General features: G+C 34.5%; 4 protein-coding genes across 5 annotated transcripts in view; 3 read left to right on the top strand and 1 right to left on the bottom strand.

Moving 5' to 3' along the window:
• The window catches only part of LOC136024882 (serine/threonine-protein kinase PAK 3-like), a gene marked incomplete in the record, with an annotated part of 50,882 nt that extends 49,601 nt beyond the window's left edge, over positions 1-1,281 (top strand). Inside the window, 1 exon segment of the mRNA XM_065700413.1 lies at positions 907-1,281. Coding sequence (XP_065556485.1) covers positions 907-990 — 84 coding nt within the window.
• Positions 1,282-17,723: 16,442 nt separating this feature from the next.
• LOC136024881 (nuclear pore complex protein Nup107-like) lies at positions 17,724-102,141 on the top strand. Its single transcript, XM_065700412.1, has 13 exons — positions 17,724-17,876; positions 37,586-38,310; positions 43,260-43,432; positions 46,082-46,399; positions 50,394-50,574; positions 58,758-59,133; positions 64,533-64,809; positions 80,537-80,739; positions 86,446-86,650; positions 92,280-92,417; positions 93,358-93,549; positions 98,477-98,620; positions 101,883-102,141. Exons 2-13 carry the CDS (start codon positions 37,596-37,598, stop codon positions 102,045-102,047), a joined length of 3,087 nt encoding a protein of 1,028 aa, XP_065556484.1. The 5' UTR covers positions 17,724-17,876; positions 37,586-37,595; the 3' UTR covers positions 102,048-102,141.
• LOC136025456 (craniofacial development protein 2-like) lies at positions 28,683-31,504 on the bottom strand. Its single transcript, XM_065701488.1, has 2 exons — positions 31,372-31,504; positions 28,683-29,020 (listed from the first exon to the last, which is right to left on the bottom strand). The coding sequence occupies exons 1-2, from the start codon at positions 31,502-31,504 to the stop codon at positions 28,683-28,685; spliced, it is 471 nt and encodes a 156-aa protein (XP_065557560.1).
• A 9,308-nt stretch (positions 102,142-111,449) lies between the features above and the next one.
• LOC136024880 (PDZ domain-containing protein GIPC3-like) overlaps positions 111,450-127,796 on the top strand; it is a 101,719-nt gene continuing 85,372 nt past the window's right edge. For both annotated transcript variants that reach the window (XM_065700411.1, XM_065700409.1), the window contains exons 1-3: positions 111,450-111,668; positions 116,555-116,651; positions 125,348-125,481. In XM_065700411.1, the coding sequence (XP_065556483.1) occupies positions 111,552-111,668; positions 116,555-116,651; positions 125,348-125,481 (348 nt within the window). In that variant the 5' untranslated portion in view covers positions 111,450-111,551. The remainder of the gene's footprint in view (positions 111,669-116,554; positions 116,652-125,347; positions 125,482-127,796) is intronic.

Genomic DNA, 127,796 nt, shown 5'->3' with positions numbered 1-127,796 from the left:
CTCTCCTTTTTTCTTCTTCTCTCCCTTTTTCTTCTTCTTTCTTTAATTTTCGCTTTTTTTATGCACTTATCAGTTTTTAATTTTTAACTAGTTTTTTCTTGTTGGTTGACGTCTTTTTTTTTATATATAAATAAAACTAATTCATTCATTCTGTGCATAGGATAGATACAGATATATATATATATATATATATATATATATATATATATATATATATATATATATATATATATATATATATATTTATATATATATATATATATTTATATATATATATATATATATATATATATATATATATATATATATATATATATATATATTTATTTATTTATTAATTTATTTATTTTTGTGTCAAGTAAGCTATGACTTGATTATTACTTTTCATTTCTCTTTGTATTAGCTTTTATTCATTCAAATCGTCTTTAAGTCTTCACACCCCTTCCCCCGTCAAATCTGGCAATTTTCCATTTGATTTCTTATTCTTCTCGTACAATTCGCCTATGTTCTTTGGTTTGTCAAATGTTCAGCCTCCAACCCAGAAAACAACTCTCTGCTGGTTTTGTTTATGGACGAGAAAAATTTTGTTGGGATTGTCTCTTATTTTTATCCTTTTCCAGGGGCATTCGTCGATTATGTATCATGTTAGAATATCATGCTCTCTTTTTTTTCTGGGTCTATATTTATTCAAAAGGAAAAATGTTTGTTAGGGACGTATAAGTGTTTGCTTATTTTAATATATTTTTTCACTTTCCACGATTTTGAAAGGATCATCGTATAGTTTTTAAAAGATCTCCCCTATCTTTTCGTTTTGTAAGATGTATTGTATTTGTATTTTTTATTAGATTTTATTTGCTTCTTTGCATTGCCTCATCTTTTGTATTGATATGTTGTTGTTTTTTTTAGCATCCATTTTTAAAGATGTCTCGCCCATTGACTAGTCTTTATCCTCTCATTGTTGCTGCCAAGGAAGCTGCTAAAGGTCACTGAACATCTTGAAAACGTGGCTTTGTTCACCTAGAAAATGTTCTTCATTGGTCGACAACTTTTCGTCTAATCGTCTCTTATTAATGCTGCTTATCTGAGAGCTAGTGAACTAAAAACTGCGGTTAAAGTACTCCATCAGAGCTTGTGAACAGAGAGACCTGAAAGAGTACTTTGGTCCCTACCAATTCAGTGATTCAAATCAGTTCGACAGAAATTCCCTATGTGGTAGATCCTACTAGTTGCCTTTGTATAGTAATAGCCTTTTTTTCAATAACAGGGCAAGATTAATTAGTATTACTTCTTATGTACTATATGCTGAATTTTAGTAAGGTTTTACTTGCTGATTTTACATATATAATGCGAGAAATGTTTTATTTCCTATGCTGACTTAAATAGTACTTTTTTGAAATTTAAATATTTCTAACGTATCTTCAAACTGTTCTTATTATTTTTATCTTCATCGACTGACGGCCTTTAAAACATTTTTTAAATTGAAAATTTCGAAGGAAGGATAGTTAGCCTAATTTCTACCATATTCTAACATACATGTCTAACGTATCTTCAAGCTGTTCTTATTATTGTTATAATCATCGATTGACGGCCTTTACAACATGTTCAAATTTGAAATTTTGAAGGAAGGATAGTTGGCCTAATTTCTAACGTATTCTGACATACATTTATGACGTATCTTCAAAATGTTCCTATAATTGTTATCTTCATCGACTAACGGCCTTTCAAACATATTCAAATTTGACATTTTGAAGGAAGGATAGTTGAGCTTATTTCTAACGTATTCTAACATACATTTCTAACGTATCTTCAAAACGTTCCTGTAATTGGTATCTTCATCGAAAGACGGCCTTTAAAACATGTTCAAATTTGACATTTTGAAGGAAGGATAGTTGAGCTTATTTCTAACGTATTCTAAAATACATTTCTGACATTTCTGACGTATCTTCAAAATGTTCCTATCCATGTTATCTTCATCGACTAACTGCTTTTAAAACATGTTCAAATTTGACATTTTGAAGGAAGGATAGTTGAGCTTATTTCTAACGTATTCTAACATACATTTTTAACGTATCTTCAAAACGTTCCTATAATTGGTATCTTCATCGAAAGACGGCCTTTAAAACATTTTCAAATTTGACATTTTGATGGAAGGATAGTTAGCCTAAGTTCTAACGTATTCTAACATACATTTCTAATGTACCCTCAAACTATCATCATTATTCTTATCTTCATCGACTGAAGGTCTTTAAAACATGCTCAAATTTGACTTTTCGAAGGATGGAACGTTGGTCATGGTTGTGGTTTTATACCACTCGCCTGAAGTATCAAAGTCAATGGGTTTTCCTTTATTTCATACCATTGGCCTGTTTTTAAAATATAATTTGAAATTCATTTCCCCCTTTCAAAACACCCCCCTTCCCTTCTCTCCCGGATAAATTACTAGATGCATGCCTAACACCAGTGTTGTTGTTTAGATAAATTTGGAATAAGTAATTGAAAAACGCATTGAATATGAAAAGGATACATTTGAAATTGTTCAGCATTTCATTGAATAAAGAAATTAACCATTAATCAAGTAATGAACACTGTATTTACTCCTCTATTTAAGTTCAGTAATTGTTTTATAAATATCAAGCTGGTCCTTATGACTTGAAATTGCTTATAAATTACGACTGTAGAGTTCTTCTTTATTTGGATTTGATTTTTTATTTGGACAGCTGCAAGTTGATATACATTGATGACATTTCTGCTGTAGAGTTTTGCAAGAAAACGTGAAAAAAGCTTTCTGTTTGACGCTCTTCATGACATGTGTCGTTTAGCTTTGTCTATGCATATGAAAGTTAAGATAAATCCTAAGTTATTCTTTCAACTTTCTGAATTCCACTTTAACTTTCTATTCTTCATTTTTTCCAACCCCTATACCCTCCACTTTGATCACTTTTAACTCTTTACTTTATGGTAGTATTGATATTCGTTGCCATCCAATCTGAAATTGGGCATCCATATTGAAAACATTAAAATTGAACGTCGCTGAAAATCCAAATTGAAAAAACGTTGAAAAGATCACTCGTTCTACTTAAGCTTCTTTCAAAATTCACATCATTTCCTCTTCATTTTTGCATTGATGTTTTATATCAACGGAAAAGGCTAAAAAGTTCTTGTTCGCATTCTAATACATTGCAAGACAAGCAAGTATAAGCATCAGCGCTTATGCATATTGTAATGATAACGTTCCTTCTAATATTAATGTTTGATTTAGTTGTTTTTAGTTTTAATAAGTTTGTTCGTTTGCTCTTTCGTTTATTCTATTTCAATTCCATTTTATGTCTATTTGCTCTTTTCTATTCTATCCCAGTTTACACTATGCCTTTTTTTAATTATGATTTTTTTCCTTTTGTTGTTTTTTTCATCTCCTGACAATTGTTTATAGATTATGGTGTTGATTTATTTAGTGTTTTGCAGTTTGAGGAGGTACACAAGTTTAGCATTTTTTGCTCGTGATGGCTGATTTTTAATAAAAATGTATGTTGTTGTATTATATACTAAAATATGTGTTGACCCCCATAACTTCCTCCAAAAGAAACTACTCTGTCACACAGACTTACGCAAGATAAATGGCCTCCTGCCTAATTCTAGTACTCCGCACATTTCTGTATAATTATGCATATCTCTGTTTTGTGATTTTAGTCCGTGTTCAGCTTAAAACAAAAGCTTTTAAAGGGAACAGAAAAATCCGTAAAAATCTGTTATGCAATCCTAATCGCGTTTATTTCCAAGAATAGAAATAGATTTCACATGAAGGTTCATTAGAATACATTATGTTTTAAGGAGAAGTGTTCGCTCTGCTTTTTTAAGGAGAAGGGGCACCAGGCACAACTTTTAGGGATTCCCTTTCTGTTGCTTTCAAACCCATAAATATACATGTTTTTTCAAGCATTATTTGTAAAAGATATATACATATATATATATATATATATATATATATATATATATATATATATATATATATATATATATATATATATATATATATATATATATATATATATATATATATATATATATGTATATTGAATATTGGTACCTTCCAATATTCTAATCTTGGTTTAGAGGCTTATTTTCCTATTCTTTCAAACTTTTTTTTAACTGTGAATAAACACCCTGACCCTTGGTTATTCTACTTTTAACATCTTCACTGCTCCCACCGTCTTTAATAATAATTCTGCCGAGGTAAGTGAAGCTGCCCACCTGATCAATCTTTTCGTTACCCAACGTCATATTTTCATCTTCACTTATTCCAAGCCTTAGTGACTTAGTTTTCCTAACATTAATTTTCAATCCTATCCTAGCACCCTAAACTCGCAAAATGTCTAAAAGCTCATTCATTTTGCTCACACTTTCATCCAGGAGCCTTAAATCATGAGCATAATTTAAGTGCAGGAAAGTTTTTCCTCCCCATTTGATTCCGTGGTCTCTCGTTGCCTTTCTTGTGCTTCTTGATACCAAGTCCATTAAAATGATCCATATAAAGGGCAATAGAACACAACCCTGATTAACTCTGATTTAATGCTAAACTACCTACTAACCTCTTTTCTGACTTTAACCGTAGCAGTATTGTTCTCGCACTTTTTTTTTCAAAATCGAAATTTCGAAATTTTGTTTCAAAATCGGAGGGGGATGATAATTTGCCATTTTTAGAAAACTAGAGGGGGAGGAAAACCTAGGCCTGATGCCACTAAAGCGTGCTAAACTTCGTTTTGTAAAGTAAGGACACATTTATTTACTTTATCACATATATTAAAAAAATTATTCCCTTGATTCATTCATAAAAGTGGAAAAGTATAATTATTCTTTAAAAGTCATTCTCTTAAAAAAATGTTTTAATTTCTAATGAGAAAGGTACAAAGGAGTACATTAATTTTAAGTTTAATTCCTTAAAGCCGTTTGTTGCCATGAGCTTCCTTTATAAAGGTAGTAAAGTTATGCAGGCAAATACTGAAAAATCTGAAATTGATCACTTTTGTTTAGGCCTGCTTTGAAGTTTTAAAAGACGACAAAATAATACGTTTGAAATGAGTTTTTCCAAATGAAATGTAAATTGTTTGTTTGCAACCAACTTTTATTTACTAAAAGACTGATTCCAACTTCACTAATCATTTTAATGTATTTGTCTGGTATACCATATAAGGATAAAACCTGCTAAAACTTGTCTGTCAACGGAATCGAACGCTTGCTCATAATGTATAAAACTGAGGACCAACGGTGTTTGACAACTAAGGCACTTCTCAATTATTAACCTAACAGTGAAAATTTGGTCGTCACATACTCTACCTTTTTTAAAACCGCACTTTTCTTAAAACTTTGTCCGCAGCATATCTCAGTCTAAATAGTATCATATTACTAAGTAGTTTTCTACCTACAGAGACCAGACTATTGACTCGATAATTACGACTCTTACTCTTGTCACCGTTCTTATACAGTGGTTTAATTAAAGTTTTCATAAAATCGTTAAGCACTTCCTTTTTCAAAAATTATATTCATAATCTTCAGTAACTTATTTCTAACCTCAGAGCCACCATATTTATGAAACTCATTTACCACATTATCAGCATCTGGAGCCTTATTATTTGTTACTCCTTTTAGAACTGTCGCTAATTCATCCTCACAAGACAAATCTTCCTTTACATCCAAGCTATCACAAACTTCATTATTTTCATCTATATCTTTTCCTGCAACTTAATCTCGGTTTAGCACATTCTCAAAATGTTCCTCCTATCTCTCTTTAACTCATTCTTTATCACTAATTGTGGCCCCATTCCTGTCTTTAACTGGGACAAGTCACGATTAACTACTCCTTCTTAATTTGTTAACACGCCAGTATAATATTTTACTATTATGCCGTCTAGCTGTATCTTTAAGATTCTCGGCAATTTTATCCATGGACTCCACTTCACAACTCCTTAGTTCATATTTTAATGCTTTCTCTGCTTTCTTTACATTCCTTTTGTATTCGTATAATCTATCACTCAGATAATTCTTGTACAAACCCCTTCTCCTCTCTATCAAACATTAAGCTTTCTCACTAATAATCCTAGCTACAGTCTTAACTTTCTTCTCTAAGACACCATCAGCAACTTCACAAATTATTTTTCTAAAATTATTCCATCCTTCTTCGACATTATATCCTAGTATCTTTTATTGATCCTGCCAGTCTTGGGTATGCTATTACATAATCAATAAGGTTTGCTGTCTTACCATCAAACGAATACCATGTCAACTTCTGGGCCATTTTATGACCAAACGCCATATTGGTTATAACTAGATTTTTATATCTGCGAAATTACGAAAGTGTAGCCATTACTGTTTTCTTTTCCTACACCAAATTTACCTAAGCTAGGATAACATCTACAAAAGTGATCCATTCTATTTAGGGTGCCCCGACAAGCGGACAACTGAGCTGGTTGAGATTCTACCTTGTGACGATAAGATGGTCTCACAGATGGGGTTAGTTTGTTTGTATATTCCTTAAGATCTTAAGAAGAATGGTAATTTGAACAAAGGAATGTCAAATTGCTCAAAACCAGTTTGAGATTGTCTGGGATTAATTTTTCTTGGCCACCTGATCAGTTTCAAAACTGACTATGATTGGGCGCCTAACATTTCAGACTATGGCTTTTTTTAAGTGTTAACAATGGTAAATTGTTCATAGCGACATTTGCTAGAGTTAAAGAAGTCATTTATAAGGAATCATTTAAAACGACTTATTTACAGAATCATGTTTAATAGTCTTATTTACATAGGGAAATGATCAAAAACTGATTGGTTTTAACCGAGTTCCGGTCGGTTTTTGGGGTCAGTTTTTTTCTAGTTCCCCTGTAGTACCCACGGGTTTTCGTCTGCCGTTGAGCAAAACTGAGCAATTATTTTTGAAAGTGGAAAGCATGTCAATTGTTAAGAACCCTATAATTGGATATTTTTATGATTGTCGGTCAGAACCACCAGCTTTGTACAATACGACTCATGCCCTGTAGAAAGTAAACAAGGGAAAGGAGGGTTGCATGGCAAGAAACCATGGTTTCTATGCTTTTCCACAGAATCTTACCCCTATCGTATAAACACTTCAACTGAACCGACCGGTTTTTCTCATTGGTTTCCCTATGCGTCTGAACCAATCATAGTCCAATCTGAAAACAAATAAATCTAGTCTTCTAAAAGTTTGGGGCCGGTCTCTCGAAAGAAAAGATAATTTGGAGAAAGTGTTACCAAGTTGTGCTGAGACCGCTCATTGCCACTGGTCTATCTTGGCCTCTTTCTATTTCTTCCTTTCATTTTGCTCTTCATAGAAAGCTTTTTTTTGGTGTTGATTGAAAAAAGTGATACCCTTTTAAGTCATCAGTTGCACTGTAGGTAAGTAAACAGGGACTAATCAAGTAACATGGGTTTTAAGGAATCAAATAGCTTGTGTATATATCGAAAAGGTATAAATTTCGCCGTGTTCACAACACTGAATGGTCACCAGCCGATGAGTGGAAATAATAATAATTAAAAGAACTATTTAGGTCTAGGGTAAGTCTGGACGTGATACAAATGGACTAAATTTTCCTCAGGTTATGTTGCAGATTACTTTGATAGATATATCATCCATTGAGTGAGCGTGAATTGCATTTCGGAAGATGTTTGAATGACTAAAAATGGTACGAAACTACGTAAAAGATCTTTGCATGTATTTGTATAATAAAAACAGTCCTGCACCCTATTTCATATTTTGGAGAGAAGCTAGAGGACCTATGTTGTTCAACAATACAACAGGCAACACATCAATGTTGAAACATCAAATGAAAATGCTACTACTACTAACAACTCACTACAGCACCAAACTGCACTAAGGATAATAGTCCGTTCAGACGCATGAAAAACAATCAAAATCGATGGTTTTCGGGACTAGGATTTTTTTTCTAGTTTCCCTGTGGTACTGATTGGTTTTGTGTGTCGTCGACAAAAATGAGCAAGTATTTTTGAAAGTGAAAAGCATGTCAATTATTAACTACGGTAGAATTCAAGATTTGGCGGCTCGCGTTCAATACCACCAGTATTTTAACGATATTAGTTTGTTCTATATAAAGCGAACAAGAAAAAGGAGGATACCTAGCAAAAAAATACATTTTATCCATGCTTTTTGGAAAATTCTTGCACCTATCGTTCGAAAACGTTTTCTTTCGTACCGGTTGCAGACGTCCAACTGAAAGAATTTTATGGTAATTAATAATCAATTTAGTGCTTATCTTGTCTACCTTCACGCTTCAAGCACGTTTGAACGTCAGCAAACATAACCTAAAGACACCCTGGCACCTGATCTTTTTTCAAAGCTAATTTTAGAAAAGACCTTTTAATTCTGCTGAAAAAGCTTCTGCATTTTTTGTTATTGATTTATCAAACTTCATCCACAAAATAAGTTCCAAGAAAAATAAGAGCTCTATTAAACCAAAAATAAGCAGAAATCAAATCAAATAATCTTCCATGAATAAAACTACAAATCACCGTAAATACATAAATGAAGTCGAAATATATCCGGCCTTATAAATAATCGTATCCAGGCTTTCAAATGGCCGTATTAGCAGCATATCAAGAATAGCTTAGAGTATTATGTTGAAACTTTCAAAGCATGCCGAGGGGTATGTTGAGCTATTAAAAAGAAATTAAATAAAAAAAACAAGTTATTTAACTGCAAGTAAGGAGCGACATTAAAACGGACAGAAATTATTCCGTATATGAAAGGGTTGTCCCCTCCTCAACGCCTCGCTGTTTGCGTTAAAATTTTGACTTTTTCTCACCACTTCTTTTTAAAACAATAAACAACTTTAGCGTAAAGAGCGAGGCGTTGAGGAGGGGACAACTCCTTTCATATACAGAATAATTTCTGTTCGTTTTAAGTTTTAATGTCGCTCCTTACTTGCAGTTGCAAGACTTGTTTTTCTTATTTAATTTCTGGACATTTTTAATTAATACATGTTTTGTTTTTGGCTCACCACAAATGAATAATTAAAACAAAATTTGCATACTAGTTTTTTTTGGCTAAATAGCGTAGTTTTGATCGGACGATTTTGATGAAAAAACGTGTGGGGGAGGAGGCCTAGTTGCACTCCAAGTTTTGGTTACTTAAACATGCAATTAGAACTTTTTTTACGAACGTTTTTATTAATAATAAATATACGTAACTTATGAATTAACTTACATAACGAAATTCTATGTTTGTATATTTTTATTACGTATATGAGGGGCTTCTCCTCCTTATCGATACCTCACTCTTTACACTAAAGCTTCAATTTGGCCAAAAGGCCATAGAATAATAAATTGAAATTACTAAAAATACTTTAGCGTATAGAGTGAGGCATTGTGGAAGAGACAAACCCCCTTATATGCATAATAAGTTCTGTTCGTTTTAGATTCTAATGCTGCTCCTTACTTCCACCAGAAAAAACTTTTTTTGTTTATTTTTTCATTGTTTTCTTTAAATAATACTAGAAAATCCTGTGGAACCTTCATGGAAATTTTCTTTCCTCATGATAAATTCCCCCATGGGAAGATCCTCCCACGTAATTTCCTCCCCTCGACCCTCCTTTAACGTGAAAAAGTCCCCCTGAAGACGTCTGTGTACGTCCCAATAACCATTACTATATGTAAACAATGGTCAAAGTTTGTAACTTGGAGCCCCTCCCCCGGGAACTCCGGGGGATTAAGTCGTCCCGAAAGACATAATTGTTAGGGTTTTCGACTATGTTGAACAAAATGGCAATCTCAAAATTTTGATCCAGTAACTGTGGTAAAAACTTGAGTGTGGGAGGGGACATAGGTTCCCTCCAATTTTTTTGGTCACTTAAAAAGGGCACTAGAACTTTTAATTTCCGCTAAAATGATCCCTATTGTGACATTCTAGGACCACTGGGTCGATACGATCACCCCTGGGGAAAAGAAAAAACAAATACACACGCATCCGTGATGATCTGTCTTCTGGGAAACAAAATTCCACATTTTTGTAGATAGGAGCTTGAAACTTCACAGTAGGGTTCTCTGGTACGCTGAATCTGATGGTGTGATTTTCGTTAAGATTCTTTGACTTTTAGGGGTTGTTTTCCCCTATTTTCTAAAATATGGCAGATTTTCTCAGGCTCTTAACTTTTGATGGGTAAAACTAATCTTATATATTTAGAATCAGCGTGAAAATGCAATTCTTTTGATGTAGCTATTGGTATCAAAATTCCATTTTTTAGAGTTTCGGTTAAAATTGAGCCGGGTTGCTCCTTACTACAGTTCGTACCACGAACTATTTGAAAATACTGTTCATACTTTTTTGTCCTAAGGCTATTAATTTAAAAGTTTTCAAAGACTTGTAGGGTGTTGGGCTATGTCAAAACATACTGTAAGTGCATCTAGGATGTCAAAATAGGATCGATGCAAAATTATGGGAATTGTATTAAGTTTCATTTTTCAGGAAGACTTGATGATGTGTAAAACTAAATTAAACAATACAATGTATGTCTAGATTTTCAAACGGACAAATGTTATTAAAAACTTGTGAAGAATTTTTCTCCAACATGTAAATAGTAAGCAAAACTATGGATTTAGATAGAATTTAATACTTTACTAAATATGAGCTTTAGTTCATTCTTCAATACTATCAAACAGGTCGTGGGAGCGACCCTGTTCAATAGTAAGTTAAACTGTAAAAAATTAAATTTTGATACTAATAGATACATCAAAGAATCGGATTTTTATGCTGATTTCAAATATATAAGTGTCATTAAATTTAGTCTTGCTTATCAAAAGCTACGAGCCTGAGAAAATTTGCCTTATGTTTTGAAAATAGGAGGAAACACCCCCTAAAAGTCATAGGATCTTAACAAAATCACACCGTGGCATTCAGTGTATCAGAGAATCCTACTGTAGAAGTTTCAAGCTCCTATCTACAAAAATGTGGAATTTAGTATTTTTTCCAGAAGACTGATCACGAGTTGTTTTTTTTTTCCAGGGGTGATAGTATTGACCAACTGGTCCTAGAATGTCGAGAGAGGGCTCATTCTAATGGAAATTAAAAGTTCTAGTGCCCTTTTTAAGCGACCAAAATAAATTGGAGGGCACCCACGCTCATTTTTCCCCAAAGTCAACGGATCAAAATTTTGAGATAGCCATTTTGTTCAGAATAGTCGAAAAACATAACAACTATCTCTTTGGGGCTGAATTACGTCCCCACAGTCCCCGGGGGAGGGGCTGCAAGTTACAAACTTTGACCGGTGTTTCCATACAGTAATGGTTATTTGGAAGTTCTTCCAAATAACTTGGATTCGAATTATTTGGATTCTTCGGTCATATAACAGAGATTATTATGCATATGGGGGTTCATCTTTTCCTAAATACCTCGCTCTTTACGCTAAAGTGCTTTTAGTAATTTCAACTATTTATTCTACAGCCTTTGTGATTCAGGGGTCAATCTTAAAGAATTGGGACAAAATTAAAGCTTTAGTGTAAAGAGCAAGGTATTAACGAGGGGTAAAGCCCCCTCATATACATAATAGAAATATATGAATATAGAAGTTTGTTACGTAAGCTAATTTGTAAGTTACGTATTTATGTTACTAATAAAAACGTTCGTTAAAAATTAAAAATTCTAGTTGCCTTTTCAAGTAACCGAAAAATTGGAGGGCAACTGGGCCTCATCCCCCACCCTTTTTCTCAAAATCGTCCGATCAAAACTAAAAGAAAGCCATTTAGCCAAAAAAAAATAAAAATAAGCAAATTTCGTTTTAATTATTCATTTGCGGAGAGCCAAAATCAAACATGCATTAATTCAAAAATGTTCAGAAATTAAATAAAAAAAAACATCTTTTTAACTGAAAGTAAGGAGTGACATTAAAACTAACAACGAACAGAAATTACTCCGTATATGTAAGGGGCTTTTCCTCCTCAACACCCCGCTCTTTACGCTAAAGTTTGACTCTTTCTGTTAACTTTACTTTTTAAAACAGTAGAAAACTTTTGCGTAAGGAAAGAGGCGTTGAGGAGGGGACAGTCCCTTTCATATTGGGAATGATTTCTTGTCATTTTAAGTTTTCTTTTTGTAATACCAAGAAGAAACACAGCTTTGCATAGGCAGCAACTCTTCGTTTTAGCTTAAATTTTTTGAATATTGGTTTTTCATATGACTTAAATGTGTTTGAAGTTCTTTATCTTATGTGATTTTCAGATGAAAAATAATCTACATATATTAGTAACAGTCATTGGTAATTAATTACTATTTTGCATATATAACATTTAGATAAAAAACACATTTATAAATATAAAAGAAGTTTTACACTACAGCCAATATAGCCTAGGTGTTTATATTGTAATTTTATCATCTTTAAAATATACAACTGTAAAACAATTTTTGAAATGATGTATGGGTTCTCATATGCACATTCACGTTCCGTCTCCGTAAAAATTTCTTTTTGCATACTTAGCACACTGCTACTTGCTTCTTGTTGTATTTTTCATGCATCAAGGTACAAGTTTTACTATCTGCTTCGGGTGTCACGGCATTTATCTGGGTTTGTTGTTTGATGCCTATATGATCATTGAAGTTGTCTGTGTGTCTGTCGAGTGACGTCACTGTCCACATATGACGTCTGAATTATTTCATCATATACCAATTCAAAAACGAATGTATTCAAGCTGAAGTAGCTCAGTTGGTAAAGCGTTATGTTCCAGGTTCTAGGTCCGAGAGGTTCCAGGTTCAAACCTTGGCTTTAGCAAAATAAAAAGAAAAACAAACTAAAAACTAATAAAAAAACTAAACAAACTAAAAAAACTAAAAACTGAAAAAAAACTAAAAAAAAGAACAAACTGAAAAATAAAGGAGAAAAAGGAAAAAAAAAAAAAAAAAACTAAAAAAGGTAAATGTATTCAAGCCGAAGTAGCTGAGTTGGTAAAGCGTTATGTTCCAAGTTCTAGGTCAGAGAGGTTCCATGTTCGAGCCTTGGCTTTAGCATTAATACAAAAGAAGAGAAAAAACTAAAAAAGGTAAAAACTACATAAAAAAAAATAAAACAACTAAAGAAAAGGTAAAAAGATAAAAACGTCAACTCCAAGTCAAATTCGTAATTTGTTTGGAATCACACTAACAACTTGCTCTCCTTCAGCTCCTACAGAGTTATGGTAAAAATATAAATCGAAAATGGCCGAGGATATACTCCATCGAAAACGGTTAGAGACGTCAGATATGACTTTTGATTTTACATCAGAAATTTATAACTACACTTTAGTTATTATTGAAGATTTGTGCTTATGTGTGGCAAACAAACCTCTTCAGAATTTGGGAATGCCTTTACCTAATCGTAACGCTGCTGTTTCGACATGTGTATAATTGGATCGTGAATAAAGTTACAACACGAGGGATCTATTGTCGTATGTACAAAATAATATTTCTAAGTTAACGTCTGAGCAAAAAGAATGAACATTTCTGAACATTTATGATAAGATAATGCATTATGTAGATAACAACGTTGGAGAAATCTTCTTTTTGGATGCACCAGGAGGTACTGGTAAAACGTTTGTGATAAAATTGATTCTGGCATCAATTCGATCAGAAAATGACATAGCGTTGGAAATTTCGTCGTCCGGAATAGCCGAAACGTTTTTGCCTGATGGAAGAACTGCTCATTCCGCTTTGAAATTGCCTCTGAATTTGCATTCTACATAAACTCCCACGTGCAATATTTCAGAATCATCTGGGATGGGTAAAGTATTGCAGCAATGCAAACTTATTGCACACAAAAAATCGCTCGAGGCTGTGGAGCAATCATTGCGAGATTTGCAAGGAAATTCAAAACCCTTTGGCAGCACCTTAATCTTGCGGGAGATTTCAGGCAAACATTACCTATAATGCCTAGATCAACCCCTGCAGAAGAAATGAATGCTTGCCTGAAAAATTCTAATTTATGGGCACACTAAAAGACATTAAAATTAACTACAAATATGCGTGTCCGATTGCAAAACGATACTCTGGTCAAAAATTTTCAGATCAATTGCTGGCAATTGGAAACGGAAAGCTCCCAGTAGACTCAATTTCAGGATGTATACAACTGCCTGCTGACTTCTGTAATTTAGTGGCGTCCAAAAATGAATTAGTTGAAAAGGTATTTCCGAATATTCTAACCAATTATAAAAATCATAAATGGCTAAGTGAACGAGCGATTCTGGCAGCCAAGAATAAAGACGTCCACGAAATCAACAATATTATTTTGACCAAGATTCGAGACCAGGCAGTCATTTACAAGTCAGTCGACACAGTTGTGGAACCAAATGAAGCGGTTAATTATCCATCTGAATTTTTAAATTCCCTGGATCTCCCAGGGTTTCCACCACACGTGCTACATCTAAAAATAGGCGTACCAATAATATTGTTACGAAACATTAACCCACCAAAGCTTTGCAATGGCACGCGACTTGCCGTAAAAAAAAACAATGAAAAACTTAATAGAGGCAACAATCTTGACAGGGCCTTTTGAGGGTGAGGCTGTTCTTATTCCTTGCATTCCCATGATTCCAACGGATCTGCCTTTTCAATTTAAAAGATTGCAATTCCCAATTCGATTAGCATTTGCAATCACCATCAACAAAGCTCAAGGGCAATCATTAGAAAAATGCGGTATAGGTCTTAATACAGATTGTTTTTCCCATGGACAATTGTATGTTGCATGTTCGAGGGTCGGTAAACCTGACAATCTATTTTTATACACAGACAATGAGACAGCGATGAATGTTGTATATTCGCAAGTTTTACGTAGTTAATTTATATTGTATATGTATATCTATCTATCTATCTATCTATCTGTATAAAAATAAGTTGTATGTATGCATGTTTGTTTGTTTGTAAAAAGAGCGTTTTTCATATGACGTCATTATAAGTATATAAGGCTTTGTATATGCACAGACAGTGGGACAGCGAAGAATGTTATACATTCGCAAGTTTTACGTAGTTAAAAACATATATATATATATCTATCTATATTCACAGGTGGAACACAGGGACAAAACTACAATGGCGCGTAACTAATACGGCACGTAACAACTTGCGTGCTTGGGGGGCTTGGGGTGTGGGGCGCAAAGGGCCATACCAACAGCTAGTATTTGTATATATTTTAATAAGGCATTTCAACAATTCAAAAATCTTAAGTAACAAAACCAAAAGTTTGAAGCTTAGTGGATATAGTTATTATAAACCAGACTTATTATAATAATCAAATATCTTTGAATAGATTTAGTACGAAAAGAAATCTAATTGCGTAAAGAGCAAAAAAACTTATAATTGCAAAAATATTTGTATATATTTTAACCAGGGATTACAATAATTCAAAAACCTTAAAAAAGAAAACCAAAAGTTTGAAGCTTAGTGGATATTGTTTTTGGAAGTCGGGCCTGCTTTAATGCTTAAATATTTTTGAAAAGATTCAGCATGAAAAAACAGCAAATCGTCTGCGGTTAAAAAAAGAGCTACAATGAGAACCCATATAAAGAAGCTTGCAGCGTGCCAAGTTAGGGAGCCCAGCGGCACGTAGTTGCAAAAATATTTGTATATACTTTAATAAAGAATTACAACAATTCAAAAACCTTTGAAAAAGACCAAAAGTTTGAAGCTTAGTAGATATCGTTTATAGAAACCGGACTTGCTTTTATAATCAAATATATTTGAAAATAATTAGTATCAAAAGACGACAATGAGAATCCACATATACAAACTTACAACGTGGTGAGTGCCGGGGACTGGTGGCCAAGCCGCCAAATTCCCTGTACTCCATATATTATGTATATGCCGGTAACGCCTTATTTTGGATTAAATAAAAAAAAACAAGTTTTTTCAACTGAAAGTAAGGAGCGACATTAAAACTTAAAACGAACATAAATTACTTCGTATATAAAAGGGGCTGCTTCCTCATCAACGCCCCGCTCTTTACGCTAAAGTTTGACTCTTTCTCTCACCTCTTCTTTTTAAAACAGTAAAAAACCTTAGCGCAAGGTTTAAGAGCGGGGCGTTGATGAGGAAGCAGCCCCTTTCACATACGAAGTAATTTCTGTTCGTTTTAAGTTTAAATGTCGCTCCTTACTTGCAGTTGAAAAGACTTGTTTTTTTCATTTAATTTCTGAACGTTTTTGAATCAATGCATGTTTTGATTTTGGCTCTCCGCAGAGGAATAATTAAAACGAAATTTGCATATTTTTTTTTTCGGCTAATTGGCTTTCTCATAATTTTGATCGAATGATTTTGAGAAAAAAAAGAGCGGGGGAGGAATCCTAGTTGCCCTCCGATTTTTTGGTTGCTTGAAAAAGCAACTAGAACTTTCAATTTTTTACGATTGTTTTTGTTAGTAAAAGATATACGTAACTTATTACATATATGTTTTATTACATATATTCTCATAATTTTGATAGAATGATTTTGAGAAAAAAAGAGCGGGGGAGGAAGCCTAGTTGCCCTCCGATTTTTTGTTTGCTTGAAAAAGCAACTAGAACTTTCAATTTTTTTACGTTTGTTTTTGTTAGTAAAAGATATACGTAACTTATAAATTAGCTTACGTAATGAGCTTTTGTATTCTCATGTTTTTATTACATATATGAGGGGTTTCACCCCCTCGTCAGTACCTCTTTCTTTACGCTAAAGCTTAAATTTTGTCCCAATTTATTAAGAATGACCCCTGAATCACAACAGCCATAGAATAAATAATTAAAATTACTAAAAATACTTTAGCGTAAAGAGCGAAGTATTAGGAGGAGGTGAGCCCCTAATATGCGTAAAAATTTCGGTTCGTTTTAAGTTTTAATGCTGTTCCCTACGTCCAGTTGAAAAAAACTTTTTCATATTTATTTTTTCATTGTTTTTTTTTAATAGTGCTAAAAAATCCTGTGCTCCCTTCATGGAAATTTTCTTCCCCCATGAAAAATTCCTCGATGGAAAGTTCTCCCAATATATCATCCTCTTCTCAGACCTTCCATCCAACCAAACAATCCCCCTGAAAACGTCTGTACACTTCCCAATAACCATTACTATATGTAAGCACTGGTCAAAGTTTGTAACTTGTAGCCCCTCCCACGGGGACTGTGGAAGAGTAATGCGTCTCCAAAGATACAGTTATATGGTTTTTCGACTATTTTGAATAAAATGGCTATCTCAGAATTTTGATCCGTTGACTTTGGGAAAATAATTAGCGTGGGAGGGGGTCTAGGTGCCCTCCAATATTTTTGGTCACTTAAAAAGGGCACTAGAACTTTTCATTTCCGTTAGAATGACCCTCTCGCAACATTCTAGGACAACTGGGTCGAAACGATCACCCCTGGGGAAAAAAAACAAAAACAAATAAACACGTGATCTGCCTTCTGGCAAAAAAATACAAAATTCCACATTCTTGTAGATAGGAGCTTGAAACTTGTACAGTCGGGTTTTCTGATACGCTGAATCTGATGGTGTAACTTTCGTTAAGATTCTATGACTTTTAGGGGGTGTTTCCCCCTGTTTTCTAAAATAACGCAAATGTTCTCAGGCTCGTAACTTTTGATGCATAACACTAAACTGGATGAAACTTATATATTTAAAATCAGCATTTAAATGCGATTCTTTTGATGTAGCTATTGGTATTAAAGTTCCATTTTTTAGAGTTTTGGTTTCTATTGAGCCGGGTCACTCCTTACTACAGTTCGTTACCACGAACTGTTTGATTTCAGTTATCTTTTAGAAAGTTAAAAGTTTAAAAACTTGACATGAGGTGTCGGCTGTAAACTGAAAACTCAAATATCAAAGGTTGAAGGGAGATATTTCATTTAGACACCACAAACAGAATAGCATATTTGAAGTAAGTAAATATACTTTAAAGCTACAGAACAGTAGATCTTGACCAGATATCAGGCTACAATAGCATCCTAGGCTGACCTAACCTAATTGATAGCATAAAGTAGGCTAGGCCTTTGTCACTTATGTTAAGGAAGACAATTGAAGGTTTTCCATCTTAGAAATATACCTGACAATTTTTTTTGTTTGTTCTGTTGTGGTCCTGTAGGTTTGCCTTTAGCTACATAATTACCTATGGGACCCAGAGAGGAAACCTTATTTTGGTGCCAATACAGGGACATTATTGGTCAATTAGTCATTGTGTACATGCCTAGGCTGATATTGAGGCAGATTAAAAGTATGCTCAGAATATGCTAGCCTCAATGTAAGAAGCCTATGTTTGAAATTCTTCAAAATTGATTTGGTGTAGGCCTATGCTAAGTTTGCCTATTAAGTAAATTTGGAGTTTGCAACATAATTTAGTAAAGCTTTACTTTCATCACTAGATTTTTAAAATGTGTTTTACTACATATGGCAAGATTCTCATGATTGCACATTGTTTCTGTGTAATTATTACTGAAGTGTGTTCATTTTTTAGCTTTTAAAATCTCCCTTCAACAAAACTAAAAATGTGTAAAGTGGGTATGGTTTTGAAGCCAAGGAAAATGTTAGGGTTGGGCAATATGAATAAACAATGACATAAAGATAATATGTAATAATCATAATATAGTTTGGCTATATGCAGTAGGGCTAATTCAAAAAAAAAAAAAAAAAACTCACAAAAAGCTAAAATATCCTACCTTTGAACTTTTAAAATCACAGAAGCTTGCCCTTGACTAACTGCAATTTCTGGCAAAAATAGGGCTGCAATGATAGAATATCATTACCATAACAAACAAGACTTAATCAACCAGCAAAAGTATATCATAAACATCAACTAACAATTCAACCAATCAGAATACAGACCTTGCCCTGCTGCCTGCAGGGCTCATGGAATAATACACTTTGCTGTGTAGGTAATGTTACCTGTAAGCAAAATCAGACATTTGTTTTGTTCAGAAACAACTGGCTAGTTTTAACTCAAAAGTGAAAGTGACCCATCTTGAATATTAACAACAATGGATGTGTGAGTTTTTTTTTTAATTATTGTTAGACTTTCTACTATACAGAAATTAACAGTGATTACTGAAATTAGTATTTAAAATATAATTTCATTCATATTGGTACAATCCCAACTTTTCCCTCTGTTTCAAAACCCTGCCCACTTTATATATTTTTAGTTTGCCCCTTGAAGGAGGAGGGTCAACCAGAAATGCTTCTGCTTCTACAATTAGCATGTCTAAATGTTAGAGTATAGAAACTATGCAGCTTTGCAACATAGTTTCCAGTGTAGACAGCTTGTGATGAAACTAAAAATTACCCATAATTTAGCTAGGATAAAAGTTAATATGTCACTTAATGCATTTGTTGTGCTCTTTCATACCTAATTCAATAATCCTTTCTGAGATAAATTACATTGTGAGTCCTCAAAGGATTCAACAGCACATTATAACCCCAATTTTCAAAAAAAATTTCTAAAAACCAAATACTGTCTAATGAAAAATTCCTATTTGCAGCTGATTCAGGAATGACAATTATTATTTCCATTAGTCTTAAAAGTGAATGTTTGGTTACACTAGGTTATTTAGAGACCAAATTTAAAGCAATTTTCAAAAAGTGCCTGAAACCTCTTTAAAATGATATCAGTGTTGCTGTGAAATCATTTTCAAGAGGTTTCAGGCTCTTTTTAAAAATTCCTACAGGTTTGTTTTCAAAATAACATTTTACTATTAAGACCCAGGAAAACAATTATTACAATCTCTTAACTAGCTACAAATGTCCATATTTTTTCTTATTAAGAAGGTTTTGCTAAACTTATTTTTAGAATTTTGTTTAGGATAGTGTCTTACTTTTTGGGTCCCCATTAGGGCTTGTAGTGGAATTTCCTCCAGAAAGAAATATTGAGTATTTAAAGAGCATAAGAAAAGGCATCAACTTCACTTTCAATATGGCCAAATTACATTTAAAGCTGCAAATTTACCAGCTTCCCCCTCCCTCCCAATTGTTAGCTAAAAGGTGAGCAGAAACAAAACTGGGTAAAATTAAAAAAAAAGAAAAGATAGCTAAAAGAGCTTTCATCTATCTTGGAAAGTGGTTAAGTTAGATCAAGAAATTTTCAGGAATAAATTAAGCACCTCAATGATCCCTGAGCTGGTATTTTGAAACAGATGCATCCACCCTTTCCCCTCCTAAAGGGTATTGACATTTGCCAATCTTTTGTTAGAAAATTCAGACCCTAAGAAATAAATCTACTACCCAAATAAGGTATGTCTACACTTTAGACCTTAGTTCCTTCAGTGCCTCCAGAGGCACACAGGTCATTGGTGAGTAGCCTTCAATCTTCCCTCTTATGAGCTTCTGCATATATGTTTTCCCATTCCAGAATGAGACTTGTCTGGAGAGCTCTTCTGTCATGTTCATATGTCCTATGGACCATGTTCTTTGGTCTTCAAGGTATGCCTACAAGCAAAGGGTTTCCAGCCTCCTGACTTACAAATTGTTACATAATTATAAATCTTTTTTTTTATTTTGGGGAAAAAATGTCTTGATATGGCTTAAAGTTTGCTTCAATAGGAATTTCATTCTCAAAAACTACAGCTTTTGAAAACAAAATTGGAAACCTAAAGTGAAGGTAAAAGTTTGTTTTTGCCTTTTTTTTGAAGTTTAGCTGTGTATTAACTTCCCATGAATCATCTTGGGGTATATTTTAGGCTCCAGGTTTATTCTTGAAAGTTTCATTCTCATAATTCAGTTGCTTTCCATGATATTAAGAAGTCCTTCCAATAGGAACTTTACCCAGAATTGGTTGTTAACAAAAACTGTTTGTTGAAAATTCCAAGAATTAGTGTAATAATTGTCCATGAAATAAGAAAAAGGCTTGACAAAATTGGCCAAGACTCAGTGTGTTTGACCTTAGCTAGGTAATACAGGACCCAGAAATCAAACTTTGTAGTAGTAACACTCTGCAGGGCCAACCCAAGGACCTTATTAGTCAATAAAGTCAATTTCGGTGAGATAATTCCACAAACTCACTATTCTGTAAGTGAAGAATTTATTGCATAGTCTAGTGGCAGCTCTCTTCTGATACAATTTCTGACTATGCCCCCTAGTTCTGGCAGACTGGTCAAGTTGAAATGGCTTATTTAATGGAGAGTTATAATTCAGGAGCTTATATGTCATGATAATATCACCCCTTTTATGTCTGTAGACAAGAGTGGGGAGTTTCAGCCTCTTCAGATGGGATATGTGGTTTAGACAGGATGAATAAGCATCATTAATTCAATTACTCACTTACATTAGGACATATAAATCTATTTCTGGAAAGCACTAGAAAACTATTGATCTTCTGAAGAAAACATAATAGCCTAATGACAAAAACACAGCACTATTTGATTCCTTTCCAAATATAATAAATGCTGCTATGAGAAAAATATTGCTTCCTTCATTAATTAAAAAAATAATTTTCTTTTAACTGAAAATAAGAAGCAATATTAAAACGTCAAAATGAACATCTTGTTTTAATTCATTAAGAATAACCTCTGAATTGCAAAGACCATTTAATTAGAATAAATAGCTCTTTTGAAGCTACTATAAATACTTTAGCGTAAAAAGCATGGTATTGACAAGGGGACAAACCCCCTCATATACATAATAATTTCTGTTTGTTTTAAGTTTTGATGTTACTCCTTACCTCCAGTTGAAAAAACTCATTTTTAATTTATTTTCTGATTGTTTTTTTAAACAATCCAGTGATATCCTGCACCCGCTTCATAGAAATTATATTCCCCAAGAAAAATTCCTCCATGGAAAGATCCTCCTATGTAGCCCGATTCCCCCCCCCCCACCAGAAAAAATCATCCCCCTAAAAACGTCTGTATACTTACCAATAACAAATACTATATGTAAACAATGGGCAAAGTTTGTAGCTTGCAGCCCCTTCCCAGGGGATTGTGGGGGATTAAGTTGGCCTCAAAGACATAATTACTAGATTTTTTGACTATGCTGAACAAAATGGCTTCTCAAAATTTTGATCTGGTGACTTTGGGAAAAATGAGCATGGGAGGAGACCTAGTTGCCTTCCATTTTTTGCTCACTTAAAAAATGCACTACAAACTTTTAATTTCCATTCAAATAAGCCCTTATGCAAAAATCTAGGACCACTGGGTTGATACAATCACCCCAAGGAAAAAACTACAAATAAACAAAAATAAAAAATTCCACATTTGTACTATGGGAGCTTGAAACCTCTACAGGCAGGTTTTCTGAAATGCTGGATCTGATGGTGTGATTTTTATTAAGATTCTATGACTTTCAGGGGGTGTTTCCCCCATTTTTTCAAAATAAGCCTAACTTTTTCAGGCTTGTAACTTTTGATGGTTAAGACTAAACTTGATGAAACTTGTATATTTAAAATCAGCATTAAAATCCAATTCTTTTGGTGTATCTATTGACATAAAAATTTGTCTCTCCTTACTAAAGTTTTTTACCATGAACTGTTTGACGATTCAAGGTACAACCTTATGTTATATACTGAACTACTATACAAGAAAAAACTATCTATCTTAAATTGCACTTGTTAGTGATTGGACAAGGATGAATGTATTCAGATGATCTCAGGCTATGAATATAAAATCTATTAACGTTTTCCAACATTAATGCTTAGCTTATTTAGATATAGTTTTTCTTATTTACAACATTTATCTTAAAATAAATCCATGAATGATAGAATCTCTCTGTAGCTTATATGCTTTTGTATAATTTGAAGATCTTGTGTTCAAGATTGGACAGTATTTTCCATGATGTCTTCTAGATGAATTCATTGTCCAAAAGATATGAATTGTCTTTTGGATTGAATGTTGGATTTTAGTTAACAAGGTTTCAATTCATTTTCTCACAGTAGAATTTGCAAAAGTAGTAACTAATAAATTTGGAAGCAGCATTAAGGGACATACCTGGTTATACCATGGAGATGGTCTCATGGCATGGTAGCAACCATTATTTTTAAAAAGAATATTAATTGGGGAATTGAATGGTATCCTACTGATGTTTTGTTCTTATTGTGCATCCTTGTTAAGAGCTTAATTCTCCAGTGGTTCTTGTTTATGGTAAATCCTAAATAAAAACTACTTATGGAATGGAAAAAAGTAAAATAACAAGAGAGTAGGACTATTAGGTTCCCAGTTCAACATGCCTTTCACATATAATAGGGTAAGACCCTTGATACTTGTACAGCAATTGATCCTGAAAAAATATTTTGACTGCAATATATTACAATCAAAATATTTTTGACTAATAACCATGTACATTCTTAATCTTGGAGATTGTATGAGTAGGTGGATTGGCTGACTACAGTCTTATAAAGTTTTTTTTTTAATATTAAAGCCTAGCTTATTTAAATACAATTATTCTACTCACAAAATTTATCTTTGATTAAATCTATCCATGATTGTTTTTGGCTTTTTTATATACTTTTCTTTTAACTTTAAGATCTTGTGTTTGAGATTAGAGTTTTGGGCAGCCTTTTTTTTTTATTTATTTATTTTTTTTTATTTAATCATGATTAGGATCGAGCTGGAAATATTACTCTGTGATTAGGTTAACCATTGAGTTTTGGTTCATGTAAAATTGTTAATGTTTTATATAGATAAAATTTTCAAGCTAATCTCATACTTCTTAAGAAAATTTAAGTAAATACATTTTTATAGGTAATATAATGAAGATTTAGAAATAATTGAAATTATAAACTAGAGATTAGCCATGCAGCTACTGGCTATCTTACCCTGGTTGCCCCCATGAAAACCAATTATAGGGTAAAGGTACTGATGATTCAACAGTCTCCATAAAAAAACACTTTTCTACTCCAGTGGGCATAATTTAAAGAATTTTGGTTTGAAAAGAGTTTAACTATTTAGGAAAAATATCTACAGATCTAACTTTTTGATTAGAAGTTTGAAAATTTATCGAAAAGGGTACAAAATTGTGATTTTCTTAAATTGGAGTCAACCCTATATATTAAGACAATACTAACTCATAATCCCATGATGATTTTTATTATTTCTTCAATAACTAAATTTTAAATTTTTTCATTTTTTTTTATTTTAGTGTTTTTCAGCCAGTTTTGGCTCTTGAAAGCATCTTGTAGTTTGACTAATTTTTTGTCAGTGTTGTGAAACTAAAGGAATTGCTAATTTGTCTTGTTTGTAGGGAAATCCCCCCCCCCCCCCTCGAATAAGAACTGTCCAAGGGGTAGGGGCAACCAGGGTAAGTTACCCCTAGGTGCCTTGGCTGGGGGCTGCTCACTTTGTTGAAAATTTTCAGTTTAATTTGAGTATTTTTGGCTTATATTTGAGTTGGGAGGGAGCTGTTATAATTAAATTTTCAGCTCTGGTTGATAGCATTGAAAAATATTAATAAATTGTTAATCTCATTGGATTTCAAATCAAAGCATACGGAATAGATGAGTGTGGAAAATGAAGATAATATTTTTCTTTTGAATTTGATGTAGGATTTTAGTTAACAAGATCCCACTTTTTTTCTTATAATAGAGTTCCCAAAGGTAATGACTAATAAATTTGGAAACAGCATTAAAAGGTATACAAAGTGGCGGATGCGTTATTTAGCTAGCAAATTAGTTGAGATACCCAAAAATCACCAGTAACTGTATTCCTCTTCTACCATTGTTGTATTTCCTTCTCATAACAAGTCTTCATGCAGGACAACTATATTTACCACCTCCGCCCTTTCCCGGTTCTGATGCTATAGATATTAAGGACAGGCGGGCCCATAACTGAGGCAATAAAATTTTTTTCAGGTTAACACTAAAATAAAATAAAAAATGTTTCATTTGACCTTTGTGGTAATATGTTCTAGGACTTTATACCTAAATTCATCCTTGGTTATGTGCAATAACGTGTTGATTTTTTTAAAGTTGGTATTAAAACTATTGACAACAAATAATAACCAAAAATAACAAAACCAGCAAAAGAATATTGATCTTTTCTGTATCAATCAAACTATTGCAACAAAGTTAGACATTAAAATTGTTTTTTTTTTACAGAATAGTGGATTAAGATGTATGTATACTCAAGGGTAAATAAGGGATGAGGTTAAAATTGCTTCTGCCCTATAGATAGTGTTGTCAAATCAGCGTCAAATAAAAACTCAGTAAGGAAAATTCGTAGAATAAGGTAAAATAGGTAAAGCAGGGTAAAAAATGGTTCTCCCTAAGAAATATAAGAAAATTGGTGTTTTGGAGATGTCCTGTAGCTATAAGACAAGTTGAGAATTTCTTTTTAAGCAACACTTCTAGCTTTTAATGAAATATTTTGGTGATTTTGATTTTCTTGGGCTTCAAAAAGGCAATGCCCCCTCATCTAGAGCTTCATCAGTTTAATTAAATGTCTGATTTTTTTACATCTATTAAAAAAATATACCATTATTTGGGAGTAAAAACAAACTGGCAATTTTATTTGTATATTTTAACCTAAGAAATGCTACCCTTACAGCCTTTCATATTAAATAGTCACATTTCTCGTGTCACATACTTGTTATTTTTCATTTATTTTTAAAGGCATCAAAAACAAGCAAAAAAGTGGTTTGTAACACTTTGCTGACTTTGATTAACTAACCACATGATCATAATAGCAGAGTATTCAGCCAATAAAATCGTTTTCGACAGGATATACTGGTAAATCTAGCTACTTTTCTTCAGACTCAGATTCTGATCGCCATGCCTGTTCCAAAGCCCACTGCCGCCAAAAAACCTCCCTCCCCCCCCCCCCCCGAAAAAATCCTGGATACGACCCTGAGAATTATATATCAATTTCTACATTCAATATCCCCATGTCTCTCCCTTATAACTAACTTTGTATTTATCTGAAGATTCTTTCAAAACAACCGCTGAAGCACAAGGGCCATTTAAGTAGAATAAGAATTTCTTTAAAGTCACTGTAGTTAGTAACAACACATTCGGTAGCAATTGGTTGAAAAGCAGGCTAAATTATAGTAGAATTTTAGTAGATGTCGTTGGAACTTCCGATTACCAATTGACTGAGCCTCTCCATAATTTATTTGATCACCCCATCCTCATCAAGTTCTTCTGGAAAAAAAATAAATGAACAAATATCTGGGATGTGAAACTTAAAATAAAAATGAGGATATTAGTTCTGCTTTTGCCCTCAGCAGTGATGAAAATCCAGATCATTTAGATCTTGTTGATGAGGTAAATTTCATATCTGAATCAAATGGCTTCCCATATTCTTTTAGAAAGGCAGTTGAAATAAAAAAAAATCCATAAATAGAGACTTGCTTTAAATAGATACTTGAGATATTTCTATTAGCCCAATTTATAATAACGTAAAATTAAAGGATTCACATAATTTTTTTTTCTTCAGTCTGAATTAAGATCATCTGACCACACTTTTAATGAAAATTTATTCAGTAGACAAGCTAAGTAAATCACTAAGCAGAGAATTTTTGCTGAATCTAATTGTTGAATAGTCTTTCTTTATTCTGACTTGATTTGTTTGACCCAGTCTTTGTTCGGCTCTGTTAAGAGTTACTTCGAAAGGTTAGTTTTCCTTCTCTTTTTTTGAGCACTGAAAATTGCTGGACAGAAATCCCTGACAAAATATCTGCGTCTGTCATTTCTGCTTTCTTTTCTATCCACTGCTTGACATCACCCTCATTTTTCTTGGCTATTCGATACATTTTTTTTTCAGTACCTGTATGATATACCCCTACCGCTCAAGTAGTGAAGATAATCTAATCCTAATGAAATATTACTTACTTGTACTTGGGGCAGGAGTCAGGTGTTTCTGCCTCGCCTAGCGTCCAGGATCCTTGTGACCTCTTTGGACCGCGTTTCGCAATCTGCTGCCAATTGCTTTGCAAATAGGAGTCACTGGGCCGACCATCTATGTCCAAACTTGATGCCTCTTCCAAGTGACTCAGGGCTCAACTAGAAGGATTCGACGGGGCAGGTATTCCGGTAGTCTCAGCAGGACCTGACCCAGTCACTGTAAACGGCGCTTTTTAATGATGGTAGCGACATCTCTTCCAATCTTGCAGAGTTGGCGAATATCGAAGTTAGATATACCGTCTTGCCGGCAAGTTCCAAGTATTTGGCGTAAGCATTCATGTTTGAAGGCAGCTTGTGCTCTCTCGTGTTGAAGCTTCAAGGACCAATTTCTGTATCCGTATAGTAGGATGGTTCGGACCAGGGCCGTAAAGATTCCACTTTTAGTTGGAATAGACATTTCTCGGTGGTTCAAAAGGGATTTTCTAAGGGATGCGAAGCAAATTGCGCCTTATGTATTCTTTGCTGGATTTCTTCAGTCTGAAGAGCCATCATTGCGAAGTATAGAGCCTAGTTAGGTAAAGAACTCAACCCTTACTAGCTGAGTTTTGTTTACGCTCAAAGATATTTGGGTTGGATGATTCATGGTCATGAATTTAGTTTTCTCTCTGCTTACTTTAAGTCGAATCAGATTTGACCATTCAACAATATCATCTAGCATCTTTTGATCATGCTCAGGGTCAGAGAGGATTTCAACATCATCAGCGTAATCGATGTCGATCAACGACTGATTTTTTCAAAGTTGGACAGCATTTCGTTGCATTAGGGTATTTTCTAGCACCCAGCCTATACAGTAGTTACACAGCATTGGAGAGAGAACACAGCCTTTCTTTACTGTACTTTCGACTAGGAATTCTTCAGGTTCCTTGCCATAGATTCTTATCCGGCTTGTTGACTCTGAGTAATAGGCCTGAATAAGTTCAATAAACTTTACAGGCGTTTCGTTGATCTCTAGGGTTTTCCAGAGCTTGTGATGGGTAACGGAGTCCAAGGCCGCGGTGTCTTCGAGGAATATTAAAGCTAGAGGTAAATTATACCTTTGGAAGTGTTGGATAATAAGTCGGGCGCCGAAAATATTATCAATGCAGCCTCTACCTAGTCTGAAGCCAGCTTGATTTTTGCGGGTATTTTTCTCCTGGGCACTTGTGAAACGATTCAAGAGAATTATCCTAAAAATTTTTACCGCGATATGTATAAGACTTATTCCCCAGCAATTTCTACATTCAGTCTTGTCACCTTTCTTATAAAAGGTCAGTATAATTGAAGTTCTCCAGCCCTTTGGGAAGGAATTAGTTTTCCATGCGTCTTGGCTTGGATGGGGTCCTTTTTTCAGTGAGGTGGCGGCTTCCTCAGACATCTTTGGCGATCAATTCGTGACGCACGTTTTATTCGCTTATGAAGGTCTTTGATTGCTTTTACGGGCCGGTCACATTATTCCTTTGCTCAACTAAGGAAAGAATATTGACAGGGATCCAATGTTGTCGCTTTACTTTTGTGTTTCCTAGAAACTTCCCAGCTGTCGCCGAAGTAATTGTCTTGAATTGTCCCCATTTATCCTCAACACTTAAAGAATCACAATCTAGTGCATTAAAGCGGTTAGTCAGTCCTAAGCTGAGGGCATGTTTGACAGTTTCATCCTTGAGTTTACTGCTATCAATGCGAGGTTTTTTTTTATTCTTTCTACATGCTGCTAGACAAAGGAGAATTTTTGTGATGATCAGTTTATGATCTGATCCAGATTTCAATCCAGTATCCGCTCCCTTATAAGAAAGTGAATCTTGAAATGAGCTTCTCCACCGCTGTCAGATGAGTACTTAGTCAATTTCGGCTTTGGTAACGCCATCGCTGGAATATCAAGTTAATAGGTGGCTTGGCTTATGCTGGAAAAGAGTATTGGAAACAGTCAGCTGATTCATTAGGGCATAATTGACTAGCCTTTTCACCATTTTCGCAATGTTGACCTAATCCAAAGTTACCAATCACTTTGCTAGTGATTTGGTCCTTAGGTCTCATTCTTGCATTGAAGTCTCCAGCTACAATTAGGAAGTCTCGCGTGGCTATAGCTGAAGTCACGGTCTGTAGTTCCGTATAAAAATCGTTTTTCGTTTCGTCTAGTGCATCACGTGTAGGAGCATAGGCTGACAGTAAAGATATGCTAGCTGGGCTGCCCTTGAATCTAATCTTGGCTAGACGAGGGGAAATTTGTTCCCATTCTAGAAGAGCATTTCTGGCTCTTTAGCTTAGTAGAAATCTTACACCGTGGAGTACGGAGTTGCTCTCTACTCCTGAATAGAAGAGATAGAATTGTTGGAATGAATCAGCGGCAGTAATGACTTTTGTGCTAGAGCCACACATTCTTGTTTCGGATAGGCAGAGTGTATCGATTTTGTATCTTTCCATTTCGTGTGCGAGAAAGACTTGTGTAGTTTCATCTTTGCCAGATCGCACATTCCAGCAGCTGATGTTCAGTTCTAATTTAGTTCGCCTAATAGTGGTACGCGAAATTTGTTCCCATTCTAGAAGAGCATTTCTGGCTCTTTAGCTTAGTAGAAATCTTACACCGTGGAGTACGGAGTTGCTCTCTACTCCTGAATAGAAGAGATAGAATTGTTGGAATGAATCAGCGGCAGTAATGACTTTTGTGCTAGAGCCACACATTCTTGTTTCGGATAGGCAGAGTGTATCGATTTTGTATCTTTCCATTTCGTGTGCGAGAAAGACTTGTGTAGTTTCATCTTTGCCAGATCGCACATTCCAGCAGCTGATGTTCAGTTCTAATTTAGTTCGCCTAATAGTGGTACAGGATTTATCTATAGTTATTGCTATCATATTTTTCAACTTCAACACCAAACTCGAAGTCGTGTCGCCTCCTGGGAACACCGTAGCATGATTGGCTAGCTTACTTTACGACGCCCGTGCCAATACGGGGGCTGTGTCGCATACCGGGGACGCCGTAGCCATTTTTAAATTTTACGAGGTCTGAGATCCAAAGACGATTTATGGAGACCTATTTTACCGCAAGGAGCCCAATCTTTCAGGTCACCCGGAGCGCAGTTGCCACCATTTCGCTCGGTGTGGAGCTAAATGGTGTTTGCACCCCTTCGCCACTAAGAGGTGCGCTGACGGGTTTTCACTGCTGTCTAGGGACGGAGGGTCGAACCTCATTAGCTACAATTCCACCACAGCCGTGAGAAATGTAGCATTAGCTATGAACTTTTAATCTCAACCTAGAAACAGTAGAGACTTCAGGAAGGGAAACAGAAGAGGCTTCTAATAAAATTTGCCTAAGTATGATAAAATGTAATACTTTAGAAACATCTTTGGGCTATGTATTTGCACATTCGGAGGCCGGGGTAAAGTATGGAGGGTCTGCCAGCAAAATGTAATAGCTACAATTTTTCTGATGTTATGAAGCAAGAATTGTTTTCCGACTTCTTGCCCCCACTCCCCCTAATATCCAAAATTATAGCCCAAATTACATGTTTCCCATCTATTTTGCCACCTGTCTTTGTCTTTTCTCATGCTAAATTGAAAGAGACCAGCGAAGGAAACCGGTTTATAGTACGTCAATGCATGAACAACGTGAGTGGTCTAGGGGATATATCATGCAGCTACCATTTTTCTTGTTTGTCATATATCAATCCTGCTTGTAACTCTTTCTGTCTTTAACAGCTCACAGAACTAACAACATTTTATTTTAGCTAATTTCACTATTTTCAATCAATCAATCAATCAATCAATTTATTAATACTAAAGAAAACTATTACAAAAGTAAATCGATTAATAGGCCCAAGAAGCTATGCTTGTAATGGGCCACAGAGAACAAAAAAAAAAAAAAAAAAAAAAAAAAAAAACACTTATAAAATATATACAAAAAAAAAAAAAAACAAAAAAAAAAAAAACACTGGAACAAGACAAGATTTTAAAAGAAGAGAAGTGACATACAAATTGGGATAGAATTAAAAGAGGGACAAAAATTATTTAACTGGAAAGACCCGACGAAACAATGCATTTGCAGAAAGAAAAAGAGGGACATCCAAAGGGATGGAGTTCCATAATAGAATTGACTGATATACAGGAGACCTCTGAGCTGCTGTAGAGGATCGTTCTGGTAAAATAAATCGTCGAGAAGAATTACGCAAAGAAGAAAAGTACCTACCTGAGCCTGTCCTTGAGAAAAACTGCTGCAGGGTCGGTGGAAGAGTACCTAGAAAAGCAGAATGCGCTAAATAAAGAATATTTTTACCTATAATATGATCCAGCGGAGCTATTCCAGTATCATTATAAAGATCAGAGGAAGGGTAAAGCCGAGGGAGAAGAAAAGTAGCCTTCACTGCCCTATTTTGGGCTCTTTGAAGTGAGCAGAGAAGAGATTTATTAGTATTGCCCCAGACAGAGCAGCAATAAGAAAGGTAAGGATGAATAAAAGCATGATAAAGAGAAACCATAATATCAGGAGGAAGAAATGAATTAATCCGGTGCAACAATGAAGACTGGCGGAGTATTAAGGAACGGGTGTGAGTTATATGCGGTTTAAAAGAAAGAAAACAGTCAAGATACACACCAAGAAGTTTCACCATAGTAGCTTGTGGTATAATATCATTCCCAAAAGTCAGGGTGATTGGCTCCCGTACGTCTCTCATGCGGTAAGGGGTCCTAAAGTTGACAATGGCACTCTTTCGGCTGTTAAGAGCCATACCATTTGACCAGCACCAATCCTTTACTTTATCAAGAAGACCTTGAGCTATAGAAGTGGCAGATGGCAGGTCCACCGCAGCAATGAAAAAATTACTGTCATCAGCAAAAAGAACAGGGTGAATAAGGGGATGAATACCATCAACAAGATCATTAATGTAGATTAGAAACAAAAGTGGTCCAAGCACAGAGCCTTGTGGGACACCTTTCAATACAGGCAAAGTAGTGGAAGAAGTACGGTTAACCAAAACATACTGAGATCTATCTGAGAGGTAGGACCTAAACCAATCTAGTGGGACTCCATGCACACCAAATAAGGATAGCTTAGACAGAAGAACATTGTGGTCAACCATATCAAAGGCCTTTGAAAAGTCAAGAAATAGACCCAAAACACTCAAGCCCTTGTCCAGTTTAACACGCACAAACTCTGTAGCATCAGTAAGTGCATGTAAGGTAGAGAATGAGGGACGAAAACCATACTGATGGTTAGTGATGAGAGAATTTCCATCAGTCGAATTAGTACTAAATACAAATGAAGAGAGTCGACGATACACTACTTTTTCAACAACCTTTGAGATGACGGGAAGAAGAGAAATAGGTCTGTAGTTTGAAATTAGAGACGAATCACCTTTTTTATGCAAAGGTAGAACAGTAGCAACTTTAAATGAAAGAGGGAAAATACCAGAAGAAAGAGAGAGGTTAGTTATGTGTGAAATCGGATGAGAAACAAACTGACTAATTTTTTTAAGGACCTTATTAATCAAACCAAAACTGTCAACTGAACGACTGCTAGGAAGCTGGAAAATAATACTAGAAATCTCAGTAGTACTACATGGGGAAAGGAAAAAAGACTTCTTTGCCAAGGGAAAACAACTTACTCTACTTGGGGGTGGAATTAGAACTGAAGGAAGTGTGGTGAAATACGAATTGAAGGCACTCGCTGAGGATTTTTTGTCTACAACAGAACCATCAGCATTTCTATAAAAACATGGAGAGGAATGTTTGTGTTTCTTGCGAGAAAGAGCTTCATTAATTACAGTCCAAACCTTGCGCAAATTCCCCTTGCATTCATTAATTCGACGCGAAAAATACAGCTTTTTTGCTACACGAACTGAAGAAGTGAGCACATTTTTGTAATGTTTATACTTCAAAAGATCATCCTGTGTCTTACTTTTACATGCAGCCTTGAACAAAGACGCTTTCATATGGGTTGCATTGATCAGACCTCTAGACATCCATGGGCATTTGGGTGTAAAATTCCTTGGCTTATTTCTAAGAGGAAAATGCTTATCCAACAGAGTCCCCATACGACACAAAAATAATCTAGTTGCACAATCAGCATCATTAGCTTCAAGAACACTAGACCAATCATTACTCTGAAGACCATATATTAAATTAGAAATTTCCTTATCTGTAAAAGTTCTGAAAGAAGATTTACCTTTCTCATCCACAGTAATCTCAGTTTTAGGCACAGATAGTGATAGATAAATAGGAAAGTGATCAGAAAGATCAGTGAAAACAAGACCAGAAGAGAACTTCAAATTAGGAGAATGAGAAGTGAAAATATTATCTATTAAAGTGGCAGAATTTCTTGAAGGGTCAACACGAGAAGGAAAAAAAATTGAAGGAAGTAGCCCTGAAGAAGAAAATACATCAAAAAGATGGTCACATTCATCATTTGATCCAACATTTAACATATTGCAATTAAAGTCTCCCAAAACACAAATTCGTTTTTTAGAGAAAGTCCCCACACCAGAAAGCTGATCAAGCGAATCACAGAACAGATGGGTTGGAAAAGGAGGGGGCTTATAAAACAAACAAACAGTATCACATGCGAACTGGCTTTTCAGGTCAATGACAAGAGAATAAACTGTCCTATTATTAGACACAACTGATGTAAACAAGAATTCAAGGTCAAATCTTCTACAAAATTCAATATTAGATTTTATAAACAAAGAAATTCCCCAAGAACACTTTGTTACCATTCTAGGGACATGAATAGCAATATAACCATCCACATCATAAGCTGTAAAATTATCACTATCAGATAACCATGTTTCTGTCAAGCCTATGACATCAAAAGGGCAAGAATTATTAGACCACAAATACGATTTAAGACTGTCCCACTTATCTCTTATTCCACACACATTCAAACAAAATACATTAAAGCAACTATTTGAAGAGAGTGAGGGCAAAATGTTATCACAATAATCAATGGTGGTGTGATAATTGCAGCTAGAACTAACCATAGATTCAAGGAGAGGGTCAAAAGTGTGTGCCTCTTGTCTACCAGCACTACTTGGTTGATCAAATATAACTGAATTAAGAATAGATGAATTCAAAAGAAAGGAGAAATCACCCATATATACTACACATGACAAATGTATACAACAACTTTACAAATGAACACAATATCCATACAAGCAGGCTGAAGTAAGAGAGGGTGGATTGAAAGGTAAGAACATATAGGCAACAATAGAGAAAACAACTGCAAGAACAAAGACAATAATAAACTACTAGGTTCAAAGGGAATAAAAATAATAAACAACATTATGCAAACATAAGAAAAACTATTAAATCATAAATAAATTTACAAAACAGATTGTTATCATTCTGATAACAATGGGCAGAAGTAAGACAGACGAACCTTTTAACCGTGTAATGCAGCTATACACAAAACAAAATCGTATCAAACCTATTGGTGCCAGCCTCTTTGGACTTTTATGCTGGAAAAATTGCAAGCTCTTGTAAAATATGTCAGTAAAAGATTCAAGATAGGCAAATATACGTAAAAATAAAAATTTTACGGAGGTCTGTAAATTTATGATAAAATGCGTAAAATACTTCATTTTACCATGACCAATTTTACCAGTTACCTACAGACGACAAAAAATGTGGAGATTCTCAATCCAAATGAATAAAAGTTCCTCTCTCCATCCAACTCAATTTCTATAATAAAAATATTACTAAAAGTTTATTGCATCAAAGCACAGCTGTAAAACTATTTGACTGAATAAAAATCTTGATTCTAATTATAATTCAATAATTTCTTTGTTAAGTAGACGAATTAAAAATCTTGGCAAAGATTACTTGAATTAAACAATACTAAAATTATTTCAACTAAAAAACAATCATAAACTAGCTTTAAAAAGAAAGTTTTCCAAGAAAGAAGTTTTTCAAAGAAAAGTAAAGAGCCATAATAAAACCTAGAATGAGCTAAAATTAAGTCTCATTACAATTAAAACTTTATAAGAACAAAAATTACAGTGATTGATAAACTGAAACCGAAATGAACAAAAATCAATATGATTAATCACATTAAACATAAAGATGGAAGATACTGATATGAGTAGTTATATGACTTATCAAAAGTACATAAATTTGAAATGAAGTATCAAGTTGACCGTAAACGAGCATAAAATATCACAAATAAGAGTAGCGCTTTGATCGCCCCCTGATCAGCAGATCATAATTTTGTCTTTACTAGAAACTAAATATAGTTTTAACAGTTTGGCTTTTGTCATTGTAACATTGAAGAAATACTGATAACATATTAGAAATTAATTGTTAAATAATTGATTGATTCTTCAATAATGTTCTGCTCCGGCAAACTAAATAGATTGCTTTAAAATGACCAATTTTTCACTTGTAAGGTTTTTAATAGAATCAAAAGAAAAAATTTGATATAAAGAATATTCTTTGCAAAAATCAAAGCTAAATTGAAAGTTAGAAAGGTAATTATTCTAAGTAATACTTTTTTTCCCTGTAATCTTGATTACAATCATGATTTTCTTTGTTGTTCTTATTGTTTTGATAAATTAAAGCTATGCTGTTTAGCCTATATTTTTCAGTACCATAAAGGGTAAACGGCATATTGCAGGACTATCAGAGAGCCTGATAAGGGAGTAGCTTCACTTTTGTCTGTGGTAACTCTTGTTTATAACCTTGATTAGTTTTCTGATAGTTATCATTATAATTTATTGAAACCCTTTTCCATACAAGTAAACAAATAACTGGGCACTGCAAAAAAAGAAGAAAAATAAGGAAAAAGAGCACTATACAACTATGCCAATGTAACTCGTGTAGAAGGAGTTGGTTCCAAGCATGTTTTAAAATCTTTTAGTTCTGTTTTTCAATAAGTTTAGCCACAGTTATACTAAGATCTGTTATACGAAGATGGTTGATGAGCTTAGAACTGCGTGTTGAAATGAGATATCTCAGTATGTATTTGGAAAACAGAAGGAAGTGGAGCGGATTTTCAATTTATAAGTCCATATAAGAATCTTCATGAAGGGTGATTTGTAGAGAATGTGAGGGAGAGCAACAGTGTTGACAGCATTGACAGATAACAGCGTTTTAAGTGAAGCTTAGCAGAGGAAGCATATGAAGCTGATAGCTGGCGTTTGATTGTTTTGCTAGGAGAGTCCATGAGAAATTGTATTCCTAATGGGAATGCTAACATAAATCATTCGGTCGGATGATGGATTTTTGAATTTTCCGGTACGATTTCATCAGGAAGTGATTTGCACTGCGTCGGGCTTTTCAGTGTTGGATTCAAGACCACATTTGAAGTATTCTGTTGGCAGTTTTTGGAAAGTTCAAGAAATTTTGTCAAAAGTCTGGCTGAGGTTTTAAATGTCATCAGCATTAGTGACTAGGGAGATATTGAGGCCAGAAAGAATGCACGATACCTGACACTAGCCTTGAGCTTCGAGGACATGTTTATTGAAATTACATGCTGAGGCAATAGCACCTTGCCTGGGTACTTTCTCAACTGATACAGTTCAATCCAGAGGCATTGTCATTTCATTTGTCTTAAGAGGGATTTTAAGTCGGAATCGCAGCTTAGCATACATATCCTTTTGAGATCTGATGATAGCCGGGTTTTCTCCTCCTTTAGCAGCCCTTTAAAGCATGAGGAGGATGATCAGGGAGTCTAAGACATAGCGAAAATCATGACTTGCCAAGGCAAGTGAACTACCTGTACAAGATGCATCCGGCAGAGCATTAGCAACAATTACAAGAGCGTCTGTACGTTCAATACTATGTGGAAAGCCAATTGATATAGAGACGGAACATTCTTCTTTAAACTCGTTTATGAACAGTAGTTCGTAAAGTTTGCATAAGCTAGTTACTAGAGTAATGGGTCTGAAAGATGTAAGCTGACTGGAGGTTTTTCATTTTTTTTTTCGAAATAGAAGAAAGATCTTTAGCCCAGACCGTTGACAGAACCACGCCTTGTGTAAAAATCATTTGTGGAAGTAATGTGAGATGTTCTAAAAGTGCAGGATCTCCATTTTCGATATATAGAGCGTGAAACCCATCTATGTCTTTTAACAGCTTTTTCTTAAGGTGCATAATAGCATCAGCCTCGGACGTTACAGATACTGTATAATCAGAGTCAGGAAGGAATGCATGCAAATTGGTCAAGCTCTTCAAAAATATTTTTATTCAAGCTGGGGGTCTGGTGGAGTGAATGTTGTTCTGCTAATGAAGTTATAACAAAAACACACTGCTGAAAACACAAATCGTTTTCAGTAAGCCACACATCATGCTCTGGTCTTTCTAGGGCTTAGAGAGGCTGTATCTCTACTAATATCTGTGGTAATTTCTGTAATATGTTTTTTTTTTAGTTAATATTAGCAATTTTTGAAAACTATCTTCAAGAGTGTTTTAGTACAGTGAGAATAAATTTGGCCAGACAACTATGAGTTATTTATTAAAATGAAATCAATGCTGGCCACTGAGTATTAGTACCCCAATAAAAGGGTATAAAAAAATCTTGCAAAAAGTTGGTTCTATAAAGAGAAACTACTTTATTGATTTCCATAAGGATTCAGTGTTGCCTCTCACAGGGCTCTTGGGCTTGGTAAAACAGTAAGGAAGAAAAAACCAATGCAGCTTCACATGTACATGCTTGAGATTAAAAAAAGATTGCAAAAAGTTGTTTGGAAGCAATAAAACGAATGCACCTCAAACATCCATGGGAAGTTTTTTGCTGAAGATACAATTATTATCTTTTGATTAACTTTATTTATTAACTATGGTATTATAAAACAACATAATTGATTTCACTTTTATAGATTATAAGTCATGGATGACACTTTGGCTCCAACACCCACCAAAGTGGGGATGACAACAAGATTGTCACTGTTTCGACTTCCTCAAACAAATAATGACACCTTTGTTGAATCACCAACGACGTTTGAGAACCTTTGCCAGAATCTTGAAGATTCAATTGGTCCTCTCTCTCGTCCGAAGCCAAGCACCAGAAGATCAAGCGCGAGAATGAGCATTGGGCCTGGACCAAGAACGTCTGAACCAATTGAGACTCCAAGGGAAGATCGAAGGTTGTCCTTATTTAATGCGGATATGAGCAACATTCCTCATTATTCTACCAATCGTCGCTCCTTATTTGAGGAAAAAGAAGCAGATGAGATGGTTGAAACACTTCTAGAAGATCAAGACAGTGTTGTACAGCTGTTACCTCTTGAAAACAGAAGAACTACTTTCGGACCAGAACCAATTAAATTGTCTCGATTTAGCCTTGGGGGAAAAAAGGGTAGAAGAGAAACTATTGGTAGCACTGGAGAAATTGAATATGCAAAAAATACTGAAAGTCCACAGTTCAACCTAGGAGAGACATTTATTGATACAGAGGTTACATCTGTTGGCAGAAGAGTTTCAAGAAAGTCAGTATTATATGGTCAGAAAGGGAATATGTCACAGTTAGAGGAACAATCCAGCTTCATGAACAATACTGCTTTAGATGCAATTATGCAGTTAGAAGAAAATCCTTTAATAAAAGGTAGGCCACTTAAACTTTTTTTTTGCACCAACTTTGCAAATTCTTAAAAATCTGCATCAATGCTGTCCATAAATTAAGAGAATTATTTATCAACAAAAAATGAATTACTAAATTTTTATATTTGAGGTAAAAATGATTCTCATTGCTTGTAATAATGAATTACATTTAGAGAAAAATACAGCAGTTATTTCTCACTACCTATTTCTGTTGTATCACCCTACAAACAGGGGGTTTCAAATATTTTTATACCTGTCTTGTGTACATACAATAGGTTAATGAAAAGAGATATTTTGTACATTTATGGTGATTTTGATGACGGGTATGCCTGTGAGAGGGAGATATGGGAAAGACCTTGCTTCCAAACAACTTTTATTGTTTGGAAGCAAGGGGGCATTTGGGGAGGGGGCATGGGGAATCTAGACGGCTCTGTTGATTCCTTTGGGGGGATGGGTACAGGCCATTGATTGCCAGAGGGTCACGGCCAATCTACATGGCTGTTTTTTTTTTTTGGGGGGGGGGGGGGTAATTCATTTTCTGTCATCTCCTTCCGTCATGCTTAAAAGAGTTAGTTCCACAGATAAGTTTCATAAAGTTCTTGTAATTGTAATAAAACAAATTGGGAATTAAATGGTTATGTTGCATCATCTTGCAAACAATAAAAGCACATGTACAAAAACTAATTCTCTGTAAAGGTCATAAATTAAGTTATAACAAGGAATCTAAATTTCTTAACCCCCTTTAGCAATCTCAGAAAGTTTCATCAACATGATCAATGTATATCCGCCAACAAATGATATTCAATCGACAAGTAACAGATCTATCAATAACCCCTCCAATTTTCTTAAAAACTGGTCTTGGTGTCTATACCTAGTAAAAGCTGCAAGAAATGCCTCAGGTAGGTCATACTCTTAGCTATGGAGACTTTGAGGGGCCTGTAAGATTAATTTGATGAAAAGTATACCCCTTTGATTCGGGTCTGAAGCCTTATGGCTATACTACTTAGATAGCGATACTAAAGCCTAAACGATAAAATGTATTCCTTCAAAAAAGGAGAAGCTGCCAACTACCTAGTTTACGTGCCTATCAGATGCATACACTTTTTTTTGGAAAAGGGAAGGGATAACAATGTTTTTTCTTGATAATTTTAATACGAAATACTTTGAAATTTTATGCTTTGAAGGGCGATGAGTCGAGATACCCCCCCCCCCCCCTTCCTCCAGTGAACATTCATACATTTAACTATCTGCTTTGCGCTAAACCAGACCTTTTTCATCCAATTGCATCAAGCTGATTGTATTTCAGTTCATAAAAAAAAAAAAAAAAAATTGTCAGTTCAAATGCTTCGAAGGACGATAAGTAAATAAAAGACTTGCAATTAAAATGTGACTTTTAACTTTTTTAGTTTTGGCAATTAAGTAAGTTTTAGCTAAGTAAATAAATTTAACAAATTAAATAGATTAATAAATTTTGGCAATTAAAATTTGGCTTTGACTTTTGCAGATTCTTTTGTTTCTATTGAAATCACTAGTCACACTTTAGCATAAACAGTAGGGCACGAGGGGATGATAGCTCCCCTCTTGATATTCATTTAATATATTTATGTTTTTTAAGCTCGTTTTAATGAATAAATACAGCTTTTTCTTATTTATTTAATTGAATTCAAAAATCAAAACAATTTTTAATTATTCATGGAAAACTTGAGACGATATCTAGTTTCCATTGTGTAATTATCCTTTTTTCTGTAATTCAAAGAAAGCAATGGTGAAAATAAAGCTTTTTGTAATAGAAACATACCATAAAAAAAGAAGAAATGAATGATACCGCCTTATAAGAGAAAAAAGAAGCAAAAGCAGTGATACTTTTGAACTGACACTGTTAATAGTGACTCGAAACCCCCTTGCGAGGGCAATTGGACGTGACTAGACGCGTCCAGTCAAATCAGAAAATCACTTTACTTGCTAGTTTTTTTGTTTTTTTTTTAAGACGCGTTTTTAATTTTTTTTTAATTATATACCATGGCTCGTTTCTTAATAGGTTGCAACTATTGCTACAACCATGATTACCCTTCATTTAACCTCTAATGAACCATCATCTACCCCCCGATTGCCCTTCCTGACCAAGTGGTCAGCGCGTTGGTTTGATAATTATTGGTCCTTAGGCACGGGTTTGATCCCCGTCGTAGCCAGTTCTTTAATTTGGGATGGGGGTCAGTGGCGTAACTGTAAGCTCAGCCAGAGTCGACCCATCTTTAAATGGGTACCTGGAGAAATCTCGGGAAGGTAAGCACGAAGGGTCTGTGAAAGCACAGGGTGGCTGGCGCCCAATTCCAAATTGCACTTCCTGGCTGAAGGGCTACGAAACGAAGATCAGCACTGCTGGTTTGGACTTTGAGGGTCTGGTACCGTCATACTTACTTACTTTACTCTGATAGCACTTCAAATCCTCTTGCGATACCCTGAAGTTTCAGCTTAATATCCTCACCCGTTCCATAGTTATTGTCCATTCGCTTTTTTAATAACAAACATGCCCGTAGTGTGTATGGGTTTTGTTCCGCTTTCATCTAAACATTTCCTCAAGTTTTACCTTAGCTATCTTAGGCTTTTTGAAAACCCAGGATCAAACATCCCCGATAGGAGACCCTTATATGTAGGTTTCAGCAGCATCATGTAAAGTAAAGCAGCATAAACCCTTTGTTTTTCTATTAGCTCGATTTTTGAAAAGATACCTATTCATTCCTATTTTGTTTTAGATCTAGATAACAGTGGTTTTTCAGAACTTAAGATCTGTAATGGTATGTTTTCTTGGTTTTTGGATTTTAAATGATAAGGTATTGCACTGTAATGAAAAGTATATACACAAGCAAGTCAAACGGCAATTAAAATACGTTTCGAATAATTTAATTAAAACTTTACATAATTTAAAAATAGCAGCAACAATGCCGGTTAATGCTGTGACGTAATAAAACGGAAGTTTGTTGGCAGTATCGTGTCGTACGAAGTCCTATAAACGGACACCGACGACCGGGACACCGGGAAAAATGACGACCGGGAAATAGGGACACAACTACAACGGGGATGCCGGGGGCACAGGGGGATATATAAATGACGACGGGGACACAGGGAATGTTCGATTAGCAATCACCATCAACAAAGCTCAAGGGCAATCATTAGAATAATGAGGTATAGATCTGAATACGGATTGTTTTTCCAATGGACAATTTTATGTTGCATGTTCAAGAGTCGGTAAACCTGACAATCTATTTATATGTACAGACAATGGGACATCGAAGAATGTTGTATATTCGCAAGTTTTACATAGTTAAAAACATATATATATATATATATATATATATATATATATATATATATATATAAATATATATATATATGTATATATATATATATATATATATATATATAATATATATATATATATGTATATATATATATATATATATATATATATATATATATATATATATATATATATATATATATATATATATATATATATATATATATATATATATATATATATATATATATATTATATATATATATATATAATATATATAAATATATATATATATATATATATATATATATATATATATATATATATATATATATATATATATATATATATATATATATATATATATATATATATATATATATATATATATATATATATATATATATATATATATATATATATATATATATATATATATATATATATATATATATATATATATATATATATATATATATATATATATATATATATATATATTCACAAGTGGGACACAGGGACACAACTACAATGGCGCGTAACTAATATGGCGTGTAACGACTTACGCGCACGGGAGGCTGGTGGGGGGGGGGCGCGAAGCGCCCCCACCAACTAGGTGTTGGGGTGGCGCGGTCCCCACAGCGAAATAGGTAACGCTTTTTTGATGCCGATGATGGTATTTATTTTAATATTTCGGTTGCTGTAGGTTGGAGTTCGTTGTTTACTGTAAACTAGGTTGCAGCTACTATCAGCTTACTATTGTACTAAAAAAAAGAGTATAATGCACTTTCCATAAATTTCAGTTTAGGATTCATTTGAGGTACTTGTTAATTAAACGGAGGACACTCAAGAATTGCGCTCTGTAAGATCTGAGAAAACTGGTTTCATAGCCACAAGACAAGTTAAAGGAGACAGAATGCATTGTACTTATATAATTTGGGCTATATATTCGCACGTTACATATATATTCGCACGGGGGGGGGGGGGTAAAGTATAATGAATCTGCATGCAAAATGTGTTAGTTACACTTATTCTGCATCTTATGAAGTAAGTATTGTTTTCTAACTTCATGCTGTCAAAATACTTTACCCTCCCCCATAATGTAGTCACCTGTCTTTCGTCACTTGCCTTTGTGACTATGAAGTCGGTTTTCATAGATCTTATCGAGCGTGATTCTTATGTGTGTTCCGCTGAATAACAAGTACTCATATTGATATTTACTTCCAAGAAAAAGCATAAAGTTAAGATTTTCTCTAAAATGAAATACGGGAAATGAGGGTAAAAGGATATTAATGTTATCGAAATTTCTGAAAGTTGGGTAATTAGAAATTGAAATGTTAAAGTAAATGTTACTTCAAAATGTAAAATCGAATATAAAAAGAAATGTTCTTCTAAGTTTTTCCTAATTTTACAGGAATATTTGGTTTTCTATAATAATCTTTTGGTTTCAAAATTGAGTTATATTAACTGGGTTTTTATATCTCAATAATTGTGAATGTGTAGATAGCAGATATGGATATACAGTCCCGTGATGGGTAATTCCCTCTGTCATTTATGCTATCTCACCTTAGAGTCACCAACATATCCGTGCCGTTGCATTCGCCTGATTTAAATTTCCTTTTAGTATGGACTAACTAAGACTTGTCTCTTCTTAGATACTGGCCGCCTTCGTAAGGTGTTCCATGAGATTGCTGCTGACTTTCAAAGTAGCATAATATTTAATCAGCTTCAACACTTTGAAAGAGCTCTTGAACCCCACGTTCAGCAACTGCGAAGTGTTTTGAAAGACATACCGAAACAACATCATAAGTATGCAGAACTTAAGGAAGTAAGTAAAACTAGAAGTGAGTAGGCGTAGGTAGAGCTTAAGAAGAAATTACTTAAAACTTACTTAAGAAGTAAGCAAGAACTACCTAAAAAGTTTGGGCTAAATAGTATTTCGAATCTGTCCAAGACAATAGTTGTCTTGATTTGCAGTAAACCGTAATCTATTTCTGATTACACTTCTGTTTTGTACTGCAAAGGAAACAAAATTGTCCCATTACATTCATTTCAGCTAATCAGGTTTAGAAAAGGGGGTAAAGTTTTTGAAATGACTTCTCATATATATTGTAAAATTTAATTTAATCGGAAAATTTGGACTAAAGAGTACGATAGATATGCCCAAAACTTTAGTTGTCTTATTTTACACACTGTTTATTGCTCATCTAATTCTATTCTGTACTGCATATGAGTCAACAGTGTTCCTGAGTTTCTTGTCAACCAATTCGGCTGGAGAAGGAGGGGGAGGGTCTAGTTTTTGAAAAAAATCCTTTTCAATCGTATCGACATCAACCACTACAATGCTATGCTCTGAAATGGACAAAAAAGTTTTCTGCTATTTCCATTTAAACGCAAGCTCTAGTTTTAATTGTTTCTATATCATTTATTTCTACATCCTTGTATGTTATATTCCTTGTAACATTTTATATGGATGTTTTCTGGTGCTTATAAGCTCTTCTGACAAACGTAAGCTTCTGAAATCTTGGGGGTGTTGTATCTGTGCTTTATCTCTTTAATTTTAGCAATAAAAATAGGAAGAAGTAAAGTTGTATTTTTTGGAGATCTCGAAAATGTATTGTTAATAAGCTATTGCTATGTAGAATTAAGTAATATGCTAAGGGTTGTCCAACCTAATTAGCTGTCATTCAGTTTTGTCTTAGCGTTGACCTGATGCCGAAGTCCACCTTCGACACATTTAGGACAGTTGAGACAGAAATACAGAAAAATTCTGGATTGAGTAATAGGCTAGGGGTTGTTCAACCTAATTTGTTGTCGTTCAGTTTGGGTCATTGATTTTTGTCTTGATTTTGACTGACTAAAATGACTTCATCTACATTGATTTTCCTTTGCTTATGAATATGAGCCAGCACAATTTTGTTCAGTTAGTCATTCAATTGTCATACGTTGCCCTGATGTCAAAGCCCATCTTCGACATAATTAGCGCTGTTGAGACAGAAACATAGACAAATTCTGAAAACAATTAAAAATATTCCTAAAATACTTACATCATTCCTAAGAGCGCTTCATTTTAACTATTTACCCCCCCCTTCCCCTACATCTCATTGCGCACAGGTGCAGCTCAAGGTATTTAATTTTCATGAATATTTCTGTAAGTGACTCTTGTTTCAACTTAATACCATTCAAATATAATCAGCGTTGATGATATTAGGAAACGAAAAAAATACATCGAAAACAAACGATTTGGTTTATACATTTGCACATATAGAAGAGGGGGTTTTGGGTAAAGTAAACTGAATCGCTCTTAGGAGAATTGTATCAGTAAGTAGTTATAATAATTACTCACTAATTACTTACTTACAAACATAAATAATTTATTATAATTGTAGGCTGTTTCCTTCTCATTAGCCCCAATTGTGCACAAATATGTGGAGACGTATATTACCCCCCCCTCCAAAAAATAACTTGAAAACTATTAAAATCAGTATATAATGATTTTAGCTTGAAAACACTCATAAATTTCAGTTTCAATTTTGGCAGTAACTTGAAATTTTTGCATTTTATACGCGTCGCTTCTATCACGCCTAGTATGTACTTTGGCAAACTGTTCTGGATAATAATAACTTCATTATAGACTCTATAATCTTGTATTACTTTGATTTTTTCATGCCCTGTGATTTAGACAGTTAAGCACTTTTCTCGTAAGTAAAATGTAATGATTATGATAAAAAAAAAGAATTTTCCGTTTTTCTTAGCCAAAATGTGTCCATTTGACGATTTAACACTTCCCAAAGAAGGATCCGAGACAGTTTTCCTATTCGTTCTAAAAGGTAAGATCAGCAGATGAGTAAACGTTCAATCGTACTATTACTTTCCTGATGTTTACTACCGTGCTAGGTATAAGCCTAGAATTTTTTCCCTTGACAAGGAAACTTATCAAGAAAACAACTCTTACTTTAGAATATACAGAACAATTGTAGTTAACACATCTTGCATGCTGCTAAACCTTTTCTCCAAATAATTCAGTGTTTTTCTACTGTTTCTGAAAAAAATTCTAGTCTTCCTTTAGCTTTGAAAGTCAAGTAATTACTACTAAAACAAAGTGCCATCTACAATTTTTGTTTATTGAAGACGATAAAGTAATTGCAGAAATGTCAACACAAAATTCCTGAAAAGAGTCTCTTGACTGAAGACAATTATATGAAAAAATATAGATTGTGTGTGGTTTCAGAAAACGGGCAAAATCTTAAATTGGCTTTTGGAAATGCTTTTCAGTAATCATCCCAGAAGTTTTAAAATGTCAGATACGACCTTTAGACGTGACAGTGACGTCACCTTAAAGTTGCGTCTTTAAATAGAGGTAAAGTTTTCTGTCGAAATCACTATGGGGAAAAATAATACATTCGGTGTTCGGCATTATGACACTGCTAAACTAAGTTAGTATAGGACTAAATCTAAATAAGAAATTTTCTTTCAGACTGAAGTTGAACTGAGTGATGAGCTGTTTACATGGAGATTGGTTTGTAGTTTATACAGTGATAGATTCCTTGTTGCAACGCAAACGGAATCACCTGAATATACTGTTGAGCAGCTTTTACTTCGGAAGGAATATGTCTCCGAAAAGGAAATCATTGATCATTTGGTACAGTCTGATACTCAGATCCGTCAAGCTCAATTGGTTATTGACTGGTTGGAATTGACGGCTTTAGAAGGGTCGAATCTTCTTGCGGAGAAAAACTCGGAGCTAATGATTTGTGGAAGCAAAGGATGGGAAATGACCCTGGTTGAGCTGGAGGTAGGTTTCTGGTGAGGGAACACAAGAACTTTTTTAAAGAGTGGGAGTGAGAAAAATGGAAATAAATAAACGAATTGTATGAAAAATATGGCAAATCACGGAAAAATCGTTAAAATCATGAGGCTTTGCGAGAAGAGGATTAAGTTTCTCCCCCTTTACTTAGGCCCTTACTTTATTCACCATTTTTTCCCTGCGCAGCATAATTTCTATATATTTATTTTCCAGAATATTGATTTAAAAAAAACACCCCCCCCCAGATAAAAAAAATCCTAAAAAAACTATATTAAAACCTAAAATAAGTAGAAATCCTTATAATTAAACAAATGAAACTTAAAAAGACTAGAAATTACCAAAAATAAGAGTGAGGCTGGCCATCCTGCAATCACTGTGATGGGTATCCTGGATTTAATGCTTTTGGGCTCTGAAAATCCCATATCTTGAATATTCACGTGGATTTCCGTCAAAGTTTCCTGTTCTTCAAAAAATACCATGCCTGTAGACATATTTTGGAGAAAAGGCTTCGACAACCTTGGTTGACATAAAAGTATATTTTTTTGTCAATATGTTTAAACAAAACTGCATCTAGCGTGACTATTCCCTGTAGAATACTCCTAGCCTGCCTTTCCCTACCATGATTATACTGCTGATACCCATACCGTGACTACTTCTGTCTCTGGCACTCATAACACTCAGTACTTATTTAGTATAGTCGTAATTTAGCTGGAACTTAAATCTTAATTGAACTGAAGTTAGATTTACGTTACTAGGGCAATGCAAAATCTTACAGACACCTTAGTTGCTGCAACATTGCAGGAATCGTTGCTACAGCAACACATTGATTTTGCTTTTCTGCCACCGATTAATTATCATGGTTGTCTTCTTTAATAAAATCTAATTTTCAGTGTTCTCTTTGACATTGGCTATATAACTTAAACGCAGCTCACATACTGTGGGCTGTTGTTCAAGAAAAACCAATCCATTATTTATAGTCATTTTTTTCTTTTAAAATGCACAAAGAGAAAAAGAGGGACTACTTTACTTTCAATCTCTGATAATAAATGCCCTTAAATATCTTCAGTTTATGTCAGTGACGTGTTTTGTAAGTTAATCGCATTGCTCCTTAATTGTATGCCAGAAAGGGGAGCCAAGTAGCTTTCAAAACCTAATTGATTTTCTCGTGTTCAATTGTCAACAGTAATCCATCAAGTACCATCATTTTTGACCCCAGGCAAGAATTATACTCAGCTTTTGGAAACGTAGTTTAATATATTCATCAATCTGGCCAGAGGTGCACATTCCAGTACAAGATCAAAGAGGTTTACCTCCTTACCAGTTTCTTCAGCGAACTGGCAGGATAGGAAAGAAACAGGGCAATTCCAAATTGTTGCTTGTGCAAGTACAATTTTCACACAGAAGTGGCATGGCTGTCCTCGGCCACAGCCTAGTCTTAACACTTGGACTGAGTGAGCGTATATCAAACAGTTCGTGGTAACGAACTGTGAGTAAGGAGTGACCAGGCTCACTAACTGAAACTGTAAAAACTGGGAGTTGATACCAATAGACATATCAAAAGAATCGGCTAATTATGCTTCAATTTTGTATCTTGTGCCAGAAGAAACATCACATTTTTTTAGGGGGGGGGGGTGATTGAATTAACCCAGTTGCTCTAGAATATCGTGAGAGGGTTCATTCGAACGGAAAGTAAAAGCTCTAGATGCGTTTTTTTTTTGTTTTTCTTAGGGGTGATCGAATTATCCCAGTGGTTCTTGAATATCGTGAGAAAGTTCATTCGAACGGAAAGTAAAAGCTCTGGTAAGCTTTTTAAGTGATCACAGAGATTGGAGTGCAACTAGGTCCCCTACCCCGCTTTTTTTTTCCAAAATCGTCCGGTCAAAATTTTGAGATAGCCATTTTGTTCATCATAATTGAACGGGTCAATAATCATACCTTTGAATGTAACTTAGCCCCCCCCCACTAGTTCCAGAGGAAAGGTCTAAGTTATAAAATTTGCCCACTGTTTACGCATATGAAATTATACATTGAGGGAATTTGCCAGGATTCCTAACAAAACTATTTTTATATGTCTTGGTTTCTCTTTTCTGTTTCAATTTTACGAGTAGAGTTGTTAAGGGTAATTTTCAGGGGTAATTTTCACCGAGATTAAATTTTCTAGAGAATATTTCCGTGCAGAGGGGAATTTCTCTTTGGAAATGGGGCCAGATGTCTGGGGCATTATTTTAAAAAAGATCGGAAATTAAATAAAAAAAACCTTGCGTGATTTTTTTTCAGAAGAAAAAATAGTTTTGAACTTAAAATAAGGAGCAGCATTAAAACTTAAAACGAAGAGAAATTATTATGTATATGAAGGGGATTGCCCCCTCCTCAACACTTTGCTTTTTATGCTTTTTAAACATTGAATTTTGTCCCAATTCTTTAAGAATGACTTCTGACACACAAGGGTCATTTAATGAGAACAATAAGTACTAAAAAAGCTTTTTTAAAAGTACTAAAAAACTTTAGCGTGAATAGCAAGGTGTTGAAGAGGGGGCATTCCCCTTCGTTTTCAGTTTTAATGTTGCTCCTTGCTTTTAGTTGAAAAGGCTTTTTTTTTTATTGTTTACTGGAAGGACCATTCAAAAATAAAGAATATCACTATTTTTTTATTTATTATTTATTTATTTTCTTTATTTCCCTCAAAAAATGAGGAGTACGCTACAATATAATATAAAGAAAAAACAACTGATAGCACTTACAATCAAAACCTATCAAATATTGATCCAACACTAAAAAAAAAAAAAAAAAAAAAAAAAAAAAAAAAAAAAAAAAAAAAAAAAAAAAAAAAAAAAAAAAAAAAAACACTTGCTAAATAGATTAGCCTATAAATCATGAAGAGCCAGAACTGTTACTAAAAAACGGAAATAAACTGTGGCCTAAAAGGCTAATTTTCGCCCTATCTTCAAATGTTTTATATTTTTTCTTTATACAGACTACATGATCCTTCACATTAAGCTTTAAAACAATCTCAGTGTTACTAAAAGAAAGGGGGAAACCAAGTAAAAATTTACAAAATTTAAAATAAGCAACTTTAATGGGCGAAAGATCAGAAGGTCTGAAATTTCGGAAGAGGAGGGACGGGAACAATACGTGAGGCAGAGCAACAGCGCTATACATACGACCAAGGACGTCCCGACGGTAAAGACCCCGAAAACGAATTAAAAGACCAAATGCCTTGCGTAGTTTCATCTGAACATGCTGAACCAGGACTGGTTTGAAATCTCTTTTCGAAGCAGCATAAGGTAATCCCAAATAAGTGACTATTGGCGACGACTGAAAAATAACACCATTGCCGCAATCGAGAGTCGCCCTGACATTATCCTCTAAACAATTTACAACAAAAAATTGACATTTTTCAAAACTGATATAAAGGCCCAAACCTTTTAAACAGTTAATTAAAATATTAAAATTAGAAACAAGACTAGACTTGGACCGGCTTAGAAGAATAATGTCATCAGCATATGCAATGTAAGACAGATTTCGAGATAATGAAACAAACGAGCAGGAAAGAGAATTAAGGGCAGTAGCTAAACAAGAATTGAATATATAAGGAGAAATAATTCCTCCTTGTCTAATTCCTCTACCCACTTGAATTAATTTGGACTGAGATGAAGATTGACATTTTTCCGTACATTTTCGAATATTTGACGAATATTTTCCATACAGCAGACAGCAGATGGCTAAGAATTAGATGATTAACTATTGTTAAAATAATTCATATGCATTTTAATAGTTATTTTTGTCATTAAACTGCTTTTGAAATTACTCTTAGAAAGGTGGCAGCTATTTTACATTTAGTAGAAGTAGGAGAAAAAAAAATCAACGATACCTTAAACATTGCAATTCTTATTTAAATGTTCTTTTTTAACGTTACTTAGATATTATTTTCATTTAATCATAGAAATGACCCTTAATAAGTCTTTTCTTTCTTTTATTCTAGAGATCAAGAGGAAAATCTACATTGGACGTAGTTTCTGAGCTAGATATGGATGCACCGTTGCGACAAGGGAGATATTTACATTCCGAAGATGTTGAAATTTTTGATTCTCTTAACATGGCTGTTTTTAGGAAAATTCGAACTGGAAGACTTACTCAGGCAAAGGAATTGTTGATTGCAGCTGGCAAGTTCCAATTTCTTTTGCCTTTTATCATAACTGTTTTAATTTCTATCGTTGTAGCACATCGATAGATGTGCTATCGTTGTAGTATAACGATATCGTTGTATCGTTGTATTAACCTGTTGTAGCACAGTGGATTGATGTTCTTCCTTGGGAATATGGGGCCCAGGATTCGATCCCTGCCGCAGCAAGGTTGGCCGACAAGCTTGCTACTTGTCCCTTTAAACAACACACAGCAACTGAAACGTCGATTCGACGCCCTATGTGCCAGCAATGGCTCTGGAGGATCTTTATCCTTTTTTATTTTTTTATCGTTACTTGTCTTATTTTTACTCTTTCTCAATTTTTTTTTTAACTTTTATTATATTACACGTGTTAATGGCTAATGCTTAAGGCTCTTAGGGCAGCTTGAAAACTTTCGTAAATAATTCCTTAACCACGCTGCTTTTCCATTTACAAATATTTAAGGAGAAAAGCTCTAGTCTGTTTCCCAACTTATTGCCACCCTATGATTTAATTTTCACGTGATCATCTGTTATTTCTGTCTGACTAAAGCTTTGTAATCACTGAACGCAATCAACATAACTGTCACTATTCTTTCATTATCAGGGGCGTAGTTACAGTATTTTTATAGGGAAGCAGGAGGGGGCGCTATTGCAATAGATGCTATTCAAGTGGTAGTGAAGAAAAGTAACTAGTTAACAAAAACACTTCTTGGTGAATTCAATAACATTGCGCAATACATTATAAACAATAAACACGAATTAAACTGGTGCTTGGCTTTCACTGAAATTGTCAGGAATGAGCTGATGCAGACGTCCCGGTGAATCTCTTGTTCAACAGTCGGTAAACCTGACAATCTATTTATATGTACAGACAATGGGACAGCGAAGAATGTTGTATATTCGAAAGTTTTACGTAGTTAAAAACATATACATATATACTAGCTGATGGGGTGGCGCTTCGCGCCACCCCAACAGCAAACATGAAAACAGCAAAACATGATGACATGACGTCACTCGACAGACCCACAGACAATTTATTTTTATATATATATAGATAGATACCAGCTGTTGGGGTAGCGCTTCGCGCCACCCCCAAGCCCCCCCGCGCGCGTAAGTCGTTACGCGCCATTGTAGTTGTGTCCCTGTGTCCCACCTATGTATATAGATAAAAGAGAAAAGGTTTCTCTTTTTGTTATATATATATATATATATATATATATATATATATATATATATATATATATATATATATATATATATATATATATGTTTTTAACTACGTAAAACTTGCGAATATACAACATTCTTCGATGTCCCATTGTCTGTGCATATAAATAGATTGTCAGGTTTACCGACTCTTGAACATGCAACATAAAATTGTCCATGGGAAAAACAATCCGTATTCAGATCTATACCTCATTATTCTAATGATTGCCCTTGAGCTTTGTTGATGGTGATTGCTAATCGAACATTCCCTGTGTCCCGGTCGTCATTTATATTCCCAGTATCCCGGTCGTCATTTGTGTCCCAGTGTCCCAGTCTGTAATTTCTCTTTGAGCGTCCCGTTCGTCATTTGTATTCCCTGTGTCCCGGCCGTCATTTGTGTCCCGGTGTCCCGGTCTGTAATTTATCTTTGAGTGTCCCGGTCGTCATTTATATCTCCCGGTCGTTATTTGTGTCCCAGTGTCCCAGTCTGTAATTTCTCTTTGAGTGTCCCGGTCGTCATTTATATTCCCTGTGTCCCGGCTTTTAGTTTTCTTTTTCTCCTTTATTTTTCAGTTTTTTTCCTTTTTTTAGTTTTTTTTTCTTTTTCAGTTTTTAGTTTTTTTTTTAGTTTTTTTATTAGTTTTTAGTTTTTTTTCTTTTTAGTTTTTTTTTGTAGTTTTTACCTTTTTTTTAGTTTTTTTTCTTTTTTAGTTTTTAGTTTTTTACCCTTTTTTGTTTTTTTTTAGTTTTTTAGCTTTTTTAGTTTTTTAGTATTTTCTTTTTAGTTTTTTTTTGTAGTTTTTACCTTTTTTAGTTTTTTTCTTCTTTCGTATTAATGCTAAAGCCAAGGTTCAAACCTGAAGGCTCTCGGACCTAGAACATGAAACATAACGCTTTACGAACTCAGCTACTTCGGCTTGAATACATTCGTTTTGAGCAGCTTCCTCGGGTATTGCCATTGTAGGTTCTTCAGTCATTTTACAATTAGAAATTTCTCTTTCAACGATCTTCTTACTATTAAAAATTTGTCTTTGAACGATATTCTTAAATACCTGTGTCCTGGTCGTCATTTATATTCCCTGTATCCCGGTCCTCATTTGTGTCCCGGTTTCCTAGTCTGTAATTTCTCTTTGAGTGTCCCGGTCGTCATTTATATTCCCTCTGTCCCGGTCGTCATTTGTGTCCCGGTCTGTAATTTCTCTTTGAGTGTTTTTTCTTTTAAGTTTTTTTAGTTTTTTTTTTAACTTTTTTTTTTCAGTTTTCTTTTTCTTCTTTATTTTTCAGCGTCACTATGAAATACATATCGCCGAACCTTTGTTTTTTTAACTAAAATCTGGTAGGCATTGATGACCTTATCCAAGTCAAAATCCCAAACCCAATCATCATCGCTATCATTTTCAGTTTTGATATGTTTTGACTCTCGCTGACCAGGTGGATTTTCATCTAACCGCGCGGTTTTGCTATCTTTAGCCGCTTGCCTGTTTTCTTGCTGTTCTTGTGATTCCTCGGCACGCTTTCTTTTCTTACTTTCTCTATCAGCCGCAAGTTTTTTGGCATAGACTCTTTGAGCAGCTTCCTCGGCTGTTGCCATTGTAGGTTCTTCGGTCATTTTACAATTAAACATTTTTCCGTCCACGATCTTCTTACAATTAAAAATTTGTCTTTGAACGATTTTCTTAAATACTTTTAATGATGTCATCGTCATTACAAACATAACGACAACTAACTTCATGACGACATGATGACATGACGTCACTCGACAGACCCACAGACAAACAACTTATTTTTATATATCTATATATATAAAAATAAGTTGTCTGTGGGTTATGTCTGTTACACTTTGTCTGTTACGCCAGATTATATCTTCTATATATATAAAAATAAGTTGTATGAATTTTTGTGTTGAGGGTATAAATGTAAAAACTGGGAATTGCATAAATATTTCGAAATATTTTGACAATAGATTAATGTAATTTGAAAACCTTAAAAAATATACAGCACAGGAAAAAAATATAAAATATAAAATATAAAAATATAAAAGCACAGGAAATAGCACCTTTGTGTCTATTTATAACTGACAAAACGCGTTGTTTGACTCCTTCTTCTGCGTCAATACTCTGCGTCAGTACTTCTTCTACGTCAATAACAGAGTCACAATCAATGACAAAATGTTTCGTTGCCTCTTGATAGCTTGGAGGACTGTACAACTCATATTTAGGAAGATCACTTGCAGAACTCATTTCTTGATATAAGTCAATGTTAATAGACTTGAACAAATTATGAAGAAGTTTTGAAGTTAAACCTTATTTAGAATCATCATAAAAATTCATTTACAATTCAATTTATAGTAACCATTTTTCATATCAACTATCTGTGTCACAAAAATTCTTTCTGGCTTTAAATTGAGCAATTTTACATGTAATATATCTTTTGAGATTTTTTTGAATGCATAATTAGCATAATTTTTGCGTCACATCACTGAGTGATTTCAAATATTGCAAATTTAGATCCCTTAGATCACAACCATGATCACTAGGATCCTTCTTTAGGAAAGTGGAGGGCTCCATAATGAATACATAAAACGTTGAAGGGTCCCAATGAATTTAACTAACGCTTGTGTATAAAAGCGGTAGCTAGTAACCTAGTTAGACACAATCACGCCCAATACTAAGAAATGTAATAGCCCATAACTTCCAAAAATAGTGACAGATCAAAACAAGAAGTACACTATTAGAACCGCGCCTTGTCCATAATCCCTGGCTTGAATAACGAGGAAAGTGTATTGGCTGGAGAAACAAGATAAGTTGCCTTGAACTACGATATTCTGGCATCGACAGCATCTTTTTTTTTTCTTCCTCAGATAGTAGGGTACTGGAATATCGTAGAGAACTGTTTAATGAGAAAGGAAATTAGTGTGATGAAAACCTTTTGTAATAAAAAAAAAAAATTCAAAATAAAGACAATTTTTTACGAAAAACTGCATTTTTCTATAACACTGTTAGTAGCATATGTTATTAACATCAGGGATTTGTAACATATTCGTACTTTTGTAATTAACAAAAAATATTAAAAATAACATCAATATTTTTTTTTTTTTTACAAAGAACTGCATCTTCATGTACTAGATAGTGAATGTATTCATAGTTTTATTAGAACCATATATGATGTAAATAGAAAAAAATGCTATATTACTCTAATGACATCGGTATGTTGTGACGTCATCATTACTATATAAGTGGGTGTTAGAGTACGTAGCTTAGTCAGTACCATGGTATCTTCTCAGCCTAGCTAAATATAAAGAAAATAGAGAAAAAAAATATCAAAACTGAGCAATCCAAATATCTACTTTAAAAAAACAGTACTACACAAAAAATGGAGATGTCATTCTGAAACGAGAAAAGCAAAGATATTTGACAGACTAGGCGTATCGGGGAGTAAAAATTGAGAGAGCCAAACAAAAGAGCAAGGAGCGTTAATCACAATGATCAAAATTATAGAAAAGCATCACCCGGGTTGCAGCGGTAGCGTGCAACCAAGTAATTATAATAAAGAGTGAACGCCAGCTCATAGTTACTGTAATATTTATAGTACTAGCTTTAGCTTAGGGGCATTATTATCATCGGTAAAGTTTCTAAGGTATGGTGCCATATTTGACTTCCTTAGGTGCTTGATTCTCTGAGGTTCGTCTCTTTCTATTCAAACTAAGAAAAAGTCGTAGGTTTTTTCCTGTTTGTTATTTTTCGGGTTGCAGCGGAGATAGCAACCTAGTTAGAGTAATAGCAACAGCAATCACGTCCAATACTAAGGAATGTAATACCCCGTAACTCCTAGAAATAATGTCAGATCCAAACAAGAAGTGCACTATTAGAACCACCTTGTCCGAAACTTCTATGTAGGAAACTTACCGTCCCTTGGCTTGAATGCCGAGGAAAATCTATTGGCTTGAAAACAAGATAAGTTGCTTGAACTACGATATCTGTATAAACGGCATCTTTTTTTCCGTCTGTTCTCCTCAAATAGCAGGGCATTGGAGCATCATAGAAAGCTGTTTAATGGCTCATTTTAAAGAAAGTTGCTACATCTATTGCCTTTTATAACAATAATAAAAAAATTTAGATAGAATGTTTTTACAAAAAAAAACACTGCATTTTCGTTTACAAGCTTGATAAACGACGTCAATAGTAACCATATAAGACTTATTAAGTGAATGCAGTATATATACACCCTTATCTTTCGACAAGATAATATAATCTGGATTGGAGCGGTAGCTAGCAACCTAATAAGAGACCATCACGCCCAATACTAAAAAATACAATAGCCCATAACTCCTAAAAAAGGGTCAGGTCAAAACAAGAAGTACAGTACATCGCGGAAGTAAATCTTTTTGAATTAAAACAAGCCCGAAGATGGCGTGGTACAAGCCCCGGAGAAATTATCATTTTTTGCTTTCATTTCTGGGTGATTTCGTATACCCAAATGATTTTAATGTTTTTGGCACTTCAAATTTTTGCTTCGACCAAAAATACCCTAAACCCGCAAATTGTTTTTTCTGCCCGAGCATGTAGAAAACATTAGCATGGTTAGTAGTTTTTTGAGAGGCATCGGTTGTAATGATTAAACAATAACATTAGATAACAAAGAAAGAGACCTAATAATAACAAAGATTTTAGCTCCGAAAACAGATAACAAAGTGGTGTCAAACAAGCTCCGGGTGCTGATATAAAATCGTGTATTAACAGTATTATCTCGGACAAGATGGGTGTACAGGTTATGAAAGTAAAACAGTTCAAAATAGGGATGAAAATAGGGATAGAGATCAAGATTCTTGGTTCCGTGTCCTTGAAGCCTAACTAAAGAAACTAATAGTAAAAAAAACCCTTAGGATGTTTTTTGTTTAACATTTTTTGCTCTCTTGTTAAATTCATATTTTTGAAGCCTAATATCTTTCATATCCCAATTTCTGATTTGACAAATCACTTTCTCTATAGCATAGCCATTGGACCTATTGACTCCTAAGAAAGAGTATTGGTTGTTTGACGGCAACAAGTGTTTGAATGTAGTATTTGATTTGGCGTTCAAATACACCAAATCAAATAAGTTTTTGTATATAAAAAAATTATATTTCGTGACTGTACAAGATAACAGTCAATGTTAAAGTAAAAAAAAGCAAAAAACAATGAGTTTTCTAAATTAAACTTCCCAAAATTTTCATAGTAACCAATACTACTTAACTCCGCCAAGCTGCTTACTTGGCGGAGCTTATGTTTTCTAATAACATTAGAAAACATTAGCTACTAAAAACGTTAGTAGTTTTTCGACAGGCATCGGCTGTAATGACTAAACAATAATTAAGTAATTAGAATGTGCTACAATCAGTGTTTCAACTTTTTAGGTCTAAGTCTCTTTGTGAGGTTTTTTTTTTCATTCTTGAGGACAATATTTTATTATTAGTTCTTCTTATTTTTAATGCTTTTGTAACTCAAAAATCAGCTAAGGTTGGTGAGAGGGAATCCTGATAGTTTGATAAGGCTACATTAGACATTAAAAAGGATTCAAAACTATCTAGGTGGTTACAATTTGAAATTTAATTAAAGATCCAAGTTGATTTAGATCCAAACTAACACTCTCTTAAAGTAGACTGGTTCTTTAGTTTTATAAACTGTTCCTCGTTAAATTATCCGGTCCAATAAATTTTTCGTGCCCTTATGTCTATAAAGGTCAATCCTAAGAAAACAAAAGTTAATTAGATAAACTTATTAGGCTTATAATATTTATACAACAAATATATAGTTTAAAATAGTTTCAAGTTTTATAAAGTATTTATATTAATAGTCTGTAAAGTTTATATTGTTTATATAATGAAGTTCAATAAATTTCAAAACAAAGGCAAAACCTTGCAACATCTAAAACAAAGAAAGAAAAATAATAAGAAAGTAGTTTCCATTAACATTCTTATTTGAATTTGTGAAATAAACTAAATTGTTTTCTTAGATAATGAGAGATGGTGTTAGCTGCCTATTTCTCACAAGGACAATCAGAAACCGGATATTCCTGTTATTAGGTTTCTACAATCTTTACAATGACCATTTAAGAAACAATTGATTTCTTGCAGTTTTCGCAGGTATCCCCCAATTCTATGTATGATTAGTTGGATTATATATATTTCGTAACCTTACTTGTGATCCCAAGGGATACTGGGAATACACAATAGCAAAAGATTGAAGTGTTACTCAGTGGAATTAGAAGTATTTAAAACAGTCTTAATTTGATTTATTGAATTCTAATGAAACTTCTAAGTTTGTTTATATCCTTGAGATTTTTCTTTTTAAGCAGACAAATTCTTTTGTTTAAAGCTGAGTTTCAATAAATTATAATAATTGATTGATTATAAATGGTCAGTAGGAATGGATCAGATAGACAAACTATAATACATAAATTTACTACTTGTACCCTTTTGACCAAAATGACTTTATATCATCTTCGGTCCAATGTAAAACGAAAGTTAAAGAGGAAATGGATTAAGGTTTATGTTTCCTGTGAAATACGTCATTATTTGACAAGCCTACAGCTGCGACCAAGGCTGAAAAGATAACATCCTTTATCATTAGACACATTAGTTTCTAGTCTTTCCATTTACTTAGACCTATTTCTTGTAAAGTTATCTAAACTTGCTTTAAAAATATTAACGTTTCCTATTTGGCCTGTTTTTCATGCTTTCAATATATTTTTCAATTTTGAATTCCCCCAAAAATGCTTAGCAAATTTCATAAATGAGCTTTGATAGAAGGATAAAGGTGAATATCTGTCGTCATACGTTGAAACCGTAAAATTGCAGGAATTTACCACGCATGAACTTGTGTCTTTTGATTTTATTTGGTTATTCTAGATAGCGTTTTTGTTTTCAGAGACGAACCTCCATATGTTGGTTCCCATAGTTTTAACAGCAAAATTTAAATCAATAACAATTCTTTTTAGGCTTTCCTCAGTTAGCAGTACGCTTAGTTGGATGGTATCCATTTCATGATCCTAATTTTGATTCTGAGGGACATTTTGAGTACTCTGTAGAACGTAAACCTGTCGAGGGGAATCCAAGGCGTAGCCTTTGGAAGAAGATAGCCTGGTCGTTTTGTGAACAAACAAAGATATCGCCATATGAGCGAGGGTCTCTTGCCCCGTTTTGTGGACATTTAAAATCAATGTTGGATGTTGCAAGTGACTGGATGGATATACTTTGGAGTCACTTGAAAGTTTTTGTTGATCAAGGAATTGAAAAATTTGTTAGAAAATATGAAACAACCACGCGGTTTTTCGCTAAAGTAGAAGATTTGCCTGAAGGTTATCTGAAAACTGAGTAAGTACCTGACAAATTTAAAAGAAGAAATTGCTGATCCATAAAAGCATTTATCTTTTTCAATCTTTAAATATCCTTTTTCAGTTTCTGGTTCAGATTTATATAAACTTATTTATATTTAGGTGAGTTATGTTACTATGTTATTGTTTCTTTTTTCTAGCTATATTTTAAATGTAGATTGGGGCTGGTGTTGCAATACGAAGGTAAATCTCATCGCGTATTGTTTTTATGTAAAAAGTATTTGCAGTCGAAATTTTTTTTTCCGATTCTTTCTTTTTTGAATTTAATATAGCTCTTTTTAGTTGGTTTTCTTATGTGTCTGATACAACTTTTTACGCTTATTTCAAGTATCTAAGCAGTATGTTTATTAAAGTTATGTTTCTTCCTGTAGAACTCAAATATGCTATAGAATTGAAAATATTTAAAACTTATTTTTTTGCTGAATATTTGGTGATTTTATTCTGTCTTGTCCGGATTTCAAAAGGCTGCTTTTTGCCTGGTGCTGCAACCACTCTGCCAGCCTGACATAAAATTTTGTCAGGTGTGGGGTTTGAACGCCTGACTATAACGTGCTCATATACCTTTTTGTACCCACCAGTCTAGCCGTAATGGTTTTGAACATATCCATGTTATTACTGGAAGAGGATTAGTTATATAATTTCCTTGTTGCGAAAGACTGTCAAATGGGAAGGTCAAAATTGTCTGTAATCCATATGAAAGTAAAACAGTTCAAAATAGGGATGATACCTTTTTATTGACAGTGAATAGGTATAAAATTATTCAACAGGATATTTCGAACACATATACAGTGTTCATCATCAGCAGTAAAACTAAAAGACGTGAATAATTGAGAAGTAAAACCAAAAGACATGAATAATAAAGACATGTTTACTTTTATTCATGTCTTTTAGTTTTACTGCTGATGATGAACACTGTATATGTGTTCGAAATATCCAGTTAAATAATTTTATATCTATTCACTGTCAATAAAAAGGTATCATCCCTATTTTGAACTGTTTTACTTTCGTCATGGAAAGGCAGTGTGGTCTTCGAATATATCTACGAAATCCATTTGAGACTAGTCTAGCAATATACGTATATATCAGAAGTGTTTTGACATCAGTATCGCATCATAAACAGTTTTTACGTTAAAGAAAAATGTGATTCAATTTTTGTCAAAATTTTTGGCCGATATTTTGGCTATTTTTGAAGATTGAATATAGTTCTTTTTAATTTAGCTTTTATTTTGGCCTATTACATCTTTTCATTCCAGTTTAAAATATTCAAATAGTACATCTATTTAGGCGACTCTTTTTCTGAAATGTTTTGTAGAATTTTTGGGTAATACCGGGTGATTTAACGATTGTTTCTTTCAAATTTACACATTTTGTGTTATTTTATTGAACCCTCATCATATTTTTCAGTACAATTTGTATTTTCAGTTCGAAAATCAAGCTAATATTTTAACATGACTCATAGCTGCCACTTCATGCATCTTCCTTTTGACAAGCTGAATTAGTAAAACTTACTCAATTTAAGCCACGTTACCAGCCCAAAATGTCAGCTACTCTGAAAAATTCTCAAAATTCTTACCAATTCATTCATAAGATCTGTTTAGCAACGTCACAAGTCGGTTCGGCAGAGTAGGACAAACTGAGCTTTTTCAGTGGCAAATATTAAATGAAATATTTAAAGGCAATGGAACTCCCTGGGAGGGTGTAAAGAGGGATACGTTGAATTGATTGGGATATAGGAGGACCAAGCGTAGCTGTGTTGGCCTCAGTTGCTTGATGCTGCAGTGAGTTGTTAGTAGTAGTTAGTAGTATTCCCAATACCAATCTACTTCCCAATTCTACCTTAGTAAGCTTTTTACCTCCTTTTCAAGGGCTCGCTAACATCTCAAATGGCATATTTGAATAAAACGATACTATACTAGCATATATTAGAAAATAATTGTCAAGGTAAACAAAATAAGAGAGAGGAAAAGTGTGGAAAAAGAAGAGAAAATGAAGGAACAATATAGATCTAAAATAGACTCGAAAGGAATTTTTGTTCAAATCTAAAGGTATTCTTTAAGTTCTACGTGAAAGTTAGAAGTTCTCGGTGACATCAGAATTGGGGAACCCCAACTATAATCCATCCCTCTAATTCTACCTCAGCTAGCTTTCTATCTCCCTTTCACAGGCCGGCTTAGTTCTCAAGTGGTATATTTACACAAAACGATACTACATTAACATATAATAAAAAGTAATTTTCGAGGTGACAAAAAAAGTGTAAGAGTAAAAAAAGGAAAAAAGAGGAAAGAATCTAACTTTAGAACAGACCAAACACAATTTTCTGTTTATGTTTGAGGTCTTCACTGTTTTTGGTACGTCTACAAAGGTTTGCTTCAATCGAAAATGCCCCTACCACCAAATTGTTTTATCTGTCCGAACATGAAGAAGATGTACCAAATGACGGCAGCGAGTGGAAATCTGATCGGTTGAATCGGTGAAATAGGAATTGTACGTTAGTACAGTTAAAGACAGTTAGTACAGTAAGAGGGATGGGGTGTATTGTCAGAAAAGCGACCATCGAATTTAGAATTAGCATCAATAAGGAATATAATCGTAAAACTGATGCATTAATTGCTATCAAATCCTAGTTTTTTTTTAGTATTTTTTTTTATACACATCGGCTCTAATTATAAAAGTATAATTGAGTAATTAAAATGTGCTACAATCAGTATTCTACTTTTGATTTCTCTTTGTGCTGTTTTTTGGTCACTTTTGATTTCTCTTTGTGCTGTTTTTGGCTCACTTTTGATTTCTCTTTGTGCGTTTTTATGGGTCACTTTTGAAGACATTCTTTTCAGCTGCTACCAAAGACAAATTCTATGCATGCTGCCATGTTGAGGCGTAGATAGCTATTTCAAATATACAGGGGGTGCCAATTTTATCTATTCACATTAAAACTATGTTTAATAAATGATAGACTAGGTTTTTCCGAGATTTGAAATGGTCTTGGATTGAGGAGGCGGGTCTCAAAATACTAAAGAAAAATTGCACATTCAGGTCCTAATTTTCGCTACAGGAAAAGTTAAAGTCTCCCTTAGTTTGTTTCTTTCCATATAATTTTCATGTTTTATTCCATTTACATAGTCTTAATTAGAGAGATGCACGTCTTTTATTGTTCTATCGCAGATACTTTTGTGGTAATTTCTCCTTTTATTGTTTCGTTTTATTGCAGATACTTTTATTGTTATTTCTCCCCTTTCTCCTTTTATTGTTTCTTTTTATCGCAGATACTTTTATTATTATTTCTCCATTTTCTCCTTTATTGTTTCTTTATATCACAAAAACTTTTATTGTTATTTCTCTTTTTTTCTCCAAAAGAAGCTGACAACTTATGTTTTTGTTCTCCGCTGAGCGAATGAACATTTCAGGTTTTTCATTTCAGCTCTTCTCCGTAAAGTAATAATTTGTTACGTTGCTGTTAATGCCAAGTCCCCTCCCCCCCCACTTTGTTTTGTTCTCAATCTCATATTTCCATGCCTGCCGTGTATGGATCCATCCATGGCTAGGGGATACAAGCAGTAGATATGACCTGATTAATTATGCTTGTTCACATCCGCTACGCAAGAGGATAGCACATACACACATTTTTGTGTGTGGGGTGGGATGCTAAAAAAATGGGGATGGCAGTAATAATAACGTTTTAACTATAATTTGAACAAGAAGGGTTGAGAAATTTAAGAAAACTTTGAACTTTACCATACGGAGGGCCCCTAGGCCCCCCTGGGTACGCCTCGGCCTGAGGTCTTTATTGACAGAGTGATACGTAACTGTGTGAACATAGAGCCAGATGTGGCAAAATTAATATATGAGAGCTTTTTGAAATGTCCTTTGCATTAAGTATACATTATTGGTATAACCCTTAAATACCAGTAGTATTTAATACTGGTCTTTTAAGACCTGGCCTGGCCATTTTAACCTTTCTTTAACAATGGGTATAGAATTGATATCGAACCACATTATTTCGTACAGCTAGTACTTGGTAAAAATGACGTTTCTAAGACTGAAATCTGGCTCCTTTTTCGCTCACGTGAATTCTGAAAAAAAATTCGGAGAGTAAATGATAGGAATAGAAATTTCCGTTTAACGTTAGATTAGAAAACGATATTAATGTTGTTGTGTCAGTGTTAAGATTTCTAAGTTTAATATTGAAAAACAATCGTCAGAGAAATAAAATAAAACGTCAGGTTGAGACGTCATTTCAAATATAAACGCTAATATTGTAATAAACGTATTATATTGTAATACGTATTATCTATATATTGTAATATATAAACATAATAAACGTATAATATTGTAAGAACGTAATAATTATAAAAGGTTAGTATTGAAAAACAGTCGACAGAAAAATAGAATAAAACGTCTGGTTCAGATATCATTTCCAGAATAAAACGTCATTTCAGAGACCTCTACTGATGAGCTATTGTGCTTATTCACAGGCTAGTAATAGCTTACTTGATTTTCCAGCCTTAATTTTGACTCTACGTGAAAATCCTGAAGAAAATTCTGACAGAAGTTAGAGTTTTTTTTGTGATATTAATTTAAAAGATAATGTTTTAATGCTATTTTAAGACTTTGAACGTTAAACGAGTCAAAAATACAAATGGTATGTTTATTCCTGCTTGTTCTTCAGATCAATCACTTAAGGTTACTTTTAAAAAGCTACTGTAAGAGAAATAAGGTATTGCGCTATCTTGGAGATCTCTTTGTTAAGCCCCTAGCTCAATTTACCCTTATTTACTATTTACCAATTTACCCAATTTACCCTAGCTTTATTTACCCTTAATTTTAACACAAATAGTAACTTCATTTTCTTAAAATACATGGAAAATGGAAGCCATTTTCGACTCCTTGGAAGCTTTCTCCAGTTCTAAAGGAATGAAGAACCGAGAAATGTCAGAAAAATATCTTTTCAGATAAGAAATAAAATAAAACGTAATTTCAGAAACCTACTTATTGATGCCTGACGTCTCTGTTGATCCTGGGTGTTTTTATCCATTACTCAAACAAAAATATTAAACTAACTTATTTTCCTATTTTATTTTTGGCTCTGCATAAGAAAATCTGACTAAAAATGTTTTATAGAAAGAGAACTAACATCTTTTTTATGATATTAATTTCAAAATTATTTTGTAAACGTTCAATTAAAGTTCTTAAACGATTAATGAGTCCAAGGTCCCAATGGCTTATTTTTTGTTTGTTTGGTTCATCGCTCAGGGTTACTTTTAAAAATAACTGTCAGAGAAAGAAGGTAAAACGCTATTTTTTCTTTTTTCTTTTTATTGAACCTCTTATGTGTTTATCTTTCATTCAAGCACAAATAATAGTCTCTCTTTCTTAAAATAGATGGGACCTGGAAGCGATTTTTGATTCTGTGGAAGCTTTCTCCAGCTCAAAAGGAATGACAGATAAAATGCGACCGATTAATGTTATCCAAAAATGTATAATACTTGATGATTGTGATGGTCTTATTGAACAGGCAGAACTTTGGCTTGATAATGATAGGAGAGAGATTGATCGAAATACTTTGAGGTTCCTTTGTCACCTCACTATTTTCTTGAAGCGTGTTCATAAGCTGTCGAGTGAAACTTCTGGTGCCGCAATTATTGAAGCCTATATTAAGGTAAGTTGCTCTGATTTCTCTTTTCATTGAAAATATAGCGCTTATAGTGATGAAGTTACCAAAATTTCACCGGACAAAACGGAATTCTTATTAAGGATCCTTATTTTCAAGAATTGAGGAAACTTACATTAACTTAAGCGTTTTTACTATCATATATCTAACCAGTACGGTGTTTGGTCATAAAATGGCCCATAAGTTGAGATGGTATTCACGTGATGGTAGAGCAAACCTTATAGATTATGTTGTAGTAAAATGAAGACTGGCAGGATCAATATAAGGTATTAGGGTATAAAGGAGTGCTGCTATTGATGTTAAAAGTAAAGATCACCATCTCCTAGTGTCAAGGTTTAATTTAAAGTAGAAATTTCTGAAGGGTACCCACCTCCCGGGATGTTATGATGTTTGTAGACTCCATGATGAGAACTTGGGAGAACTTTTCCAGGAACAGTTGAATACTAAGATTGAGAGTTTAAAATTTGACAATGTGGAAGATGGCTGAAATAGTTATAGAAAAATAATTTGTGAAGTTACTGATGGTGTCTTAGGGAAGAAAGTTAAGACTGCAGCCAGGAATATTAGTGAAAAAGCCTTATGTTTAATGGAGAGGAGAAGCGGTTTGTACAAGAATTATCTAAGTGATTGATCCTATAAAAGAAAGAATGCAAAGAAAGTTAAGAAAGCATTAAAATATGTAACTAAGGAGGTGTGAAGCGGAGGCCATGGATAAAGTTGCCGAGGTTCTGGAAGATGCAGCTAGACAGCATAATAGTAAAATATTGTACTGGCTTGTTAATAAATTGAGAGGTAGCAGTCAATCTGGACTTCTCCCAGTTAAAGATAGGAATGGGGCCACAATTAGTGATAAGGAAAGAGTTAAAGATCGAACGGACGGAACATTTTGAGAATGTGCCAGAACGAGACACAGTTGTAGGAAAAGATATAGAGGAAAGCGAAAAAGTTTGTGATACCTTAGATGTGAAGTAAGATTTGTTACTAAAAGGATTAAAAAAGATAAGGCTCCAGGTGCTGATAGTGTGGTAAATGGGTTTCTTAAATATTGTGGTTTTGAGGTTAGAAATAAGTTACTGAAATTATGAATATGATTTTTGAAAAAAAGGGGAAGTACCTAATGATTTTAGGAAACCCTTAATTAAGCTGCTGTATAAGGAAGGTGATAAGATTGTGTGTCGTAATTATCGAAGCATTAGTCCGGTCTCTGTAGGTAGCAAATTACTTAGTAACATTATGCTTTTTAGACTGAAAGATGTTCTAAGACAAAGTTCTAAGAGAAGAACAGTGCGGTTTTAGAAAAAGTAGAGGATGTGTCGACCAAATTTTCACTCTTAGGTTAACAATTGAGAAGTCCCAGCGTTGTCAAACACCTTTGGTCCTCAGTTTTATAGATTATAAGCAAACGTTCGATTCTGTTGATTGAAGAGGTTTAGCAAAGGTTTTATCCTTGTATGGTATACTGGACAAATACATCAAAGTGATTAGTGTTATGTGCTAAAATAACACTGCTGCAGTTAAGTTAGGAAAGGAGGTTAGCAGCTGGTTTTGTATTAAATCGTGAGTTAATCAGGGTTGTTTTCTATCCCCCTTTATGTGGACCATTTTGATGGACTTTGTCATAAGGAGCACAGGAAAGACAGTTGCAGACCACTGATTCAAAGAGGAAAACAAACTCTCTTGGACTTATAATATGCTGGTGATTTAAACATCCTAGATGAAAGTGTGAGCAAAATGAAAGAACTTTTAGAGGTTTACGAGTTCAGGTTGCTAGAATAGGTTTGAAATTTAAAGTTAAGAAGACTAAGTCACTAAGGCTAGGAATAAGCGAAGATGAAAAGTGACGTTTGGTAACGAAAAAATTGATCAGGTGAGCAGCTTTATTTACCTTGGTAGTATTATTAGTAAAGACGGTGGGAGCTGTGAAGATGCTAAAGGAGAATAGCCAAGGCTCAAGGTGTTTTTTCACAATTAAAAAAAGTTTGGATCAATAGGAAGATAAGTATGCAAACCAAGATTAGAATATTGGAAGGTATAGTGATGCCAGTGGTCAAGTATGGCTCTGAAGCGTGTGTGCTTCGAAAAGGAGATAAAGATTTGTTAGATATTTTCTAGAGAAAATGCCTACGAATTGTTCTGAGTACCTTGTTGACTGACCGTATTTACAACAATAGGCTATATGAAAAGTATTCTGAATATATGAAATTCCGAAAAGCGGATTGTTCTGGGTACCCGGCTGACCAGCCGTATTTCAAACAGTTGGTGTACAATAAATTTGGTTCAATTCCGCTTTCTAGGGCTATAATGAAAGAAAGGTTAAGATGGCTAAGGCACGTTATGCGGATGAAGGATGTCAGATTGCAAAAGATTGTTCTTTTCGGCCAACTGTTTTGGGTTAAACGGAAAGCAGGTCGTCCCCGTCTGGGGTGGAAGGATGTCATAAAGAAAGATTTAAAGGAAATGTGAGGGTGTAAAAAGGGAAGCTTTGAGTAGACTGGGGTGGGGGAGGAACGTCTGTAGCTATGTTGGTCTCAGGCAGCTTGGTGCTGCGGTGAGTTGTTACTAGTAGTAGTTGTGGTACCATGAGTTTCCGAAATATGTTTAATGTAGACATTCACGGGTAAATATCCGAATTCCTTTTTCTCTGCTTGGATTCAATTAGCTGTGCAAATCAGCCTTTTCTGAGTTATGTAAGCTATGTTGGTAATAATTAAAGTTAGGTTTGGCTAGATTATGTTAATTTAGGTCAGGTTAATTAGGTTTAGGTCAGGTTAATGATAGATCAGACTGAGACACGTATATTTGATTAAAAAGCTCAGGGTTGCCACCCAGTGAAAAAAATTCACTAGATTCTTGAAAAATAAATCATGAAATCAGCACAAAGAAGACAGACTTCTTGAGAAAAATCACTAAATCAGCAACAAAATCACTATTAGTTGCTTCAATAGACAACTCGCTTTTTCATTTAAATTTTTCGGTTTAAGTAGCTTTCCAGGAGCACTGTTTTGTCAATATCAGTAACTTATGTTTAACTTAAAAATTTAGTCCAACAGCACACAGCAAAGAAACTTAATGTGATTTTATTCCAAAAATATAATTTTCTATTCAGTATTTTTTTTTAAGTATGCCAGCCTATACTAATTTAAGTCGGTGGAACTTTTTTTTATTACTTTTTTTTATCCGCTCTATATCACTCACATCGAGAACTTTTCATGATTTTTTATTATCGAGCGTAAAGAAAAATATCATTTAAAATAATTTTTACTTAACGTAACGGTTTTTGTTATTATTCGCCCTTTTTCGTTGGTTTTTGGTCATCATGCACAGGGTTTTCTTTTCTTTTTTTTGCTTTTTTTTGTCATCTATCATGTTTTGAATAAATTAGCTGCTCCTGACAATCATTTGACAAACAATCTTTACCTGTGTTTTTTAATTATTATTTTAATTATTTTTTTTTAGCCTGTATTCATGTAAACCGCTCTACAACTATCATATAGAAGATGCTGCCGAATTTAAACTATAAAAAATCTGCTTTTTCTTTTTGTCCAATATCAAGAAGAACGCGATTAAAAAGTCTTTTACTTGATAAAAGGTTTTCTTTTGCTTTACCTTTCTTCCTCTTTATTTTTTCTTTTTTATCGTCAAACGAAAGGCTTTCATTTTATCTTTTATTTCGCAAATAATCTTTAATTTTGCAAATCAGGTGGACAACTTCACTTACCTTGGTAGTATTATTAGTAAAGACGGTGGGAGCAGTGAAGATGTTAACAGTAGAATAACCAAGGCTCATGGTGTTTTTCACAGTTAAAAAAAGTATGGAAGAACAGGAAGATAAGTGTGCAAACCAAGATTAGAATATTGGAAGCAGTTACGACAATTGTCAAGTATGGCTTTGAAGCGTGGGTGCTCTGAGAAGCAGATAAAGATTTGCTAGATATTTTCTAGAGAAAATGCCTACGAATTGTTCCGAGTATACGGTTGACTGACCGTATTTACAACCATAGGCTATATGAAAAGTATGGTTTAATCCCACTTTTTAAGGCTATAATGAGAGAAAGGCTGAGATGGCTAGGACACATTCTGCGGATGAAGTATGATAGATTGTCAAAGATTGTCCTTTCCAGTGAAACGTCTAGGGCTAAACGGAATGAAGGTCGCTAACTGTTAACGTGGCAGGGTGTTATAAAGAAAGATTTGAGGGAAATAGGAACTTCCTGGGAGGGTGTAAAGAGGGAGGCTTTGAATAGACTGGGATGGAGCAGCAACGTGCGTAGTTACGTTGGCCTAAGGCGGCTTGGTGCTGCGGTGAGTTGTTGTTAGTTTTATTTTGCAAATCTTTTTCAATAGAATTATTGAAGCTTACATGAATGGAGTTTTTTTTTTTAATTTTAACAAGATTTTATTGCACAAAACTTGATTTTTTTCAATTATGAAAATTAACATTATCTGAGTAACTTTTTTTTTCGACGAAATGAGTTCTCTTTCTTTTGTTTGGTATTTTTTTCTTTTTTAACAAAAGGCTATTATTTTATCTTTCATTTAACAAACTGCGCTCTATTTATACATCATTTGATCAATCTGATGTCTTTTCTTTTCTATTTTTACCTGCTACTGCTTTTTGCTTATTCATGAATGAGAACCCGGGTCAGCTGACGACATTAGAAATAATTGATGGTTGTGGTGATCGTGTTTGAACAGTATGGTAACCTGATTAGAGATGATCCCTGAGTTTCCCTGAGAAAAAACAATCAACGCAATATATCTTTAACTGTCCTCCCCTGCCCCCCCTTGGATTCATCTTGAGTTCATCCATATCTAAAAACAGTGATTCCTGAAGATTCATCTTTTGGGTATTTCAAATAATGAAGTTCTTAGGGCAGTTTCACATTTTAGTCGTTGTGCCACATTGAACCGGGAAAACAAATCAGTAAATTTAATTGGTTAAATTTGAAAGAATTTCTGTTTGTAAAGATTCGAGTATTAAGAGAACAAATGACTGTAAGATTTACACTACATGTTGTAGCTTTCCGAATCGTGGCGGAGAAGAGAGTCTAAGGTGTGTTAAAGGTTGTGTCCGCAAAGACAAGGCTTTTCTAGAAGAATCAATCTCGATCGAAATATTATCGATTACAGCCAAGGCTTCAGCACATCTAGATTCAGGCTTAAAGTCAAACTGATATGGAGGGGTGTAATATATTTCTTTGAGGTCTCTTAAAAAGACTTGCTTGAAGATCTTGCAGATGAATGCAGTGATGATGGTCAGACGAAGTAACTTGTTTTTTTTTTTTTTTTTTTTTTTTTTTTTTTTTTTTTTTTTTTTTTTTTTTTACGAAGCGATATCACAAATACAGAGGGAGGTTGAAACTATCATGAATATCATCATAAATATTAATATCATGAACAAGATATGAACAGGATATGAACATGAACACCATGAGCATGAATATCATCTGCTGAAGAAGGGATGGATGTATCGTGAGTATTTCACCATCGTGTTCTCGACGGATTACTTTAAATTCGGTATTTTTTTTTTTCCATGACCACATTGTTTTTCTATGATGAACAGCTAAACGTTCAAGTGGGGAAAAAGTCCATTTATTAGACAGTGAAAACAGATAAAAAAGTCTGGATATTTTGATCACATGTATAGCGATCTTCATCAGCAAAAATGTCCATCTGCTGATGATGATTATTCTGCTGATGACGATCGCTATACATGTGATCGAAACATCCAGACTTTTGTGTTTGTTTTCACTGTTTAATAAATGTACTTATCCTCATTTGAACGTTTATTTCTTCACCAACATATTTCAGATTCATTGCACTAGCTCCATGGACACTGAGTGAGGACTTCCATTTTAGCTTTTGAATACATATTCTTGGGGTGAAGACTATCAACATAGTCAATATCTGGATGAGAGGGCAAGAAATTGTCTAGGGTCACTTCATAGATTACTCTATGAAAGGACCAGGAGCGGGATAACTCGGAGTCGTAAGACACATACCACTCATCTTCAGAAACGTCAGAAGCAGGTGCAGTTGGAGAGGCTGCTGAACGAGACATAAACTGGAAAACCATATTCCAACTTTGTTTTGTTCAAGAAGAGTAATTACCAATAAGATGATGCTCAACAACAATCTTGGAGAACTTTCGTTTTGTGGGAATCCTTCTACAATTAATGAGCCCTAAAATTTTAGGCAGACTATTTCCAGAGAGCGAACCAATAGCTTTGCGTGACTGCATGAAGTCATAAGATTGGACTTTGTCGACCGTCTACGAATGATTCCTTTCAGAACTCGATGCAAAAGAACTGCTTATATTTCTTCAAAACGTTGACTTTGGAATATTTTGGCTCAGTAAACACCTAAAGAAGTCTAAATATCGGTTCAGGGCAACTGGTGTGATTTTTTGGAAGAGATGAAATTGTAGGTGAATTTTATCAGAAGCAACGCTATAGCGTTGCCCATAGTAAATGCCAGAAGGCTCCAGTGTTTTAATATTTATTTATATGTTCTAGAGGCACTTCATATTGGAAGGGGGAATCGTATAAATTTCGGAGGGGGGGAATTCAATTGGAAATCAGAAGTTCTAGTGCGCTTAGTAAGAGTCAAAAGTGATCATAGGACAACTAGTACCCCTCCTCTAGGCCCTTTCTCGCCAAATACATCCGATAAAAATTTTGAGATTAAACATAGTCCATTTTGTTAAAAATAGTCCAAAGATCATAACAAAAACTCCGACAACCCCTCAGGGACCAATGGTCAGGCATTGTAATTTGTGCCCTGGGGTATATGTGGTTCTTATGGGAGCGGTGCTCATATAAATTTCAGAGGGGGCTCATTTGATTGGAAATTGAATGTTCTATTTCACCTTTTAAGAGTCAAAAGAGATAGGAGGGCAACTAGCCCCTCCCCTGCGCTCTTTTTCCTTAAACCCATCAGATAAAGATTTTGAGATAGTCATTTTGTTAAAAATAGTTCAGACATCAGATAACAAAACTCCGTGGTCGACACAACCCCCAGAGCCTGGGAGCAAGTTATGCTCCTGGGGTGTATAAGGTTTTTGTATTAACTTCAGAGGTGGTTCATTTGATTGGAAAATGAAATTTCTGGTTATCTTTTTGTGAGTCAAATATAATCGTAGGGCATCTACCCCCCTCCATATCCTCTTTTTTTCCAAGTGTATCTGATGAAAATTTTGAGACAGCCAGTTTGTTTGAAATAGACAAATGATCAGATGACAAATACTTCTGGGTCAACATAACCCCTCCCAGAGCCCGGGGGAAGGGTTGTAACTTATACCCTGGGTGCCTATAAGGGTTTTATGGAAGAGGCGGTTATACAAACTTCCGTTGAGACTCAAATAATTAGAAATTGAAAGCTTTAATTTCTTTTTTAAGAGTAATAAGTTATCCAACGGTAACTAGCCCCTCCCATCCTCATCCTCTTTTCCCGATTTGTGTATGTTTTACATTGCATTTTTGTTCAAAGTAGACCGAAGATCATATAACAAAAACAGTAGGGATAATACAGACCCCAGGAACCCAAGTGCATGTGTTGTAAATTATGCACCGAAGGCATATAAGGTTTTTATGGAAGGTATGGTCGTATAAACTTCGGTGGAGCTCATTTAAATGTGAATTAGAATAGCTAGTATAAAAGTTAAAAGTGATCGGAGGAAACTAGCCCCCCTCCCTTCCGGCTCTTTTTTCCCAAATGTATCCGATCAAAATTTTTGAGATAGCTATTTTGTTCAAAATAGTTTAAACATCAAATAGCAAAAACTTTGGTTCGACACAACCCTCCAGAGTCTGGGGCATCATTTCATTAGGAATTGAAAGGTCTAGTTGAAAACCCCAAAATGAACATAAATTGAATAAAGAATCATAGGAAAAAAAAACACACAACACGGATTACTATGAATGAATAAATAAATCTTAAAACGAGCAAAACATAAATTCAATGTGCAAATCAAGCTTAAAACAAACAAAACTAGACCTAGTGTTGCGGCAACCTTTGTCCGGCTTCGCCGAATAAAGTGTTGCGAGAGCAACACTTTGGTTTTATTTCTTTGCTATCAGTTAAACGCTGAAGTTGTCAGCCTATCGAAGCTTTTGAAACGTTATGTTCAAAGAAGAAGGCGATCAGTAATTACATGATCAAAGGCTATTCCTCAGGGTTGAAAAAACAACAATAACAAAAGAATATCGAATGAAGGGACTAAATTGACTTTAGCCAGTTCAACTTTATCCTTTTCAATCGTAGACATCGTGACGGATCAAAACTTGGAACAATATCTTATATAATCTAGTTGGTATTTTAAAGCTATCCGTAACTTTTCAGGATCAAAATACCATAGATGACACTCTATTAATTATTACGAAACTGCCTCGTTGTTTTATGTGATCGTTTGTACCCGTTGCGTAAACACTTAATTCTAGGTTACAGTGAGTATGGGTAGGCTACACCATCTAGCAAAGGTTACAAACACCTCTTCACTAAAGATGATTGTAGCCTAACAGACGATTATTACTTACAAGTCCCCTACATGTCTTACCACTTGAACCAACTCGGTCTTATCATCAAGTACACTGGAAACAAATAATAGGTACACCAAATAGCAAAATTTGCACCCCCCCCCACTGCCGAACATGATTATGAGCTAACAGCTGACCTTTCCTTACAAGTCCCCTACATGTCTCACAATTGGTATCGGCTTATTTTTGGTTTCAGTGTGTACCCTACTACTGAAGTTGTCAACCCCTTGAAACTTTCAAACTAGTATATCTCATGAAGGAATTTTTGTATCAGAAATGAATGACATATACTTTGATCAGCTCATCAAGAGCTATCGATTGCCGTCGGAAAAAAAAATTCTATCTATCTTAGTTCAAAAGTTGATTTTTTTTTGCCGTAGGCCAACTTTCTAACGTCACCACTTAGAAAGGAGCAAAGGATAAGCTCCAATTTCTTTAGCAATGACAGAACTTTTAAAGTTTAAGAGGTACATCTGATAACATTTCTCTACCTCAATCCCAAGTCCGAAAAAACAAATGATAAATCCAGCGAAAATCACGGCAGCACTTTCGGACCCGTGGGAAAATGCCGCTTTTTTGCTTCTGTAAATTTTTCTATTTATCATTTAAAGAAGGTATATTGGCTGTGGGGCTGGGTAACTACCGCATATATTTAACACTTATAGATTTTAGTCCATCTTCAATTTGAAAGTGGTGCCTGCCTGCTAGAACGGAGCTTTCCACTCGAAAGCAGAAACATGGTTTGATGAAACGAAAGCTTGGCTGCACAACTTTAGATACTCCTCTCTGACATAGGCTACATAACTCCACTTCACTTCGCACACCATAGGCTCTGGCTCGTGGACAAGCAAAAACCATCCTTTTTGGCCCCAGGCAAGAGTTCTGCGGAGCTTTCCAAAATGTAATGCCATATTCATCAATCCTGTCTGAGGTCCACACTTTCCGTAAAAACCGCACAGGTTAGACCCTTACCAGTTTCCAGGAATAAGCCGACATCGGCGGCATAGGAAAAAAATAATAATAAATAAACAAAAAAACGGGACAAAGCCAAAGTGTTGCTCTCGCAAGACAAATTGCTACAAACAAGAGTACGGGGCACTTGCATTTACAGCACTTTTCCAGGGGCAAGTATTTTAAGTTATTCGAAATTGAAAGCTTTAGTTACCTTTTTAAGAGTCATCAAAAGTGATCGGAGGGAATTTACCCCCCCCCCCCCCCCACACACACACGTTCTTTTTTCCCAAAAGAATCTGATCAAAATTTTGACATAGCCGTTTTGTTGGAAATAATTCAACGATCAGATGACATAAACTTCGGGGTCAATATAACCCCCCTGAGCCCAGAGGAATTGTTGTAACTGATGCCCTGGAGGCATATAAAGTTTTTAGGAAAGAGGTGGTCGTATAAACTTTAGAGGGGACTCAAATGTCAAGAAACAGAAAATCCTAATTCCCTTTTTAAATGTCAAAAGTGATCCGATAACAAATAGCCCCCCCCCCACCAACCCTGTTTTCCCCAAATGTGTCTCATTAAATTTTTGATATATTTGTTTTGTCCAAAATGGACCAAATATCACAACTCTGGGGTTTCAACAGCCCCCCAGAACCCGGGGGGGGGGGCAAGTATTTAAAATTATGCCCCTGGGGTATATAAGGTTTTTAAGGAAGAGTAAACTTCGTAAGTGGCTCATTCTATTAGAAATTGAAAGTTCTAGTTACCTTTTTTAAAGTCAAAGGGACCAGAGGGCAAATAGTCCCCCTGCCGTCTTTGCCTTAAATTGATCCTATCAGTTTTTTTTTCGATAGGAGCAGAAGATCAAATAAAAAAATCTCTAGGGTCAACACAACCCCCCTCCCCCAAAGTCTGAGGGAAAGTTTTGTATGTTATGCCCTGGGAAGTATAATGTTTTTATATGAGGGTCTTTAAAATAGTTCAAAGATCAGATAAGCCTGATCCCCACCCCCACTGAAAAACTTACTAACGATATTTTATTCTAAAACTTCAGGGAGCTGACCCCTGGCCCTCCCTGCATAGCCCAATACCCCCACCCAAAAAAAAATTATCAACAATATTTTATTACTGAATGTATGAGAAATTGCAGTGAAACTAAGCGAGGATTTATCAATAGGCCCCAAGGCCCTGCAGCTTTCACTATCCCCGAAGTTTTGGGGCTACCCTGAAAAATTTTGCAAACAAGCGTTTTGCCGGAGTGGCAAAATGCTTGGGCCCAGAAGCGTCAAAACTTTAAATCTGGCCCTGAGTAAAGCAAAATCTTGACCAAGTGAGCTTTCAGCAATAAATATCATTATATATCAAATACTCGGTGTAATTTTGTTAGTTTTTGTCAGGAGTGTTAATTTATTTTGAAATAATTTTTTTTTGTGAAATAGGTAATTTTGAAAACTTAGAACTTAGGCAACAAAAACGAACAGAAATTAACAAAACAAAAACTTTCCGAAAAATAAGGTTTTCAAAGAAAAGTAAAGGCTACTTTAAACTTATGATCAGAAGAAACCTACAATAACTCAAACTCAAAACTACCAGAAATTACTATTGAAAAAAAAATAAACTCAAAACGAACAGAAATTAAATAAACAATCATAGCAAAAAAAAACAAGTACTAATATAAACGAATAAATAATTCTTAAAACGAGTTAAATTTAAATTGAATATTAAAATTAAACTTAAAAAGAACAAAATATTTTACTATTGAAATAAAAATGAAACCCAAAACGAACATGAATTAAATAAACAATCATAGCAAACAAACATTCAATAGGTACTAATATAAATGAATAAGTAAATCTTAAGACGAGTGGAACTTCAGTCGAATATGCAAATCAAGCCTGAAACGGACACAAATCCTTAGAAACAAGAGTCTAGGGTTAGCCTCCTTCTCTCACTCTAAATATCCAAAAGCTACTGCGTCATTGGCGCCTTACTGAAAATGAATTGTATTACAAATATTCTCTTTTATATCAAACAGTTCGTGGTAACGAACTGTAGTAAGGAGCGACCCGGCTCAATGGTAAACTAAACTCTAAAAAACGGAATTTCAATGCTAAAAGATATATCAAAAGAATCAGATTTTTGTGCTGATTTTAAATATATAAGTTTCATCAAATTTAGTCTTTGTCATCAGAAGTTACGAGCCTGAGGAAATTTGCCTTATTTTAGAAAATAGGGGGTAACACCCCCTAAAAGTCATAGGATCTTAACGAAAATCACACCATCGGATTCAGCGTATCAGAGAACCCTATAGGAAAAATTTCAAGGACCAATCTACAAAAATGTGGAATTTCGTATTTTTTGCCAGAAGACAAATCACGGGTGCGTGTTTATTTGTTTTTTTTTTCCCCAGGGGTCATCGTATCGACCAAGTGGTCCTAGAATGTCGCAAGAGGGCTCATTCTAACAATGAAAAGTTCTAGTGCCCTTTTTAAGTGATCAAAAAAATCGGAGGGCACCTAGGCCCCCTCCCACGCTCATTTTTTTACGAAAGTCAACGGATCAAAATTTTGAGATAGCCATTTTGTTCCGCATAGTCTAAAACCATAATAACTATGTCTTTGGGGATGACGTACCCCCCACAGTCCTTGGGAGAGGGGCTGCAAGTTACAAACTTTGGCCATTGTTTACATACAGTAATGGTTACTGGGAAGTGTACCGACGTTATCAGGGGGATTTTTTTGGTTTGGGCGTGGGGTTCAGCGGAGGGGGCTATATGGGAGGATCTTTTCTTGGAGGAATATTTCATGGGGGAAGAGAAATTCAATCAAAAGGGCGCAGGACTTTCTAGCATTACTATAAAAAAACAAACAATGAAAATATAAACATGAAAAAGTTTTTTCAATTGAAAGTAACGAGAAGCATCAAAACTTAAAACGAACAGAGATTATTACGCATATGAGGGGTTCTAAAAATACTTTAGCATAAAGAGCGAGGTATTTAGGAGGAGATAAATACTTCACTCTTTATGCTAAAATTTTTTTAAGTAATTTCAACTATTTATTCTACGGCCTTTCTGATTCAGGGGTCATTCTTAAAGAATTGAGACAAAATAAGATTTAGTGTGAAGAGCGAGGTATTAACGAGGGGACCAACCCCTCATATATATAATCAAAAATATAAGAATATAAAAGTTGGTTACGTAAGTTAATTCTTAAGTTGCGTATTTTTTTACCAATAAAAATGTTCGTTAAAAATTAAAAGATCTAGTTGCCTTTTTAAGTAACCGAAAAATTGGAGGACAACTAGGCCTCCTTCCCCACCCCTTATTTCTCAAAATCGTCTGATCAAAACTAAGAGAAAGCCATTTAGCCAAAAAAAGAATTAATATGCAAATTTCATTTTAATAATTTATGTACGGAGAGCCAAAATCAGACATGCATTAATTCAAAAACTTTCAGAAATTAAATAAAAAAAACAAGTTTTTTGAAATGAAAGTAAGGAGCGACATTAAAACTTAAAACGAACAGAAATTACTCCTTATATGAAAGGGGTTTTTCCTCCTCGACGCCCCGCTCCTTGCGCTAAAGTTTGATTCTTTCTCGCAACTCTACTTTTTAAAACAATAAAAAACTTTAGCGTAAAGAGCGAGGCGTCGAGGAGGAAAAACCCCTTTCATATAAGGAGTAATTTCTGTTCGTTTTAAGTTTTAATGTCGCTCCTTACTTTCATTTCAAAAAACTTGTTTTTTTTTATTTAATTTATAACAACATTGAAAACAAACATAAAAATTACAGTATAAATGCATCAGGAACTGATGAGCTTTCAGCTATTAATATCGTTATATATCAAATATTCAGTTTGATTTTATTAGTTCTATCGAAGAATGTTCATGACAAATGTAGCTCCACTACAAACAAGATTTGGGCCGCTCCCCCCTCTCCAAACTGTTAAAGTCTAAAGCCTTCTACGTCATTGAAACTTCAATGAAAACGAATTAAGTTACAAATAATTTTTTTTTCAGTTGTTACAGCATTGAAAATGAAAATAGAAATTACAGTTAAATAAAATCTTGAACTGATAATCTTTCAACAATTAACATCATTCTATATCACATATTCAGTTTGATTATATTTGTACTGTCCGAGACTATTCAAGACACATATAGTTTTCAGCAAAGCGCCAATGACTTAGTAGGTTTTAGAATTTTATAGTGAGAGAAGGAGGAAAACTGCAAACTCTTGTTTATGTGGACTTTTGTTTGTTTCAGGCTTGATTTGCATATTCAATTCAAGCTGCACTCATTTTAAGATTTATCTATTCGATAATATTAGTACCTGTTTTGTTTGTATTGATAGTTTATTTAATTTCTGTTCGTTTTGGGTTTCATTTATTCCTCAGTAGTAATTTCTGATCGTTTTGAGTTTGATTTATTATAAGTTTCTATTTCTTTGGATTTCTTCGGAATTCTTCAAAAAATATTTTTCATCGGAAGTTTTTTTTAATGAATTTAGAATAATGTCAACTGACTCCATTAACAGGACTTGGTTGGTTTTTTGTACCAGTCGTGACGATATTGAACTGTTTAGGGACCAGATGGAATGTTTCAGAAGCTAGAAAAAGGCACAAAAATTTAGCATGGTATCGGGAGGTGATCAGATAACTGATAATCAGCAACTTTGCCTGGTCACCAGATTTTAGACTCGATGGTACAGCACTATTATCAAAGTTAGATATTCTTCAGGATGTGTGGATTAACGTAAAAGTACAAGTTTTGTCTAATATGGACAAAACTTTAGCAAACATACCCTAGATCTGTGTTTGACATTGTAAAGGTTGAAAATTGGGCTCCAAAAGATTACAATCAAAATCACCGGTCGTCATGCTGGGTAACGTGCACGCTGCTGACTTTTAACTATGAAGGATCTTAGTTTATCACATAATAATGCCAGTGAATATCCTTAATTAACATTATTACCATCAGTGGGTAGATGAACATTTATAAACAGAATCAGCTGAATCAACTCTTAGAGTTATATGATGACCATCTGTTTCGAATAGACTGGAACGCAATATTTCACAAATGTTAAAATGTCCACCAGAGAGTCTACTTCTGCTATTCCACTGCCTAACAGGCACAGAGTAAGGTGTCTTGTCATCGAATGACACAGTGTCCATGCTGTGTTTGCTTTGCTTGAAAATGTTCTTGGAGGCAAATCGAATGATAATTGTCATGGATGCATCTATATTTCATCAGTATAAGCAAATTTTTGAACTCATGTATTGAGAGATTTGTGATTTTTGTGGACTTTGCACTATAGCATATATGACTTGTAGTTTTGCAATCAACACAGAAAGCACTCCCCAGACACGCTAAGGTTTTTTTTTAGGTTGAGATAAATTTGTTTGATAAATATATACTTGACATAAATCGGAAGTTGAATTTTTGATTTTGATATACTGACGATTGGTAACCAGGTGACCAATCATGTGGCAGGTCAAACGGTGGCCTAGTAGAAATACAAAACCTTCATGTTGAAGGTGTTTATAGTCAATTTTCAATGAATTTCTAAAGAATTATTTCTTTGTCCGTACGTCTCAAGTAATATGTTTTTAATGTGCGTGAAGTTTTACGCTCATATGAGCCCTTTAAGCTTTTTGGAGGGTTATTTGGTACGACGGAATTGAAGGATCTCGGTTGTGCAATTTGAGCAGGCTGTGACTTGTCTTGGAGATTAATTGGAGAGCGACTTGCGTCTTCGCTAAAACGGTTTATTTTTCTGAAAACTTCACTGACTTTAGATACTACTTGGGCACAAACTCTTCGCCTACGGCAGGTACATCACATGTTACTGGCTATTGCAATTTTCAGGATTTGACTTTTGAGATTTTGAAGGACTCTGTAGCGATTATCTTGATTCAAGTCACTCTGCACTCTGCTTAAACAATGTTGATGTTAGTTTATGAACCAGACATGCAACTTACAAATAAATGGCTAATAACCTGCCAAGAATGGTAACAATAATGTGTATAATTGAATTTTTTTTAAATCAGAGTTTTAATAGTGGAAAAATAGCAATTCTGGCCATTGGGCCACCAGGGAAAAGGGAGGGGGTCACATTTAGAAATGTTACTCCCTTCAGTTATCTTTGCTTCCTTTTTTTCTGTAGAATCTTTGGGCCGATTTTAAATTAATAATGACGTAAAGGTACATATGTGTTTTATTCTTTTAGGAATTGAAGGATTGTAGCGAGCATGGCCTTATTGCTTGGTATACAAGTGAACTCCCCGAAGAGCAGCAAATTCTAGTATATGCGGCCTATTTAGAGTCCTTGACTACGATTCCTCTTGAGGAGAAAAATGGAGTTTTGGAACTTGGTAAACGATGTGGACTAGATGTGAAGAAAATTGCCGTTTTGGTAGCACATAGTACAAGGTAATATTTTGCATCATAAATATTTACAGTGCAAGCAAAATTTAATGAGCATTGGAAATGATCTCAAAAAGGGGCTCGGGTGAGGGAAGGGTATGACTCTTTTGGAAAGCATACTACGAATCATTGTATTGCCAGAGGCGATGAATATTGACATAGTGCAAGGCATACCTGATGTAATAATGCTTTTGAGTTTCTGAAGCTTTAAAAGGAGGAAGGATGAGTAGAATAATAAATTCTTTCTGGAACGAACCGTTAAAAAACGTATCAGTACAGGCGCAAAAAATTGCCGTTCTGATAGATTGTAAAACTTAATTTTCTTTTTATTATGAAAACATGTTATGCTCTCAATTTTTTGAGTCTGTAAAATTTTCCAGGCTAGGGGAGGAAATTTTTTTTTTTTCTTATCTCTTTTTACGTAAAATGCTGCTGAAAACTAAGCATTGTATTGCTAAGGATGAAGAAAAATGCTACTCTAGCATAAAGTAGAAGTTTTTATCATTGGCAAGGCCGTATCCAGGCGGCTGGCTTGGGGACTCGAATTCCCACCCCTGCATTGTTTGTCTGATTCGTAAAAACATAACAAAATGCATAAAAAAATTTATGCATTTATAGACATTTTTTCTTTGTAGACCCCCCCTCCCCCCTCCGAAAAAAATTATTTGATACTGCCCTGATCATTGGGATCGATTATGGAGTGATTTTGTAATTCAAGATTCTTGAAATTTTTGAAGCACCAAGGGCAGTGAAAGCGGAATCAGATTGTCTGGATGGTTGTTTTGGTTGTTATATGGTTGTTTGTTTGGAATATACAGTGAACATTAAATTCGATTGCTTGGATTGTTTTTTTTAATTTTTTTCGGTTTGGTTGGTTGTTTGGAATTAAGAGTGGAAATGAAATCTGATTGCTTGTAATGGTTGTTTTGGATTGTTATTTTGTTTAGTTGGTTGTTAGGAATGAACAGTGAAAATGAAATATGATTGTTTCGAATGTTTGTTTTGAATTGTTGTTTGGTTGTTGCGTCGGGCTGTTTATTTTGAACTGACAGTGAAAATGATGTTAAAAAAAATAGCCGTTCTGGGTCAATCATAGGTCTATTTGTATCCGAAAACTACAATTTTCATAGCTTTTCTTAAGATTGCATCAGAATTACGAAGTTTTAAGAGCAGTTTAAAACTTTTTCAGTATTGCCACGTTTGACCATGAAAATGAAAGAGTAAATCTAATCAATAAAGGTAGATAGTTCGTAATTCAAATATTAGCGACTTGATGATTCTCAGAAACAACTATCACCTTCCAAAAAAAGTTACAGCCTTTTGAGCTGTTTGGCACAACACCTTTATAGGTTATATTTGGCTAGTTTCACCAATATTTGTTTATTATTATTAATTCGTATACATCTTTTACTGAAACTACATTGCTGAATATGGAAGTCTTAAATAAGAAATATCTTAAATTCACTCTTCTCCTGTAGATTTTAAATTACAACCATGTTTTGAATTCACTCTTGTGCCCATGGAGCCGTAAAACATTTCACACTAGCCTAACTGGTTCTTTAACTTTGTTTGGAGGTCTTATTTCTGTTTAAGTTCTGAAAAAATCAACTTATATTCGTTTTTAATTGACATGTTTACATTATTGGGTAATTTTGGGTGTATTTACTAAGTGTATTTACTAGATTCCCTACTTAAGAATTAAAATTTTGAATGTAATTTGACTTTTGGACAAAATTAGAATATTCAATGTAAGTTTCCGATCAACCCTCGTTTTATTCAAGAAATTGTAATAATATTTTTAATATATAATTTGGGATGGTGGGATTAGTGTTCATATGAATCATAAATTCCTGTCGGTTTTGGTTTTCTATAAGACTGAAGCCGTTCCTGTTTCAGTTTGTAGACACCCTTGAATATACATGTATCGTCATACACTATTTTATTAAGAGAACCTTTTTATGTTGCATTTTGTTGCAACTGTACATACACTGTACATACACTATTTTATTAAGGGAACCTTTTTATGTTGCATTTTGTTGCAACTGTTTGTTTGTTTAAATGCGTCAAGATATTTTATTAAAAAGAACTTTATTTTGTTATCTTAAAAAAATAATAGTAAAAGCAGGACGTTCTGAATAAACACAGCCCTATTTGATTCCTTAATATCTTGTTCTATTTGAAGTTCCCTTGGTCCTGAAGCTTCATTGGGGTCTAGACCGGGTCTGAAATTTTACTGCATATCTGGGTAAAAATTATATTTTTTCTGATAAAATCGGTGTAAAACATATTGGTTCCAGAATGTAATATTCTCTTTGTTCGTTCCTCTTATTCTGAAAATGTCATTCCAATCGGAGAAAAATCACGCTTCACCCATTCGGGATTTTTGTGAGTTGATAAAACCAATTTTTTTTCAAAATCATTTGATCATCTTTTTTTCTTTCTTTATCTTCTTTTTTCTAGTCCAGTATACATATATAGCAGCTTGTAAGCTGATCTTAGGTAAAACAAATTTGGACTGAGTGTGGCTTATATCATCAATCAGACCATGTCTTTATCCTAGCTCTAGTGTCCGCTGTAGCCCCCCCTCCTTTCTCGTCTACATGTCCTGTAACGTTAAACCAATTTGAGTAATGAAAACTCGTGAACCAAGTTTCTGGTTTGATAAACAATTTTCAGAATATATTGCCTTTTCTTGGCTATAGCTTGGTCTGTTTAAATTTTTAGAATTTTAAAGCCATCAGGGACCAAAATATTCAGGGTCCGTTTTTGTTATCGCAAGTTGGTTTAGCCGTTGTTAGGTTCAAATCTGTTATAATGGTTGTGGCATGCTCTCCAGCCTAGTAAGGAAAGAATTACATCCCATAATAACCTAACTTTTTTAAGACGTATCCTAAGAAAAACTGTCCAATGAGGAAGAGTCTTTATTTGGTTAATTCGGGAATGATATCCATTATTCTGATTCATCCTAATGGTAAAAGTGGACTACAAAAACAAATTTAAGGGAACTTTTAAAAATAGGCCAAAACCTCACAACAACGGTGTGAAATCGGCATAAAAACTGCCCCACTGTTATCTCCATCGCCGAAAACTTCGTATACAAAAATAATAGTCCCTTATCTTGAGCAACAAAGAAAATCACTTTTTCGCGTGTGTGCATAAAGATCCAACTGATTTTTCAAACTGATTTGAAACGAAATATAAGAACCCGTTTCTTTGTCTCTCAAGTATTGCAGTCTTCTGGCCTGGAATGATCAAAAATATTCGAAATTTGAGGAACTGGGCTGAACTAAGACATTACAGTCCTGTGGTGGCGTAGTGGGTTGGACCTTAGCTTGGTAATACGGGACCCAGAGATCCAATCATGCTGCAGCAATGCACTGCAGGGCCGACGCAGGGACCTTAGTAGTCAAGAAGCGTCGTTAATCTGATACATACTAAGACATTACATTTCCTAGCTGGCCGGAAAGAAAAAACTTAGGGCTCGTTGTCGGAAGAAGTTGTATTCCTGTTTTTCCTGTGCCTTTGGGTTCACTTGATCCAACAGCTCATGGATATAAACTTCAATTATTCAAGAACAATGGAAGAATCAATATTTAGAAGATGAAAATTTTTCACCGCTTTATCCCCTACAGCGCTGTAAAAGCTCAGAAATGATTCCCGACGCAGTTCTTAGGATATTGCAGATACGCTGTTTTGATAATTTAGTAGACATAGTGTCAGGAGGTTTACCTCAGTGCTTAACTGTAAATAGACTATAAGTCCTATAGAGGCTTATAGTAGAACGTTTAGGGACGTCGGAGAAAAAATTTGGCCCCATCCTCTTTCCCCTCTCCCAAGTCAAAATTTGAAGTCCACTTAGACTCATATTACTCTATGAAATTTTGCACTTGACAACCTCGTAATCACATAATACCTTTTGATTTACTTCGCTACTCACACTTGATAAATTTTAATTCTCATTGGGGCTTTTTGGGTTGCTGTGTAAAGATGTTAGGTTAATTGAGACGTAATATTCCCTCCTCTAACACGGTTTTAAAGTGCTCCCACTATGTGCACACTACTTGAAAGTTTTAGTTTAAAGTTTCCCAGGCCAATTGGCCTCTGCCCTTATTCTGCCAAGTCAAAGTTTGGAATGCACTTAAACCCTAAAAACCTTCTGGAAGTATCAATTCAATCTCTTATTCCGTTCTTTTGGTAGTTTGGATTTCTGTTAATATAGCACCTTTTTATTTACATACCTACTTCGTCTTGAATAGATTTCAGGCAGTTTGGGCTGGAAGTGTCAAAACATTTTTAAACAAAATATTTTTATGCCTTCTCTATCCTCTTGCCATTCAAAGTTCACTCAAAGCCCATGTGTCTCATCCCGTCCCCCTTTTATAGATTTCCCTAAATCTCTCAATATGATACCCCGAGTCACCCACGAGATATTAGTGACAGATAACCTTATTACACATAATTTTGTTTTGATTTACCTTGCAACATCGCTCACCATAGATTTTACATCTTGTAAGAATCTTGCTTTTTAAATCTTGCTTCGCAGTGGGTCTGAAACAATTTTTTCTCCACATGATGCAAAATTTGAAGTTCTTGTCCCACACTTCTCCCTTCTTTTCTCTATTATAACCCAAATGTTTCAAGTTCATCCCACCTCCCAATTTATTTTTGACCTGCTACAATTAATTTTAAGCTGGTTTCTTGATTTTCTCACGGGTGTGTTTTGTTTCTAGTGTATGCTCTTAGAATATTCTTGGAATCTTGGACTAGCAAATGGTTTTCAAGAGCTTTTAATTTATCGGACAACCGAGACCGGAGTTCGCTGTCTTTTCTGCTAAAATGTATCTACTAACAGTGGTTAATTTTCAGAATCCAGGATAATAGCTGCCCTCTAATCATTTTTGGCTTAAAAAGTGAACTAGAACTTTCAATTCCCAATCAAATGAGCCCTCTCTGAAGTTTATGCTAGCATCCCTTCTATAAGAACCATAGATGCCCCCAGGGAATAACTTAGAACGCCTGTTCCGGGCTCTGGAGGACTGTGTCGACACCAGAGTTTTTGTTATCTTAAAAAAAAACATATATGCTCCCAGGGCATAAATTACAACGCCTGTTCCGGGCCCTGGGGGGGGGGGGGCTGTGTCGACACCTGAGTTTTTGTTATCTTTCCTAAGAACCATATATGCCCCCAGGGCATAACTTACAACGCCTGTTCCGGGACATGTATCTTAAAATTTCGACTCGTTCGGATTCCGGGAAAGTTGGATAGAAGAAATGGGCACTGCGTAGCCGCTAGTGGCTCTCCAATCATTTTTGGCCATTTAATAAATCAATAGAACTTTTGATTTCCAATCTAATATTTCTGCGGCCACACCTTCCAAACATGGTTTCTGGGGAAAAAAATTATCGACCCGTTTCTGGGTCTTTACTGGGCCCTGTTTTAGGGAATATTTTTTCTATTTTCCCAGTTCCATTACGGTCCCCTTAGCTTAACGATCTAGGGATTTTTTTTCTAGTAAAAACATTTTTTTTTAAAGTAAAAACAATTTTTTTTTTTAGTAAAAACAATTTTTTTGGGAGAGTGGGTCCATTTTTGGGATAGGGGGGGTTGCGTCATAACAACTTGTGTTTTGCTCTTCAGCCACGGGAGATCACGATTCATTCTAAGTGAAATAAAATGCAATTTTCTATTTATATATTTTCTTTTTATTTCAGGAAGCGGCAAGAGGAGGACCTTCCTTGTATATTAACTGATGTGGAAGAGATTCCACCACTTCCGGTTTTCAAAATATTTGGTCATCAATGGCTACTTTGGGATGGTGTTCCTCTTTGCGGAGACGCGATTTTCCACAACAATGCGCTTTGTCGTGAATTCTTGCTGGTTGGTGACCTTGAAAATGTGGCTGGCACATTGGATATGGTTAGTAACCCTGTTCAAGGTCTAGATAGTTCCTCTACTGTAATTTTTAATATTTTGCAGTTCCAATAGACTCTTTTTCTTTTTTTTGTATCAAAGAACTAAGTCATTGATGGAGCGGTAAGATTTAGAACCAGTGATTAATCTATTATATCCTACTGAAAGGGGAATTTTAGGGTTAACAGTGCAATATGGGTGCTGTGGGGGGTAGTTCTTCTATTGCAAAAACGTAGATTTTAGTGAAAAATTACAGTTCCCAAAATTGATCCATTAAAAGCAGTACTTTATTCTGAAAAGGGGGGGATAAACACCTTAATATCAAGGATAATTATATTTTTCTGTGGAAACCAAACTTTCTTGAAAAAAAAAAAAAAAAAAAAAAAAAAAACGGAGTACAATTGCTAATTAATTCAAAGAGGGTAAAAAGTTAGAGAGAAAATGGGTTAATAATTTGGCAGTGACTTGACCGAATAATTGCATGCTGTAAAATCCCCCAATAAGGCTTCACAAGTGTATCTAGATTCTTAATAAATGTCTCACTTTTGCCAGAAATCCCAAGAAACCATGGGGAAATTAAACATTTCACAAAATTTCAGGGGGGGGGGCCGAAGCCCCCCTCCCCCCCCCCCCCTGCGAACGTGCCAGGTTATACCCATCTCTTCCGCTCTTTCCTTACCATAAATTATGGCCCTTTTCCTATTTTTATCTGGGACAAAATCAGATATACTTTTTCTTTTAAATTCTTTAATATGCCGGTTAAATATTTTACTATTTGGCTGTCTGGCTACATCTTTCAAGTCTTCAGCCATGTCATCCATGGCATCCTTAATTCATAATTCACACATCCTTAATCATATATCCTTAATTCACACATCTTTAATTCATATTTTATTGTTATCTCCACCTTCCTTACATTCCTTTTGTTTCTATAGAATCTATCACTCAGATTTTTTTTTAGAAGCCCGTCCTCCTCTCTACTAATCTTAAATCACTTTCGCTTAAATTCCAGGTTCCGATTCTAGCTTCCCTCGCTGAGACAACATCTACAACTTCACACAATATTTTCTAAATTGATTCAGAAACAGTAATTTTGACTTCAAAAATAAACTTATGGGAATTTCGTAAAATGGCTTGAAACCCCTCAAAAATGGCATCAGATGGATATGAAAATTCACCATTTGAACTGCCGTTTTCAGAAACCCAACACAGAAAAGTTACAGCCCCAATACAATGAAAACTTTTTTTTCCCACTGCTAGCAGGCAACTAGCACAAATAGATGGCTCTTTAAAGGCTCATTCAATAGGAATTTGTGTTAACTATTCAATCTTTAAAGCTCCAATTTACTTGATGTATTATAGAATTAAGATTATCATTGGAGCTTTAAAGATTGAATAGTTAAGGAACAATAATGAGAATAGTAAAACTATTTCCTTTTCTACCATTTCGTCATACCTAACTCTTTTTCATAGCTATAGTATCTAGGACATATATGGACGAAGTTAAGCAAAAGCTTTTAATAAATAGTTCAATAATCCAACTGTACAAAGTATGTTAGTCATGAATAGTTCTAATACATTATTGATCTGTCATATGTTATCATACAGTATCACAATTAGCTCATTCAGTGGTACACATTATCTTCGTCTTCCCTGTTAGTTCCATATTAACCAGGTAACTTCAGATTGTCTTAGTTTTTTGTTATACCTTGGAGTCTCTTTATAGTCTCCTTACAGTGTCTTTTAGTTTCTTTTATAGTCTCTTTATAGTTCCTTGTAGTCTCTTTATAGTCTCTTTTATGCTCAATAAATTCTAATTACGTAGGTTTTTAATAATATTCCAGTTGTATATGGAAATAGGGTATTATATTAAAAAATTATATACAATATTATATATAAAATTTATTTTTATAATTATGCAAAAAAAATAATTATGAAATTATGTTTTATAAATATATCACTTGAGGGGGGGGGGGAAACTTTCGATTTCATGTTATTTATGGTTGTAATCTACCGTGTATAGAGTCAGTTATAAAGTATGCTTGACGACATTTAAGACAATCAGGAAACAGAATCAAGTAGTTATGATATCACATAGACTTGTCAAAAGAAGATGCATATGTTATATCATCTTGTATATAAACATGTAGTTGTTTTTCAAAAATTGCTTTGAAAACATAATGAATATTATGTTTCGTTTTTCAAAAAAGCAAATAGATAATTGCGAATTCCCTTAAACAGCCGTAAATGTTGTTCCAATAGATACTACAAATTCCTATTGAATGAGCTTTTAAAGAGCCATCTATTTGTGCTAGTTGCCTGCTAGCAGTGGGAAAAAAAAGTTTTCCTTGTATTGGGGCTGTAACTTTTCTGTGTTGGGTTTCTGAAAACGGCAGTTCAAATGGTGAATTTTCATATCCATCTGATGCCATTTTTGAGGGGTTTCAAGCCATTTTACGAAATTCCCATAAGTTTATTTTTGAAGTCAAAATTACTGTTTCTGAATCAATTTAGAAAATATTGTGTGAAGTTGTAGATGTTGTCTCAGCGAGGGAAGCTAGAATCGGAACCTGGAATTTAAGCGAAAGTGATTTAAGATTAGTAGAGAGGAGGACGGGCTTCTAAAAAAAATCTGAGTGATAGATTCTATAGAAACAAAAGGAATGTAAGGAAGGTGGAGATAACAATAAAATATGAATTAAAGATGTGTGAATTAAGGATATATGATTAAGGATGTGTGAATTATGAATTAAGGATGTGAATTAAGGATGCCATGGATGACAAGGCTGAAGACTTGAAAGATGTAGCCAGACAGCCTAATAGTAAAATATTTAACCGGCATATTACAGAATTTAAAAGAAAAAGTATATCTGATTTTGTCCCAGATAAAAATAGGAAAAGGGCCATAATTTATGGTAAGGAAAGAGCGGAAGAGATGGGTATAACCTGGCACGTGCGCAGGGGGGGGGGGGCTTCGTCCCCCCCCGAAATTTTGTGAAATGTTTAATTTCCCCATGGTTTCTTGGGATTTCTGGCAAAAGTGAGACATTTATTAAGAATCTAGATACACTTGTGAAGCCTTATTGGGGGATTTTACAACATGCAATTATTCGGTCAAGTCACTGCCAAATTATTAACCCATTTTCTCTCTAACTTTTTACCCTCTTTGAATTAATTAGCAATTGTACTCCGTTTTTTTTTTTTTTTTTTTTTTTTTTTTTTTTTTTTTTTTTTTTTTTTTTTTTTTTTTCAAGAGAGTTTGGTTTCCACAGAAAAATATAATTATCCTTGATATTAAGGTGTTTATCCGCCCTTTTCAGAATAAAGTACTGCTTTTAATGGATCAATTTTGGGAACTGTCATTTTTCACTAAAATCTACGTTTTTGCAATAGAAGAACTACCCCCCACAGCACCCATATTGCACTGTTAACCCTAGAATTCCCCTTTCAGTAGGATATAATAGATTAATCACTGGTTCTAAATCGCTATGAACATAACCTGAGCCTAAAACTTTTGAGGCTTCAGTTATCTTCCCCCCATTTGCTACAACACTACAGATTAAAGTTAATCTGTATTTTCTGATATACGTGCTTTTTGCATTACTAAATAAAAAAGTGCTACTTTATATCTGCTGTTTCAAAGGTTTTGGCCCCCCCCCCGAAAAAAATTTCTGCATACGTGCCTGGGTATAACGTTTTGAAAACATGCTAAACCATGATAAAGTAACAGGATAGAATGTACAAAAGGACGAAAAAGTATGTAACACTTTAAAAGTGGAGGGAGATTTATTTTATGAGAAAGATTTAGTGACAGGATTAAAAGAAGTAAAAAATAACAAGACACCAAGTGCTGATAGTTTGGCAAATGAGTTCTTTCTAAATATGGTGTTTTTAAAGTTGATTTTAATATGGTGGTTCATAAACTACTGAAGATTATAAATATGATTTTTTGAAAAAGGGAAGCACGTATTGATTTTATAAAATCTTTATTTAAACTCCTTTATAACAAAGGTGATAAGAATGATTGTGGTAATTTTAGGGGCATTTGCTTTGCTTATGTAGGAAGGAAATATTTAGTATTATGATACTTTTTAAACCTAAATATGATGTACATAAATTTTTAAAAGAAGAACAGTGTAGTCTTAGGAAGGGGAGAGGACGCGTCGACCAAATTTTCCCTCTTAGATTAATAATTGAGAAGATATATTATAATTGAGAAGATATATTTCATTATTTATAATTGAAAAGTGTCTGAGTCAAACCATCAAACCCCTTTAGTGCTTTAATTTATAGATTATGAACAAGTGTATGATTCTGCTGATTGATCAACTTTAGTGAAGGTATCAGATAAATACACTAAGGTGAAAAATGCTATGTACGAAAATAATATTGCTGCAGTTAAGCTAGAAAATCTGGTGAGTTGCTGGTTTCGTAATGAATCAGGATCTAAGTGTGGTCCCCATTTATAGGGATTATTTTCAGGGACTAGTCCTAAGGAGCACAGCAAAGGTTATGCGAAAGCAAGTAATCAAATGGCTAAGTTAAACTCTCCTAGACTTAGATTATGCTGATGATTTGAGCGTCTAAGCTGAAAATGTTAGCGTAATGAATGAGTTCTTTGAATTTTTGAGAGTTGAGGGTGTAAGGATAGGCTTGAATATTAGTTTTAATAAGACTAAGTCGCTAAGACTGGGAATAGGTGAAGGCTCAGAGGGATTTTGGCTAAAGAAAATATCGATAAAATGAAGAGCTTTACTTACCTAGGTAGTATTATCAGTGAAGATGGTAGTTCGAGTGAAGATGTTAAAAAATAGACACTGGTTGTTTTTTCATAGTTTAAAAAGTTTAGAAGAATAGGATGATAAGTCTGCGAATTAAGTTTAGAATATTGGAAGCTATATTGATGATAGTGTTCAAGTATGGATCTGAAGCGTGAGCACTCCGGAAGATGGATGGGGCGGGTGTTAAATGTGTTCCAAGGAAAATTGTCTATGGATGGTTCTTGGTACTCGTCTGACTGACTGTATTTCAACCAATAAGCTGTTTGAAAATGCGGGTCAATCCCGTTTTCAAGGGCTATAATGATAGAAAGACTAAGATGGATAGGAGCCTTTTGGCAGATGAAGGGTGACAAATTGCCAAAGATCGTACTTTTCGGATAACCATCTAGGGCTAAACGAAAAGCAGGTCGTCTCCAAATGGAAATGGTGGATATCCTAAAGAAAAATTTAAGGGAAATTGGAACTTTTAGGACGTTCTAAAGAGGAAGGCTTAGGTTAGATTGGGATGGGAAAGGAGCAGTACCAATGGTTGTGTATTAGACTAGACCTCAACTTACTAAAGAGGCAACAAACGCCTTATCTGTAGAATCATATGATTTTGAAAAAAAATATATTTTCAAATATAATTTGTTTGCTTATAACTTAATTTTTCAATTATTAGAGGAACTTCTTCTTCTTTAAAAGAGTTTTCTTGTAATTTTTGACCTGGTTTCATATGGTTATTATTATTTTTTTGTTCAAAATTTAAAAAATCCCTGTTCCGAAAAAAAAAAAATAAATTCCCCGCCCTGTGTGAAGTTTATTTTTCTCTGGTTAAAATTACTAATACCGTTTTTATTATTTTCTCTTTTCAGTTGCCTGACAATATTGTGGATTTGGTTAAGCAAGAATGCATTGAAGCAATGAGTGTTGATGATAATGAAGAAGAAGGAGTTTTACCCTCTAAAGAAGAAAATGCTATTAGAGAGCACATTTGTGTGCGGTCGTATTTGGTATGGTATAACTTTCATTAGCCAGGATGGGCAGTTTCTATGGATGTAGTGGCTCTCCGGATAATAGTGAAAGCATCACCCCACGTAGGAGTTCCCCGTTATTGAAGGGTTAAATTCATGACTTGAGAATCTAATTGTTCAGGATTGACCCTAATACTGAAAGATCAAAATTTTCAATGTTGCAGCACGAATTAACAGATGGACTTATTGTGAAAAGTCCATGGGGTCAAATAGTTCTGGGTTTTTTAATTGTCATATATTCATACATGGGTACTAATGAGATTTTAAATGGATGGGGTCGTTTGTATATTCAGAAATCATATTTTTTTTTGTCAGCCTAGATTTCTTTAGCATTTTCAACAATCTATCACAATCAGTCACATCTTGTACAGTTTTGTTGTAAAAATTCTGTGTGGGGAGTCATTGCTGATTCAATTTGTAGGGTACTTAAAGCAATCAGATACTTTTCTATGATTTAAGGTAATCATCATACATTGGCAATTCTCCCTTTAGTTTAAGTACCTAACATCACTCGGTCCCTGGAACTTGGCACGTGGCGAGCTTATATTTATACGCAATTCTCACTATCCATTGTCTTCTAACCAAATACTAATGTGTACTTCTTTTCCAGCATTACCCCAGTAAATACTTTTGCTTTAATTACGTTGTTATCTAAATTCAGTTACAACCAGGTCTGTTCCATGGCACACACCCTCTAAAATAATCAAACTATGCATTAGCATAACTATCGTGTTACTCTTTAGCTTCTCTTCTTCATCGTTCTTTGTTAAACTTGTGTCTTGTTTACTTCTTCTATATTTTGTTATCTTCGTTTAGCTTCTTTGTCCTATGTTCTTCTTCTCCTGTAATTTTTTACCATCGTTTTCTCTTTTGCTTGATTTACTTTTTCAGAAGAAATCCAATTATTTAATTTTTTCAGCAATGCCAGGAAGCTTTCGAAAACTGGCTTATGGTATTGAACTCAAAGCCTTGCCCTCCAACGAAGCCAAAAACTCTTGAAGGGCCGATGGGAAGTCACCATTATGCTGAACAATTGGCATTCGAAAAGAAAGAGCATTTGTACAAAAAGGACTTGAAGAAATGGGAAAGTCGACTTTCAGCAATTACTGATGTGAGTTTAGAAAGAGCTTTTTAAAATAAATGACCAAAGACTTTCATTACAAAAATTGGAGAGTCGACTTTCAGCAATTACTGATTTGCGTTTAGAAAGAGCCTTTTAAAATATTGTAATGACCAAAGACTTGTATTACAAAAATGGGAAAGTTGACTTTCAGCAATTACTAATGTGCGTTTAGAAAGAGCTTTTTAAAATATTGTAATGACCAAAGGCTTACATCAAAAATGAGAGAGTCGACTTTCAGGAATTACTGATGTGCGTTTAGAAAGAGCTTTTTAAAATATTGTAGTGACCAAAGAGTAATATTCCAAAAGTAGAGATATAGACACTAATTTATTGAGAAGTTGTTGACAAAGTTCAAAAGAAACGAAGTTGTGTTTTGAGTTAAAAGAAAGTGAATACCAAAATATAAAGTAAGAAATAATAACATAGGTCAGACACAAAAATAAACAATGAAGGAGATACAATAACGGTATCCCAATTGGGACTTTCAATCGGCAAACAAGATGTAAGTGCATAAAATAAGTAGTTATTGGGCCTTTCGGCTATGCTGAACAAACTGCCTATCTCAAATTTTGATTGGACATGTTTGGGGAATTAATGGACTTAGGTGTGGAGCTAGCCCTTCGAATCCCTTTTGACTCTTAAACAGGGAAGTAGAACTTTAGATTTCTGTTCGAGTGAACTCTGGATGAGCGGTCAAATAAGTTTATCTTTTTTTAGTTTTGTTTTTTTGTGTATGTTTATATAAGAGCTAAAAATAATCTTTGTGTTGATACTCTCCCTCTTAAAATGGTTTAGATGCTCCTAACACAGGACCTTGCCTGTGCTTTCGACTTGCTTTATAAGAAATTTATTTATAAGTAACATGAAGGGACTGAGATGATAAAACATTCTAAAAAAATAACGGACACTAGTGCTTTGCTTTGCCCAATAGTTCTGTGTAGGGGAACCTGTCTACTGTTAGGCTATGAAAATATATTTTATGCTTTGCCCAATAGTTCTGGGTGGGGGAGCCTGTCTACTATTAGGCTATGAAAATATATTTTATGCTTTGCCCAATAGTTCTGTGTAGGGGAGCCTGTCTACTGTTAGGCTATGAAAATATATTTTATGCTTTGCCCAATAGTTCTGTGTAGGGGAGCCTGTCTACTGTTAGGCTATGAAAATATATTTTATGCTTTGTCCAATAGTTCTGGGTAGGAGAGCCTGTCTACTTTTAGGCTATGAAAATATATTTTAAACTTTTTCGTAGAAAAAAATAGCTTTCGCATGCTGACAGCGTCGCCTGAAAGTAGCTTCTCCGAAATAATGTTTTTGTCAAAACTGAGTTACAAACGGTATCTTGTGTAAGAGAAAAAAATATTTCGAATAGTCTAATTGACATTGCTTGGTCGTCTCTAACTGTCTTCATTTTGCGGTTCTCCTTTGCCGAACTGCATTTTTTTTATTTCTTTAAAGTGATTTTGCCGAATCACATGCAGCATGTTCTATTTTGGCGAAAGCTACTGATTTGCTGAACAAAACGTGGTTACATTGTCTTAAAGTTTGGTACATGGTCAGATTCATGTGTGCCTAAAAATCGTAATTAAATCATGAGCTACACGATGCAAGACATTATGACGTAGTATTCACACGTCTGGAGTATAACAATGAAGCTTTTTGAACCTGGCCACTCCACGTTTCAGGACATCGATTTTAGCTTAGTGCCATTTTCAAAGTTGAAGTTACTATAGTTTAAGCAACAATAAGGAATTGTTGTGTTGTTTTGTATAAGCAAGGCCTGTGCAAAAGGCTGTTCTATAAAACTTTGTTTGCAGACAATATTCCTTCTGTAGCGCTGACTGCACCATAGACTAGCCTAAGGAGGTCATTGTCCAATATGCCTGCAGCGAATGCTGTGCAATTACGTTCCGATTGCGTTACGTTTATCCCCCAACCCTACCTTCCCGTCCGCAACCAACCGTCCCGTATAAAATCCCTACAAGTCCCCAAATTCACTCCCATCTTCGCTAAACATGAAAGATATCGCAAGAGTTTTGTTGAGTTGTATAATAATCAGGAATACTAGTCATGGATTTTATTGTTGCTATGTATTTTTCATTTTTGACTTTCTAACTAAGTGCTCACTTTTTTTGTGTGTATTTGTACAAAGAATTATGTTTGACGTGAAGGTCAAATTCTTCCTATATGATTTGTAAATGATATGATATATTGTGTATACTACTGCTATTTGCGGCGTAAAATTCAAATTCAGTAATCATGCTGTGAATAAAATTCTGTGTCCTGTGGTGGCGCAGTAGATTTGACCTTAGCTTGGTAATACGGGACCCAGAGATCGAATCACGCTGCAGGAATGCACTGCAGGGCCGACGCAGGGACCTTAGTAGTCAAGAAGCGTCGTTAATTCTTAAATAATAATAAATAATAAAATTCTGTTCTATTCTAAAAGCTGCTGCTTCCCTTCTAGCACATCAGTTGATTTCGTAAAAGGAAAAATAAAAGATGCAGAATCGCTTTACCGTTTTCTGCCAGCAGTAGATGTGGCATATGTAAAAAATTATTACAAGTTGTAACAAAGCTTAGGTACCTAGCACTTCAGGTAAAAACAAATCTTCCCTAAGTAGCCACTACCCCCGAAGGTTTAAACCTGAAATTCAAGGAGCTTGTTATTAAGTGAGACTTCTCTTTGACCTTTTGTTATGTTTTACAGTAAAACTTCTAATTAATTTTCAAAACTAAATATAAAAAAACTTAATTTAAATAAAATAAATAGTTCGAAATAAGAATAAAGTTTATACAAATTGAATAAAAGTTTGAATTTTGTTCCAATTCTTTAAGAATGACCCTCGAATTAAAAAGGCCGTTTAATAAGAACAAATAGCTCTTTCGAAAGTAATATAAAAAACTTTAGCGTAAAGAGCAGGTATTGACGAGGGGGCACACCCCCTCATATGCATAATAATTTTTGTTCTTTTAAAGTTTTAATGTTGTAAAGTTTAAAGTTAAAAGTTTTAATGTTTTTATTCAGTTTCCTATTGCTTTTTAAATAATGCTGGGAAATCTGGCACCCCCTTCATGGAAAATTCTCTTTCCCCATAAAAATTTCCTCCATGGAAAGGTTTCCTCCCATGTGATCCTCCCAGTACCTACCCCCCCCCCACCCCTGCCAGAAAAAAATCCCCTCTGAAAACGTCTGTATGCTTCCTAATAATCAATACCAAATTTAAACAATGGGCAAAGCTCATAACCTACAGCCCTTCCCCCGGTGACTATGGGGGATTAAGTCATCGTCAAAGGCATAGTTACTAGATTTTTTGATATGCTGAACAAAATGGCTATCTCAAAATTTTGGTCCAGTGACTTCAGTGACTCCAGGAAAAAATGACATTGGAGGGGGCCTAGTTGCCTTCTAATTTTTGGTTATTTAAAAAGGGCAATTGAACTTTTAATATCTGTTTTAATGAGCCCTTTCAAAACATTCTAGGACCACTGGGCTGATAGAATCACGCCTGGGATAATAAAAAAACAAAACAAATAAACATGTATCCTTGATCTTTCTTCTGGCAAAAAATTCTAAATCCACATTTTCGCTCATAGTGAAACCTTTGCAGGCTGGTTCTCTGATGTTCTGAATCTGATGGTGGGATTTTCATTAACATTCTAAGACTTTTAGGGGATGTTTCCACCTTTTTTCGAAAATGAGGCAAATTTTCTCAGGCTCGTAACTTTTGATGAGTAGAGTTAAACTTGATAAAACTTATATATTGAAAATCAGCAGAAAAACCTGATTCTTTTGATCTGTCTATTGGTATCAAAATTCCGTTTTTAAGAGTCTTGGTCACTATTGAGCCGGGTCGTTTTTTGCTTACAGTTCGTTACCACGAACTGGTTGATTAAAATTTTTCTACCTGATGAAATACGTTGAGCCGAAAGTCACATTTCTAATTCATGCTGAGCTAATTCTGTTTTGCCATTTTTTACCTATATTCCAGAATTTCCAGGTGGTTCTGCCAAAGCTGATAGTCATTCCGTTTTATCTCTAGAACGGCTTACCTTAGGCCAATAAAAATAAGCACAATGATATAAGTGGTTTTTCTTCTTAATTTGAAACAAAAGTTCAAGCTCTAGCTATAGTCGATTCTGAGATACAAATGTCAAAATTTTCAAACTCGTTTTCTCAGATTTTGGAGTATTCGGCAAAGCCGCTTTCAGGTGACGCAGTGTTTCCCGTTGCCCATTTATAACTGGGTTGACTCCGGCTGAGCTTAGAGTCACGCCATTGACCCTCGTTTTAAACCATATAACCATAACCAGGACCGAAAATAGGTACAAAATGGAACAGTTTTTTCTTTAAGTTTATTCGGTACGCTTTGTATCCAACGGAGAAGAAATTGTAATGAAATTAGGCCTACTAAAGAAATATCAATGTGAAATAAAAACAAAAACAAACCTAGGGAGAGGGAAATAGACTGTAAGAATCCCAAAAATACTAGCATAAAAAAAAAGAAATATAACGTCATCAAAACAAGCGTGTAGGGGCCAGAAGCCAGAGCATAAACCGAACAAAGGAAATCTGAAATTTCTGATGCTGTAGTGGAAGCCTCGAAGATCTAAACTGCTAACCGTCATGAACGAAACGACCAGAGGGGAGACGTCAGCTTGTATCTACCAGGGCTAAAGAACTGAGCCAGCTCATGAGGATTAAACCTTGATCATTAATCTCAACTTCTAATGTGCAGTTTTATTATAAATTCTTCTTTCTTTTTTTTCTGGTTTAATTTCTATTTTTCTGCTTTTGTTTTAACCATAAAGCTTTCTTCTTTTCATGGTTTTCTGCTCCGTCTTTCTTTTTCTTTTTCTTCTTTTTTTTTCCACGTGCTTTTTTCTCATTTGGCTTTCATCTATAGTATTTTTTCAGAGAATCATAAGACGTTTGCGAGAGGAAGTTATTGAGTTTTCTGGTGGTTGGCTCATTGATTTGCCAACAAGTGATGACAAAGATGAAGAAAGTGAAAGACGAGAAAGGGAGCTTGATCTCATTCGTAAGGATTGCCTACCAAAGGTAAGTTTCTTATTGAAATGAAATTTCGGACCCTCACGTAAAGAGTACAGATCATTTCTCCGTTGTAGTACTTTCAAAAATAAGTGTCACCAGGTTTCTTTTGACATCTTTCCAAACAGATACAATGTTGGGCATGTGTTCGATATAGATGACGTCATTTCTTTGAAATTTTTCTAAAATAGATATCATTAGCAACATCGGGGTTTCACTTAAAGAGGAAGGAGTACAAGAAAACATTAGAAGACATAATATAATTTTTGGGATCAAAAGAAAAAGGTAAACTAGCTCTGACGTATGAAGTATATTGACTATCACATATGAAGTCTATTGGACGTACCTTATCTTAAATCTTAGTGTCTTCAGAGGTACACAGAGCGTCAGTGAGTAACCTTCAGTCCACCCTCAAGTGGGCCACTGCGTAGATATCCTTCCACACTGGGATGAGATCCGTCTGAAGGGTTCTTCTTTCATGTTTGTACGTTTATGGAGTGTGTTCTGTGGTCTTCCTCGATGACGGTTGCCTTCTGGCTGCTGATGGAGGAGCAATTTATGAAGTCTATGATCTGACATATGACCAAGGTATCGCCATCTTCTTTATCTCATAATGTAGATGTCTGGCTAGTATGTTGTAAGTTTTATGTTGAAAGTTTTGTTTCTTCGTTAAATTTGTTGTGTGATGTTTTTTCGGTAAATTTGTTGTGCGTAATGTGGTGTTTTTCGAGGATGGGAACCTCTCCCTGAGAGTTGAATAATATTCAAAGATTCAGTCAAGAAAACTCCTGAGGTTCGAAGCACAATTCCAATATATTATCCAAAGAAGTTTTTACGTAATATCTGCTATTACATTTAACATGTTTTACTTTTTTTTCATGGGATAAGATTAGCGTCATTGCCGTTGCCACTTAGATTATATTTTGAGTGGCAATAACTGTCGCACTAGTGACGCAAAGTGGCAAGAACTCGTAGTTTGGTTTACTTCATCCTGAGCAATCCCATCAAATGTGAGAAATTGTGAAATAATTTTCCCATCAGAAACTATTAGAATTAAAATTGAAAATAAATTAGCTCACATAAGGGGTATAAAGGCTCTTATCCGACGTTAGAGAAAGGTAAACTGAAAAATAAAAAATTACTTATTGATAATTAGCTGTTAAGACTATTTTGACAACCGAAATTAAACCATCAGTGCTATCTATTTTGAATATACTTGATGCGCCTGCTTGGTGGCTTGAGGATAGCTAAAACATTGGAGTGTAGCGTATGGTTTCACATTATTTTTAATTTCAATTAATCATTGAATTTAAAATAAGTAATTTTAAATTTGTTATTTATTAATGAGAGAAAAATGAAAGAAGCCTCTTATTGTTATGTCTTCTCAGTATTTTCTCATGTCTGCAAGAATGAATCTATGTAAGCATGCATGCTGGGAGATGGTCGCTACAGAAACCAGTGCAAGAAGGTTACGAATGGAAAATCCAATGTGGTTCTGGAATGGGCAACTTATGAGAGTTAGATATCGGTGATTTGATATGGGTAGGCGAGGATTACAGGGCCGCTTACAGTGTAGGGTCTGATAACCTCATTAAAAAAAGAGGAAATCTTTAACGATCATGGAATATTTGACGCGATTGATAAAAAATGGAGTTTAAAGCTAAAATTTCTTAACTGGAATGTCTCATTTTCAAGAATGTATTTTAAACAAAAGTCTGCAAAAGGCAGGTTTGTGTTAATTTAGAAACATCTTGGCAAGTTAAGAATGCTAGTTGACTTATAGGTGATAGACATAATGGGTATAGAATTATACTTTATTTTCCCCACATGTGACTCTTAAAGTACCTGGAAAGACAAATATGCAGGAGTTTTGGGTCAAATGAAGTTTCCAAACTCCAGATGACGTTCGTGATCTTTCTTTTCCAAGTTAGAGACAGTTTTAGCTCTTGTATGTTTCCTATACTCTTAGATGTAATTTTTAAACTTTGGACTATTCAGCCAAGCATTGTTAAAACAATGAATGTAGGCTACAACTTATTTTTTCTTGACGTTTTTAACTTAAAAAAAACGTTAATACTAAAATCTAACGAAAATCCAATAGAACGAGAATTTTAGTATCAAAAGTGTCAAGAATGTCCTTCTAGTTTTCCCATATTATCAGTTTTTTATTGAAAAATTTGTATTTTTAGTAGTAATTTCAGTAAAAATTTCGTGTATTCGGTAAAAAAAAAAAAAATGCATATTTGGGGGACATGTTTTTAGCCGAGACTAATTGAAAAATTTTAACTACTGAGATACTATTTAAGCTATATTCCTTTACATTGTGTAAAGCAATTTGCTATATATTTTATTTATGGTGTCCCGCAGCTTTAATGTTTCAGCACGAGACGACAACTATGCTATCATTCGATCCAACTTTAGATTCAGCCTTATCCGTAACTTTTCATCTTGCTTAAAATTTCTTTTTTTATGGAAAATATATTGAGAACATATCAAAATGAAAAAAAAAAAATTTTGAGCAGGTCTGGATTATTCTCGAAGAAAATGTCTACATTCCTAATGATATGAGCATCTTTCCGTGCGAGTTAGTAAAAAACAAACTTTATATAGCACAAGTAAAAAGATAAAGTATTGTAAAAATTAATTTTATTTTTAACCAGGAGAATCTTGTATTTTTGCTTTTGTTTGCATTTCTTTTGTCCTCTTATTTTTTATTTATTCAAATATTCATTTCAGCCTTGAAATTGAATCAACCAAATTATTTTATATTTTATTCGATTTTATTTTTTTGTAAGGGTTAATATTATTTTGTATTCAATTCGATTTTATTTTAAGCTTCTTATTTACTTTACCTGTATCGTAGATGTATTGTGTTTTTCTGACGGTTTCGTATCTTATCTTTTTAATTTCTAGAGTTTTCAATTCTTTATTAGTTTATCTAATCAAACTCCTCTATTTTTTTTTCTTTATCAGATTTTATTTTATGCTTGGAATAATGTAAGTTTGACATAATGTAACTTTTTGTCAACTTCATCATGTTTTATATCATGTAGCAAGTTTTATTTTCTATCATGGATATATTGCATTTTCTAGGTTCTTATTTCATATTTGATCCTGTGTCTAGTTTTTGGTTTGTTAGTCTTAACCTTGTCAGGGTCAAATATAGAATCAATGTTAGCGGGGGGGGGGGGATACAAATTTTGCTCCTACTTCCAAATTTTTGGCCTTTCGTACCTGTAACTAGTCCAATACTTTTTCATTTTAATTTCAGGCTTGTAGTTTACTTTACCAAGTTCTTTTATCATCAAAAAGAATTGAAGAGATTCAGCAAATGGAAGCAATTATTATGAATCCTGAGTACCAAGTATCAAAATCCTTCAGGGAGGATGAACTGGAAGAGTTTCTTGAGAAGATTTGGAGGGCAAACAGAACCTGAAACTGCTTTTTAGCCTATCTTAATGTCATCATAAACTGTTAATATTTTGAGTATTTTCTAAGTAAAATCTCTTATTTCAAATGATTCAAAATAAGTTATTTGTCTATTGTATATGCAGGAAATATATAAAACAGTAGGTAAATTTCAAGAAGTGATAAACATTCAGATATCGTCAACTAATCGAACCCGGCTGTAGCAGGACATTACAAGGCCGACTCAAGGACCTTAGTAGTCAAGAAGTATTGTTAATCCTAAACACTTCTGTTTTACTGAAAACCAAGGAAGTTTTGTACTGGAGATTTATTTGGTTTATTGATTTGACACATATTGGAAAGAAGCGTAGTTGTCATGAGGCAAAGTGCACGCTTATATGCTGTAATGGAGGGTGACTCATACTAATAGTAACTTATACTCTAAAACACATAGCAATCGATACACCTTTGTGGTGTATGTTCATCTAACAATCTTTTGGGTATATCCTTTTCCATTTTTTTAGGGAGGGGGGTCCTAGTAAAGAACGAACAACGGACTATAGTAACCAAAATAAGAAAACTCGTTAGAGACAAAAAATAGCTATTTTAGCTGATCCAGGAATGGTAACTATTATCTCGATTAGTTTTAATAGTCACTTCGAACCCAAATTTAGGGGAAGTTCGAAAAATAGCCTTTAAATCATTAATGCCGTTGGATCAAAACAAAAAGTACACCATTGAAATTGCCTTGCTTGAACAACAAGAAAAGCCACTTTTTTGCTGATGTAAGCAAGTATTAAGAGTTAGTACACTTGAGTAAACATTGTAGATATGTCTTGAATAATTGGCGAAGAAATAATTTTTGCTCGTTTCAAATTTCAAGTCCGTTCTTTACTTCCGCAAGAAAACTTTCATTTTCTTTCTCTTAATTTAATTTTGCTCGTTGTTAGATTTGAAAAGACTATGTATTACTTCAGTGATCAAACTCCAATAATCATCATGATTTTTGTTTTGTAGATGGGATATTAAATATAGGTTTTACTTCCTACTTTCCTTAAGCTCACCTGCGAGATACGGACAGCTTTGCCACATAGATAGAGATCGATAGGTATATGCTCTTTTTTTGTAACTGCCAGTGGGACAGTAAAACATGAGAAATAGCTGTTTAATAGCGTTTAATAGGATACACCATTTGAAAGGACATTGCTGTATCTAGTGCCTATTGTAATTAACAAAACGTAATGTTAAAAATAAAATACGATTTTAAGCAAAACACTGCATCATCGTTTCCAAGGTGATGGTATATTAAGTGTACTCTCCTATTTGAGAATATAATGCCAACCAAAAATTGGTTGGTTCTTTATGATGGTAGCAGCGGTAATTGAAACCTAGGAAGGAGTGAACCACGGGCCATAGTGAACCACGGGCCATGCCAACCGAAAATTGCTTGGTTCTTTATAGTGATAGCAGCGGTAATTGAAACCTAGGAAGGAGTAAACTATGGCCCATAGTAACGAAAAATGTGTTAATGAGATATGATCTTCCTGAATTCTGCTAAATGTGCACATGTTGTTTAATGATCTTCTCTTTGTTGATGATGTTACGACAAACACTCCTCGAAATAACAATTATTCTCGATAAAGCGCAAAGGACAGCCTGGCCTATAGAAGCCTTAAAGCGTACACCTCTTTGTGATAGTCTCTGTTCGTTATATGCTTGACTTGATTACTCACTGTAGCTTCTGTTCTTTTGGGTCTTCTTTATTCTTTGACTTTGATTCGTGTCCCTTTGAATTAGACTTTATTTCTACCTTCTTTGGTTTAATGTGACTCTTTACTTCTCTTTGAAAAACATCCTATCTAGAAAGCTATTTAAAATTAAATATTTCAATAAATGTGGTCCCTCGAGCAGGCTTTCTTGCCTTCATCATCCAATCTTGTAGAGGATATAAATTATTTTTGCCAGCAATTGGGGCGTTCATAATTGGAGTGGGTGGAGTTCAGGAAAGTCACTTTCAAGATAGAGGCTATTGAAGCTAAGCCTTTTTGCTTTTAAGTTCTTTTGTTTTTAGTTTTTACATTTTAGACAAATTAATATTATCACAAATACGAAATGAGCTTTTCTCACAATCAACTGTTTTGTAAAAGTTAAGCTTCGATTTAAGGCGTGAGGTTTGGGGGTGCTAGCCGACCTCTGTATATTTAGAGTAAGTTTAGGTGTGAAGATACAAATGAACACAGATTAAATAAATAACAAGTATTTTCAAATGCAAAGTAAAGAGCTAAATGTACAAACATTATTTCGTATATGAGAGGCCAGTCCTCTCCTTAGCCTCTTTTTTCGCTAAAATTTGATAGTGCTTACTGGTTGCATGTATTGCATATATAAATATGACGAGTATGATCAATGGGTAATTGCAAGAGTTTCATTTACGCATTTGATTTAAAGCATTTGAATGGAAACTTTAAGAGTCTAAAGCAAATGAACATGAATAAAACATTCTTGAGCAACTATGAAAATACTTTTTATTCACGTTCTATATCTCCTTTGTTTAAGCAGTTGTTCTTAAAGTTTTGGGTACAGAAAATCGATCTTCAGTGCAAAAAGTGGGAATTGTAAAAGGGGAAGCCCCCCTCCATATATGTAGAAAATTTGTTGTCCATAATAGGTCTTAATGCTGCTCTTTACCTACATTTGAAAAGATAGTGTAAAAAAACCTATATATTGAGTGCTGTAAAAGAACATAGCTTGCCAAGAACACCTTTGTCTATAAGTGTTGATAGCATCTGTTAAGAACAATAACCTTTGCCTGGAATTTTTAGTATGTTGCAGTAATTACAGTAGATAGTGTTTCCTATATTTGAATTGATATCTCTTGTTATTCAGGTGTAAGTAAGTATGAGAGCATCAGACCCAAACCGAATAAGTGGCCACGCCAGGAATTAAACCAGTGCCCTTTGGACGCATCATTCCCAACCCAGCACACCAACCACTTAGCTAACACAACTCTGTAATTCAGATGTAACCTGGAAAACTTTGAAGGATCTTCCAAATAGGATCGAGTAAGACCAGTTGACTACAAATGATGCAAAAATTAACATTGTTACTGAAAGTGCTGATGCAACTGTTGAATTGAATTGATATAAGGTATTCTAACTAGAAAGTACAAGGCAAACAATCTTGGATATCTTTTAAACCTGGATAAGCCGAATTAAACTGAACTTGACATCAATATTGTTTAATATTCTACGAAATTATATTCACCCTTGTAGATGTTCTTGAAGTCTTTAAATTTCTTTATTGTTTTATATGAAATTTCCTTTATTGCTCTAAGGTTTCTTGGTTAATATAAGATAATTAGTGTGTCAGAGGTGGCCTCAACAATCTTAAAAAACCTGTATTGTAGCCTTTGCTTATTCTCATCTGAGGTACTTATTAAAATTTACAAAAAATTATTTTGGACTTCTGCATGAGCAGGATCTGAACATTGACAAAAAAGACTCAATCTTTCAAGAATAAAATCCTTCTGCTGTCTAGTGTTCAAATGCAGAATTTCTGACATAGGTAAAGGCCATAGGTATCATTTTCTGCAAATGCATTTGATAGAAATTGCCTTGCATAAAGAGCGAGGTGGGAACAATGTTTCATTTTGTTTTTGTGTTCTCTTTCTCGACATAATAAGAAGTTTTTTTTAATGTTCCACATATACTATTTAGTTTATGTTTTCTGATACTCTTTTCGAATATTTTCCCAGTACAATTCCTCACCTGACCCCCCCCCCCCCCAGCCCCCCTCGGGGGTTGAATTTTCTTGTATTTGCTGGTCTAAGTAGAGAAAATCATAACTATTTGGTCGTCATCCGGCTTGCTTTGTCCATGGCCTATTCTTGCGTCTGTTAACCCTTCTCAATAATTACATATTTTTTACTGAAGTTATTCCAAAAATCGCAAATATTTTTCAAATAAAATTAAAGAAGAGAAGCAGCACAGGACAAAAAAAAAGAGAAAATGAAAAGTGTAATCATATGTTTTAATGTAATTTTGTATTAAGCGTTTTACTGACAAATTGAAAGTAAAAGAAAGAAAATATATATAATAATAGCTCCCCATGCAGCATTCCATGAGTAGACATAGAAGTCATTTCTTCAGCGAAATAGTCATCAATCTGTGGAATCAACTGTCTGAGGAAATATTTTCTGCAGCTTCAACCGAAACGTTCAACTCCCACCTTGATAAGGAATGGCCCTTTCAGGAGTCCATTTACAATTGGGAAGCTGCAGAATCCTCCACAAGAGTCTAGGCCAACAATCACAACCTACACCAAATGAATTTTTGTCATCTTTGGAGCATCACAAGGACGGAAAATCCGTATATCGCTCCAAACTGCGATTTAAAGTAATTACTTGTTAAAATCTCCCATTGTTGGACTGAAAGAGATTAAAAAAAGTCATTAATCTGGTTGATTAATAACTCTTTATAGTCTTATTTTTCGATTCTCATTTGTATCTTAATTGAAATTTGGCCATAAAATAGGAATTTAGTTTTTGGATAAAAAAAAAAAAAAGAAGTAGCACAATACAAATGTATCTTGATCATTTTTATGTGTCAATAATGTAACAAAGTTGAAAGAAAATTTGAATAAATAAAGCAATGATAATAATAGCTTTAAAATTAAAAATTCAACTATTCTTAGTAATTATAAGAAAAAACTTCGTAAAATTTATTTGAGAGGAAATACCGATATTAGTCGTACTAATAGTGAAGATAGTAGAAAATATTCAAAAATAAAAGAAAAAACGAAAGTGAAAACAGGGAAAGAGATCCCTTTAAAGCAATTAAACCAGGAACATGGGCAAGGGAATATCCTGTTGGTATCCTAATTCATCATTTTCTAAGTAGGGGCCTCCCCCAGGCCACTCAGCGTGTACCCAGGCGGCAGATAAGGGACGCCCCGCAAATATGTAGGGTACCTATTTAAGAGGCGCGAACAAAGGGAGATGTGGTCCCAAGGGGTCCATAGTAGAAACTGGGGCACCCTCACCCTGGGGCCGTAAATAAAGATGGAGGCGGAAGAAGACCCCATAAATGTACACTCAGCAGGGCCCATTGGCATGTGGGCACGTCCCTTGAGTTACAAACCTCCTCCGAGCAATGGGCATGGTCATGCAGAACACCATCGTGGGACGATCCTTTGCAGAAGGACAACTGCAAAGGGCTGCCTCGACATTTTGGGGCACTCACAAGACTGCAGACCTTGCAGTTAACTCCATTCCCAAGAAATATCAATGGACCTTAGACCTAGAAAAATTATGAATACTGCTACGGTGATCCCGGCAAGAGACGCGGCCCCTTGGTGCAGGAATAGAGAAGTAAGTAACCCAACCATACTACGGCGTTCCCAGCAGGCAAAGCAACTTTGACTATGGTGACAAAGTTGAAAGATCGACAAGCTATGTCCTTGGGAAAATTAACTACAGTCATAAAGCAAGCGAAATCAAGAATAACTATTGGTTGTTGGAACGTCAGATCTGTTAAACAAGAAGTTACCCAAGCTTTCCTTCTCCATGAGATGGAGAAGTACAGTATTGATATATTATGCGTGTCTCTGACCAAAATCTCTGGTTCTGGCTTTACAGTAATTACAGTGCCCAAATCGTTACAACAGTTCCACTTTTTCTGCTCTAGAATAAATGATAACTCGAGACTCCGTGGCGTCGGTTTCATCATGAACAAAAAGAAACAGTAACGCACTTCTTGAGTGGGATCCCATTTCTCTCCGACTGGCTAGGATTAGACTTAAAGGAAGCCCTGCAAACGTATCCAATGTCTCTGCATACACCCCTAATCGTGATGCCACAGTTACTGCTAAGAATGAACTCTATTTGGAATTGTAACAACTATCTTTTTCTATTAGTGCACGAGACTACCTGGTTATTGTAAGAGACTTCAACGTGAGAGTTAGTCTATCTAATACCTGCACACAAGTCCCTGGAAAGTTTGGACTGGGGCATAAATGAGAAAAGGGGCAAATGGTGGTAGACTAAGCTTTCATGAATCATCTTGTTGTAACCAACACCATATTTCATCTCAATCCAAGCCATATCCTGACCTGGTATTCCAACGACGGTGTTACTAAGGCCCGAATTGACTTCATTCTCGTCTGCTAATGTTGAAAAATCTCAATAATAGACTACTGCTCGTATAACGCTGCAATCAGGGTCCGATCACAAGCTATGGCTTGCAAACGCACTGCTTCGTTTTGCGTCTCACAGAAAGAATGAACCAAAAGCCTGAATCGAGATTTGTAACCCACAAGATAATAACTTGCAAGATTTAGAGTTTGGCAAACTCTAAATATGGTGCTAAGAAATGGTTTTGATGCCCTAAATTTGAATGAAAATGAAATCCACGACCCTGAGGAAAGATGGGAGACCATCAAATCACTGATGAGACCACTGATGAGATCTTACGCCAAACGAAATTGAAATGACAGCATTGGATTTCTACCAGAACCATGTAAGTAGTCAAAAAATGCAGAAAAAAGATGAGCGGCCCTAAGCATATCACGAAACAGTTGCGGAGACAGGTCAATCTCTCTGCTCGTCTAGACCGCCACAAAACGTGGGAAGAGACTACTTTGTCTGTAGAAAAAGCAGTTTTTCTACAGACAACACGACAGTTTTTCTGCAAATAAATTAACCTGGCAATTTAAAAAAATTAGTTTTCATTATAGTGAACTTTTAAGTAAATTTATTTAACCGATTGAACTATCTTGCAATACTTAGCGAAATTGTGGATGATTTCGCTTTTATTGTTGCTAAGAATGGCGAGTCCCTGATCTGTGGCAGTAGATTTCCGGCGGATTTTGCCTATGCTCTTTTCTCAGAAGGTCTTAATTTGCATTCTTTTCCTTGAATTTTATTTATGGTACATTTGCTTCGATTGAGAAGATTTGATGTTAACAGAAACTTAGCAAAATCAAGGAGCAGTATGTCTTAATAAATAGCCAACGAAAAAATTTGCTTTCAAATTCTTTTCATTAAAAAATATAATATCAACAAATTTTACTTTTGGCGTCAAAAGTTAAAAAGCTAGTTTTGAATGACAAATGTAAAACATGTTATCAGAACAAACAAATACAACGTTGAAACAATAGGGAAAATCTTTTCAAGACAGTGGAAATCAATGCTGTGAATATTTTGGCCCTATGTCCAAGGGCTGTCTTCAGCACAATACGAGAAAGAGAAAAAAAAATATGTATACATAAATAAAATTACATTAAAATGTGAAAATTAAAACTAATAATGTTAAAAACTTTTTTAAACAGCCCTAGCATCCTTACTTCAACGAAGTTCAACCAGGACTCATAGAATTGATTTCACAAAATATTAACAGAATTGATTTCCTCTGTCTTGAAAAGATTTTCCCTATTGTTTCAACTTTGTATTTGTTTGTTATGGAAAGACAGTGTGGTCTTTGTCCCTATTTTTTTTTATGTTATCAGAAACTTAGCAAAAACAAGGAACAGCAGTATGTCTTAATGAGCAGTCAACAAAAAATTTCATTGAGTGGACAATTATTAGCCTTATATATTTCAGACATTCTTGAAAGTCTATTGAAGAGAAATTCTTCTAATTTAATATCTTTTTAGGTTTAGAAGTAACGACGTTCAGCACCATGCAAAGGTTATATCTTGCACTAAACTTGGGCACCTCTTTCTTATAAAACTTCAGCTGGTGAGTCCCCTATGAAGTGTTTAATCCAGACAAGAATAATACTTTTATCAGAAGAAAGCCATTAGTTAATGTTGTATTTAATTGATAGTTTACCTAAGGTTTTAATTTTCAACAAAAACAGAAAACTTTGGGAGAGTCACAAGTCTTTATTTTTAACTGTATTCTCTGGTGAAATTAAAAGAAATAATTACAACTAAAATAAATTAACAACATAATAGGTATAAAATCTTAGTAAATTATAATTACCAACAAAAGCTCATAAGAATCTGAAATGTCAATCTCGTTATACAAAAGTGGTACCAGAAGTCCATGTCTTAATGTGTGGCCACTATTTGCCTATGCTCATTATGTAGAGGATGGTATTCAGGTTCAATTCATACGAAAACATTTCAAAGTTCCCCAGAAAACTGTAGAGACTGCAAGTCTTCTTCCTCTGAAGAATCACTCTCAACAGATGAGGAGCTATCAAAGATAGTAGAAAAGATCTGCAATGAAGCTCCCCGTGCAGCATTCCATGAGTAGACTTAGAAGTCATTTCTTCAGCGAAAGAGTCATCAATCTGTGGAATCAACTATCTGAGGAAATATTTTCTGCAGCTTCAACCGACACGTTCAACTCCCACCTTGATAAGGAATTGCCCTTTCAGGAGCCCGTTTATAGATTTTCTCCACATAGAAATCACTAAAGTACTATACGGTTAGAGAATGATGATACTGATCAGGGTATAAGGAGAGAAAAACACTGATCTAGAGTAAATATATTAATGACTTTTAGTTTTAATATTTAAAAGAACTTATTTTCAACTGTTTACTTTTGTTTCTACATCCTTCAAGCTGATCAAAGAAAAGGCTTAGAAAGCAGAATGAAATATCAGAAAAGAACAATAAATAAGAATTTAAACCATAAAATGAAACAAGAATATTGCTTCTAGTGTGCTTTATTTAGAAAAGTAAATAAAGTTACAACAACCAAAGTCAGCAAAAAAAACGCTTAAAGTTTATCTAACACTTAGATAATAAAACATAAATTTCATTTTTCGCTAAAAAAAAAAAAAAAAAAAACAATAGAAAATAGTATATTGTGTTTTTCGTTAATAACAAAAGAGTTGAGCTTGAAAAACACAAAGAAAGAAGCAAAAGCACTACATAAGGCTTAAGTAGCTTTAAATTGGAAATAATTGCTACAATTTGGTAGCAATAACTTAAAAAGCACTAACTTTCTTGATATGAATATAACAGCTGGAATTATATTTTGGGTTTCTCCATTTTTATCAATAATTTTTTTTAAGCATAAAGAAAGATTGTTTAAATATCCAAACATAACTGCATATAAAATGATATCAAAGCTTAGCTTTTATCAACGTCTTTAAGCGAGCTTATGAGATATGCCGGTTTGTTTTAATAACGTAAGAAACGTCTAGATATAAATATAAGTTAAAAAAAAAAACTTAGTGTAAATCCTAGTGATTATAGTAGTTGATTTGAGATTTAAAAAAAGTCATTAATCTGGTTGATTAATAACTCTTTATAGTCTTATTTTTCGATTCTCATTTGTATCTTAATTGAAATTTTGCCATAAAATAGGAACTTAGTTTTTGGGTGAAAAAAAAAGTAGCACAATACAAATGTACCTTGATCAAGAAGATAACAATTTTTATGTGTCAATAATGTAACAATTTTTCTTATCTTTCAGATAAGAGTGAATATTGGTTTCTCTTGAATGCTTTTTTAGTGAAAATATTAAAACTTAAAAAGTGAAATATTAACTTAATTAGTAAAAATATTAACTTAAAAAATAATGCCGTTCCATTGCCAACTAGCTCATGGATCACCAACTGGAATTATACCTGGATTTACTAATGTCAAAGAACTATATGGAAAGATTGCTGAATGTTATGACATACAACCAGAAGAGGTAAATTATCAGCTTGTATTGAATTTAAAAATTGCAAATCCTGTTCTAAATTAAGTCAATTGCTATCGATCTCACGGACACGTCTAAATTTGGGTAACAGTTGGACGTATGGTCTATTCTGAACTAATTAGTTCGCAACAAGAGAGTAACACCACTTTATTCTCCATTCAACACAACTTCCAAATATAATGGCTGGTGTCATGACAAATACGTCCCAGCCCTCCTACCTTAAAGGAGCAAGATAGGGATGTTCTTAGACTATACACAAAAGATTGCTGACTCTGTTGAATTGTATTATTTTTTTAAATTCTTTCGTATTAACAGCTGGTTCAGAAATCAAAATAATGCTATTACGAATAAATTAAGAATTTTGTTTACAGTCTGGGGCTGTATTTCATTTGGAGCGGGGGAGCTGCGAAGCCATTGTCACGGTATCAATCAATACATTTTGAACCGTTATGAATGGTTGTTGAACAGTACTACCCTACGTTTGTTAGTGGTTAGTTTACAAGAGCCTATACAAAACCATAAGTTTTGATGCAAGCATCGGAGTCGCATGTTGTCTACTGACTTATTGGCATATTAACTTATAGTTTTGTTTTACTGATTTATTGGCTGCTTATATCAACTAACAGCAAGGGCATATTAAGAATTTTTTTTGAGGCAAGAGGGGTATTTTTCTTCGGGGAGATATATTTTTTTAAGTTTAAAAAATCGTCCTTACGAGTTGCATAAAATTTTGATGGAGGGGGCTCAAACCTGGTAACCCCACCCAGTGATACGTCCTTGACTGGCAAGTTACTTTTAAGCTGCTCCATTCTTCAATTATTTTTACCGTAAGCTACCAAAATGTGCTAATATATAACATTTCCGACTTCTGATATTTGATAGCTTTTGCCCCCCCCCCACCTATGTTTACTATTTTTAACCTATTTCCTGGAGTCAACTGCACCCTACCATGGTTTTTGACCAGGTATCAGCTACTGGTTTATGCACAAAAATTGAAAATAAACTGCATGTTAGCTTTAATTTCTAAGCATTGAAGGATATGCACTTGTTTTTGCTCCTATGCAGGTGACTTAAACCAAAACCTGTTGAATTAAAGTTAGTAGCAAACATGAGCGTTCATTCGTGTTCTCGCAGCTGCAGTTAATTTTGGGCGTCACAAATTTTTCTTTTTCTTGCCTTGCATCAATGACGCTTGGAGTGCTTTTTATGGAATATAATATTTCTGTTCATGATGAAATACACATACAATAATACTGTATATTATTCCCCCAAAGCCACTTTGGCCTGTAAAGAAGGAAGAAGACATACTAGTCATCAGTTCTGAAAAAAAAATTACTTACAGAGAGGATAGAAAAAAAGAAAACAAAAAAAAATATTTAATACAAAAATTAAATAGATTATGTTGATTAAATGAATTAAATAAGATTAAATAAACTTCAATGAATCCTACACAAAAAAAAGAATAAAAAAAAATACTTCTAAGAAACCAAACAAATTATATTTCCTTTTTTGAACAACCTAAAAGAGTGGCACCTTAGACCTGATTTATTCATCGCATTTCACAGTATATAACTCACTATTATAGGATTGAAATCTGACCTTACAGGACGAATAAAAGGAATATGAATATGATTGTTTTGCATTACGGAGTCATAATTATTCTGATCGGAGGTAAGAGGCGGTGGTACACTTAGGGGCTGAGGGAGGTAACCATTAAGCTGAGATAAAATTAAAACTTGGGTACGAGACAGTATACAGTTATTGGGGATCAAATAAAGGGAAAACTCATGAATACTTATTTTCCTAAATGACATTTTCAGCTTTGTTATAAACCTTAGAAATCCGTTTTAAAAGTGAAGGAAAATGGACATACCGATTTACGCTAGTTACAAATTTAAGTTTCGAAAGTAACAATTTTTAAATATTACAGTCGTTTGTCTACCGTCCTAATACAGGTTCTGGCTAACAGTTTTATTAACAACTGTATTTCCGTGAGGTAACAGAAAATTGTTTGCTGACCTTGTTAGCAGCAGGGACGTCGTTTGGGGGTAGGGGGCTGCTTGTTAGCACATTTGGTACTTACTTGTTATGGTGACAGCACTAAAGAAGTGAAGTTAGGTTTAATCCTAATGAAATATATTAAAATATGATGAAAATATAATACTTTATTAATAAAGTTATCGAAAATACAACAGAAAATGATGGAAAGCAGGCCGCCCAGAAAGCATTATCGTAAGTACCTAACCACCTGTATATATTAAATATTTAATTAAAATGTGCCGGCATACATACCTTTTATATCGGTCAAGAAGCTGATCATCTCCCAGTGGACACAGAAAACCAGTTTCATTATAGATCAAAAACCAAGTGCGATCACTATAAAATATAAGTACTGAACTTTTTTCAAACAAATTGAATGGTTACTGGAGAAAATTGCTCGAGGCTCTGAATCATAATATTCCAAACTTATAATGCAGTAAAGCAGCATGACCAGTCTCTACACTATTAACAAGGACAACAAATCCATGACTGCCAATAGCCTCTAGAGTTATCAAATTATTTTGTTGGTTTCCTATAAATATCTTCTGAGATAGGCTAAGCCTAGTAGGCTATGATGAAGTATTTTTTTCAAACTCTCTGCCAAATTGACATGTTTGTGACAATTGTTTGGGAACAATTTTTTTCTGGCTGAAACTTCCTTTAAAGATAAATCGGCTCTCCTGTAGTATGGGGCAGATACATTCATCTGTACCACTCTATGGCGATGGTACCAAAAATATTTATTAGTGAATGTCCCAATAGAAATCAAATTTCGGTAAAGAGGAGTTAAAGAAATTTTTGTCTTTTGTGCACGAATTTGCAACAATGTGCCCTCTTCTGCCACATGTAAAATACCACCATTCCTTTTGGAGCCGACTGTCAAAGTGAGTTATCTCTCATATGTGGATGATATCTTTATGTAGGGCACTTTGCGGCCACGACAGAAAACCGTCGACAGCCTTTAATCTGGTGTACTTGATATCGGTTTAGCAGTTGCTTTTTCAATGAAAAAATCTTTGGTTTTTGGTTGCAGTGCTCCTTACCCTTAGATCCAGGTTGGCCTTACTTCTACTTCTGCTTCCACGTCTCTCTAAAATCTTTTGTTTCGATGCCGAAGACCCATTTGAGCAACGCTCTTGCTCATTATTAATGCATCAAAGTAGAAATGAAGATAGTTCAACGGACTTTTCTCCAGGCTGAAGTGTCAATTCGATAAGAAAATGCACTATAGCCATTATACCATAGTCTTTGCTCATCATGTTTTCTTTCTGGTCTTACTTCGGAAGTTTCCTATGGTGTCTAAACGAAAATTCGTATATTGTATTTTTTTTGTTTCAATCCTGTAAATATATTCCTCATATTTGAATTTTGGTTCGAAAACTAACTTACTTAGTTGTACTTACTTACTTGTGCTTGTTGCACGTTTAAGCTGTATTCAGGTTGATCGTGACATCTAGCAGACGACGACATGTCTCCTTCCAGAGGTTTCACTCAAGGGTAGCAAGCACCACGTCCTTTAGCCACTAACAATCCCAACGATGGCCTGTATATTCTGAACACTCCTATTGGCTCCAGATCAAACTTCACTGTCGCAAGTCATATCTTCTTTTCGCCTCCTGTTTTCTTCTTCCATGCCGGTAGTAGTGGACATTTGAGACATCTTTTTCTTATTTCGTCATCTGGTATGTGAATTGTGTGGGTAACCATCTCAGTTTCCTCTCTCTGATAGTATTGGAGACATGTGGGTGATCTCCGTATCTCCAGACTTTCGTCATTTTAGATTCTGTCTGAAAGGTGGATTCCTAGTATATAGTGCCGGAATTTTTTGCGACAGAACATAACCTTATTACGGTTTTAGATCTTTGGCTATGGAAGTGACCTTTGGAAACACCAGGATTCATACTAACAAGATTCTAATTGTTGCAGAATGAATATTTTGGAAATGTCTGGGAGTTTGTGTTGATTAGTGGCATAAGAGAAATGCGTAATCTATTAAACAATTATGTAAGTTCGTTCGTGTAGGGACTAAACATAGGGGATGTTTGACGGGATAATTTGTTAAGGAATGTAGGCGTTGAGAATTATTACGATTGTTGTTTGCTGGCTAAAAACTATACCTTTTTGTGTTCTTTCTTATTTTTGGTTTGTATTATTAGGTGCTGTGTTTTGTTCTTCGGGCTTTTGTGAGTGTGGTTGCTTATGTGTTTGCACGGCTCAATAGCTTTTCCTACGAAATTTGATGTTATTATTCCTCAGTATATTTGTTGTTTTGCCAAAAGTACCGAGGCTCTCAAAATAAATAGACCATCGAAATAATAGTCCAACAATAGACTATGAGCTCAATAGGTCTATTTATACCTGATTGGGAAGTTCTAAGAATTATTTTGTTGTTGTTTCATAATTAGAAAATTCTTATGCAGTACTACATTTTCATCAATGTTGCCACGCTTGACTGAAAACAAACAAGCATAACTAATTGGTGAAATATGACAGCGCTTTTAGACTACGATAATTCAGTTGTTAACAATCTGTCACTTCTCAAATACAACTACATCTTCAAGTTCAAGCATAACATCTTAAACGATTTAGGGTAATAGGTTTATAGCTTAGTTTTGTCTGTGTAATTTGCTGTTTCCTTTTTTCCAAATTTGGTGAACTACTACTAAAAACTGCAAATGGTGGTCTTTTTCATCGAACCATTGAATCATTGATTTATCCAAATTATTTTAATTTATATATTAGTGTCTAAGTCTTCACCTAAGCAATTAAAAAATTAGATTTGATTTATACTGTCCTTGGTATGACGATTTAGCTCTAGTGTATCTTTTTCTTTTCAGATTTTGTATTGTACTTTGAATACGCACAAAGTGGACATGACTAAATTACTTGGTGGAATGATTGGATTAGATGATTTTATTTTTGCTCACAGAAAAGGTAAGAATTAGACATTATTCTTCTAAAACTTTTAATCAAATATTTGCCACCATTTGGGTAAAGAGAGCATCTGAAAGAATATATTATTACCAAACACATTGATAAGAAATAGTGAATTTACTTAAGAATATGTTTAAAGCCGAAACTTTTCGTTCGTTTTGCTTCTTCAAAATATCATTAAAAAACAATTGCTGTTTGTGCACTTTTTAGTAGCTCCAAATTTGTCACTGAAACAGCCGTTTAATAAAGATGGGGTAAATAGACTTAGCTATTTAGATATCTTTTCTTGCATACGCTATATTAATCATGTAATTGGCTCAAAAATGGAACGATTGATGTCACAAAATAAATAAATAAAATAAGAACTCCTTTTTTAACACAGAACTATACAACAGCAATTCTCAATACCAGCCAGTCAATACCAACCAGTCAGAAAATATAGTTGTGTTTTTGTATAGGGGTTGCATGTATTTGTCCATAAAATTGTCTAAACTTCTATATATACCACTGAGGATTTTTTTTTTGCTTATTTTGATGCATCCCATCCAATCATGTTTCCACAATTATATGTCTATATATCAAAATTTTTGCAGGAGAATTCTCTTATTTATGCTAAATCTGAGTCAAATTCGTTATTTTTTTTATCAACAGACATATCGAGATTTAATGTTAGAATCGAATGTCTGAAAGAATCAAAATTAAAAAAAAATTAATTGGAAATCTCCACAAATTGAAACCCTGAGAATTTAAAACATCATTCTATACCTTTCAAATACAAAGATAACAAACACATAATTTATTTGTTTCTTACGAAGCACTTCGACTCATATACTTAGTTTGAAGCACATACCTACAAGCATCTTTATTAGAGTTCATATTTTTCTGACGATTATGATCTTTATTCCAATATTTTAGGATGAGTAAAAGAAGAAATACTACCTTTCAAATATAACAAGAAAGTTGAATAATTATCTGTGTCTGCACCATTGGTTGGGTTTGCAACATTTCTAATGGTTCTATTTTCGGAATTATTATCTTCTTTTGTTACTTTTAAGGTATCTTTTACTAATAGTCTTTTATCATCAACTCTAGTCAATGTATTGCAAGGTGATTGATAAATTTTAGTCAATCTGTTTATATCCTCACTTAAGTACAGATTTGTAAGAATTTGTTAGTTAACAGCTTCACCCTTGAAATCGTGCAAAATAATTTTCACATTATGTAAATTCATAGTTTTTCTGATTTTAGATGCCCTATATTAGTTAATCGTTTCAATTGTAAATCAAGTTTGCCATCATCATCCAGTAATCTGCTTTCGTTACATGCATACTTTCGATATTCACCTCCTAAACTTTTAAACTTGTTCATTTAGTATGCTCAAATTTTATTAAGTGAATATCCAATTTCTTTCTGTATTTGAGAGATCCATCATTGGTTTTCAAATAAATTAGCATAAATCGATGATCCTTTGTTGCTTCACTAAATTAGTTAATGCAATTTTTCTTTTTTCAAGTCAGATGCATGGTTTTGTCTCATTCTATCAATTTTTTGGGATCACAACACATGAAAAATGCAAAATAGTTACAGTCTAATCGCGTAATTTTAGGTGTATTAAAATATCCCTGAGAAATATAAATTATTGATGTGTTCGTTTTATACCTCTCCCAAATAAATCATTAATTTTTCCTGATCTTTTTCGGTTACAAAATTATCCAAGATAACTAAATTTTGACTCTTGGCATCTAGGTCATCTCCTCAATGATATGGTTTGTATCATCACTCGCAACCAAAAACATATATCAGTTTTTTCTTCCAAGACATTCATGTTAATCACTAAATCTTTGTATTTATCTTCTTCAAGATCTTAAGCATACATATAAATTTTTATAAAGTATAAGTAATCAAAAATCAAGCTCAAGAATAATTGTTTCTACATTTATATAGTTTAATAGGTAATTTTCCATCCATTTACTTGGTAAAAAAAGGCTACATATTGCTTGTCCACTTTAGTAAACGCAGATAAAACTTTGCATACTTGTAGTACATTGAGCGCAATTTCATTTTATATGTAGCCGTAAAACTGTGCCAAAATGGGCAAAGGGAAATATAATGAGGCAAAATCATAGCATTGTACACTTGGGTCAGCAGATGACGATCAAACTTCCCCTTATTTGTCATTATACAGCTATGCGTAAAAGAATACCGCTTCTGAAAATGAGAGCAGTAACCGCCGTGCCCCTAGTATTGACCGTCCAATTGGGAGGCCCAGATATACAATATCATCCACAAGCTCAACAATAGAATCACCAGGTGTGACGCTCCAACCAAAATCTGATTTTGGGCTAAAAAGCAGCACTTCAGAATTTTCAATATTAAATTGGAGTCCAATATTGGCTTAGTTTTGTCGTGTTTTATTGAAATTAGCTTCTAGCTCATACAGAAATATTCTCAGGCTCAGCAAATCAACTGCATAACCAATCAAAGACAAATCAATACTATGCAGAATATAAGTAATAACTGACTTTGATTGTAGCCTTATAATACTGTCATTAAACACTGTCGGTGATGAAACAGCACCTTGTCTTTCTTATCCCTTCTTTACTGGGAAGAGGGAATTTCAACGCAAAAAATAGCAGAAACATATAAGAGACTAGCACACTCTTTACCTAATAGGAGGAGCCTCAGTTCCTTTTTCAGATTTTCATACATGTCAGCCAGCGGGGCTAGGATGCAGGGATCAACACCGGGCAAACCCAAATCAAATATGATCTCCTCGTTGATAAGTGAATCAAATGCGCCACTTACATCATGGGCTGCTAAAGCAATAATTTCACCGTGTTTTTTTTTTTTTTTTGCATCAACTTAAGCAGATACCAAAGCAGAAATGGCATGGCCACATCCAAGGCGAGATTGAAAACGAACTGGTGGGCTTGAACTTTACGTTTATTTCTCATTTTATCAATTATCAATTTTTCAAATTATTAAATTTTACAAAATACAGCTGCAACTTTTATTTGGCAAAAAGAAGAACATTCAGAAGGGGGTTTATTCTTCTTAGGGATAGAAGTCAAACATCCAATTGAAAAAGAATCAGGGACCAATCCCAGATTAAATATCATCAAACAGTTCGTGGTAACGAACTGTAGTAACGAACGACCCGGCTCAATAGTAACCAAAACTCTAAAAAATTGAATTTTGATATCAATAGCTACCTCAAAAGAATCGCATTTTAATGCTGATTTTGAATATTTAAGTTTCATCAAGTTTAGTCTTACCCATCAAAATTTACGAGCCTGAGAAAATTTGCCTTATTCAGGAAAATAGGGGGAAACACCCCCTAAAAGTCGTAGGATCTTAACGAAAATGACACTATTAGATTCAGCGTATCAGCGAACCTTACTGTAGAAGTTTCAAGCTCCTATCTACAAAAATGTGGAATTTTGTATTTTTTGCCAGAAGACAAATCACGGGTGTGTGTTTATTTGTTTGTTTTTTTTTTTGTTTTTTTTCCCAGGGGTCATCGTATCGACCAAGTGGTCCTAGAATGTCGCAAGAGGGCTCATTCTAACGGAAATGAAAATTTCTAGTGCCCTTTTTAAGTGACCAAAAAATTGGAGGGCATCTAGGCCCCCTCCCACGCTCATTTTTTTCCCAAAGTCAACGGATCAAAATTTCGAGATAGCCATTTTGTTCAGCACAGTTGAAAATGATAATAACTATGTCTTTGGGGATGACTTACTCCCCCACAATCCCTGGGGGAGGGGCTGCAAGTTACAAACTTTGACCAGTGTTTACATATAGTAATGGTTATTGGGAAGTGTTCAGACGTTTCCAGGGGGATTTTATTTTGTTTGGGGGTAGGGCTTAGGAGAGGGGGCTATGTTGGAGGATATTTACTTGCAGGAATCTGTCATGGGGGAAGAAAAATTCAATGAAAAGGGCGCAGGATTTTCTAGCATTACTATAAGAAAACAATGAAAAATAAACATGACAACGTTTTTTTCAAATAAAAAGGAAGAAGTAGCATTGAAACTTAAAACGAACAGAGATTATTACGCATATGAGGGGTTCTAAAAATACTTTAGCATAAAGAGCGAGGTATTTAGGAGGAGATAAATACCTTGCTCTTTATGCTAAAGTATTTTTAGTAATTTCAACTATTTATTCTACGGTCTTTCTGATTCAGGGGTCATTCTTAAAGAATTGGTACAAAACTTACGATTTAGCGTAAAGAGCGAGGTATCAACGAGGGTACAAACCCCCTCGTGTGCATAATAAAAATATAAGGTTATGAAAGTTTGTTACGTAAGTTAATTCTTAAGTTACGTATATTTTTTACGAATAAAAGCGTTCGTTAAAAATTAAAAGTTCTAGTTGCCTTTTTAAGTAACCGAAAAATTGGAGGGCAACTAGGCCTCCTTCTCCACCCCTTATTTCTCAAAATCGTCTGATCAAAACTAAGAGAAAGCCATTTAGTCAAAAAAAGAATTAATATACAAATTTCATTTTAATAATTTATGTGCGGAGAGCCAAAACCAAACATGTATTAATTTAAAAACGTTCAGAAATTAAATAAAAAAAGCTAATTTTTTAGCTGAAAGTAAGGAGCGACATTAAAACTTAAAACGAGCAGAAATTACTCCGTATATGAAATGGGTTGTCCCCTCCGCAATCCCTCTCTCTTTACGCTAAAGTTTGACTCTTTGCCACAATTCTACTTTTTAAAACAATTGAAAGCCTTAGCGTAAAGAGCGAAGGATTGCGGAGGGGACAACCCATTTCATATACGGAGTAATTTCTGCTCGTTTTAAGTTTTAATGTCGCTCCTTACTTTCAGCTAAAAAAATTATTTTTTTTATTTAATTTGGTAAAGGATTGATAAGTGTTCCATAAGCAATTCAGCACAGAACGACAAATGCTGTGCAGATATCCCATCAAATTCTCTAGATGTTTTTCTTCAGTTTACAAATTGCATAAATAATCAAGCAGTTTGTAATTATCAGTCCCGGTCTAGAAACATGCAAAAAAATCTCAGAGTTTCACTTTGTAACTAGTTTGAAGACGTTAACCAGTGAGAAAAGTGGTATACGAGACGGTATTTGACTTGGTATATCTTTTACAAGACTAGACCACAACATATTTGGCCGACACCGAGCTTCTTCTGAATAAGACGAAATAATTGAACTCTGATGCAGAGAAAGATGCTTTGCAAACTGGCGTTTAATATTAATACACAGTTTTCACAGCCACCCATCGCAATGAGACACGGGACTGCTTCAGGCATTTCTGTACATATGCTTCTTTCTAGGGGGTGGTATATTGGACTGAGGGAAGATCAGCTTAAAAAGAAAGATACAAAAATATACCAACTAAAATGCATTGTGAGTCCCTTAACGCCTCAAAACCTATTACGCAATATGGCCCTCCCTCCAATCCACGATACAACCATGGCACCTATCTTCAATAAAATCCTTACAAGTCCCTACCGTTTCATCCAGGAGCAAACCACTACAATCTCTACTTAAAAAAATAACTCAATAATTAGTAAATTTACTTATTTATTTAAATTCTTTATTCAATTTAACCTATTTGAAAACAAGATATTTTTTTATTCTCTTTTTGAAAGAACCAAGGCAGCTCCTACCTCTCAGTTCAACTTGAAGGGTATTGTAAGCCTTAGCGCGAACGATTTGTGAAATGACATCCGTATTTTTATTCAATTTATGTTTTTCCCATAGGCATATCCTAGATCTTCATTTGGGGGGATATTTTCTGTGGAGGGTATTCATAAGAAAAACGTGCAAAACGCATTAAAAATGTGTTTATATTCATTTTAGTTACTTTTTCACGAGTTGGACAATTTTTTTTTTGGGGGGGAGGGGGGTCAAGCCCTATATCACCCCCTTAAATATTTTCTTGATTTTTTTTATTGATATGTGAGCCGTCCTTGTTCCTAATACCTTGAAAAGTTAAGCTATTACACCATTTGACAATAATTATTATCGGAATATCTAATTTAATAACAAAGTGTTTTGTGTACGAACAATCTCTGAATTCCAAATACTACCTATAAAAACTAAACAAAACACTAAACGGGAAGTACTGTTTATAACTATAGTTATTTTGTTTAGCATAAAACGGGTTGTGGTAACGATCTATAGAGAGTGGCCCAGATTAATAATAACAAAAACTTGAAAAAAAGAGTTTTGGGAACACTTCATCTGACAAAAAATGGCTCTTTATAATAATTCCAAATAATAAATGTTATCCATTTTAATGTTATTCATCACCAACTAACAGCCTGTTAACATTTTCCTGGTCTCTTTAAAAAAGAAGAAAGACCCCCAAAAGGCAAGCGCTCTTAATAAAAGATATACAATCAAATTCAGCACAAAAAAACTTATTGTAGAAGTTTCCAACTTGTATCTACGAAAGTGTGAAATTTGCGGTTTTTCCGAGATTAAAGATCCATGGATGCGTGTTCAAGGGTTATCGCATCGAGCTGCCTGTCCTAGAAAATCGGAGGAAGCCTCGTTTGAACGAAAATTACACTTCGAGTGCCCTTTTGATATAGCCAAAAGGATTCTGCCACAGGAAATCGGTGTTTTCTGTCATTTGTGGCACAAAACTACTGTTTTACCCTAAAGAGGACCAATTTCCTATCGATTGAAAATTCTGAGATACTGAATCGATTTAAATTTATCAAAAAATTGTACATTGTGCTTCTCAGTTTCAGAGGCATCAATGCTTCAGAGTGGCACATTTGTCCCTAAGGAGTCACGTAGTTCTAAGGAGTCATGTAGTTATGCATAAATGAGCGTCATCTATTTTAGGGGCGGGCCAGTGGGTCATATTGTACTTGGAGGGGAGGCTGATGCCTCATAAAAGTACATTTGTATGCTCAAATTTTATAAATTCCCTTGACTCTGTAGGTAAATATAGAAGAGCGTCGGAAGGGGGGGGGGGTTCTAGATACTATTACTAATCACTAATTTCTTTTCACTTGGACTAAGTATGAATATGAGCACTGCTTGGTGATAGAGCCTTTCTTGCTGCACAAAATTGTTTTCTTTATAATAAAAAAAAATCACATTAAGACATTTGCTGGGGCATAAGAGGTGGGAGGAGCATAATGAGTGCCTTCAGAAAATCGTCTAAGGGGGGGGGGGGGTGTTAAAAGGACCTTTTTATCGGTGATGCAAAAATTGGGCCTTTTGTTTATTTTTTAAAGATTTAACAGTCGCGGTTACAAACTCCAAGGAGCGACTCTTGCTAATGATTAAAAAAAAATTGATAGCAATAAATAAAATTAAAGAATGCACTATCTCTAGTGATTCCAATTTATAAATTTATCAAGTTCAATTTTATCCACAAAACGTTGGGAGCCTGAAAAAAATTTGCCGCATCCTTCTGTTTAAACCGAAATTTCAATGAAAATATTTCTCATTTTCATATTTAAATGGAAATTGCGTTCTTTTTCGGGAAGCTCGGAGAATTTCATAGTTCAAGGATTTAATATTCCTCGTGGGGGGCATCTTGTTATAGAAGCCTAAACCACGCATTAGATATGCTTATAGATAGGCTACTAACACAATGACATGATGTCACCTCTTTACTCTCGCCGAGGCCTTGGCTCTTGTCAATGACATGTGAGGGGCTTCAGTGTTTTTTCAGCCCTCGCATGATGATATCATCATGTCATCCCAGTTGGGTCAATTCACAAAAATATATGGAGGACTTTATTTTTGAAGTTAGGTAGGACAATTTTGTTGTTTCCAATTTTTTAATGAAATTACCAAGGGCACTTTTTTCAGTCAATAAGTCCCAAGACAAGGTAATTTTTAAATCTAGGGGGGAGGCAAAATAATTTAGTGGGATCAAACGCCCTCTTGTTCCCACCCATGATGGATCTCAGAAAGCTGTGGTTTTAATGCCTTCTCAGAAATAAGATGGGCCTATCTAGGGAGCAAGCAAAACTTTTAGGCTGATGTATTTCGTGCTTTAACACTGAATTTAATAGCACCTGTTTTTAAACTAAATTTAAGTTTGAAGACTAATCTGAAAGTTTTGAATCATTGCCTAAATCTAAATTCTTTTACTTATATAAAAGTAAAATCACGATTAATGGGGGGGGGGTCTTGATATTAACCCCAAAAACAGAAATTTTCAAGATCTTGCCTTTAATCCTGTAAGAAAGTAAATTAGAAAAATATAGGGGTCTTCTACAGGTCGTGCTCCAATTCATGTAAGAAGCAAGAACACTGATACCCAGGATCAAAACAAAGGTTGGGCAACAGAATAGAACTCAAGAGGTGATTTTGACAAGTTAGCTACTGAATTAATTGAATGGAAAATTAATCAACGAGGAAGTTGCTCAAATTTTTTCAAATAGTTTTATATACGAGAGGCAGGGTGCTAAAAAAAAAACTAAAAAAAAAAAAAAAATACTCGACGTAAAATAAAAAAAAAAATGGATCAACTTTTCTTCCGTCTCAAAATGTAAGTGTCTAAGACCATTGAATGCAAGATCGTACGTTTTTTTTTTAACCCTGGTAATAAATAATACTAACGTGGCTATTCATTGAATTTTTGCTTCCCATTTTACAAGAAAATGAACGAAATGTTTAATATTCTAACGAAGAGCTTTCCAGCGACAGTTCTCTTTCTGGGGAACGCTACAGAAAGTTTTATTATAGGTCAAACAAAGGAAATAGAAATTACAAAAACAGAAGAGGCTCTTGGTGTGACAATCACAGATAATGGAACGGGATATGCCTTTATCAAAACAGTAAAGAAAGGAAGTATTATTGACAAAATTGACGACATTAAGGTAAAGGTTTTTTATATTTTTTTCCTTCTTTCTCTTCTCTATCTCTTTTTTCTCTCTATTTTTGAGTTTATAGTGCTTGGCAATTGAATAGGTTTCTTCCAGTGTTTTCCACCCAGCTTCATAGGTGTACCAAAAGAAATCTAGGGGAAAACACCTGGAGTGTTTGGAGTAAGGCCCGATCGATATATGGGTCGCCTGATATTATTAGGCCGATATGACGGTCAGTGTCATTATCGGATATCAGAAAAATATCGATTATCATTTGTGTCCCGGTGTCCCGGTCTGTAATTTCTCTTTGAGTGTCCCGGTCGTCATTTATATTCCCTGTGTCCCGGTCTGTAACATACGACAATAGATCAATTGTGTTGTAACTTTGTTCACGATCCCATTCTACACAAGTAGAAATAGAAACAGTACGGTTAGGTGAAGGCATTCCCAAATGCTTGAGAAGTTTGTTAGCAATAGATAAGCAGCAAATCTTCAATCATAACTAAAGTGCAGTTATAAATTTCTTGTAAAGTCCAAGGTCATATCTGACCTTTCTAGCCGTATTCGTTGGAGTATATTATCGGCGATTTGCGATTTGTATTTCTCCCATAACTCTGTAGGAGATGAAGGAGAGCAAGTTTTGCCGGAAGACACGGGCCGTAATGTCATGTCTATGATCCGGCGATTGTCCAGGATGTAAAACCTGTTGTATCTAATCCCAAGACGAATTATATATAAATGTAATAAATGACGAATCTGTAGGCATAAAATTTTATTGCGCTGCATTTCTTATCCATCTCTTTGTTAATGGCAGGATCTATCAATTTAATATTAAAGTGATAGCCGTCGGCTCCATCCCAAAAAATGATAGGATATTGTAGGACATCGTAGCATCGATGAGTTTAATAAAAACTTCTCTTTGAAACGCCTTCTTATATACTTATAAAGACGTCATATACAAAGCCTTTGAAGTCATATACAAATCACCGACCATAACGATTGCCACTTCGTTGATAGTTGCGTATCAGTAGGCATCAATTCGATTGCTGTTTTGAACAGAAGCACTAAATTATTATTTATGTGGAAAAGATGTTGCAACTGGGAAACGATAGTCCGTTCAACGTCGTTATTTTATCATCGGTATCACTTTCAATTTGTTTGGTTTGTTTTACCTTGACTTGTCTTTCGTCACTATGAAATACATATCGCCGAACCTTTGTTTTTTTTTAACTAAAATCTGGTAGGCATTGATGACTTTATCCAAGTCAAAAGCCCAAGCCCAATCATCATCGCTATCATTTTCAGTTTTGATACGTTTTGACTCTCGCTGTCCAGGTTGTTTCAGGTTGCTCTTTTGGTTCCTCGGCATGCTTTCTTTTGGCGATTTCTCTTTGAGACGCAAACCTGTTTTCACGCTGTTGTTGTGGTTCCTCGGTACGCTTTCTTTTCTTACTTTCTCTATTAGCCGCAAGCCTTTTGGCATTAGCTCTTTGAGCAGCTTCCTCGGCTGTTTCTTCTGCCATTGTAGGTTCTTCTGTCATTTTAAGATATATATTGAAAATTTTCTCTTTGATGTTGTGATTCCTCGGCACGCTTTCTTTTCATACTTTCTCTATTAGCCGCAAGCCTGTTTTCACGCTGTTGTTGTGATTCCTCGGTACGCTTTCTTTTCTTACTTTCTCTATTAGCCGCAAGCCTTTTGGTATTAGCTCTTTGAGCAGCTTCCTCGGCTGTTTCTCCGGCCATTATAGGTTCTTCTGTCATTTTAAGATCTACATTAAAAATTTATCTTTGATATTGTGATTCCTCGGCACGCTTACTTCTCATACTTTCTCTATTAGCCGCAAGCCTGTTTTTACGCTGTTGTTGTAATTCCTCGGCACGCTTTCTTTTCTTACTTTCTCTATTAGCCGCAAGCCTTTTGGCATTAGCTCTTTGAGCAGCTTCCTCGGCTGTTTCTTCTGCCATTGTAGGTTCCTCTGCCATTTTAAGATCTATATTAAAAATTTCTAAAAAAATAATTTTTTAAAAACATACTTTATCTATTATAATGACGTCATGTACAGTCGACAAACAAACATGACGTCAGTACACAAACAACTTATATATATCTATATATATAAAAATAAGTTGTCTGTGTGTGGATCTGTGGATGGATCAGGTGACGTCACCTGAAAAAACTGGATCAGGTGACAAAACTGAAAACTGAAAAAACTAAAAAAAGGCAAAAACTACAAAAAAAACTAAAAACTAATAAAAAAAATAAAAAAGCTAAAAAACTAAAAAAACTAAAAAAAGGCAAAAACTACAAAAAAAACTAAAAACTA

This window comes from Artemia franciscana, chromosome 3 (genome assembly GCF_032884065.1).
Source record: "Artemia franciscana chromosome 3, ASM3288406v1, whole genome shotgun sequence".
NCBI lineage: Eukaryota > Metazoa > Arthropoda > Branchiopoda > Anostraca > Artemiidae > Artemia > Artemia franciscana.
This window is presented reverse-complemented; position numbering and strand designations above follow the sequence as displayed.

Excerpts from the sequence above, each read along its gene's own strand:
- LOC136025456 (XM_065701488.1), bottom strand. The coding sequence starts at position 31,504 with ATGGCTCTTAACAGCCGAAAGAGTGCCATTGTCAACTTTAGGACCCCT. Across the intron at positions 29,021-31,371 it reads TACTATGGTGAAACTTCTTG|AATGGGAACAAATTTCCCCT; the intron begins GTGTGTATCTTG and ends ATGCTCTTCTAG.
- LOC136024881 (XM_065700412.1), top strand. The coding sequence starts at position 37,596 with ATGGATGACACTTTGGCTCCAACACCCACCAAAGTGGGGATGACAACA. Across the intron at positions 92,418-93,357 it reads TTTGTGTGCGGTCGTATTTG|CAATGCCAGGAAGCTTTCGA; the intron begins GTATGGTATAAC and ends TAATTTTTTCAG. Across the intron at positions 93,550-98,476 it reads GACTTTCAGCAATTACTGAT|AGAATCATAAGACGTTTGCG; the intron begins GTGAGTTTAGAA and ends GTATTTTTTCAG.